Raw genomic sequence first — 144,179 nt, 5'->3', positions numbered from 1 at the left:
AAAATTCCAGTCCAAATTTAGACAAAATTCCTTTGTGTGCTTTCCTTTCGTGTAGTTGAGATAGTCCAGCATAACTAGATGTGCCCCCAGAAGGTTGGTATTGCCACTGGACACCAAGCTGGCCTCTGAAACAGGCTGCCTTGGTCCAGATTGTTTTCTTCTTTGTTCCAAATCCAAGCTAAAGCTATCTCTTGCCTTGTCACCAACAAATTCAAAACATTCTTCCTTCAAAAAGTACCCACGTTTCCTTATTTGAAATTACCAGCAACATTAATGTAATTTAAGAGACAGACTTGATTCAGAACTAGTGGGCAGGACTGTGCTAAATGACACAGTAACTTGGTTCCACCCACTGTATCATGGCCATTGGATGTGACCTTCCCCACTCAAAAGCTTATTATAAAAGAGTTACTTTCTCAGCTTTCTCTGTTGATGGAGTCTAAGGAGCCAAATACATTCAAGTTATCAAAATGCATATGAGTTCATCTTTTAGCCAATTAATTTTATTTGTAAAGCTTTGGCCTATTAAATAATTTGCCCAAAATGATAAAAAGGAATATAAGGGTGAGGATGAGCTGTATTTCCAAAAGGATATTCAAAACCATTACCTTCACTAGGGATAATTTTCCCAAACTAATTGAAATTTGAATAGAATTCGAGCTGAGCAAACAGGAACAAAGAAAACAGTGGCAAATAATACAATTAAAAAATGGACAAAGTGCCTGTATAGATATTTATCAAAAGAAGAAATGGGAATGGCCAAGAAGTATATGAAACAATGCTCAACATCACCAATTACTGGGGAAATTAAAATTAAAACCACAATGAAATATCACCTCACATCTATTATCCAAAATATGAAAGATAAGTGTTGGTGAGGGTGTGGAGAAAAGGGAACCCTGGTGCACTGTTGGTGGTAATGTAAATTAATACAGCCATTATGGAAAACAATATTGGGGTTCCTCAAAAATCTTAGAATAACCATAAGATCCAGCAATCACACTACTGGGTATATATCCAAAGGAAATTAAATCAGTATCTCAAAGAAATATATGCATTTCCGTGTTCATTGCAGCATTTTTCACAAAGGTCAAGATATGGAATCAACCTGAGTGTCCACAGACAGATGAATGGATAAAAGGAGGAAATCCTGCCGTTTGCAACAACATTGATAAAACTGGAGGACATTATGCCGAATGAAATAAGCCAGGCCCAGAAAGGCAAATCTTGCATGATCTCATTTGTATGTGGAATTTTAAAACATCAAACTCATCAAAACAGAGTAGAATGGTGATTGCTAGAGGCTAGGGATTGGGAGAAATGGGGAGATGTTGGTCAAAGTGTAAAAAGTGTCAGTTATGCAGAATAAGTAAGTTCAGGAGATCTGACATACAGCATGGTAACTATAGTTAATAATACTGTATTTTATTTACTTGAGATTTACTGAGAGAGTAGATCTTGTGTTCTCACAACAACAAAAAAAGTGGTAACTATGTGAAGTGATGAATACGTTAATTAGCTTGATTGTCATAATCACTTTACAGTGTATGTGTATATCAAAATATCATATTTAATACAGTACATACATTCATTTCTGTCAATTATGCCTCAATAAATCTGGAAAATTTTAAAAAACAGAGGCAGAAAGGTAGAGGCCTCCAATTTGGAAAAATATAATATTAATTGAAAATGAAAATGGGTGTAAAGGAGGCAATGAATTCAAAAGCAGAGAGAACTCGGGAGTGAAAGCAGGGGAATACAAAAGTCAACTTCCTTCTCTTCTTCCTCTTCCCGTCTTGCTCTCCTTTCCCTTCTCTTTGCTTCACTCCCTCTTCTTTCCTTATCTTCCCTTTCCTTTTCTTCCATCCTAAATAACTTAATCCAAAAGCTATTAGGTGAGGTAAAGCAAGGTAGACATTGGTAAGCGGGGGAGAAGGGACCCAGATCAGTGTTAGAGCTTGAGGAGGTATGGAGGCTCACACAGAGGGGCAGCCTAGCTCAGAATGTGACAGCCCAAGGGTGTAAGGAGAATATTAGAGTAGAAGAGTGGTTCAATAGGGGGTAGTAGGGCCTGAGCAGAGGAAGCAAAGCATTTGTGTGAGGTGAGGTGGATATGGCCTAAGATTAGTTACATCTGGGGAGATTGATGAAATAAGTAAATATTTTAAGGACTACGAAAGCCAAGATTTTTGCTATTGCAGATAGAAGCTGCAATTACGGAAAAGGAAAAACCTAGAAGAAATCTTGTGGCTTTGGTTTGGAATTAGAGGCATTGGTGTGAACATATGATTTTCAATATACATGGATAGATGTATAAATAATGATGTAATTGTATGTGGAAATGCCACCTGATCAAGTTTATCAAATTTAATGTCCCTAGAGTCACTATAACATAGTACAAATAAAAATAAGATGCAATAAAAACACTTCTGTGGTATTTCTGCCAAAAATTCATAACCCAAATGTAATCATGAAGAAACCTCAGATAAAAACACATTGAGGGATGTTCTAAAAGATAACTGACCTGTAATCTTCAAAAGCACCAAGGTCATAAAAGCCAAGGACAGACCAATCCAACCTGCTCCCCAGTGAGAGAGACTAAGGAAACATGACAGCTAGATGAGCATATGATACTGGACCAGTTCATCTGGTAATAAAGGATATGACGGGAACACTTGGTAAAACTTAAATAGTCTGACGATTAGAAGGCAGTAATGTCTCAGTATCAGTGTCAGTTTCATGATGAATGTTAGTGTTTATGTAGAACCATGTCTTCATTTGTAGGAAGTACATACTAAAATAGTCAGAGGGGATTAGATACCATATTAGCAACTTTCAAAAAGTTCAGGGGGACAATGATTACTATTTGTACTGTGTCTATGAGTATTATGTGGGCTTGAGATTCTTTCAAAATAAAAATTGAGCAAATAAAAAGGGACAGGTGCAACTAGATCCTACTGTTTTTCACTGCCTTATTTTTCTCCCTTCAAAGGAAAGGCATGCCTAGAATTGGAGCAATTGTCTCATGACTTGATACAAGATATCAATCCACAAAGCATAGTGGTGCATAAAAATATAGGTGCTATCGGATTCTAGCTGCCATGCCAAGCCTGTCCTTCATACCTTTATGAGTTCTTCACTAGAGTGAAAATTATGACTATAACGCTTTATTTAAAAAAAATAGAAATGAAAGCAGGTAAAAATAAAGATGAAAACAATTAGTTGTTTAGCCAGGCATATATATTATCTTTTCCAATCTTCTCAACAACCTTTTTGGGTAAAAGCTATACACAATAAGTTGGGAATCCAGTTTGATTCTGTCTTTTGGCTCTCAGGGCTGCTTGATAGGCATGAAGTCCATAGTCATAAATGTGAACTTGCCATGAAGATAATGGGACTCTTGTCTGAGAGAAGATAAATACTGCCCAAAGTATGGCCAAATACACTTGCCATGCAGGAGAATGATTATACCTTGATATTTGAAATGATGTGTTGTTCTTGTTGATGAAATGGGGGTGAGGGGAGAAAGGACAAAAGAAGAAAATGCAACAAGTTAACAAATGCACTTGAAACTCACAGGCACTGCATACTGGAAAAAGATTTGCAAAATGAAACTTTTTGCCAAAAATGTAGACTGTAGTCTAAAGGCAGGACAAAAATAAGGAACTGCTACTTTTTATTTATTCAAAAATATTTAAATCACTGTTTTTATTGACCTCTAATTGGAAAACACCATGCTCTGGAGCAGAGGGAAAAATTTTTAAAAAGAAAAATTAAAAAGAAACCACAGGTTCTTTCATTTTCCTCATCAGTAAAATTGATCAGTCAACAAAAGAGTGCATGTAATTACAAAACCTTAGAACCAAAAAAGTTTCAGTTTCAACACAGAAATCACAAAGTTTTCATCTTTAATGAAGTAAAGAAGGTGCTATGGTTTGAACGTTCATCCCCTCCAAAACTCATGCTGAAATATGGTTGTCATCATACTGGTGCTGGGAGGTGGGTCCTTTGGGATCCAATTGGGCCTTGAGGGCTCTGCCTCATGGATGGGATTAATGCCATTATAAAAGGACAAGTTTGGCCCTCTTTTGCCCCTTAGCCCTTCCACCTTCTGCCATGTGAGGATTAGCTTTCCCCTTGTTTGAAGGACACAGCAATGGAGCCAGAGACTGAACCGCTTGTGCCTTGACTTTAGACTTTCTATATTAGTCCGTTTTCATGCCACTGATAAAGACATACCTGAGACTAGGAAGAAAAAGAGGATTAATTGGACTTACAATTTCACATGGGTGGGGAGGCCTCAGAATCATGGCAGGAGGTGAAAGGCACTTTTTTTTTTTTTTTTTTTGAGACAGAGTCTCACTCTGTCGCCCAGGCTGGAGTGCAGTGGTGCAATCTCGGCTCACTGCAACCTCCTCCTCCTAGGTTCAAGCAATTTTCCTGCCTCAGCCTCCTGAGTAGCTGGGATTACAGGCATGCACCACCACACCTAGCTAATTTTTGTATTTTTAGTAAAGATGGGGTTTCACCATGTTGGCCAGGCTGGTCTTGAACTCCTGACCTCAGGTGATTGGCCCACCTTGGCCTCCCGAAGTGCTGGGAATACAGGCATGAGCCACCGTGCCCCTCCAAAAGGCACTTCTTACATGGTGGCAGCAAGAGAAAATGAGAGAGAAGCAAAAGTGGAAACCCCTGATAAAGACTTGTTCACTATTTCAAGAATAGCATGAGAAAGCCCCATCCCCGTGATTCAATTACCTCTCACCAGGTCCCTCCCACAGCACATGGGAATTCAAGATGAGATTTGGGTGGGGGCATAGCCAAACCATATCATTTCACCCCTGGCCCCTCCCAAATCTCATGTCCCCACATCTCAAAACCAATCATACCTTCCCAACAGTCCCCCAAAGTCTCAACTCATTTCAGTATGAGCTCAAAATTCCACAGTTCAAAGTCTCATGTGAGACAAGACAAGTCCCTTCCAGCTATGAGCCTGTTAAAAGCAAGTTGGTTACTTCCTGATACAATGAGGATACAGGCATTGGGTAAATACAGCCATTTCAAATGGGAGAAATTGGCCAAAACAAAGGGGCTAAAGGCCCCGTGCAAGTCTGGAATTCAGTGTGGCAGTCAGATCTTAAAGTTCCAAAATGATATTCTTTGACTCCAAGTCTCACATCCAGGTCACACTGATGCAACAGGTGGGCTCCCACAGCCTTGGGCAGCTCCGCCCCTGTGGCTTTGCAGTGTACAGCCCCCATCCTGGTTGCTCTCACAGGCTGGCATTGAGTGTCTGTGGCTTTTCCAGGTGCATGATGCAAGCTGTCCATGGATCTAACATTCTAGGGTCTGGAGGATGGTGGCCCTCTTCTCACAGCTCCACTAGGCGGTGCCCCAGTAGGGACTCTGTGTAGGGGCTCCAACCCCACATTTTCTTTCTGCACTGCTCTAGCAAAGGTTCTCCATGAGGGCCTTGCCCCTGCAGCAAACTTCTGCCTGGGCATCTGGGCATTTCCATGCATCTTCTGAAATCTAGGCAGAGGTACCCAAACCTCAATTCTTGACTTCTGTGCACCAGCAGGCTCAATACCACATAGAAGCTGTGAAGGCTTTGGGCTTCCACCCTCTGAAGCAACAGCCCAAGATGTATCTTGAACCCTTTCAGTCACAGCTGGGGCAGCTGGGATGTAGGGCGCCAAGTCCCTAGGCTGCAAACAGCAGAGGGACCCTGGGCACAAACAACAAAACCATTTTTTCCTCCTAGGCCTCCAGGCCTGTGGTAGGAGGGGCTGCCACAAGGGTCTCTGACATACCCTGGAGACATTGTCCCCCTTGTCATGGTGATTAACATTCAGCTCCTTGTTACTTATGCAAATTTCTACAGCCAGCTTGAATTTCTCCTCAGAAAATGGGATTTTCTTTTCTATCGCATTGTCAGCCTGCAAATTTTCCAAACTTTTATGCTCTGTTTCCCTTTTAAAACTGAATGCCTTTAACAGCACCCAAGTCACATCTTGAATGCTTTGCTGTTTAAAAATTTCTTCTGCCAGATACCCTAAATCATCTCTCTCATGTTCAAAATTCCACAAATCTCTAGGGCAGGGGCAAAATGCTGCCAGTCTCTTTGCTAAAATACAACAAGAGTCACCTTTGCTCCAGTTCCCAACAAGTTCTTCATTTCCATCTAAGGCCACCGCAGCCTGCACTTTATTGTCCTTATTGCTATCAGCATTTTGGGCAAAGCCACTCAACATATCTCCAGGAAGGTCCAAACTTTCCCACATTTTCCTCTTCTTCTGAGATCTCCAAACTGTTCCAGCCTCTGCGTGTTACCCATTTCCAAAGTTGCTTCCACATTTTTGGGTATCTTTTCAGCAGCACCCCATTGCTGGTTCCAATATACTGTATTAGTCAGTTTACACACTGCTGATAAAGACATACCCAAGACTGGGCAATTTACAAAAGAAAGGGGTTAAATAGACTTACAGTTCCACATAGCTGGGGAAGCCTAACAATCATGGTGGGAGGCAAGGAGAAACAAGTCATGTCTTACATGGTTGGCAGCAGGCAAAGAGAGAGAGAGCTTTTTCGGGGAAACTCTGCATTATAAAGCCATCAGATCTTGTGAGACTTATTCACTATTGTGAGAACAGCACGAGAAAGACCTGCCCCATGATTCAGTGACCTCTCACCAGGTACCTCCCACAACATGTGGGATCTCAAGATGAGATTTGGGTGGGGACACAGACAAACCATATCACTTTTCAACCTCCAGAACTGTGAGGTGGTAAGTTGTGCTTTGTATACATTATTCATCCAGTAGTATTCTGCTACAAGAGCACAAAACAGATTAAGACAGAAGAAAAAGAGTATGATTGAGTATAAAGGTACCTAGATGTGTATGTTTCAACTTTACATCCCTGCCACACTACACAGCAGTAGTAGGGTGTAAATAGTTTATGAATCAATGAAAGAAATGAACCTAGATTTCAGCAAGTTTTTGCTGAATGCAATTCAAACTACTTTATTTTACTGGTGACAAGTGTCTACACATGAAAATATTCTTTGTCTATATTGATTTATGAATACTCACATATGCCAGTTTGTTTTTTGACAGAGAGCTTGGTTTAAGTGTGGCACAACAGATAGAACATGTTCTATAAAATGGCATAATGCTTTTTTACCTTAATGGCTTTGTGAAACACAGTTTTAATGCCCATTAAAATGGCAAAAATTTAAGTTCTCTTTAAATGATTTGATAAGTATCATTACACTGATTCATAGCAACAAATACTGAGATTTTCATAATTACACAGCACTGTGTTCTTGGTAAGTTAAAAAGAGCAAAGGGGTAAAGGGTAAGTGGTCTGGGGAAAACTCAGCTATAGAAAAGTTTTTTCAATGTTTTAGACTATTTTAAATTTCAATTGTCCTGCAGTCATTTTGCATCTCTATTTCTAATAAGAGACTAAATTTCAGTTTTAGAAATTTACCCCTAAAATAGCACCTTGTTTTGAAAAGTAAGAATTTAAAATTAGTTAGCAAGTCGATTTATAATTTAGAATTTTCACTAAAGGAAACAACTTTGGTAGTGTGTATGTTTTTATCACAGTTGTCATAGTAATAAAATAAACAGCCTTAGGATCTCACAGCTTCACTGTCATTCAGAATACATTTTTCTCACCATCATTTTTCAGCAATATATTTTAATGAAAGTGATATTATATTTCATTGCAAGTTAATAAAGATCCAACGCCATTAATTTGCCAAGCATTTGTTTTTAATGGTTATGAAGTTCGTGTCAGAATGTAAAATGCCAGAATATTATCTTCATCAAGCCCTTTAAGGCTAAGCACTCACAGATTACAGAGCAGTACATAATACATTTCTTAACTGGAAAGTTCATAACTATTAACCTTTTGACAAGGATCACCAGAGCTGCCATGCTGTAAATTACCTCCTGGCCTCCTTAGATCAAGAAGGTTGTAAAGAAGTGCTGCTGGCCATGGCAACCTGGCAGAAGCAGCCCAGCACAGCCCAGCTCAGCAGCAAGAGGTGGACCAGCTCTGCAATGTGCAGCTTCTTCCTGGCTGACTCTGGACTAATTTTAAAATGAAGTGCTTGAACTCTTTAATCAGCATCACATCACTCTGCAGAACATCTCTAAAAATTGTTTCCATGGTAGCAACTGAAGACTTATTCAGAAGTCCTCATATTGCCTACATAACCTACTTAATTACACAGGAACTACTAGACTACTAAACTGTGTGTATGCATATAAATATATAAATTTATATATTTATAAATTTATAAATTTTATAAAAATATAAAAATTTATATTTCATAAATAATTATTCCAAAAAGGATTAACGCTAATATATATGTACTAGAGTTAATCTTTGTGAAATTAATTGCCAAGCCTCATTACTTTAACAGCATTTTAAAAATACATATGCCCATAAAATCTTCAAAATTAATGGAAAAAGAAAATAAAGAATGAAAATTCTAATATTTATTTTGTGATCCCATTTGATTTGATTTACAAAGTTTGCATAAGCTAAAACCTGTATTTTCACACCTCATGAAAATTACTTCTTTATGTATTTCTAGAAATATTATTTACCTGAAATATAAAAACAAATTATTCTGCCTTTCAAGTCATCTGAATGTTTTTCTTTTTCTTTTCTTTTTTTCTCTTTCTTTTTAATTGTTATGAGTACACAGTAAGTGTATATATTTATTAGTTACATGAGATATTTTGATACAGGCATGCAAAGCATAATAATCACATCGGGGCAAATGGGGTATCCATCACCTCAAGCATTTATCCTTTGTGTTATAAAAAATCCAGTTATACTCTTTTAGTTATTTTTAAATGTACAATTAAATGATCTCTGACTATAGTCACCCTGTTGTGCTAACGAATACGAGGTCTTATTCATTCTTTCTCACTACTTTTTGTACCCATTAACTATCCCCACTCCCCCCAGCACTACCCTTCGCAGCCTCTGGTAACCATCCTTCTACTCTCTAACTCCATGAGTTGAATTGTTTTAATTTTTAGTTCCCACAAATAAATGAAATATGCAATGTTTGTCTTTCTGTAACTGGCTTATTTTACTTAACATAATGACTTCCAGTTCAATCCATGTTGTTGCAAATGACAGGAGCTCATTCTTTCATATGTCTGAATTGTACTCCATTGTGTATATGTACATTGTCTTTATCCATTCATCTGTTGATAGACACTTAGATTGCTTCCAAATCTTGGCCATTGTGAATAGTGCTACAGTAAACAGGGGAGTGCAGAGATCTCTTCCATATACGATTTTCTTTCTTTGGGGTATATTTCTAGGAGTAAGAATGCTGGATTGTATGGCAGCTCTATTTTTAGTTTTTTGAAAAATCTCCAAACTTTTCTTCATAGTGATGGTACTAATTTACATTCCCAGCAAAAGTGTACAAAAAGTTCTCTTTTATCTAGAGATAAATCTATACACATCCTTGCTAACGTTAGTTATTGCCTGACTTTTGGATAAAAGTCATTTTATCTGAAGTGAGATGATATCTCATTGTAGTTTTGTTTTGCATTTCTCTGATAATCAGTGATGTTGAGTACCTTTACATACCCTGTTTGCAGTTTGTATATCCTCTTTTGAGAAATGTCTATTCAGGTATTTTGCACATTTTTTAATCAAATCATTAGATTTGTTTTTCCTATAGAGTTGTTTGAGCTCCTTATATATTCTGTTTATTAATCCCTTGTCAAATGGATAGTTTGTAAATATTTCCTCCCATTTCTGTGGGTTACCTCTTCATTTTGTTGATTGTTTCCTTTGCTGTATAGAAGCTTTTTAAGTCGATATGATCTCATTTGTCCATTTTGGCTTTGATTGCCTGTGCTTGTGTGACATTATTCAGGAAATCTGCTCAGCCCAATGTTCTGGAGAGTTCCCCAAAGTTTTCTTTTAGTAGTTTCATAGTTTGAGGTCTTAGATTTAAGTCTTTAGTACATTTTGGTTTAATTTTTGTATATAGTGAGAGACAGGGGTCTACTTTTATTCTTTTGCATATGGAAATCCAGTTTTCCCAGCACTGTTTATTGAATAGAATGTTCTTCCTTCAATATAGATTCTTGGCGCCTTTGTCAAGAATGATTTCACTTTAAATGTATGGATTTATCTCTGGATTCTCTATTCTGTTTCACTGATCTATGTACCATGACATTTTGGTTACTATAACCCTGTAGTGTAATTTGAAGTCAGGTAATATGATCCTCTAGTTTCGTTCTTTCTGCTTAGGATAGCTTTGGCTATTCTGGGTCTTTTGTGCTTTCATATAAATTTTAGAATTGTTTTTTCTAATTCTATGAAGAATTTCATTGGTATTTTGATAGGGATTGCATTAAATCTGTAAATTGCTTTGGATAGCATGGACATTATAACAATATTGATTCTTTCAATCCATGAACATGGAATATCTTTCCTTTTTTGTGTGTCTTCTTCAATTTTTTACATCAGAGTTTCATAGTTTTCATTGCAAAGATTTTTCAATTCTTTAAGTTTGTTCCTAGGTATTTTATTTTATTTGCAACTATTATAAATGTATTATTTTCTTGATTTCTTTTTCAGATTGTTTGTTGTTTGGATATAGAAATGCTACTGATTTTTGTATGTTGGTTTTTATCCAGCAACTTTACTGAATTTATCAGTTCTAACGTTTTTTGGTGGAGTCTTTAGTTTTTTGGTGGAGTCTTTAGTTTTTTCCAAATATAAGATGATATCATCTGTAAACCAGGATAATTTGGCTTCTTCCTTTCCAGTGTGAGTGCTCTTTATTTATTCCTCTCATCTGATTGCCCTAATATGACTTTTAATACTATGTTGAGTAACAGTAGTGAATGTGGGCATTCTTGTCATATCCCAGATGTTAGAGGAAAGGCTTTCCGTTTTCCCCATTCATTATGATACTAGCTGTGGATCTGTTGCATATGGCTTTTATTATGCTAAAGTATGTTCCTTCTATCCTCAGTTTTTTGAGGATTTTCATCATGAAGAATGTTCAATTTTATCAAATACTTTTTCAGCATCAATAAAAGTGATCATACTTTTTTGTTCTTCATTGTGTTTAGATGATATATCACATTGATTGATTTGCATGTGCTGAACCACTCTTGCATACCCGGGATAAATCCAACTTGGCAATTATGAATGATCTTTTTAATGTGTTATTGAATTCAGTTTGCTAATATTTTGTTGAGAATGTTTGCATCAATATTCATCAGAGATATTGGCCTATAGTTTTCCTTTTTTTAAGTGTCTTTTTCTGGTTTTGATATCAGGGTAATACTGGTCTTGTAGAATAAGTTTAAAAGTATTCTCTCCTCTGTTTTTCAGAATAGCTTGAGTAAGATTGGTATTAGATCCTCTTGAAACATTTGGTAGAATTCAGCAATGAAGTCATCAGGCCCTGGCATTTTCTTTACTGGAATACATTTTATTTTGTCTTTGATCTCACTACTTGTTATTGGTCTGTTCAGGTTTTGGGTTTCTTTATGTTTCAATATTGGTAGGTTGCATGCATCTAGGAATTTATCCACTTAAATATTTTCCAATTTATTGGCATATAGTTGCTCATAGTAGGTACTAATGATTCTTTGAATTTCTGCAGTTATCAGTTGTGGTGTCTCCTTTTTCATCTCAAATTTTATTTATTTGGGTCTTTGTTATTTTTTTCTTAATTAGCCTGGATAAGTGTTGGTCAATTTTGTTTATCTTTTCCAAAAGCCAACTTTTTGTTTTGTTGATACTTTGTATTATATTCTTCATTTCAAATTTATTTCTGCTCTGATCATTATTATTTCTTCTACTAACTTTGGGTTTGGTTTTTTCTTCCTTTTCTAGTTTTTTTAAGATGCATCATTAGGTTATTCATTTGAAATTTATTTTATTTTTAATTTTTTTTAGACGAACTCTCGCTCTTGTTGCCCAGGCTGGAGTGCAATGGTGTGATCTCGGCTCACTGCAAACTTCCCCCTCCAGATTCGAGTAGCTGGGATTACAGGTGCCTGCCACCAAGCCTTGCTAATTTTTGTATTTGTAGTAGAGACAGGGTTTCACCATGTTAGCCAGGCTGGTCTTGAACTCCTGACCTCAGGTGATCCACCCGCCTCAGCCTCCCAAAGAGCTGGGATTACAGGCATGAGCCACCATGCCTGACCTTATCTTCTTCTTCGATGCAGGCACTTATAGCTATAAACTTGCCTCTTAGTACTGCTTTCACTATAACCCACAGGTTATAGTATGTTATGTTTCCATTATCATTTGTTTCTGTAAATTTTTACTTTAGCATTTCTTGTAGGATCAATCTGGTATTGATCCTACAATATCAAGTTTTGTTTGACTGGGAAAGTCTATATTTCTTCATGTTCAAAGGATATTTTTGCCAGGTATATTATTCTATGATAAAAGTTTTCCCCTCACCCCTTTAGCATTTTAAATATTTCATGTCACTCCCCTGGGCTGTAAGATTTCCATTGAAAAATCTGGTGCCAGATGCATGGGAGCTTCACTGTATGTTATTTGTTTCTTTTCTCTTGCAGCTTTTAGGTTCCTTTCTTTATCCTTGACCTTTAGGAGTTTGATTTTAAATGCCTTGAGGCAGTCAGCAGCTGGCAAGGCCAACCAGGCTTGTGTCCTTCCCTTCAAGGTGGTGAGGTCCTCCAGGCACTGAGTGGGCCCAAAGGTGCTGTCCAGGAGCTGATCACTGGACTCAGAAACCTTAGAAGTCTACCTGATACTCTACCGTACTGCTGCTCAGCTGGCACTCAAACTAGGAGATGCAGTCCTTCCTACTCTTCCCTCCTCTTTCCACAGGCAGAAGAGCCTCACTCTATGGCCATCACCACCACAGGCCCATGGGGAGTACTGCCAGGCTATCACAGATGTTCCCTTAAAGACCCAAGGACTCTTCACTCAGCTTGCTGCCTGGCCTGAGACTCACCCTTCAGGGAAGTGAGCTCCCCTATGGTCCCAGGTAGGTCCAGAAATGTCATCCAAGAGCCAAGTCCTGGAATTGGGGACCCTAAGAGCCTGCTTGGTGCTCTTCCCCACTCGGTGGCCAAGCTAGTACCTAAGCTGCAAGACAAAGTCCCCTTACTTTTCCCTTTGCTTTTCTCAAGCTGAAGGAGCCTTCCATTGTAGCCTCCACAGCTGGGAATGTGCTAGGTCTCATCTAAAGCCAACAAGTCTCAGAGTCTCATGCCAGGCCCACAGCATATTACTGGGTATCGCTGCTGGTTACTCAGGGCCCAAGGGCTCTTTAGTCAGCAGGTGACAAGCCCTGTTAGGACTGAGTCCTTCACTTCAAACCAGCAGGTTTCCTTCTGGCCCAGCGTGTGTCTAGAATTGTTGTCCAGGAGCTAGGGCCTGAAAAGGGTACATCATGACTCTAACTGCTCCCTATTCTACTGTGGCTTACCTGGTCGCCAAGGTGCAAGGCAAAATCCTCTTTACTCTTCTATCTCCTCTCCTCAAATGAAGGAAGGGGGTCTCTTTTGGAGCCACAAGCTGTTCAGCCTGGGTAGGAGAGGGGTGGCTCAATTAATCCCTTAGCTGACCTAGCTGGTGTCTCAATAGATTGTGTGCCCCCCAAATTCACTGGCTGAGATCAGTTCAACTCTAGGACTCACCTAGGAGTTGCAGTCCTCGTGATCTAGGCTGCCTTTCAAATTTATATAGGGCCCCAGAAGATTTCAGCCCACCGTGGTGTGGCTTGCCAGAACTCAAGTTCCAGCCATTGGGATGAGCAATTCCCCTCTAGCTAGGGCTGGTTTAAATACTCCCTCCTTGGGCAGGCATCAGATGAGTTCAGCCGGGTTTTTCTTTCTGCTGTGGCAGGGCAGCACTCAGGTCAATTCAATGTCTCACAATTGTTGTGCTCTCCCTTCCCTGAGAGCACAGCGTCTCTCTCTCTCTGTGCCATATGTCTGCTGCCAGGGGGAGTGGGAGAGGAGTCAGTAATTCAAGACTACCTAACCTACTTTTTTCAGTGCTCTTCCAGTGATATGAAGTTAGAACCAGGGATTGAGTGCTCACCTAATTTTTAGTTCTTCTGAAGATGTTTCTTTGTGTGTGTAATATTTGTTAACTTGGTGTCCTTGCAGGAGGTGATGATCCGTGGAGCCTTCTATTAGGCTGTCTTGTTCCTCAAGTCATCTGAATTGAAGTGTAAATAAATAAGATGGGCATCTGGGGAGAGTGATAGATCATCTGTATTTCTTTCCCTTTGTATCTAAAGCATGCATTCATTCTTTCAGTACATATCAATTTAGTCTCAGATTTTGCACAAGGTTTTGGATATAAAGCAATGAAAGATAGACAAATAGTTTGTGTGAAAATTGGTGAACACACCATGTGCAGTGGCAGCATTTAATAAAGACAGCAGGGGGAAGCCAAGAGGCTTCCTGGAGATGAAATCTTAGCTGAATTTTGATGGCTGAAGAAGAATCTACCAAGTAACGTAGAATGAGGAAGGGATTAAAGGCATTCTTGGAAAATAAACAGCATATGCCAGGCAAAGAAGACACTTGAAGGAAGTTGAAATAGTAATCTGTAGCTAGAATGTGGGATACACCAGGAACGGCCATGTCAGGCTGGAGAGAATGGAAGTTAGCCACAACAAGGAGAGAAATGGAAGGATTTTGAAGAGTATATGAGTTTTCTAAAGGTCAGTCCAGTAGCTTTCAAATGATGTACCTAAGAGGGCTGAAGATGAGGAGACCCATGTAAAAATTCAGAGGAACTAGGCTAAGGGAGTCTGATAGAGATGGTGGGTATGAATCTGAAAAAGAAGAGGTAGAGCTGCCAGTTTTGAGTGATTGATTTTTATCTGGGCAATGAGTGCGAAGAGCAGTTTTAGATAGCATCGAGATTTGTATTTGGATTATTGACTTCTTAAAAGAAGTACTTGCAATTCCTGCCTCTATTTTCTCACATTATCCTCTTTCCTCAACCCATTGAATTCTAGATTCTACCACTAATCTATTGAAATAACTCATACTAAAAACATATCTGATTTCAATGTTGCTAATACGATGGATCTTCACTTTGCAGCTGGGATCATTTGATTACATCTGCATCCTTGGAGCATCCACCACCTACAGTATCTGTGATAACCTATTTCCCCGAGTCTCCTTCTGCTCTTGAACTTCTCTTCTTCTTAACTTCAGTCTCATGTATCCTACTCCCTGTAGGACTCAGATTTCTCTATGTTACCACAAATGAACGTATTGAATCCTAATTTCACCATTTTCCCATCTGCCTTTCCTCCCAAATTTAACCCTATTTCTTTTTCAGTGTTCCCTATCTCAGTAAGTATTTCCACAGCTAGTCTTAGCTTTCCAAGCCTAACACTATTTATTATTATTATTCTTAAATGCTTCATTTCCCATGAGTCCTATATTCAACAAATGACCATGTCCTATTAATTCTAGCTCCTAAAAATTCTCTCTATTCCCATTGCCATCAACCCAATACAAACCATCACCAACTCTTTTAATAATCATCTAATTGCTTGAAATTGCCTTTGTCCCTCTTCATTTTGTTTTCCAGACAACAGTGTGTTTCTTTTTTATTGCAAATCTGATTATGTCACTCTGTTACTGAAAACGTTTCAAAGGTTTTCTGTTGCATTAAAGATAAAATTCACAACTGGCAACATGACCAATGCCAACCTTGACTATCTTTCCACTGCCAACACTTCCACCCCGCCTAGTATAATTATTCCCCTAAGATGTTGGTCTTTAACATTGTGGAGGCAACGTATTTCCTATAGTTGACTAATCCAATATGGAGTCAGGAAAACAGGTTAAAAAGTCAAGGAGTTTGAAGGCCAAGGGCATAAGAGGTGAAGGTAATATTATCTGTGTAGATACTAAATTTACACAAGATGATGGCAGGAATTAGAATAGAAAAACAATAGTTCTCCATGAATCTTTTTTTTTTTGGTTTTCCTTATTGATAACAATAAGTTTGTTGATAAGAATTATACAGAGTATGGAATAATAGAACAACAGATTTTGTGAGCTAACATACCAAGTTTTATTCAAGGAAAAAAAGTAATGGTTAGTAAAAATAGTGGGAAGCTAATACAGGCCAGGGTTTATTAAAGGTTTCATTCTGGGCACAACTCAGAGGCCACAGAATATTGCAGGAGGAGTTAAAGCTCTGAGTTCAAGACCTGATTTTATACCTCACTTTTCTTCTTATGTTGGGTATTGAAATTTCTGAAACTCAACATTCTCCTCAATAAAATAGCAATTATGCCAATTTCCACGACTACCTCACAGAGACACAATGAAGACTAAATGAGATAATGTGCATAAACAGACTCTATGTACCTTAAAACAGACTCTATGTGCCTTAAAAGCTCTATGACCTTGGGCAACTTATTTTCCTTCTCATTCTCATTAAGGTGAACTACCTCAAATAATTTCTAATGTCTTTTCATCTCTATAGATAAAATTTATTGTTTTTTTATTATCCAGGAGTTGTTTAAGAGGTAGAAATTGGTTAATAAACTATCATCAAATGCTTGCGTCCACCATCATCTATCGGGGCATACTAAAGAAATGAATGAATAAAGCATGGCAATAAAGCCATGGGAGGTGTAAGTGTGAGCACCTCTCCTGTAGGCTTCAGAGTGCATGCGTGCTGTCCTTTGCAAGTTTACTTTTCATGATCAATCAGTTTTTGCAGTCTACGTCTTCTCCTGCATCAGCCGAGTCCTGGCTTACAACTTTCCATCACCCTCTCCACAGGGCAACCATGACCCTCCTGTTATCCAATTGGCACTCTGGCCCAGGCAACATGCAGTAGACAATTAAGATCACCCATTCCATAACTGGTGTCATGAAATGCAGAACTCAGCACCTGAAAAGAAATGAACACTAAGATTGTATCTGAAGAAAAGCTAATGAGCAATATGTTGTCTGAAACTAAAGACTAGCCATGCATTTAAAGAAGCTCCAGGCCTGAATTACAAAGTATCTTGACAAGCTTTGTGTCTCCTAAACCCCAAAGCATATGTCTAATGCTCCAAGCAGGGAATTCCCATTCTGAGTAATCTAATCCACTTTCTATTTTTCATTCCCCTGGGTCAAAGAGAGTCCTTCACAAAACATAATTCTTGTTTATAGGTAACTGTTGCTTTAACAAATTATTAAGATTATTGAATTTATTTTTTCATATTTAACATTCAGGTAGAAAATGACTGAAAATTTGGTGTATGTTGAAGGTTTCCTGATTCTTGTGTTTCTGTTTCTATTGTTTCTGGCAACAACCCTCAACCCTTGACAGTTGGAGAGTCACTTAATTTATCTAGCACAGCTTCAGAAAAGCTAAATAATAATGCTATCAAAATGGACCTCCACTGACATGCTGAAATTATGTTAATGAGGTTTCCAAATCAAAAGATTACAATTACTCTGATGGACTGTGAAAATGAGGTGATTGTTTCTTACATTTTGTATTTCATGTTCGGCTATGTAAAATAAGTAGCAAGTAGAAATAAGGAATTTAATTATATTTTTTAGTAATGGAGTAGCAGATTGCTCTCTCTCCCATTATAGATGAACTATATTTTCAACATGTATCTCTCCATGCAAAGATTATACAGAGAAAACTCTAAGATATTAGCATTTCCTGTTCAATTTAAGCCCTGGTAACATGATGGAAATAAAGTCATCTTAATTCCCTTTTTAATCACCTAGTCTAGGAGAAAGAGGGTTATAAGATTAAAGTCACTGCTGTCACGCAAGATTAAGATATTCACATGCAAATTCCATTCAGAACATATATCTATCATATGCTCTGGGCTGCAGCAAAGAAAACTCTTTCCACTGGTTAGGTAACTGGACATTACACAAAATAGGTTACAGAGAATACATATGAATACAAATCATTGGGACAGATATTGATGGAAGCAAACAGAGAAGTCCCCCACCTTTACAGAACTTATATTCTTTTAGAGAGACACAGATAACAAATAAATAAAAGATAAAGCATGAAATTCTTCTTCTGGCCAAGATGAAATAAAAGAAAATCAATTTGTTCTCCCATTTGAAGCAATCATAAAATGGAGAAAATGTGTAAAACAACAGTTTTCAAGACACTGAGCATCAGGCAATGAAAGAGAGTGGTCCCCGAAATCAGTTAATTTTTTCCTCACTGAACTTTTTTCTCTAGCAGTTTAAAATATATTCAACTGATTTTTAAAGTTGTTATTCTTCATTTATTCAGAAAATTTTAATAAGCATCTAATATGTGTCTGACAATCTTCTAGGTAGTAATGATATAGCATTGGAGTAGCGGACAGACAGTAAATAAACTGTGTTGTATGTCAGAGACAATAAGTGTTATAATAAATAAGGTAGGGGATTGGTTGTCTGTGGACAGAGCACTTGCAATTTTAAATGAGATCATCAGAGAGAGCTTTGCTTAGAAGGTGACTTTTGAGCAAAGTTGCATAGATTGTCAAGGAGAAAGATATGCAGGTATTGGAGGAAAAGCTGAACTAGAAATGGAAGTAAGAAAAATTCAGTGTGGTCCAGACATCCTATGGCATTACAAGCTGCTCTTCACACACTCACTCACCCAAAATGCCAAACACTTCCAGCCAACACAGGGTCTGAGAGATTTTTCTCCCCTTCCAGATAGCCAGCCACAAATGAGCTCTAGAATATGGAATTAGTAGGATAGAACTATGACATGCCAAGTGCTGGAAGTCAACATGAGTCATCCTTGGGTTTGAGGAGTTACTAACTGGGAAATACTTGTGATTTGTTATTTTCTTCCTTTCTCTATCATTCTATCACATGAACATCCAGGTCAAACTTCCGAGCTGGGTTAAGAAACTAGAATTCCTGGGGCTATGGCCCAGGCTCTTACTAGCTCTGACATTGGGAAAGTTGATTAAGATCATTGTGCTTCAGTTTTCTTATCTGTAAAGTGGGGAAAATATATGAATTAATATATGTCAAGTGCTTAGTGGATTGTCTGGCACATGTAGAATGCCATAAAAATGTTCATTGCTAAAAATAATAATAATAAACTTGAAACGAAGCCCTAGGAAATGGTTTTGCTAGATGTAATGGTTTCTAAAGGTGAACAGTCAAAATAAATGGAGAAATTTTTTAAAAAAGAAAGAAAAATGGTATATGAATTCCATGAAGTTTCATACTGTAGAATGTATGGTTCAGTGTAGAAGCAGGCACACCTCACTGACTCACAATTCCTCTGAATGTGAAAAAAAATGTTGGGGAAATAAATGGAGGAATCTCAAAAGAATCCTATATAAAACCCCTAATTTGGCAAGGTAAAGACAGGCAGTAGGGCAGGCAGCCAAAACAAACAAATTCAGTGCAACAGGGATTTCTTACAGGCTAAAATAAATCAACAAACTGTGTGGTGTGGCTTCCTTCCAGAGCAGGTGTCCCCCACAGGCAACCAACACAAAACAAAGTCCTGGAGAAAAAAACCTATCCTAGGGTAATTTTTTTTTCCAGTACAGGGAGCCAGAGACAGAAATCTATGGACCTAAACCCACTGAAATAAGAAAAAGAACTAAATAACTTATCAAAAATAATAAGAATTTGCTTATTGAGGGTAATGGTTGAATGCTTTCTCACAAACCATCCCTCCCCTCCAACCACTGCTGAACTGTTCCAAGAGTGACTAGAAAAGCTATTCAGAATATTTACATACAAATGAAAAAAATACATTGGAAACCATCAGAAAGCTACTAAGTCATCCAGGACTTGAGAGGACAAAGATCTTGGAGAAAATGAATGCCCTTTTGAAGAGACCTAACATTATGTACTGCTTTTTCTGTGGCAATCTGTAAGTAGCTAGGTAGACTGAGAAACTAATTAGAAGGTGGCAGCAAAGAAACAAGAAGCTGAGCAGAACTACTGGAAACTTCAAGGGGCTGAGAAGACAAAACCTGGAGTTCAGGCCACACAAAGGAGGAAGGGCCCTGGTAAATACCCTAGTCATCCAACTAGGACATTAGAAGAGCTACACTCTAAGGGTAAGGATAACTGGAAATGAACAACCATCATGAAAAACTCAAAACCAGTATTCAACCACCTCACGACTGGTGTTAAGGTACTCTTTCTTACTGTAACTGCCTACCAGAAAGAAATGCTTCTGTCAATGAAGATGATCTCAGCCAGAGATTCAGAATATCTCTGTCCTTTTTTAACCATTATATCTGGCATTTTCAAAGAAAAATTACCATGAGTCAAAATGAAATAAACAAAAGCCAAGAGAAACAACAGAAAATACAAATAGTCCCACAGGTGATCCAAATATTGGCTTGCAAAATGTGAACTCTAAAATAACTTTAATTAATATATTCAACATATAAATACAAAAGAATATCACCAGCAATCAAAAAATTCTATATAAGAGAAATTACATAGAAATTCTTGATATGAAAAATATAATCAGTGAATTTAAGAACTCAATAGATGGGTTTAGCCATAGATTAAAACCAGCTGAAAAGAAGATTAGAGGATTAGTGTACTGAAAGATAGGCCAATAGAAAATATCCAGACTAAAGGACACAGAGGGGGAGAAAAGATGAGAAACACACACAAATAAGTGTAACAGCCGTATGAGACAGGGTTTGGCAAATTTTTTAGGCTTTGTGGGCCATATGGTCTCTGTCATGATGACTCAACTCTTTAACTGTAGCACAAAAGCAGCATAGAAAATACATAAATTTATGGGTATAGCTGTGTCCCAGTAAGCTTTGGTGTATTTTGGAGTAACATTGCCAACCAAATCCACATCATCTGTAGGCTGAACTAAAATTTTATAACAGGCTTTCAAAATGACTGCTTCAGTCACATTTTGCCAAGAATTGAAGACATCCTTAGGGAGGACAGTATCAGCCTTTGAGACATGCATGGTTTAATAAAAGAAGACATGCAAGGTTTAATAAAGCCCATGGAATATTATAGAGATGGCAGGACTCGGAGACTGAGAAGTGCCAGAGATTAACTGTATGGTTGCAAGTTATAGTATTTGGAATTAATTGAATTGAATGCTCCAAAAGCATCTACCTCTGAGGAAAGATACCTAACAGCCCTCAAAGAAAAACAGTGAGGTAGAGAGATCACTGGGGTAGTTATGTAGAGCTAATAACTACAAGATGGCAGAGAGATGATATGCTCTATACATGTTCAGATTTGCAAGATGTTTATAGCAAACCAATACTCCAATATAGAGTTTAGAGAATCAGAAACGGCCAGATCAAGTCAATTTATAGTCAAGAAGACAGACCAAATTTATACCTCTCTCATCTAAGTGAACCTAATTCAATATGAACACTGAAACATGACTGCTTTCAGGGAACAAGGACTGAATATCATTATAAGAATGGGAGCATAAACCAGGTGCAGTGGCTCACGCCTGTAATCCCAACACTTTGGGAGGCCAAGGTGAGTGGATCATTGAGGTCAGGAGTTCGAGACCAGCCTAGCCAACATGGTAAAACCACGTCTGTACTGAAAATACAAAAATAAGCAGGGCAGTGGTGGCACAAAGCTGTAGTCCCAACTACTCGGGAGGCTGAGGCAGGAGAATTGCTTGAGCCTGGGAAACAGAGGTTTCAGTGAGCAGAGATCGCACCAGTGCACTCCATTCTGGGTGACAGACTCTGTCTCAAATAAAAAAATAAAAAAAAAAGGGAACAAACAGACTTGATAAGCTAGAGATGAAAACAGATACAACTCTACTCTGTCAAGTTTACTTCTTGGCAAGCAAATTTCACCCCAAACAAACGTTTTGTCAGAATTAACTGGGTCTGACCTGGTGATGCTGCTACCTCCTTTGCTAGATGCCTAGAGCAGAGTTGGTCACCAAAGCATTTTTACAAATTATGTTTTGTAGACCCCAGCATGTGGGAAATAGTTTTAGTGACAAACCCAAGACTACATACATAGAACATCTTTGTATTCTCTATGTTCTTTGGGTTATGGCAAGGAAACACAGATTATGGAAGACTGCACCATGAGGAAAATTTATTAGCAAATATATCATTTGGCTTCCTATAGAGGAAAGATCATGTAAGTAGATACTGAAATGGTAAAAAGTCTCACTTAAACACAATCCCTTTAAATCTTGACATTAATATATTTTCCTCATTAAAGCTACAATTTCCCTTGCTGCATTATTTTGTTTATTTGTTTATATGGTACAAGAACAATAAAACATATTTTATCCAGAATTTTTGCAGTGGGGCTTCTAATCTCACAACTGGGGTAAATCTAGTGGAAGGTTTGCCTTTACAGAGCTGCATTAAGCTAAACAGTGTGTTCTGGTTATCTGCTGCTGCATTAAAAAACTGCTCCAAAACACAATGGCTTTAAAAACATTTATTTTACTCATAAATCTGTAATGTGAACATGGCCTAGGGGAAACTTCTTATCTCTGCTCTACTTTTTAGCTGGAATGCCATCAATCCCGGGAACTGGAATCAACTGAAGGCTACCTTACTCACATGTCTGGCAGTTGAGTACTCATCTGTCTGGATTCAGCTGGAACCCCCACTAAATCTGTGAAAGGTACACCTAGCCTCAGAAGTCAACCATGATTATTTTGGGAGGAGTTGGGAGATGCTTCTCCATAGTCTCTTGTGTTTCTGCATGTCTTGTGAATAGAGGCTCTGACTGCCTTTGGTCTAGGCTATCTTTTCAAAAATGCTTATACAGTCGACAGCACTGAAATATATAGTGGACACTCCTGAGAAATGGGTGGTCATGCTTACTACCCAATATAGTAAAAGACAATGACTCCCTCCAAAGGAAAAGAAGACATACATACTAACCTTTTCTAAAAGATTTGAGTTCCCTAAGCTCAAGTTTCTTTCCTATGTATGCAGATGTCACCTGATCCTCTTTTTGCCTCCCTGGGGGAATTAGAATTTAGGTAATTAGGGGACCAGAAAATGCTGATACTCTGGCTGTTGTTATTGTTGTAATAAAATTCTTTTCTGACTCAGGAGGCTGCAAGCAATCCTAAAACTGTAGCAGGCCAACTCATTAGCTTGAATGTAGAGTAAACTCTCAGATCTTTCCTATTTTTTTCATGTTAAGATGGTTCTATATTCAAAGAAAGGCAATTGGACACCCTTTTGATGGGAGTGGTATTTTTAAAAATTCAAAAATATTTCAAATCACCACAGAATCCATACTAGAGAATATTGGAGCTTATCTCTCACAGATGTTTGACCAATGCATAATAAGGGGAATAACTGTGCAGATGTTCAGCCAGAGGTGGAGGGAGGGAAAGTCAATGGAAAACATGGCTCAAAAAGAAGCCCAAAGAGTTTGAATATTTTGGTGTGCAGAGTATGAAATAGTTTTGAGAAAAATACTTAGGTAAAAATTTATGATTAATTCAAGACTTTGAAAGGCTAAATTTTGCCTTGTGCCTAGTGCATGAACCAAGGCAACAAAATGTGTTTTCACCCTGGAAAATACAGCCTGAACCAAAGGCAATCAGTGCCTCTATTTATAAGACATTTGGGAAGTAATATAAAACACATGTATCCATTTTCTAATCAGCTAAACCTCACCCTCCTATGATCCAAAATATTTAACCGTTAAAAAAATGCTGTTTGACTGCACATACGTGTGCTTTTTAAAAACAGATGATTCTAAACATAATCCACCTTTCCATTAATGATCAGTCACCATGATGACTGCCAATGTTGTACTTTGGTTTCCAGTTCATCTTTGTGGTCAGGTTGTCACCTGTCATTTCCGATATCAGTATGCCTGCTTCTCAGAGGCTCCGCTTTTCCGAGTAACAGCTTTCAAATTTCTACAGCCCAAAAGATAAGATGACAACACTTGTAAATGCTTTAGAGCTTTGGAAACACATTGAAACATATTAGTTCTTTGAATCTCCACAAAATGCTATTCTTGCAAGAAAGGAATTATTATCTTTATTATATAAGAAAAAATCAGGGCTTAGGAAAGGTGAAAGTTTGTCACAAATTAAATGATCAGTGAATAAAGAAACAAAACTTAGAACTTAAAACATATAAACCTTATTTTGGTGCTTTTTCTACTATATCAAGCTGCTCCTCTAGAGGATTGGGGGAGAAAATATTATAATCTTCAGGTTTTATAGGAGCAAAATCTACTTTTCTTTCATAGTTCTCTAGTAAGCTCAAAATGGCTGGAGTTGCAATGCCAGAAATTCACATTTTGCCGTGATGCTAATATCACATTAGGAGTGAATAACTAAAACAATCATTCTTTAATTTTCCGCCATCAAATTGTCTTACATAGGACATAATGGCATCTATGTGTCTTTCCAGAAGGACATAGATCCAGAATTTCCCTTCCAGAAAACCTCATCCCCACTGCATAATAAGTATCAGAGAAAATTTTCCAAACAATAAAGAGTATTGTCCTTAAAGAAAGAATGTCTCAGGGCCAAGCAACTGAAAAGCATCTGTATCCCTAACTAAAAGTTTATATATATTTGTTCCCTGGCATCAGTTAGTCCTGCCCAGTGAATCCTTCTGTGGCAGAATGAAGGAATGCACAAGAAGATCAGCAAAACTTTGGAGGCTAAATGATTAGAGAATTCCATTTCTCACCAAGCTAAGATTCTTCCCTCCTGAGACCATGCTGAGGATAGATTTAAATGTTAATACTGGAATCTCACGGTGTATTGATCTATAATACATTTTCTATAATTGTGCACAAGTAAAAACCTCTAGGCCAGGTGTAGTGGCTCATGACAGTAATCCCAGCACTTTGGAAGGCTGAGGTGGAGAGATCATGAGGTCAGGAGTTCAAGAACAGCCTGGCCAACATGGCGAAATCCCATCTCTATGAAAAATACAAAAATTAGCTGGGTGTGGTGGCGGGCGCCTGTAATCCCAGCTACTCGGGAGGCTGAGGCACAAGAATTGCTTGAAACTGGGAGGCAGAGGTTGCAGTGAACCGAGATCATGCCACTGCACTCCAGCCTGGGCAACAAGAGCAAGACTTCATTACAAAAAAAAAAAAAAAAACCCTCTGAAGTATGGTTTCTTACTCTCAAATAAACTTGCCTTCATAAATTCCTAAATTTTAAAAACAATTAAATGTTATTATAAACATCATGAATTGGTTGACATTTAAACAATTATTAAAGAGAAGCTTCTGGTGCTTACAGAGGCAAAATTAGGCATAACTCACTCTCAACATTCCTGCTTTACCTAAGTTCTTTCCCCCACCATCTTACTTTTCTAAAAACTGTAATTGTCCATGCCAAAAGCTGATGTTTAGTCTCACATATATTCATAATACCAGCATTAGGTTTCCTTTAGTCTATTAAAAAATAAACTTAATTTTACTAAATATTAGTTCTGATAAACATAAAATTATAATTTCAACTTTACAGACAAACATTCTTAACTCTTCACCCATCCACTCGTCTCCCTACATCAGGCACTGACCACCAACATGAGCATATTTTAGCTACTTCTTAATATCTTAATAGAGTAGAATTAATCTGGCTCAAGTAGAGACTATCTCAGTCAAGATGGTACCTAACTAAAAGTAGAGGTTTATTACATAATGTAACAGAAAGTCCAGATGAAAGCAGTTACAAAGTTTATTTTTTCCACAGCCCAGAATTGTCAGAGCCTTTGGCTTACTTGCTATGATTACAGAATGGCGGTCATAATTTTCACCATTTCATCCTCCCAGGACAATGTCCAAAAGCAGCAAGGAAGAAGGTATTTCTTTTCACTGGTCTCTCTTATTTTAAAATAGTAAAACCATTCCAGAAACATGTAGCACTTCTTCCATCCCATTGGACTTAACTATCAGGGATACCAGAAAATGGACATCTGGACTTTTTCTGCCTCTATGGCGGGTGGCAAATTCTGTCAGAATGGAAAAAGCAGGAGAAAATGGCCATTGGGTGAGCAATCCTTGATATCTGCCATAAAGACAAACACGTCTTCTTATCAGACTCCATCCATTCTCATATGTTTGCTATTTCAGGTTTTCACTCTGGATTTTGTCTTAAAAGAAAATAGGTAGAATATTATCTTTTTAAATGCATTATTTCTTCCCAATAAATTTGAGAATTTTTTCCAAGTAAATAATTTTATGTCAGAATATTAAATATACTTTTATAGTCTAAACATGTTAATGTATTTCCAAAATCAATTGTCTAAGTATTTAGTCACTATTCAGAGTATGCTCAACCCAAATTAATTGCCTCAGTATAGAACAAGGGAACCTATATTCATTCATAAAACATAGTGAACATATCATCCTTTTGTTCTATTAACATTTAAAATGAAAAATACTATTTTAGTAGTAATATTACCATTCTCAAAAATAAATCTAGCTATCAAGCCTGACTTGAAATATCTTTAAGTTTTTATAGGCACCACAAACTGTATATAGCTGGTATGAAAACAGGCAGAAAAATGTAGAAAAAGTAATGATAATCTAGGGTAGCAAGGAAAAATTACTAATAATCGAAAACAAACTTCACCATAAAAAGGGGTATTTTGCTTCTTTTCTGATATGACTAAGAAGAATTTCACTTATTGAATTTCTATGATGCCATGTCTTTTTATATTGTATTATCTTAGTTACTGAAAGTGCAGAAGGACCAATAAAACAGAATTTGAAGCCAAGCTGTATTTCACCTAAATTTCAGTGTCTGGAGGAATTTTTTTTGTATTTAAATGTATCCTCAGAGACCAAAAAATAGCAATTCTGAATTAGGTACTACTATTGAAAATGTCCGTATTCGTTTAGTGGCATTCAGTAAAGAAACACTAAAAACATATTAGATCAGAAGGGACTGGGGTCCTTAAATAAAATAATTGTTGGTCAAGAATTTCATATCCAGCAAAATGAAGCTTCATAAATGAAGGAGAGATAGTCTTTTACACACAAACACATGCTGAGAGAATGGCCACTACCAAGCAAGCACTACAAGAAATGCCAAAAGAAGTCCTAAATCTTGAAACAAAACCTCAATATACACCAAAATACAACTTCCTTAAAGCATAAATCTCATGGGGCCTAATTAACAATAATGCAATGAAAAAAAAAACAAGATATTTAAGCAACAACTAATGTGATGAATAGAACAGTATCTCATATCTCAATACTAATGTTGGATGTAAATGGCCTAAATGCTCCACTTAAAAGATACAGAATGGCAGAATATATTTAAAAAAAAAAAAAACAACCCACCAACCAAGTATCTGCTGTCCTTTAAAGACTCATCTAACACATAAGGACTCACATAAACTTAAGGTAAAGGGGTGGAAAAAGATATTCCATGCAAATGGAAAGCAAAAGTAAGCAGGAATAGCTATTCTTATATCAGACAAAACAGATGTTAAAGGCACAACAGTAAAAATAGACAATGAAGGGCATTATATAATGATAAAAAGATTAGCCTTACAAAAATATATTACACTTCTGAATATATATGAACCTAACATTGAAGCTCCCAAATTTATAAAACAATTACTACTAGACTTAAGTAATGAGATAGTCATATAATAACAGTGGGGGATTTAAATACTCCACTGACAGTGCTAGACAGATCATCAGGACAGAAAGTCAACAGAGAAACAATGGACTTAAACTATACCCTAGAACAAATAGACTTAACAGATATTTATGGAACATTCTTCCCAATGAATGCAGAATATACATTCTTGTCATCAGTACATGGAACATTCTCCAAGATAGACTATATGATAGGCAACCAAACAAGTCTCAGTATGTTTATGAAAATTGACATCATATCAAGTATCTTCTCAGACCACAGAGGAATAAAACTAAAAATCAACACCAAAATGAGCCCCAAAAACTTTACAAACACATGGAAATGAAATAAATAATCTGCTCTTAAATTATCTTTGAGTTAACAGTGAAGTCAATGTGGACATTAAAAAATTATTTGAAATGGACAATAATGGTGACACACAACTTATCAAAACCTCTGGGATAAAGCAAAAGTGGTGTTAAGAGAAAAGTTCATAACATTAAATCCCTACGTAAGAAAAACCCTGAAAGAGCACAAATAGGCAACATAATATCACACCTCAAGAAACTAGAGAAACAAGAATAAAACCCAAACCGAGCAGAAGAAAAGAAATAAGATCAGAACAGAACTAAACGCATTGAAACAAACAAAAAATACAAACAGATAAATAAAACAAAAAGCTTCTTCTTTGACAAGATAAACAAAATTGAGATACCATTAGCAAGATCGACCAAGAAAAGAAGACAGAAGATCCAAATAAGCTCAATTAGAAATGAAACGGGTGATATTATAATACCACAGAAATACAAAAGATCATTCAAGACTACAATGAACACCTTTATGCACACAAATTAGAAAATCTAGAGGAGATGAATACGTTTCTGGAAATGTACAATTCTCCTAGATTAAATCAGGAAGAAATAGAAACTCTGAATACATCAATAACAAGTAGTGTGACTGAAACAGTAATAAAAAAAAATTGTCAACCAAAAGAAGTCCAGGACCAGATGGATTCACAGCTCAATTCTATCAGACGCTCATTAAAAGAGGAATTGGTACCAATCCTACTGAAACTATTTCAAAAGATAGAGAAAGAGGGAATGCTCCCTAAATCACTCTATGAAGCCAATACCACCACCCTAATATCAAAACCAGGAAAAGACATAACAAAAAAAAAAGAGAAAACTACAGACCAGTAATCCTGATGAATATAGATGCAAAAATCCTTAACAAAATGCTAGCTAACTGAATCCAATAGCATATAAAAAAGATAATACATCATGATCAAGTGGGTTTCATACCAGTGATGTAGGGATGGTTTAACACACACAAGTCAATAAACGTGACTCATCATATAAAGGAAATTTAAAACAAAAATCATGATTATCTCAATAGAGGCAGAAAAAGCATTTGATAAAATTCAACATCCCTTCATGATAAAAACCCTCAACAAAATTGGCATAGAAAGGGCATACCTCAAAGTAATAAAAGCCATCTCTGACAAACCCACAGCCAACATCAGACTGAATGAGAAAGCTGAAAGCATTCCCCCTGAGAACTGGAACAAGACAAGGATGGCCACTTTCACCATTTCAATTCAACATAGTACTGTGAGCCCTAGCCAGAGCAATCAGACAAGAGAAAGAAATAAAGGAAGTCAAACTGTCACTGTTCACTGATGATATGATTATATACCTAGAAAATCTAAAGACTCATCCAAAACCTGCTAGATCTAAGAAATAAATTCAGTAAGCTCTTAGGATACAAAATGAATGCACACAAATCAATAGCACTGCTATACACCAACAATGACCAAGCTGAGAATCAAAACAAGAACCCAACTCTTTTTATAACATCTGCAAAAAAACATAAAATACTTGGAAACACACTTAACCAAGGAGAGAGTTTTCTACAAGGAAAACTACAAAACACTGCTGAAAGAAATCATAGATGACATAAACAAATGGAAACATGTCCTATGCTCATGGATGGGTAGAATCAATATTGTAAAAATGGCTATACTGTCCAAAGTGATTTATTGAATCAATATTGTAAAAATGGCTATACTGTCCAATGCAATTCCCATCAAAATACCATCATCATTCTTCATGGAACTAGAAAAAAACAACCTTAAAATATATATGGAACCAAAAAAGAGTCTGCATAGCAAAAGCAATACTAAGCAAAAAGTATTGCTGGAGGCATCACATTATCCAACTTCAAATTATAGAACAAGGCTATAGTTACAAAAACAGCATGATTCTGGTATAAAAATAAGCATGCGGACCAAAGGAACAGAGTAGAGAACTCAGAAATAAAGCCAAATAAAGTGGGGAAAGGACACCCTATTCAATAAATGGTGCTGGGAAAACTGGCAAGCCACTTGAAGAGTGAAACTGGATCCTCATCTCTCACCTTATACAAAAATGAACTCAAGATGGATCAAAGACTTAAATCTAAGACCTGAAACCATAAAAATTCTAGAAGATAACGTTAGAAAAACTCTTCTAGAGATTGGCTTAAGCAAGGAATTCATGACTAAGATCCCAAAAGCAAATGCAACAAAAACAAAAGTAAATAAATGGGACTTAATTAAACTAAAAAGCTTCTGCACAGCAAAAGAAATAATCAGCAGAATAAACAGACAAGCCACAGAGTGAGGTAAAATATTTACAAAGTATACATCCAACAAAGGACTAATATCAAAAATCTACAAGGAACTCAATCTAATTAGCAAGAAAAAAACAAATAATCCCATCAAAAAGTGGGCAAAGGACATGAATAAATAATTCTCCAAAGAAGATATACCAATAGCCAACAAACATATGAAAAAATGCTCAGCATCACTAATTATTAGGGAGATGCAAATTAAAACCACAATGAGATACCACCTTACTCCTGCAAAAATGGCCATGATTAAAAAATAAAACAATAGAGGTTGGCATAAATGTGGTAAAAGAGAACACTTTAACACTGCTGTCTGGGATGTAAACTGTACAACCACTATGGAAAACAGTATGGAGATGTCTTAAAGAACTAAAAGTAGAACTACCATTCAATTCAGCATTCCCACTACTGGTTATCTACCCAAAGGAAAAGAAGTCATCATATGAAAAAGACACACGCACTTGCATGTTTATGGCAGCACAATTCGCAATTGCAAAAATATGGAACCATCCTAAATACTCATCAACCAATGAGTGGATAAAGAAAATGTGGTACAGATATGCCGTGGAATACTACTCAGTCATAAAAAGGAATGAAATAATGGCCTTTGCACCAACTTGAATGGAGCTGGAGGCCATTATTGTAAGTGAAGTAACTCAGGAATGGGAAACCAAATGTCGTATGTTTCCACTTATAATTGGGAGCTAAGTTATGAGGACACAAAGGTTGGAGAATAATATAATGGATTTCTCCCAGGGAAAAAATTGGGAGGTGGGTGAGGGATAAAAGACTACATATTGGGTATAGTGTACACTGCTGCACCAAAATCTCAGAAATCACCACTAAAGAACTTATACATGTAACCAAAAATAATTATGTGTTGTTTATATTAAAAATCCCCTGTACCCTCAAAACTATTGTAATTAATATATACAAAATGTTAGTCTGATAAAGTTGCAGTTTTGCTTTCCTGATAAGACATTTGAGATGGAAAAATGGAAGGCTTCTTATCAAAATAGATCTATACATTCACACTTTGGTTTAATATTTTGTTGTTGTTGTTCTCATAGTAATTATAGATATAAAATAGTAAAACTAGGCTCAAAATATCTTCAATGTCCATGAAAGAACATAAAAGCCTAAAATGGTAAGCAGAAGAGAAGGCAGAATCCAGTTAGGCCCCTCATCCAAGAATAGCGAGTTGGGACTAGATGTTGGCTCCTGTGAGATAGAAAAGAGCAAAAGTGATTGAGTGGGTGGGAGATTGGAGAACTAGAAAACCAGAGTCAAAGTCTTTCTCTTTAAACCCAAGACCAAGAGTGTCACTGGAAAGAATTTTCTGTGGTTTGTAGAAGGATGCAGTCCCAAAGAAATAAGAAAGCATAGATTCAAGAACTGAGGCAAGTTGCTCATTTGTTTGAAAATACTATTGTCATGATCCCATTATAATGGTGCAGGATTTCAGATGCTCTTATAGAACCTAATTCTGGACAAGAGGTCTGGCAAGCTCTAGGGATGCAACAGAAAACTCACAGCCAGAGAAACGTCTTCAGGGAGTAAGATTGAACAAGAGAAATAAAAATAGAAGGAAAAAAAAGCAAACACTTGAAAACACTGCCCACTTGAAATAACTCTGGAAACTAATATTTCAAAATGTCTAATGCTAATATATTTTTAAATCACCAAGCAGTTCAGGAATTTACTTCAGATGAAATTACTTTTATGAAACAGTCTTTAAAGATGACTTAAAATTAATATGTATTCTATGTTTAAAGAGAAAAATGAAAACACATCTTCCTTTAAAGTTGTGTTGAATATTTTTTAAAGTGGAAATGAAACAAGAACAAGAAAACATGAAAAATCATGAAAGCAATAGATAAGATAAAGTCTAGATGAGTGTGTTTTAAACTATTTGTGGTAAAAAATCATTCTTTTCCAATTTGATATTTTTATAAAATAAAATAATTAAATTACAAAAACTACCACAATGTGCAAAGTGCAAGCACAATCTTTATATTCAATAGACATAAAATACATTTTAATAAATAAGAACAGAAAAAAGAAAATAATTTTGAATATTATACACCTGCTTTGAAAGCAATTAATATATGGAGTCATTATTGCACTAGTAATTTACAACCATTCGGTAGTTATTAGTAAAATACTGATGCTTTTTCTTAAACACTTTGAATGACATCAATATATATCAATAAACATTTGAAGTTTTTTATATAACAAGTGTGCTTGCTCCTTGCTTATGAATTACTTAGGAATATATTAGCAAAAATGCTCCTCACGGGGCATAATGTGCATTTAAAATGTTTCTATGTTTTGTTTTAATATCACTTATAATAGAGGAACCACATTCACAAGAGATCTCATGACACTCATTTTTAGCTTTGATCCAAAATGAAACAAATGACACTATTGTCAAACATCATCATCAATTTTTCATTACTATCCAGATCCAACAATTTATAAGGCAAAATTATAATAATTAACTTTAAATTACCTTCCGATGAAAGAAATGGACTCTAGATCTATGAATTTTTTTCTAATCATGCATTTCTCTTTACTAAACAAAGAAAATCGGCCAGACTCAGAGGCTGGCAAAACCCATTTTCCACTAAAAATACAAAAATTAGCCACAGTAGTGGCGGGCACCTATAATCCCAACTACTCGGGAGGCTGAGAAAAGAGAATCGCTTGAACCCCGGAGGCGGAGGTTGCAGTGAGCCGAGACCACACCGTTGCACTCCAGCCTGGGCAACAAGAGCGAAACTCTGTCTCAAAAAACAAAACAAAACAAAACAAAAAAAGAAAATCAAAACATTCTATCACATTACTTCAGTCTAATCATGAGTAAATGTTAGATGGCCTCAAATTTAAGTACATGCCACAAAATACCTGCTCTAATCAAAACTCTTCAAAGTAATCAAAGACATTTAAAAAGAAAAGGAAAAGGCAAGACTGAGAAACTGTCCCAACTGGCAGAGACTAAGGACATGTGACAAGTAAATACAACACGGTATCCTGGGTTGAATCCTGGAACTGAAAAAGGACATTGGCAAAAAACCAGCAAAATCCTAAAACCATAAAAACCCTAGAAGAAAACCTAGGCAATACCATTCAGGACATAGGCATGGGCAAGGACTTCATGTCTAAAACACCAAAAGCAATGGCAACAAAAGCCAAAATTGACAAATGGGATCTAATTAAACTAAAGAGCTTCTGCACAGCAAAGGAAACTACCATCAGAGTGAACAGGCAACCTACAAAATGGGGGAAAATTTTCGCAACCTACTCATCTGACAAAGGGCTAATATCCAGAATCTATAATGAACTCCAACAAATTTACAAGAAAAAAACAAACAACCCCATCAAAAAGTGGGCGAAGGACATGAACAGACACTTCTCAAAAGAAGACATTTATGCAGCCAAAAAACACATGAAAAAATGCTCACCATCACTGGCCATCAGAGAAATGCAAATCAAAACCACAATGAGATACCATCTCACACCAGTTAGAATGGCAATCATTAAAAAGTCAGGAAACAACAGGTGCTGGAGAGGATGTGGAGAAATAGGAACACTTTTACACTGTTGGTGGGACTGTAAACTAGTTCAACCCTTGTGGAAGTCAGTGTGGCGATTCCTCAGGGATCTAGAACTAGAAATTCCATTTGACCCAGCCATCCCATTACTGGGTATATACCCAAAGGACTATAAATCATACTGCTATAAAGACACATGCACACGTATGATTATTGCGGCATTATTCACAATAGCAAAGACTTGGAACCAACCCAAATGTCCAACAATGATAGACTGGATTAAGAAAATGTGGCACATATACACCATGGAATACTATGCAGCCATAAAAAATGATGAGTTCACGTCCTTTGTAGGGACATGGATGAAACTGGAAATCATCATTCTCAGTAAACTATCGCAAGAACAAAAAACCAAACACCGCATATTCTCACTCATAGGTGGGAATTGAACAATGAGAACACATGGACACAGGAAGGGGAACATCACACTTCGGGGACTGTTGTGGGGTGGGGGGAGGGGGGACGGATAGCATTGGGAGATATACCTAATGCTAGATGACGAGTTGGTGGGTGCAGTGCACCAGCATGGCACATGTATACATATGTAACTTACCTGCACGTTGCGCACATGTACCATAGAGCCTAAAGTATAATAATAAGAATAATAATAAAAAGAAAAGAAAAAAAAAAAAAAAACAGCAAAATCCAAATGAAGCCTGGAATTTAAGCTAAAATATATATGTTAAATCCAATGATGTTTGGTGATACACTTTGCAGATATGCAATAGCAAGACAATAACTTGTTTCATTGATAAATAATATTAAATTATGAAATTTGTCATAATAAGCAGTAGAAACTTGTTTTTGCCTTTAATCTTATCTGCAGTTAAAAAATATGTTGTGTTCCCTCCTTGACGTGTGAGTATTGACATCACTAAAATACTGACTTAGACAATTAGGCAGGACAAAATTGTCCAGTTTGCATATTTAAAAAATTGAGACTGAATAGGTTTCTAATCTTTCAGGAACACTAGGAGATCCTGCTATGGTTCTAACACTTCTACCAGAACATTTACCCTGGAAAACTGTCATTATCAGCAAGCATTAATAGTTGTTTATGATCAGCTGTCATATCATCAAATAATAAAGAGAATAATTTGGATTAACACAGTAGCATTTACCTAATTCACAATTCCATGTCATTAAGCACATGGTTCCTCTGACATTTATTTCCTCTAAAAAATCATTGCATCTCAGCATAAAATAGCAGTAATTTATGATAATTTTTTAAAGCACACAAGATTGGAAACTTACATATCCAATTATAAATAGCTCATGTAACAAAGGTCAAATCATAGCAGTCGTGAAAAAACATTTAAAATTGAAAGTAAAAGGACCTATAAATTCCTGTTAATTATAGTAAAGAAGCTATAAATTTTTGTTAATTAAAGCTGTCTTAATGGAACAAATATAGCTTAAAGTACAGGCTATGAAAAAAATTAAGAAAGATTTAAAAAAATGGTTTCAGCAATTAAGTCAAGCAGCTAGCAAAAAAAATTATGGAGATAAGAGAAAGACCAAAACAAAGGAGATAATTAAGCGTAAAAACGAACTGGCGGGGAGCGGTGGCTCACCACTGTAATCCCAGGACTTTGGGAGGCTGAGACAGGTGGATCACCTGAGGTCAAGAGTTTTAGACCAGCCTGGCCAACATGGTGAAAACCTTTCTCTACTAAAAATACAAAAAAAAAAAAAAAACTGATTCAGAAAATAACAATTGATTAAATAAACTAAAGTGGATATTATATCAAAAAATTAAACTAATATAAATAAATATTTATGAATATGTATCTAAAAATGACAAACCATTATGAATGAAAAGACAGTTACAGTAAATATATTTTTTAATTTCAAAAGCTTTAAAGAAATAATTTTGTGTATAAATTCAAAAATAAAAACAAAAAAAGATAATTATCTAGAAAAAATACAAATTATAAAATCTGTTCAAGAAAAATTAGAAACTTGAATAAACTAAAGGCTAGTGAATAAATTGAATTGATAATAAAAAATTGTACCCCCAATCCTTCCCTTTCCCCTAAAGTCTCCAGGCTTTTATTATTTCTACATGGGACTTATTTTGCCAAGTGAACAAATTTTTAAAAATTTCCATTCTAAAAAATTATTTCAAACAATTTAGAAAACAAAAACAGTTGAAGTGCCTAATTTTATAAGGGTTGAATAACTTCAAATCAAAATCAAACAGATATAGTACAAGATAAGAAATTTATAGATCAATCTCACTTTTGAACACATGCAAATATTCTTTATAAAACTCTAACATAAAATGTATAAAAAGAAAGATGAGTAATAGGCAACTTGGTTTTAAGCCAGAAATGCAAGAAGAGTACAACACCAGAAAATCTAGTACAAAATACAGCATTAAGATGGTAAAAGAAAAACTCCAAAGGTTCATCTTAGTTGTTGATAAGCATTGAATACTGTTCAACACTTTTATGAAAAAAAGAAAAAACCTAAGCAAACTGGAATTGTTAATTATTTTGAGCAGATAAAAATCATCTATGAATAACCTAAATCTAAAGTAAAAGTTAATGGTAAAATTTTATTTTTTTAATTTAATTTTATTTTTTATTTTTTTATTTTTATTTTTTTTTCTTGTTTCTCTTTTTATGTTTTATTATTATTATTATTATTATTATTATTATTATTATACTTTAGGCTCTATGGTACATGTGCATAACGTGCAGGTAAGTTACATATGTATACATGTGCCATGCTGGTGTGCTGCACCCACCAACTCATCATCTAGCATTAGGTATATCTCCCAATGCTATCCCTCCCCCCTCCCCCCACTCCACAACAGTTCCCGAAGTGTGATGTTCCCCTTCCTGTGTCCATGTGTTCTCATTGTTCAATTCCCACCTATGAGTGAGAATATGCGGTGTTTGGTTTTTTGTTCTTGCGATAGTTTACTGAGAATAATGATTTCCAATTTCATCCATGTCCCTACAAAGGACGTGAACTCATCATTTTTTATGGCTGCATAGTATTCCATGGTGTATATGTGCCACATTTTCTTAATCCAGTCTATCACTGTTGGACATTTGGGTTGGTTCCAAGTCTTTGCTATTGTGAATAATGCTGCAATAAACATACGTGTGCATGTGTCTTTATAGCAGCATGATTTATAGTCCTTTGGGTATATACCCAGTAATGGGATGGCTGGGTCAAATGGAATTTCTAGTTCTAGATCCCTGAGGAATCGCCACACTGACTTCCACAAGGGTTGAACTAGTTTACAGTCCCACCAACAGTGTAAAAGTGTTCCTATTTCTCCACATCCTTTCCAGCACCTGTTTTTTCCTGACTTTTTAATGATTGCCATTCTAACTGGTGTGAGATGGTATCTCATTGTGGTTTTGATTTGCATTTCTCTGATGGCCAGTGATGGTGAGCATTTTTTCATGTGTTTTTTGGCTGCATAAATGTCTTCTTTTGAGAAGTGTCTGTTCATGTCCTTCGCCCACTTTTTGATGGGGTTGTTTGTTTTTTTCTTGTAAATTTGTTGGAGTTCATTGTAGATTCTGGATATTAGCCCTTTGCCAGATGAGTAGGTTGCGAAAATTTTCTCCCATTTTATAGGTTGCCTGTTCACTCTGATGGTAGTTTCCTTTGCTGTGCAGAAGCTCTTTAGTTTAATTAGATCCCATTTGTCAATTTTGGCTTTTGTTGCCATTGCTTTTGGTGTTTTAGACATGAAGTCCTTGCCCATGCCTATGTCCTGAATGGTAATGCCTAGGTTTTCTTCTAGGGTTTTTATGGTTTTAGGTCTAACATTTAAGTCTTTAATCCATCTTGAACTGATTTTTGTATAAGGTGTAAGGAAGGGATCCAGTTTCAGCTTTCTACATATGGCTAGCCAGTTTTCCCAGCACCATTTATTAAATAGGGAATCCTTTCCCCATTTCTTGTTTTTCTCAGGTTTGCAAAGATCAGATAGTTGTAAATATGTGGCATTATTTCTGACGGCTCTGTTCTGTTCCATTGATCTATATCTCTGTTTTGGTACCAGTACCATGCTGTTTTAGTTACTGTAGCCTTGTAGTATAGTTTGAAGTCAGGTAATGTGATGCCTCCAGCTTTGTTCTTTTGGCTTAGGATTGACTTGGTGATGCGGGCTCTTTTTTGGTTCCATATGAACTTTAAAGTAGTTTTTTCCAATTCTGTGAAGAAAGTCATTGGTAACTTGATGGGGATGGCATTGAATCTGTAAATTACCTTGGGAAGGATGGCCATTTTCAAGATATTGATTCTTCCTACCCATGAGCATGGAATGTTCTTCCATTTGTTTGTATCCTCTTTTATTTCCTTGAGCAGTGGTTTGTAGTCCTCCTTGAAGAGGTCTTTCACATCCCTTGTAAGTTGGATTCCTAGGTATTTTATTCTCTTTGAAGCAATTGTGAATGGGAGTTCACTCATGATTTGGCTCTCTGTCTGTTATTGATGTATAAGAATGCTTGTGATTTTTGTACATTGATTTTGTATCCTGAGACTTTGCTGAAGTTGCTTATCAGCTTAAGGAGATTTTGGGCTGAGACAATGGGGTTTTCCAGATATACTATCATGTCATCTGCAAACAGGGACAATTTGACTTCCTCTTTTCCTAATTGAATACCCTTGATTTCCTTCTCTTGCCTAATTGCCCTGGCCAGAACTTCCAACACTATGTTGAATAGAAGTGGTGAGAGAGGGCATCCCTGTCTTGTGCCAGTTTTCAAAGGGAATGCTTCCAGTTTTTGCCCATTCAGTATGATATTGGCTGTGGGTTTGTCATAAATAGCTCTTATTATTTTGAGATACGTCCCATCAATACCTAATTTATTGAGAGTTTTTAGCATGAAGGGTTGTTGAATTTTGTCAAAGGCCTTTTCTGCATCTATTGAGATAATCATGTGGTTTTTGTCTTTGGTTCTGTTTATATGCTGGATTACATTTATTGATTTGTGTATATTGAACCAGCCTTGCATCCCAGGGATGAAGCCCACTTGATCATGGTGGATAAGCTGTTTGATGTGCTGCTGGATTCAGTTTGCCAGTATTTTATTGAGGATTTTTGCATCAATGTTCATCAAGGATATTGGTCTAAAATTCTCTTTTTTGGTTGTGTCTCTGCCAGGCTTTGGTATCAGGATGATGCTGGCCTCATAAAATGAGTTAGGGAGGATTCCCTCTTTTTCTATTGATTGGAATAGTTTCAGAAGGAATGGTACCAGCTCCTCCTTGTACCTCTGGTAGAATTCGGCTGTGAACCCATCTGGTCCTGGACTTTTTTTGGTTGGTAAGCTATTGATTATTGCCACAATTTCAGCTCCTGTTATTGGTCTATTCAGAGATTCAACTTCTTCTTGGTTTAGTCTTGGGAGGGTGTATGTGTTGAGGAATTTATCCATTTCTTCTAGATTTTCTAGTTTATTTGCGTAGAGGTGTTTGTAATATTCTCTGATGGTAGTTTGTATTTCTGTGGGATCGGTGGTGATATCCCCTTTATCATTTTTTATTGCATCTATTTGATTCTTCTCTCTTTTTTTCTTTATTAATCTTGCCAGCGGTCTATCAATTTTGTTGATCCTTTCAAAAAACCAGCTCCTGGATTCATTAATTTTTTGAAGGGTTTTTTGTGTCTCTATTTCCTTCAGTTCTGCTCTGATTTTAGTTATTTCTTGCCTTCTGCTAGCTTTTGAATGTGTTTGCTCTTGCTTTTCTAGTTCTTTTAATTGTGATGTTAGGGTGTCAATTTTGGATCTTTCCTGCTTTCTCTTGTGGGCATTTAGTGCTATAAATTTCCCTCTACACACTGCTTTGAATGCATCCCAGAGATTCTGGTATGTTGTGTCTTGGTTCTCATTGGTTTCAAAGAACATCTTTATTTCTGCCTTCATTTCATTATGTACCCAGTAGTCATTCAGGAGCAGGTTGTTCAGTTTCCACGTAGTTGAGTGGTTTTGAGTGAGATTCTTAATCCTGAGTTCTAGCTTGATTGCACTGTGATCTGAGAGATAGTTTGTTATAATTTCTGTTCTTTTACATTTATTGAGGAGAGCTTTACTTCCAAGTATATGGTCAATTTTGGAATAGGTGTGGTGTGGTGCTGAAAAAAATGTATATTCTGTTGATTTGGGGTGGAGAGTTCTGTAGATGTCTATTAGGTCTGCTTGGTGCAGAGCTGAGTTCAATTCCTGGGTATCCTTGTTGACTTTCTGTCTCATTGATCTGTCTAATGTTGACAGTGGGGTGTTAAAGTCTCCCATTATTAATGTGTGGGAGTCTAAGTCTCTTTGTTGGTCACTCAGGACTTGCTTTATGAATCTGGGTGCTCCTGTATTGGGTGCATATATATTTAGGATAGTTAGCTCTTCTTGTTGAATTAATCCCTTTACCATTATGTAATGGCCTTCTTTGTCTCTTTTGATCTTTGTTGGTTTAAAGTCTGTTTTATCAGAGACTAGGATTGCAACCCCTGCCTTTTTTTGTTTTCCATTTGCTTGGTAGATCTTCCTCCATCCTTTTATTCTGAGCCTATGTGTGTCTCTGCACGTGAGATGGGTTTCCTGAGTACAGCACACTGATGGGTCTTGAGTCTTTATCCAATTTGCCAGTCTGTGTCTTTTAATTGGAGCATTTAGTCCATTTACATTTAAAGTTAATATTGTTATGTGTGAATCTGATCCTGTCATTATGATGTTAGCTGGTTATTTTGCTCGTTAGTTGATGCAGTCTCTTCCTAGTCTCGATGGTCTTTACATTTCGGTATGATTTTGCAGTGGCTGGTACCGGTTGTGCCTTTCCATGTTTAGCACTTCCTTCAGGAGCTCTTTTAGGGCAGGCCTGGTGGTGACAAAATCTCTCAGCATTTGCTTGTCTGTAAAGTATTTTATTTCTCCTTCACTTATGAAGCTTAGTTTGGCAGGATATGAAATTCTGGGTTGAAAATTCTTTTCTTTAAGAATGTTGAATATTGGCCCCCACTCTCTTCTGGCTTGTAGGGTTTCTGCCGAGAGAACCGCTGTTAGTCTGATGGGCTTTCCTTTGGTGGTAACCTGACCTTTCTCTCTGGCTGCCCTTAACATTTTTGTCTTCATTTCAACTTTGGTGAATCTGACAATTATGTGTCTTGGAGTTGCTCTTCTCGAGGAGTATCTTTGTGGCGTTCTCTGTATTTCCTGAATCTGAATGTTGGCCTGCCTTGCTAGATTGGGGAAGTTCTCCTGGATAATATCCTGCAGAGTGATTTCCAATTTGTTTCCATTCTCCCCGTCACTTTCAGGTACACCAATCAGACATAGATTCGGTCTTTTCACATAGTCCCACATTTCTTGGAGGCTTTGCTCGTTTCCTTTTATTCTTTTTTCTCTAAACTTCCCTTCTCGCTTCATTTCATTCATTTCATCTTCCAGGGCTGATACCCTTTCTTCCATTTGATCGCATCAGCTCCTGAGGCTTCTGCATTCTTCACGTAATTCTCGAGCCTTGGTTTTCAGCTCCATCAGCTCCTTTAAGCACTTCTCTGTATTGCTTATTCTAGCTATACATTCTTCTAAATTTTTTTCAAAGTTTTCAACTTCTTTGCCTTTGGTTTGAATATCCTCCCGTAGCTCAGAGTAATTTGATCGTCTGAAGCCTTCTTCTCTCAGCTCGTCAAAGTCATTCTCCGTCCAGCTTTGTTCCGTTACTGGTGAGGAACTGCGTTCCTTTGGAGGAGGAGAGGTACTCTGCTTTTTAGAGTTTCCAGTTTTTCTGCTCTGTTTTTTCCCCATCTTTGTGGTTTTATCTACTTTTGGTCTTTGATGATGGTGATGTACAGATGGGTTTTTGGTGTGGATGTCCTTTCTGTTAGTTTTCCTTCTAACAGACAGGACCCTCAGCTGCAGGTCTGTTGGAGTACCTGGCCAGCCGTGTGAGGTGTCAGTCTGCCCCTGCTGGGGGGTGCCTCCCAGTTAGGCTGCTCGGGGGTCAGGGGTCAGGGACCCACTTGAGGAGGCAGTCAGCCCATTCTCAGATCTCCAGCTGCGTGCTGGGAGAACCACTGCTCTCCTCAAAGCTGTCAGACAGGGACATTTAAGTCTGCAGAGGTTACTGCTGTCTTTTTGTTTGTCTGTGCCCTGCCCCCAGAGGTGGAGCCTACAGAGGCAGGCAGGCCTCCTTGAGCTGTGGTGGGCTCCACCCAGTTCAAGCTTCCAGGCTGCTTTGTTTACCTAAGCGAGCCTGGGCAATGGCGGGCGCCCCTCCCCCAGCCTCGCTGCCGACTTGCTGTTTGATCTCAGACTGCTGTGCTAGCAATCAGCGAGACTCTGTGGGCGTAGGACCCTCTGAGCCAGGTGCGGGCTATACTATCCTGGGGCACCATTTCCTAAGCCCGTCGGAAAAGCACAGTATTCGTGTGGGAGTGGCCCGATTTTCCAGGTGCCGTCTGTCACCCCTGGAAAGGGAACTCCCTGACCCCTTGCACTTCCTGAGTGAGGCATTGCCTCGCCCCTGCTTCGGCTGGCGCACGGTGCACTCACCCACTGACCTGCACCCACTGTCTGGCACTCCCTAGTGAGATGAACACGGTACCTCAGATGGAAATGCAGAAATCACCCGTCTTCTTCGTCGCTCGCGCTGGGAGCTGTAGACCGGAGCTGTTCCTATTCGGCCATCTTGGCTCCCCAAGCAGTTAATGGTAAAATTTTAGATACATACCTTTTAAAATGAGACACCAAACAACGCTTCTATTCAACATTGTACTAAAAATTTTAGGTCTTGAAATAAAATAATTTTTACATAATAATTTCTTTTAATAAAACATATTAAAAGCATCAAAATTAAAAGATAAAATTAGGCAAAAACAGAGTATTTTGAAGATGATATGTTTACAAAGAAATTATGAAAAAAAATCCTTAGACAAATGAATACAGCTAACAGTTCAAAATAATTTCCAGATGTAAAATGAATATACAAAATCAAGTGTTCCTATATATTAGAAACAAAGCTATGGAAATTGCCAAAGGAAAAAAAATCCATTTAAAATATCTGCAAAAACTTTAAGTAGAAATTGACTTAAGAAAAGATGATAATTCTCTATGGAGAAAATTGTAAAGCCTTATAAAGGTCATAAAATAAACTGTAAATTAATAGAAGCATATTATATATTTTTACAGTAAGGTGATATTGCAGAGATACTGTTTCTTCCTGAATTATAAGTTCATGCAATTTTCTTCGAACTGGGTATAAAAACCCTAAAATTAAAACAGACACAAAAAGGCTGATAATAGATCATTCCATTTTGAGGAATAATTGTCAGGTAGGTAGATTCGCCCTCCCAGATATTAATTCCTTTTATTTGTTTGTTTGCTTGAAACAGAGTCTTGCTCTGTCACCCAGGCTGGAGTGCAGTGGCACAATCCCAGATTACCGCAACCTCCACCTCTCGGTTCGAGCGATTCTCCTGTCTCAGCCTCCTGAGTAGCTGGGATTACCGGCGCGCGCCACTGCGCCCGGCTAGTTTTTGTATTTTTAGTGGAGACGGGGTTTCACTATGTTGGCCAGGCTGGTCTTGAACTCCATACCTCAGGTTATCTGCCTGCCTCGGCCTCCCAAAGTGCTGGGATTACAGATGTGAGCCACCGTGCCTGGATATTAATTATTGATTTAAGGATATGATAATATACAAATGGAAGAGAATAATGTGGTGAACTGGGAGACAGGCCAAAGAGGCCCTCCATCTTCAAGAAAGGACTTGCTGCTGATGCTGTGTGCTTATAGCTTCAGCTCAGTTTCTTCAGGGTTTGCCTTGGGCAGAGGCCTGCCTTTCCACAGCACATCCCTCCCAGAGTGGTCCACATCCCAGGACTGATTGAGGAAGTAAAAAGGCCAGGGACTTTCAGCTACCCATGGGACAATTCTCAAGGCTTGTTATATTCCTATTCCACGTTCTCTGCAAGGTTGGCTGAGTCTTCTTTTTAGCCCTGTACCACAGGTTGACTTCTTATCTGCCTAATCCTGCTTCCTTTTCCTCCCTTCCACAAGTGCTGATCCCTAATAAATACCCTGCATATCAAACATCTCAGCACTGCATCTGGACCTCCAAAACTTTTTCACAAAGAGCCAGAAACAATCCACACACATAAAGAATCCTGATAAAGGATGAATGAGGGGGCTCTCACTGCAAATCAATGGAGAAATACCTTTTCAGTACTAGTGCTGGGACAGTTGATTACATGGAATACAACAATTATATCTTACAGTGGGTATATATTGTGTTGGAAACATTCCAGTTCTACTCTTTTAGTTATTGTAAAATATACAATGGATTAATGTTAACTGTATTCACCCTATTTTACTACAAAACATTAGATCTTATTCCTTCTTCTTAACTGTATTTTTGTTCCAATTAACCATCCCACCTCTCTCCCCTCTCCCCACTATCCTTCCTAGCCTCTGGTAACCATCAATCTACTCTCTATATCCATGAATTAATTTTGTTTAGCTTTCTCATATGAGTGAAAACATGCAATATTTGTCATGTCTTTCTAGGCCTAGGTTATTTCATTTATTATAATGTCCTCCATTTCCATCCATGTTGCTGAAAATGACAGAATTTCTTCCTTTTTCATACCTGAATAATACTGTATTGTATATATGTACCACATTTTCTTTATCCATTCATCTATTATGGATACTTAGGTTGATTCTCTATCTTGGCTATTGTGAATAGTGCTGCAATAAACATGGGAGTGCACATATTTCTTTGATACACTGATTTCTTTTCTATTGAATATATATCAAGCAAATCCATGCATTTACAGTCAACTCATTTTTCACAGAGGTACCAAGAACATACAATGGCAAAAGGACAGTCTCTTCAGAATTTGGTGCTGGGAAAACTGGATAACCATATGCAGAAGAAAAACTGAAATTCAGGATCTGAAACTATGAAACTACTGGGAGAAAACACTTGGGAAATACTCTAGGACCTTGGTCTGGGCAAAGATTTATTGAGTAAGACCTGAAAAGCACAGACAGAAAAATGGATAATGGATCACATGAAGCTAAAAAGCTTCCACACAGCAAAAAACAAAAAAACAACAACAAAAAAAAACAAAAAAATGAAAGCACTTCTTCTGTCATTTTAAAAAATTGTATTAGGGCAAATAATGCTAGCAGTTATTCAGGCAAATCGTGCAATCTTACTCTCTTGACACAATACAGGTTTATTTTTGGCTCATATTATAGGCCAATATGGCTCATAGACTTTCAGATACACAGGCTCTTTGCCTTGAGTGGCCGCTCCAGTCCCAACCCTGGGCTTTGCCAAACCAGGGTTTTTGTCCTGGTTTGGCAAAAACCAAACCAAAACAAAACAAAATGAAAAAACAATCAACAAAATGAAAAGACAATCCACCAAATAGGAAAAAAAAATTGCAAACCATCCATGTGATAAGGAATTAATATATAAGGAGCTCAAACAACTCAATAGGGAAAAAATAATAATTCAATTTAAAAACAGACAAGAGGTCTGAATAGACATTTCTCAAAAGAAGTCATACAAATGGAAACAGCTATATAAAAATGTTCTGTATCACTAGTTATCAGGGAAATGCAAATGAAAACCCCAATGAGATATCATCTCACCCCAGTTAAAATGGCTTTTATCCAAAATACAGGCTATAATGAATGCTAGGAAGGAAGTGGAGAAGAGGAACCCTCATACACTGTTGGTGGGAATGTAAATTAGTACAGACACTATGGAGAACAGTTTGGAGGGTCCTCAGAAAACTAAAAATAGAACTACCATATGATATATCCCTTTATATCTCATCTATGTAGATTCAGTCTTTATTTCAATTCCTAACATTTTTGTTATTTTTTAAATAAATGATGTCTACAAATAATCTGATATTAAAACAGAACAAGACATGTTGGGTATGTTAATAATTCTCTAGTTAATGCCTTAAGCACACTTCATATTGCAAATATACCCTTTTACTTCTTGATAAATCATCCAATGAATAAGAATCCCTAGGGCACATTCTTAGAAAAAAATTATATTTTTGGTTTAAAATGAAACATTTCTGCCACTTTGATGACATTCCATAAAACCATAGCAAACATTTACTCAAGCAAATCTTGTACTTTATTTGTTCTGAACTGCGTTTCCCCCTTTTTATTAAGTAAATTGAATTAATTTAAAATTAAATACAAGATAAAAGTCATTCATAATTATTCTACTCTAACAAATCCATTATAGTACTGAACATTACATACTATATATTACATATAGCGTTTATTAAACATAATCAGAAACTGTTCTATCAGGCCCTGTTGGTTAGCGCAATTTCCCTGCCTAGCCAGCCCAACCAGAGTCCCAATATTTCTCTTTGTCTGTTTGCTACCACTCAATCCAAGAAGCTATATGGACCCAAGACTCATAGTATTCACCAAAATCTATTTTTACTACTCCTTTGTGGACTCTTTACTAGACTCTCTTCCATCTAGGCATGGCCAAGTGCCTCCTTGACAGTGGATGTGGGTGAGAGTGATGTGTGTCTCCTCTGGGCTAAAGTAATAAAACACAGCTGTGCTTTCTCCAAATGCACTCTTTCACCTCACCTGTGGGCCCAATGAGGCAAATTCAGTGCAGGGCTCAAAGGGCTTGGGGATTGGGGCTGTAGCAGCCACTCAAGGCAAACAGCCTGTGTACCTGAAAGTCTATTAGCCATATTGGCTTATAACATGAGCCAAAAATAAACCTGTATTGTGTCAAAAGAATGAGATTGCACAATTTGCCTGAATAACTGCTGGCATTATTTCCCCTAACTAATACAATTTTTTTAAATAACAGAAGGGCTTTCAATTTTTTGAAATAGATTCAACAGAAAGCATTAATGGAAAGTGTTATCTCCTCAGGGATGCCTTCTATGCTCATATACTCAACCTACATCTGGCACTCCCTCCACTCTTCCTGGTTATATTTTCTCCACAGCACATATCACAATCTGAGATACCATAAATGGAACCTATTCATTTATTTATTGTCTGCATCTCCCTATTAGAATGCAAGTTCCATGAGGGCAAGGGATTTTCTTTGTTCACAGCTTCATCCTCAAAACCTCCGATAGTGACTGCCACATAATAGTTGCTTAATAATTATTTGTTAACTATCTATTGAAATACTATTTCAATTCCGAAATTATAAAATGTCTGATCTCATTTAATAATCAGAATTTAAAATTATTTAAATTGTTTTCTCTCCCTTAGCTAGTGTCTTCTGTAGGTAGACGATCAGGGAGTGAGGGAGTCCTCTCTTCCCCTATCTTCTCCACTTCTACCGCATTTAGCTCACCAAATTTCTTCACCCCTTTTGGGTTGGAGCAAAGTTTAGAAAAGAGGCTGGGCTTGTGTGGAGGGAGGGGCAGGCCATCACTTAGTTGACTATTCTTATATTTAGATGGCTTCAAGCACCCTGAGCCAGGAAGATGTGTGAAGCTGACTCTGTATATGTTTTGTGGATTCTTCAGAAACTCCCAGGAGCATTTAATATATTTCCTATGGTATAGGTGATGCATTTTCCTCTGGGTACATGTTCATCCCTCATCACTTTTTGCATTGAAGGCTTATTCTAAACAGACTCTCCATCATTCTTTCAGGTAACTCTCTTAGAAAGAATTAAAGATATCTACAGGATAGCTCTGTCTGTCCCCACTTGCCTACCTCTAGTCCACTGGAAATAAGCATTATTTGTCCCAACAAAGGTAGGAGTGTTGTCTGATCTGATTCTAGCATCAAGCTTTTCTCACTCAACCACTAAAGCAGCTAAGCAGCCCATCTCTCATCCTCTAGCTTTCCCAGGCTGCAGTAAGATACCAAGTCCTCTGAATGGCTCCGTTGGGGGCTAACTGACTTAAGATTGTGGAAGCACCTTTTCCCTCCTGCTTGATGACAGGAGGACAACGAGGGTTGCCATCACTGGGAAGCTTTGTCCAAAGAAATCCTCTTCACACTTCTGCCTAAAAATGTCAGCAATTAAATTTCTTTAACCTTTTGATATGAGAGAGGAACCTACAAGTTTTGTAGCCCAGTTTTTGGTTATATGTTTCTAAAATGTTTATAGAAAGGCCTATCTCACAACACACTTTTGTATCTGATATTATATCTTAATCATTCAATTATAACTTCCAATTTACATCCTTATGCATTCATATACTTAGGTTTATAGCTTTCTATGTATTTTTATTTCTGTGCACATATTTTGGTTATCTCTTGCTGTATAACAAACTGCATGCTAGTCTCATAAAACAATAATAAATTGTTATTATTATTATCTTTCTCACAAGGTACTGGGTGTTGACTGACCTCAGTGGGCAATTTTTTCTCAGGTTGTTTTGTGCAGTGGCTGGAGCTGAAATCACTGGAAGTCTTCCTCACTCACATATCTTGTCAAGCACTTCTTCCACGGAAGCTCAACACTCCTAAGGCATATGTCTCAAGGGAGAGCGGCAGTTGGAATTTGTGTCACCTTTTATGACCTCGCCTTGGAAATCACACAGTGTTATTTCTGCTGTATTCTATTAGTCCTAAACCCAGACAGGTTCGAGAGGAGGGAACACACTCTTAATAGAGGAATGGTAAGCTTCTGTAAGAGTGTGTGAAAATAGAAATATTGTTGGAGTCTGCATTAGTCAGGATTCTCCAGAAAAACAGAATAGAATATATGTGTATGATGTATGTGTGTGTGTGTATATTATATATATAAAATACATATCAAATATATAATATATATTTTACATATTTTATGTATCAAATATACAGTTAATATATACTATATATTATATATCATATATCAAGAGAGATTTATTATAAGTAATTGGCTTAATATAATAATAATCCTTATATAACAATATATTATATAATTATTATTAATAATAGCATAATAATTAATAATATAACATATTAATAATATAACATATTAATTAATAATAACATGTTAATAATAATATAATAGTATTATTAATTATTAGTAATATTCAATCCTTGAATAATAATAATCCTTAATATGACAATCTTTAATCCTTATAAAAATTACAAAGATTTACTATAATGGAAGCTGACTAGTCCCACACTGGAGATGCAAGAGAGCTGATGGTATAAGTTCCAATCTGAGTTTGAAAGCCAGAGAACCAGAAAAGCTGATGGTGTCGATCCAGTCTGAATGTCAGCAATCTCAAGATCCAAGAAGAGCCAACATTTCAGTTCAATTCCAAAGGCAGGAAAAGACTGATGTCCTGGCTCAAAGCAGTCAGGTCACAGGAGCTCCATCTTGCTCAGCCTATTTTATTTTATTCATATCTCGAATTGATTGGGTGGGTAACAGGGTGGGGCCCACTCACATTAGGAAGGGCAATCTGCTTTACTCAGCCTACCAATTCAAATCCAGAGACACCCTCAGAGATGTACCCAGAAAGATATTTGACCAAATGTCTGGGCATCCCATGGCCCAGTCAAGTTAGCACATGAAATTAACCATCACAAAGTCTTTTTAAAACATATAATCCACTACAAGGCATATACCAAAACTACAAATAAAAGACTACAAATAGGTCAAATGTTAATGTCTACTGTTTTCAGAATAAAAATGATGATGTACTTTGCTGGGAATGGTTGAGGGATACATCTTTGTCCTAGTCCTACCTGAATTCCCATAGTTTACTCTAATTCTGTGTTGTACGTTGGTTTCCTTTCTTATGCCAGGTGATCTCTGCTTCCATGTATCAGAACTTCTGTGCCTACTGCTGAAAGTTGTTATCAGGTATTTCTACAGTTGTTCAGTGTTCAGACTTTAAGCATAAAGACTTCATCAATTACTTTTCTACAATCCTCACAAGCCCTGCTCTTCATTTGCATTGCACAAATATTTGCAACCCTAGAACTTAAGGAAAGCTTGTTGCTGTTACTAAGTTCTAAAAAATGCCCATAGCATCCTTCACTTGCCAACAAGTGCTGTTCTCCCATGTGTAATAGCTAAGAAAACAGGTTTGTAATCACACAATCTTGGCTGCAAACACTGACTCTGCAACTTACAATTTGCATTACTTAGGGAAATAAAATTAATCACTCTGAGCTTCAGTTTTCTCACCTAAAAAAAAAATGGGCTAGTTAGACCTTGCAAATTTGTTGTGACAATGAAATAAGATGATGAATATTAATATTAATTTAACATAGTGCTTGGTATAAAGTAAAATCTCAAATACTGTCAAATATTATTGTTACTTTGATGACTGTAGTTGTTACTTTGGTGTACCAGCTCTAGAAAAAAGTTTATATAGGCCACTTTAACTTTGGCAAGAAGGGGATGGCTTCTAGCCAGTGGACTCACTAACCCCCACAGCATGCTTGACTCTGTGAGACACTCTGGCAAACAAGTAAGATCTAGCAAGCAACTCCCCGGCCCATGAGACAGGCCAAAAGTTTACTCTTTAATCATTGTTTGTTCACATTAGTAAAGGACAAGAGGAATAACATTAATTAGAACTGAATATGTAACTGCCACGATGTTAGAAACTTTACACTTGTTAAATTAACCCGAGTTGCAGTTTCCTTATGTCTAAAATGGAGGAAATAATAACACAGATAATACAAATAGTGTTGTTGTAAGAATTAAAGGATAAAATGTATGTAATATTACAGTGTCTGAGTAAATAATTACAGTACATTATGAGATACCATTAAGGTATAGTATTTTATTTTAAACATATATACATACACACATATATATTTTTTTCTGCATGATATTTGTCACAAGATTTTCTTTTGCTTTGGGAAAGTTACAAAGAAATACAAGTTTGTCTGGCTTGAGTAAGCTGGAAGAAGTAATCAGAAGAGTAGCTAAGTATCTTGAGGTCATACTGCCCCTAAAATAAAGAGCTTTGACTCAAAACAAAGTCTGCCTGTGCTCTTTTCAACACACTGCTTTCTTCCAAACATCTGTAGGGATAATTATACATAATATTTAAATGAATTTTGCACCAGTTAATACAAACCCTTAAAAATTATTGGAACTCAACAACCCAGGTCTGGGTCTCTAATACTATTTCCAATAAAAGGAAGCAGGGTTCCTTGAATAAACGACCAATTCTAGGACTGAGGCAAAATGAGATGATGTAGCATCTCATATTAAGTGCCAGAAAGTGAGAAATACTTCTCCACCCTCACACCAATAAAGCACCCCACTGCACATTGATAGAAGTATGTTAAAGGCACATAGAAACCAAATAAATAACACATAATGGCCAAGTTTTGGAACAATTAGAGCAACAAGATAAGCAAAGTAGTAAAAATTTATAACACAACATATAAAATAAATATCCATAAGTCTTAGTCCATTTTCTGTTACTAAAACAGAATCTCTGAGACTGGGTAATTTATAATAAACATATCTTTATTTCTTACAGTACTGGAGTCTGGGAAGTTTAATATCAAGGTGACAGCATCTGGTAAGACCCTACTTGCAGCATCATCACATGATGGAGGGCATCAAATGGCCAGAAAGCAAGAAAGTGAATGTCATTTCTCTTTTCCCTTTCTTGTAAAGCTATCAGTGACATCATGGGGGGTGGGGTATCCCACTCTGAAAACTTTATTGAATCCTAATTACCTCCCAAAGCCCCCTTCTTCAAACAACATATGAATTTAGATCTTAAGTTTCCAACACATGAAATTTTGGGGACACGTTCAAACCACAGCAATGAGTCATATGAATAAATAATTGACTAAATCAGTACATAGAGGCAAAAGGACAAATCTGCCGTGCATAAAGAAAAACTCCTAACAATTTATGTGGACACTTCACCTTCAAGGGGGGAGAACTCTTATAATGAGTTTTTTCCATACAGTACCATTAAAAAAAAGGGTGTGGGGAAAGTAACCTTACATTATAGAAATCTGGCAAATACCACCATAGCCATATGATGAAAGTCAACATCAAAGGTGATAAATCATATTAATCATATTGATAGTAGGATCCTACAAAATACATCACTAAGTACTCCTCAAAATAGTCATGGTCATAAAAAACAGAAAAGTCTAAGAAAATGTCACAGCCAAGAGAAGCCTGAGGAGACATGGTACTCTACGTAATGTGGCATTGTGGACGGAATCCTGGAATAGAAAAAAGGTTTTAAAAAACTAACAAATTTTGACATTTTCTGAGACATTTCTGTTTTTTTATGACTATGACTATTATGGGAATACTAGTGATGCATTTTGTAGGATCCTATCAACTGGAATTTTTCTCATGATTAGGCTGGGGTTACATAATTTTGGGATGAAGACAACAGATATAAAGTTCCATTTTTATCACATTATTTCAAATTTGAAGGAAAAGATGGATTTCAGTTAATGACAATGTATCAACACTGGTTTATTAATTGTGACAAATGTAAGATGTTAGTAATAGGGGAAACTAAATTTGGATATATGAAAACTCTCTTTACTATCTTCTCAATGTTTCTGTAAATCACATAGTGTTCTAAAAGATGAGGTTGATTTTAAAAAGATCAGAAGCAAATATGGAAGATTATTTTTAGAGCTGAGTTGTTGGTACAAGCCTCTTTGTTATACAATTCCCATATTTATAAATGTGTTTGAAATATTTCACAATAAATATATTTTTAAAGAATAAACTTTATCAGAAAGTATCCAAAGGAAGCTAGTGTATTAAAAGTCAGTTGATTGAAAGAAATTACAACTCTTAGATTCACAAACACTAGCAATAATAATTGTTAGAAACTTCTAAGATAGAAAACATTTTATAATAAAAAATATTGTGGGCTCCAAAGTGCTTTTTTTATTTGAGTTATATCTACCAGTACTTTTGCCTTAGTATAAATTAAAACTAAGAAAGTTTTAAAACACGAGAGCACACAATCACAAATTCCACTAGCCATCAGAATTGTTATCACACATGACAAAGCCTCTAGAAAATTCCATTGTACCTCACAAAAGAATAAAAATGAAAAAAGGCAAAATGAATGTTAAAATCCTGGGATAAAGTCTGGTTGGTCATGACGTATTTTTCTTTTTATAGATTGTTAAGTTTGATTTGCTAAAATTTTGCTTTTTGGTTTTTGGCAGTACCTGAAATGCTGAAATGATAACCTTTATAAAACTACATATGAAGATGCTTTTATTTCTGATAAATACTTTCCCAAAAGTGAGTTGAATGGTATGAGCCTTTTGAATTTCAATAGATTCTGCCAGATTATTATCTCAAAATGTTGTAGTAACTCATTCTTTCCTTAGTCTCTAAAAGTATTTTACCACATTCTTAACAACAATAAATGTTATAAGTATTTTTGTTAATAACTCATATTAAAGAAAATAAAATTAGGAACCTCTAGTTTTGACATATTAATAAATATCTATTGGACAAGGTATAATCATCTCATGCCTAGAGCTTTTATACGATTATCACATAGAAATCAAAATTACAAATTAGATATACATTTGCAAAAAATCCAATATAATTAAAACATTAATTCAATGTGACAGATGATATTGATGTGCTAAAACAAATAGCAGAAGTCAGAATTAATATTAGAGAAATGTAGACTGGTCTATTTCTACATTTAACCAGTTTCCTTGTTTTCATTTCAGTTATACTAATGTAAAGAATGCCTGTTTATGTTAGCATGCTTTACAGAATGGTATTCATAATTTCAAAGTTTTGTTTCTGGGTTCATGATAATCAGACTCCACGTTTAACTAAAATTCTGCAGTAAGCTATCCACAAGACCAAGTTTTATTGTAGTGTCACTTAATAACTTTTTAAAGCTCTCACGTTAAGATGAGGTTGTCATGTGGCTCCATTGAAATCTGCAGCAAGTATTACTAACTTCGTTTTCTTGGTTATGTGCCTTATTTTATTTACTTAGTTGTATATTTTCTGATCCTTTCACTCACTCCCACAATGGAATGTAAACTTCATCATTATTTCTGTGTCCCCTCACCTAGCCCCATTCCTAGCCAAGTGAATACTTGAATGAATTAATGCACAATTTAATCATGGCTCAAATTAGGTACAGAAGCAACTTCATTGCTTATTTACTGGCACACTTAGAAATAATGCATTATGTAAGTGGTATGTATATGAATAAGGTCTATCTAATGCATTTTTTCAAAATATAGCTATAGTACCTACAATCTCAGTGTCTATAGCAAATGTCACTTGGCAAGTTCAATCTTAGACCAAAGACAAATAGGGAACCTAATATTTCATAGCAGTGCTCCATTGTATGGTGATTATTTAAATGACTATGAATTAGCTTATATTAATTTTTAGATGAGCATTAAAGTTAAAGCCAGAAAAAAATTAAATTGAATTAAATCCCCAAAGCTAGTATATTTAGGAATTTCCTGGAGGTCAGCTAGCCCATTTAGGAGATACTGGTATACAATATCTATGCATAACGTTATTTGGTCTTTGTTTAAAAAAAAATCCTCTTTGTTTCCATCAGGAAATCTATAGATTCTGCTCAGAAGCAGTTTTATGGGGTCTACGGATAGGGCTTCTGGGGTTCAATTAATCCCAGAAATTATGGATGTACGACTTAGATAAAGATAAGGAACGATAGTGACAACCCAAGTTCATAATGGTATAAAAAAGTCAAGGTCAACTCAGCCTTATATACCTGCTGCTGAAAATCCAAATCCTAAAGGAAGATTTTTAGATATAAAGAGTAAATGTAGGGGATTTCTATTGAATATCTTGTTTTCTCTTTTTATATCCATGGAAATTAAATTTCTTGACCTGCGAAAGGTGGTTGGACTAGATAAATTTTTAATACACATCCTAATTCTCTAGAGCTTACACATAACTCTGAGTATATTTTAAAGGCAAACTCTAAGAACTGGCTCTTATTCATAAAATGCTCTAATATCTCAATTTTATGGTACTTCAATTAAATTTACATTCTATCCTTATTGTCATCAAACTAAATAAAACTGTAAGCTAACAGTGACAATTAATTAGGGAGAAGGCATTTCAAACTATTGTTTGACCACTAATGCAGACATATTTGCCCTTCAAATTGCAATGGGGGCATATTTTCCATGTCAAAAATTAGAATACCTGATCTGAAATGAATATTTGTATATCTTAAGTTTATAAAGGAAGTCTTGAACATGGTTGCATTTTTAAAATTTCTAGGATATTTAAATGTTATAAAATGAATAAGATAAAATAAGTTGCATGAAGTTAAAGAACATGCCTGGTATATCTACCACTGTATCTCCAATGTGTACATATTGTAGGTTCTCAATCTATTTTAAAAGAACAAATCAATGAATAAATAAATGAATGACAGTGACAACAAGAAGAAAGAGAGAGAGAGTAATGAGGCTCAGGAACTGCATGGCTTCCTAGAATCACAAGCAGGATTCAGGGATGCAGTTTTAATGTATCAGAAGGAAAAAATGGTACCCTGTGACTAGCCAACTGAAAAGGGGACCTGAGCAGTGGGAAAGAACTCACAGAAACCCAACTTGGCTCCTCAGAAATTTCTCAGGAACAGCTACAGACCTGAATCAGCTATGGAGTCCCATCTGTAGATCCAGTCACAGAGCTCTGAGGACAGTGGTGGAACTGATAGTAGTGGCTGACTCAAGAGGAGAAAGTAATTTGGAAAGAGAAAAGGGAGATAAACCTAAGAATATTTTTTTCTTTTGTCAAGAGAGACTTCACTACCTGTTTCTAGTTTGAATGCCTTTAGAAAGGGATTTTGAAAAGCATCAAAAAAAGATTGTATTACTCTATTTAAACATTTTTCACTAAGAAAATCTACCTTTCTCTCTGCCCTGGGAAGATGACCCATTTGGAAAACATCAACATGCTTCCTTACCCACCAGCTTTCACTTGTCTTTGGCTAACAGGGACCCCCAAGGAGGGAGGAGAGTGAGGTCAAGGTATACTTTCCTTGATGCCCTCCCTGTGAGGTCTCCTAGAGCTGTAGCCTCTCAACCAATGGTCCCTCTTCTTTTCAAGGTGATCTTCTCCACATGATGCTCCCTTTCCAGAAGAAGGTTGTTCTTTTCTGTCCCTAATGTTAGATTTTGGTTCTTTCTCACTCTGTTACAGTGGGTAGCTAGTCAGACATGAGCAGAACAGGAGACGGCTCCCCCGACACACACGTGCACGCACACGCACCACACACACACACACACACATACACACACCAGGAATGTTAGGTGACCATGACATGATGGACAGGTGGTTTTGAACTGTCTCTCTAAAATAATAATTTCCCAACATCAGGCAAAGATCTCCCAATAAACAAAAACACCTGAAACTATTGATCAGCAAAAGGTCTCCCAATAAACCAAAACACCTGAAACTATTGATCAGCAGCTTCCTGATAAGATCTCAGGACTTGGGTGAATGGGCTCAAACATGCATATTAAGAGGCAAAGTGGTGGAGTTTAACTGGTATACGACCTCCTAGGGACACTTGACTGGTAAGGGAAAAACACCTCAGGTAAGCATGGGTACAACTTCAGTAAACACACTGTGCATGCACACCTCCCAAGTGCTGGCAGAACATTACACATGTTAACAACCCAGCCCAAGGGAAGAATCCAGAGAGAAGGGACACAAGGCCGAGGAACTATGCCAACATATAAAACCCCAAGTCAAAAGGTCAAACTGCAAACTTGATCTCTCCAGTCACCCATGACCCTCTTCCAAGTGTACTTTACTTCCTTTCATTCCTGCTCTAAAGCTTTCTAATAAACTTTCACTCTTGCTCTAAAACCTGCCTCAGCTTCTTCTTCTGCCTTATGCTCCTCGGTTGAATTCTTTCTTCTGAGGGGGCAAGAATTGAGGTTGCTACAAACCTGTATGAATTCGCTGCTGGTAACTTACTTTGGTGCTGTGTCTTGGATACATTCCACTGCTAACATACTATGGTACATTCATGACTCTGATATATTCTGCCACTAACAACTCAACTTTGTAAATGAAAACTTTATAAACTTTTTCCTCAAATTACTGTATTTCAAGTGGGCCTTTGTTTCTTTATTGGTACCAGATTCATAGAGCCACACATTCTTTTTTTCTGATTTTACCCAATTTCTGTTTCTGCCTGTTCAGTTCCATCCCTTCTCCATCTCCCTCATCTCTAATTTCTAAGAGAAGACCAAAAAAAGTCCCTTTACCTAAATCCTAATAGAAGTCTCAAAATAGGAGCTGTCACTTAGATCACAGATTTCTTAGGTTACCTTGGCATAAGAAAGTTTGGATTTGAACACTTTCTGGGCCAGAAAACAAAATCATCTGCTGAGAAAGCCCACTTTATCTTCAGAAGTGTATATTTTACATTTTTAATTCAGAAAAACTTTTCTCCTTGTAGGTACTATACATTGGTTTTAGAGCTAACCCTTTGGGACTGTAGAGAATATGCATATTGATTTCTCATATTTTCTTAATTACAGGAATAAAATCACATTTGTGGAGGGCCTGCTAATTGCCATGTGCTGAACAAGATGCTCTCTCTCCACTTATCACAGAGCCTAGGGATGTTGTTGAGGCAATACTGGGTAGGTGGTAGATAGGTGACGGATCACAGATCTGGTCATTGTTTTCTCAGCCTTCAAATCATGTGCTCCCTCCCTGAAGCCAGACTATTTCTCTTCAAATACTTAAAAATAATGATCTTACCTCTCATTCCATTTTTCTCTTCTTTGAGTTAAAAGTATATAGTGGCTTAACCATTCCTTATTTATCATAACATTATTTATAATTGCTTTTCCATTTGGCCACTTTATGCTGTATGTGCTCATTTACAAAAAACATTTCTCTTATTTTTTGTGTGTTCAGAACTGAATGCAGTACACCCAGACCAACACCTGTTTGTTTTACTTGCTGCCTTCTCAGCAAACTGCCTGAAGGTGTCCACTCTTTGAAACGCACATCATACTTTTAACTCATGCATTAATGAAAACCTCCCATTCTTTTCTATATCTACCCCAATCCACAATTTTTTATTTAGATTTTCAACACGAACTCCAACCAGTGTGTTGTTTTTCCTTTTAGTATTCTCTGCATCAGTTCTAAACTGTTCTTCTAGCCCCTGAGACCTCTCTACATTCTGAGTCTCTGTACTGTTACCGTCCCAAAGCCAAGAAGCTTTCTTTTCATCTGAATATATCCCCAAATTCAAATAAAAATCAGGTTGACCACAAGAGCCTTGTAGAAAAAGTATCTGAAAGGAAAACTTTCTTAAAATCATTACTAAAAGCATCTTCCTTCACCCAAATGTTACACACCTGGAAAGTACTTAAAATCTCACTTTCTATCCCTTAAGAATTCACTCCTGGCCCATACAACTATAATTTACTTCATGCAAATCCCTGCCCCTCTCTACAGGGTTATTTCCCCACTGACATTCCTTCACCGCCCATCACCTACTGTGTAACCTTGGCTTCATCCCACTCTAACTGCTTTTCTCATGATGTCACTTCTCTGGAATCCTGAAGAATGAAGCCCCTATTGACCCAGCATTATACCAAATACTGCAATGCTCTTTCCTAGCCTCTTCTCATGTGCAAATTTGATGAGCATGTCTTATATTTTTATACAAGTCAAAGCCAAAGGTTTGTCTAGTTATTTAAAATCAATGTCACTCCTAAAAAGCATAAGAAAAGTTTAACCCTGCAATAATATGTATCCATTTATAATAACCGTATAAAGTCAAAGCCATACAAAGAAAAGGAAGCAATTGAAGCTTAAGTAATTATAGTCTGAAAATGTTACATTTGGTGCTCAGCATTCTGGCAGCAAGAGCAAACAGGAGAACAATTCTAAATACTATAATTTCCAATATCTGCCAAAAGAAAACACAACCATTCTTTGGGAGAAATAAACATTTTCCTCACACAGTGAGACTTAATAAAAGTATTCTTTGTGACAGCCCAACGGATTTTAAGCTCCTTAAAAGCGGGGACTATTTTTAGTCCCCTCCTGTATACTAATCTCCCCCTGATTTCTACTGTGCTTAAGAAGAGAGTGTTATGGTGGTAATATGTGTTATTTGACAAGGACATTAGTCAAGTGGCTTTTTCTCATGTGTGGAACAAACACGGGAAAAGATAGTTACAGCTTTTGGATGCAGAAGTTATGAAAGAAGTAAACATGTTGAATAGTAATATGAGATATTTTAAAGAGGCCAAACGGATAGGAGAAAAACATCATAATTTACAGAAATAGAAAAAGAAGGGAGGAGTGAAAGAGTCAATTATGAGAGGCACAAAGATGGAGTGAGTACAGAAGGAAACATGAAAGCTTTCAAGGTTGGGGACCAGCAGAAGTTACACAGGGCAGGGGCATGTTAAGCTGTGATGCCTTCAATGGCATGCACAGTCAACATCCATTCATTTGTGGGTAGTCTGTTTAAAGAGTTCATTTGACCCAGTTACCATGGTGCTCGACTTTGTCCATCCTCTCACACCGAGTTGAAATTCTTTTATTTGTAAAAACTATGATGTTGGACTAAACAACACATCCTTGTTGGGTACTCATTGGATTTTAATGAGCATCTGGGCAGACCCTGGGAGAGAGCTGTGTTCTCACAGCGCAAGGGCAGGCTTGCTGCTTTCAGCTGTTGGCACCATTCACAGTAGATAGTGTTCTCAAGAGAAAGAGTGTTAGTAAACCTTCATTTGTGTGTGTGTGTGGCTGAAGAGAATTGGCTGCAAAAGAGAAATTCAATTCTCTTATTTCTGAAAGCAGTAAAGAAGTTTCCAAATGACTTCCTTTAATGCATTTGGTAAGTTGCCCTCAAAGACTACTGTTTGAGCATCTCAAAATACAGGCTTAGAAAATCCCCCTTAATAACTGTCATTACAAATAACCTGTTTAATATTTGCAAAGGATGAGTTTGTTAACAAATTTCACTACATCCAATATTTGGTAATAATATAGTACCCCTGAGAAATCCTGGGAGAAGAGGATGAAGAATGAGGAGTTTCAATGGGAGTGGATGTAAACTATCCAAATGAAAGCTATTTAAAAAAAAATGTCCTTGACCACTCCACCAGCAACATTAGAGATTTTGATGAGGTTCACTTTGCTTTCCCAGGAAGAAAAGAATCAAATATAGCTAGAGTAACTACTGGTAGTAAGATATTCACAAACATCTAACTCATTCCATAACTCTGTATATTCTCTTCCCTTCACCTAGAATACCTTTCCCTTCTTACTCTAGTCCCTGTTTTTGTTTTTTTCTTAAACTCTTACTCATCCCTCAAAATTCAGCTCAGTTTGTGCCTGCTCTGTAAAGCTTTACTCAGGCATCCTAGGCAAAACTTGTTTCTCCCATTTTCGTGTTAAGTACTAGGCATTGCCAGACCATTTTTCTTAGCTTAATTGAAGGTCTTACATCTACTCTAACTTCCACTTAAAGATTTATTGGATTGTGAAATATTTTAGAATGACTATTTCTTATTCATTTTGTATTCCCACTCCTAGTATAGTGTTTAATATTTATGAATGAATAAATGAATGAATGAAAAACAAAGCAGGACAAAGAAGAGCAAGGCAAATAAAGCTGAAAAGACTGGACAAAAGAAGAAAGAGAAACAAATGGCACAGGCTGAATATAAGACTAAAAACTATTAGATACTAAAGATTGTTAGAGGTTTGTAACCTCAGGAAAACCAGGCTGGGGCAAGAAAAGACAGACAGTAGAAACATGATATTAAAGAAAATCAATCTATATCACAAACAAAAAGAACAGGGACAGTGGAGGTAGAAAGATCTTTTGAAAGCCTAGAAATAGAAAGAACTGGGTTAGGGCAAGGCAGAGTCTAAAATGTCAGACTTTTAAGAGCTCCTTATAGGACCCAAATTGGAATCCCACAAGACATAGTGGTGTATTCGGATCCTAAAATATTGCTTTTCTCCAGAAATTACTGATGAAGACCCAGGCAGAAGAACTTTGGAAGTTTAAAGAAAATTGATACTTATAATAGGAAAGCTGTTACTTCGAAGGACAAGATAATATGGCACCAAACCTTTATTTAGTGCCTGTGTTGCTGTGAATTAAGGATGGAGTGGCCAATGAGAAAGATGCTTAGTTCACAGGCATTGGCCTGCACTAGGAAGTCTGCCCAGCTCTGAAAGATTCACTTGTACATGCACAAGCCCTGTGCCACATGGGGTCTCCCTTCTCTAAATTCTTGTGGCAAATAGTATCTCATTCATGTCTTGATTCTCTATCAGACTGTAGTTTACTCAGAAAAAGGAACTATGAATGTGCTTCTGGAACCAATCTTGGCATGAAATTGATAGCTGTTTTCTATTGATTGGTTGAATATTATGAGAGTTTTTTACTGGTTGAGTTTAACCATATAAATAAGTTAGCACTCAAAGTCTAAATTTCAGCCCTTTGAGATCATTTATTTTAACTGCTTAGTCTCTGTCCTTAATTATTCCATACTCCAACTTTATGGTGGTGGTGAGGAGGGTGTTAATTCTAAAACTGTGTACTTGTATTATATCCTCACTTTTTTTCTAAGCTCTCTACCCACTTTTAATTCTGTGGTGTCCTTTTTTTCCCCTCTCAGGGACCTCCTTTCCATAGCTTCCATCCTTCTCCAAGCTTGAGTGCCAGCTCTCTAGGCTGCCACATACCAGTTGTGCTGTTAATTATTTACCTTTATTACTCTTTGATATAGAAATTGTTGCCCAAATTGTTTTCATTTTTGTTTTTAGTTGTCACCATTATTTTCTTGAAGAGAATCCTCAGGAGATTTCCAAAGAAAGGACATTTGCCATATTAATTTTCTAAGTTTGGTTATAGCTATATTCTCTTATTATGCTTGAATGGTATTCTGGGTATGTTTAGGATTCTAGAGCAGAAACACTTTTTCTTCAGTCATTGTAGGCATTAAAAATAAGATTTGAAAAGTCAATCAGAATATAGTACAAAAATTTTAAAAAATATAAAGACATAAACACTCAATTATGGATATAGTATCTGAATAGTAGGAGTAAAGGAAAGGAGAATGAAGAGAACTGAGAGAAGAATTTATAAAATTATGCAAAGAAGTTGCTCAGAGTGAAAAGAGGCATGTTCTAAAGGTTGAAATGACCTGTGTACTACTGACCGTGATAAAAAGAAAAAGACACACACCTGGACACATTAGAGTGTGAAGTTGTAGAACACCAAGGAGAAAGATAAAATATCTTAGAAATTTTAGTGAAGAAAACCCAGTTAAGTTATGAAGAAATGACAATCAGATTGGCCTAAGACTTTTATTTATATCAGAAGACAATAGAACAAAAAAGCAATGAAAAACCAAGGATGACTCCAATATTTTTGGCCTGAAGAAATGGAAGGATGGGTGGCCTAAGTTTAACAAAGATTATGGGAAGAACAAGAAGCTCAAAAGTTACAAAGGAGAGGTCGGGGTGATAAAAGAATCCTGTTTTAGATATATTGAGTTGGAAATATCAACTGAAGACAGCAAACTTAAAGAAATAAAAGAAAGGAAGACATCTGAGATAGAAATAAAAATAGAAAATGCAGCATGTAGATGACATACTAATAATAATAGGGCCCTGTTTAGGACCACCATGGAAGTGAATGTAAGTAGAACCAAGAAGAGCACTGAGCCCTGGGCACTGCACTGCAGTGTGAATCAGTCAGGAAGATATGAAGAAACAAACAGTGAAGACTGAGCACACACATACAGAAGGATAAAGAGACAGCAGAGAGTGAATGGTGTTTAGGAAGCCAAGTGAAAGATGAATTTTGAAGAGGTGGAAATATCATTCCTGCTGTTGATAAATCAAGTCAGCTATCATGTAAGTTATGTGACCCTGCCTCCTGGATGGTGCTGATTGTTCTTTTGGTGGCATCTCACCTGAATTGGACCAATGAGACATTTTTCCCCTCTTTTTATTTTGTTGGTTTTTTTTCTTTTGGCTTGGAGGAAAAAGAGTTAGCACAATATTTCTCTACTGACTTAGGCCACAAGAGGTGAAATTCCAGTGCTGTCATTGCCTATGTTTCCAACACTTGACTAAAGCTGCTCTGCAGTGAGAGAGAAGCACAGAGCCAAAGAGTGAAGAAAATGGAGATAAGTGATAGAGAGCATCCAGGCATTGTTTGAGATCATCACTCAATTTTCTTTTTTCGCTTTTCTATGTTTTTACCTTTGGGTTCCAGGGGTACCCAAGCTGGCTTATAATACATTTCCCTTTTCTTAATCAAGCATGGGTTATATTTGTGCCATTTGCAACCAAAATAGCCCTAATTAAAGCCACAGTATTTCAGCTATAACTTATTTCAATTTTATAATTTACTAATACACTAGAAAATCTTTTTTAAAAAGCTAAGTGAAGAAAATAAAAAGCTTGAAAATGGCAAAGGAACTATATATGCCTTTTTCCTAAATCATGGAACATAAGATTGTAAAGGCAAACTTTCAGAGAGTTACTGCCCCTTTCAAGATGATAGAAACATTACAGGTAAGTTATAGGTAATATGATGATTAATATTAGGTGTCAACTTGACTGGATTAGAGGATATCTACATAGCTGATAAAATATTTCTGAGTGTTTCTATGAGAATGTTCCTGTAGGAGATTGGCTGGCAGGTGAGTTGGTGGATTGAGTGGGTGAAGATCCACCCTCAGTGTGAGTGAGTACCATCCAATCTGGAGGGGGCCCAAAGAAAAAGGCAAAGGAAAGGTAGATTCACTCTCTCTCCCAGAGCTGGGGAGCCCTTCTCTTGCCCTTGGATAGCAGAACTTCAGGTTCTCCAGCCTTTGGACTCTTGGATTTGTACCAGCAGCCTCAGGGTTCTCAAAACTGAGGGTTACATCACCATCTTCCTTGGTTCCGAGGCCTTTGAACTTAGACTCAGCCATGCTACCAGCATTCCTGCTTTTCCAGCTTGCAGACAGCCTATCATGAGAATTCTCAGCCTCCATCATCATGTGAGCCAATTCCTCTCATAAATCCCTACTCATATCTATCTTTCATCTATCTGTCTATCTATCTATCTATCTATCTATCTATCTATCTATCTATCTATCTAATTGGTCTATCTCTTGGAAAACCCTGACTAAAAAGGCTTTTGTACATTGTGAGTCTCTATACATGTCTTAATTCTAGAATAATAAAAGCCTGATTTTTCCAGTTCCAATATTATGCAGGATGATGCTTAAAATGACAGAATTTTACTAGGAAAAATTAAGAGTTGTTCATTGGGGCTGAAGAAACACATGAATGGTAGCTCTCTATATTGACCACATTGTTTTTTTAAAAAATATGATTCATTGTCTTTTATTAAAAACAAGAAAAAGAAACTGTATTTGTAAGGTACCTGCAAGAGCAGTGGAATGAACATTTTTAGTTGCTGTGGCAACAGGAGAATGAGTAGAGCAACAGGAAAGTTAAATGCTTAAGCTTCATCAGGCATTTCGCAAGAGTGGAGGGAGAACAGCATTTCATTTATATTCTGATACACACACAGTTAAGTGGTATTTCTGATAAGGTTCAGGTTCCTTAAGGATAACTATATGCGGACTTCATCAATTACTATAAAAATAAACCTAAGAGGCAGGATACAAAGTCGTATTGTTTACTAGCTAGAATAAGATTAACTCTACACCTATGTCTATTTTTAATCTATCATCTATCTATATTTTTCAATCTCTTTCCACGTTGATATTAAAAAAGACACAACACCACCTCTGTATCAGCATTTCCTCAGATATAAAGATAATAACACCCACTTCTTAGGGTTACTGTAAAGATTTAAATTAGTTAATAGGTGTAAAGCTTTTAGAATGGAATCTGTGACAGTAACTGCTATAATAAGTATTAACTTTTATCAAATCAGACTATGGTCATTTACAATGTCAACCTAAAGTATAGAATATAAAGTTAGCAGGAGGGCTGGCAGTAAGTAGCCTGACCTTGAGAAGGCATTGCTGACTACTGGAGGCTTCTAGGGGTCACTGTGTATTCACTCAACAAATATGTTTGAAACACATGGCATATCTACAATACTATGTTAAGCAGTACAGGGGATACGCAGACAGATAATACATGGTTCAAACATCCTTTAGACCATACAATAAATAGAGGTATAAAAGTTATGTACAAGTACCATGTCTAAATGAGGATACATATTATAACAGATGTACAATAATAGGTCAAGAACAAGTTTAATGAATTAATGGAAAGGAAAAGAATAAGAAAAAAGTTGAAAACAGTAGAAAATGAGGGATAAATGGTCAAGTATAAGAGAAGGCAGAAATCTATATATATAGCATGAAGAACACAGATGAAGTTGGACTTTGGCAGAATAGACATTTAATCATTAGAGCTTAGACAAAGAGAATTAAGGCTGATAATGGGGTTTACTAAATTTGTAGTTTGGTTTGCCAAGCTAGGAAATGGAAATGAGATTCCATCAAATGAGCTCAATTTTCCCAATTATGGTTGTCAAGTGGGCAAGTCATCTGTAGAGAAGCAAGTGGAAGAGGATCTTTTTGTTAACTTGGAGGAAAACAGTGAAAGTTTAAAGTAGACATTGAGGGGAATAGAACGGGATATCAAAGCAGGAAAAGTGAAAATGTTGGTAAGCATCTCCAGCTCCAGAGACCCGACTGATGTTGAGGTCATGATTTTATAGGGGCATCATTCTAGGCTGATGTAGCTTTTTCAGTCACTTTCACTGATTGGCTAAAGTAGAGAAAAGTAAACAGTACCACTAATCCAGGGTTGGGAATTTTTCTGGCTGGTACAGAGAAAGAGAAATTAATAGTAATAATAATAATAGTAGGCCAGGCACGGTGGCTCACGCCTGTAATCCCAGCACTTTGGGAGGCCAAGGCGGGTGGATCATGAGGTCAGGAGATTGAGACCATCCTGGCTAACATGGTGAAACCTCATCTCTACTAAAAAAAAAAAAAAAAAAAAATACAAAAAATTAGCCAGGCATGGTAGTGGGTACCTCTAGTCCCAGCTACTAGGGAGGCTGAGACAGGACAATGGCATTAACCCAGGAGGAGGAGCTTGCAGTGAGCCAAGATCGTGCCACTGCACTCCAGCCTGGGCAACAGAGCGAGACTCAGTCTCAAAAATAAAATAAAATAAATAATAATAATACTTAGCATTCACCATATGATAGATATTAGACACTATAGGTATATTAATTCCTTAATCTTGTCTCCAAACATTTGCCCTTTTATATGTAAGAGTTTCATTGATCTGTGATTCATAACACCTCCTCAGGACATGTGATAGTTGCTTAGGCCAATAGGATGTGAGCAGAAGTGGTGATGTGCTTGTTCTGAGGAGAATCTGTGAGGGAAATTGTGATTCCACTAGAGCTCTTGCTCATTTTTTACTCCAGACAGAGTTGGTTCTTTCCATCTAGGTCCCAGAATGAAGCAAAGACATAGACCAGATCCATGGCAACAGATAATAATTGCTAACATGTAATATGAGCAAAAAATAAATGTTTGTGTTCTGCTTAATGTAATCACACGAGAAAAGGAACTAAAAGGTATACAGATTTGGAAGGAAGAAGTAAAGCTGCCTTTATTCACAGGTGGCATTACTGTCACAGAAAATCTCAAAATAGGCACACAAAAAAAAGAAAAAGAAAAAATCTGAAATGAATAAGTGATTATAGCAAGGGTGCAAGATACAAGGTGATTATACAAAAGTCAAGTGTTTTTCTATATACTAGCAACGAACAGGTGAAATTTAAAATTAAAAACAAAATACCGTTTGCATTAGCACCAGGAACAATGAAATACTTAGATATAAATCTAACAAAATATGTGTAAGAACTATTTGAAGGAAACTACAAAACTCTGATGAAAGAAATCAAAGAACTAAACAAATGGAGAGATATTCCATGTTCATGGATATGAAGACTCAATATTGTCAAGATGTTAGTTTTTCCCAACTTGATCTATAGATTCAATTAAATTACAATCAAAATACCAGCAAATTATTTTGAGGATATGAACAAGCTGTTTCTAAAGTTTATATGGAGAGGCAAAAGACCCAGAATGGTCAACACAATATTGAAGAAGAACAAAGTTGGAGGACTAACACTACCTGACTACAAGACTTATGATAAAGCTACAGTAATCAAGACAGGATTTCTAACAAGCAAGGCCCCAAGGGGTGGAATAAGGATGTCCTGAGGTGGAAGATGCCCCCTATTTTGCTTCTAGTGAGCAGGGCTGATCATAAGAGGATCTGGCAATCAGCCCTGATGCTTCACAGATGCCAGGACAGAGAGCCAGTTTGGTATCCAGATACAGACAGAGCAGAGCAGAGTCTGTCCATATGGATGGCATCTCCTGTGGTCATTGGTCTAATTAGATGCCTTACCACACATATCGTAAGCAGCTTCAATACGGGACCAGAGTTATACACACCTAATATCTAAGATTTCAGCACAAATTAATAATGAATGAATTAAATATCTAACCTGGCCTGGTACTATTATCAGTAATATCAGGCCCATGTTATGAAGAAAAAAATTTCAATAATATTTAGGATTATAAAAATTTCACCTAAGGAACGAAAAGAGTAATATAACCACCAATGCAGCCCATTTCACAGGTTCAAAGTTTATAAAATGTAACTTTTTTTTTTTTTTTTTTTTGAGTTGGAGTCACGCTCTGTCACCAGGCTGGAGTGCAGTGGCACAATCTGAGCTCACTGGCAACCTCCGCCTCCCAGGTTCAGGCAATTTTCCTGCCTCAGCCTCCCAAGTAGCTGGGACTACAGGCACCCGCCACCAAGCCCACCTAATTTTTGTATTTTTAGTAGAGACAAAGTTTTACTATGTTGGCCAGGATGGTCTTGATCTCTTGAACTTGTGATCCACCCACCTCGTCCTCCCAAAGTGCTGGGATTACAGGCGTGAGCCACTGCGCCTGACCCTATAAAATGTAACTATCTTATGTTAAATATCCAGATAGAATAAATACCTTTGAATTTCATAGTGGAACCAGTGCCTGGGCTGCTAATATGAAAGGCCTTGTCACCTCTACTTATATTCTAAAATGATTGCCAAATGTTTTTCAATCATGCAATACCCTACGCAGAGATCAGGGAGCATGATTAATGCTAAAAAAGAAGAGAAATTGTTTGATGAGCCTGTGAGTTACTGCATACTTCAAACACAGAAACAAAGAGCCTCATTGAAATCTCTTTGAAATTAAGAGCCAAGGATACAATCATGTCATTTGCAAACAGAGACAATTTTACTTCCTCTTTTCCTAATTGAATACCCTTTATTTCTTTCTCTTGCCTGATTGCCCTGGCCAGAACTTCCAATACTATGTTGAATAGTAGTGGTGAGAGAGGGCATCCTTGTCTTGTGCCGGTTTTCAAAGGGAATACTTCCAGCTTTTTCCCATTCAGTATGATACTGGCTGTGGGTTTGTCATAAATAGCTCTTATTATTTTGAGATACGTTCCATCAATACCTAGTTTATTGAGAGTTTTTAGCATGAAGGCTGTTGAATTTTGTCGAAGGCCTTTTCTGCATCTATTGAGATAATCATGTGGTTTTTGTCGTTGGTTCTGTTTATATGATGGATTACATTTATTGATTTGTGTATGTTGAACAAGCCTTGCATCCCAGGGATGAAGCCAACTTGACTGTGGTGGATAAGCTTTTTGATGTGCTGCTGGATTTGGTTTGGCAGTATTTTCTTGAAGACTTTCACATTGATGTTCATCAGGGATATTGGTCTAAAATTCTCTTTTTTGTGTGTGTCTCTGCCAGGCTTTGGTATCAGGATGATGCTGGCCTCATAAAATGAGTTAGGGAGTAGTCCCTCTTTCTCTACTGTTTTGAATAGTTTCAGAAGAAATGGTACCAGCTCCTCTTTGTACCTCTGGAAGAATTTGGCTGTGAATCTATCTGGTCCTGGACCTTTTTTGGTTTGTAGGCTATTAATTATTGCCTCAATTTCAGAGCATGTTATTGGTCTATTCAGAGATTCAACTTCTTCCTGGTTTAGTCTTGGGAGGGTGTATGTGTCAAGGAATTTATCCATTTCTTCTAGATTTTCTAGTTTATTTGCGTAGAGGTGTTTATAGTATTCTCTGATGGTAGTTTGTATTCCTGTGGGATCGGTGGTGATATCCCTTTTGTCATTTTTTATTGCGTCTATTTGATTCTTCTCTGTTTTCTTCTTTATTAGTCTTGCTAGTGGTCTATCAGTTTTGTTGATCTTTTCAAAAAATCAGCTCCTGGGTTCATTAATTTTTTGAAGGGTTTTTTGTGTCTCTATCTCCTTCAGTTCTGCTCTGGTCTTAGTTATTTCTTGCCTTCTGCTAGCTTTTGAATGTGTTTGCTCTTGCTTCTCCAGTTCTTTTAATTGTGGTGTTAGGGTGTCGATTTTAGGTCTCTTCTGCTTTCTCTTGAGGGCATTTAGTGCTATAAATTTCCCTCTACACACTGCTTTAAATGTGTCCCAGAGATTCTCATCGTCTCAGCCCAAAAACTCCTTAAGCTGATGAGCAACTTCAGCAAAGTCTCAGGATACAAAATTAATGTGAAAAAATCACAAACATTCTTATACACCAATAACAGATAAACAGAGAGCCAAATCATGAGTGAACTCCCATTCACAATTGCTACAAAGAGAATAAAATACCTAGGAATCCAACTTACAAGGGATGTGAAGGACCTCTTCAAGGAGAACTACAAACCACTTCTCAATGAAATAAAAGAGGACACAAACAAATGGTAGAACATTCCATGCTCATGGATAGGAAGAATCAATATCGTGAAAATAGCCATACTGCCCAAGGTAATTTATAGATTCAGTGCCATCCCCATCAAGCTACCAATGACTTTCTTCACAGAATTGGAAAAAACTATTTTAAAGTTCATATGGAACAAAAAAACAGCCCGCATAGCCAAGACAATCCTAAGCAAAAAGAACAAAGCTGGAGGCATCATGCTACCTGACTTCAAACTACACTACAAGGCTACAGTAACCAAAACAGCATGGTACTGGTACCAAAACAGAGATATAGACCAATGGGACAGAACAGAAGCCTCAGAAATAACACCGCACATCTACAATCATCTGATCTCTAACAAACCTGACGAAAACAAGAAATGGGGAAAAGATTCCCTGTGTAATAAATGGTGCTGGGGAAACTGGCTAGCCATATGTAGAAAGCTGAAACTGGATCCCTTCCTTACACCTTATACAAAAATTAAATCGAGTTGGATTAAAGACTTAAATGTTAGACCTAAAAACATAAAAACCCTAGAAGAAAACCTAGGCAGTATGATTCAGGACATAGGCACGGGCAAAGATTTCATGACTAAAACACCAAAAACAATGGCAACAAAAGCCAACATTGGCAAATGGGACCTAATTAAACTAAAGAGCTTCTGCACAGCAAAAGAAACTATCATCTGAGTAAACAGGCAACATACAGAATGGGAGAAAATTTTTGCAATCTATCCATCTGACAAACGGCTAATATCTGGAATCTTCAAGGAACTTAAACAAACTTACAAAAAAAAAAACCATTAAAAAGTGGGCGAAGGATATGAACAGACACATCTCAAAAGAAGACATTTATGAGGCCAACAAACAGATGAAAAAATGCTCATCATCCCTGGTCATCAGAGAAATGCAAATCAAAACCACAATGAGATACCATCTCACGCCAGTTAGAATGGCGATCATTAAAAAGTCAGGAAACAACAGATGCTGGAGAGGATGTAGAGAAATAGAAACACTTTTACACTGTTGATGGGAGTGTAAATTAGTTCATCCATTGTGGAAGACAGTGTGGCGATTCCTCAAGGATCTAGAACTAGAAATACCATTTGACCCACCGATCCCATTACTGGGTATATACCCAAAGGATTATAAATCATGCTACTATAAAGACACATGCACTCTTATGTTTATTGCAGCATTATTCACAATAGCAACGACTTGGAACCAACCCAAATGTCCATCAGTGATAAACTGGATTAAGAAAATGTGATACATATACACCATGCAATATTATGCAGTCATAAAAAAGGATGAGTTCATGTCCTTTTCAGGGACATGGGTGAAGCTGGAAACCATCATTCTCAGCAAACTATCACAAGGACAGAAAACCAAACACCGCATGTTCTCACTCATAGGTGGGAAATGAACAATGCGAACACTTGGACACAGGGCAGGCAACATCACACACCAGGGCCTGTCAAGGGGTGGGAGGCTGGGGGAGGGATAGCATTAGGAGAAATACCTAATGTAAATGACGAGTTGATGGGTGCAGCAAATCAACATGGCACATGTATACCTATGTAACAAACCTGCACGTTGTGCACATGTACCCTAGAACTTAAAGTATAATAATAAAAAAAAAAAAGAAATTAAGAGCCAAGGTTCAGTTTCAGAGCGAAGACTGAATGTCATAGCTCTTGGCCTCCATTTCTTGATTCATTCTAAGATGCAAATTTATCTGCCATTTATTATCACAACTAACCCAATTATTACATCATACTTCAAGGCCTGTGGGATAAAGCTGGTATATTAGTATTCACTTCAACTATCCTAACATTTTGAATTAGATGACATGTAATTCATCTATCGCCTTCTAAAGTCTTTCTAAAATCTCAAGGTAGTTTTGCAGCTAATCTTTTATTTTGCTATTTTTCCATGAAAAAGTTAATACACAGATGCATATATATATGTATATATATATATACATATATATATCTTAATACACTTTTTAATTAAAGTTTTCTTAACTGCCTGAAAAATAACTAGCATTTCTTAGACTAGGTATTTTAACATATGTTAATTCTAACTCTCACGACAACCATCTTGAAAATCATTATCACTATATCCATTTTACAAGTGAAGAAACTGAGGTTCATAGAATCTAAGTAGTGTGCCAAGGTAAACGCTGCTAGTTTGTGACTGTGATAGGATCAGCTGAACTCCAGGTTCTTCCTCTTTTTCTCCAACTGCTACCTTAGGAAAATCTAGCAATGTTTTTGAAACTTTAGTTATTTACATTTCTATCTTCATGATTTTTGCCGTATCATCACTTAAGTAATATTCATTTACATTTTTCTGTAAATGAAATTACCTTGAACACATTTCTTTTTGAAAAAATCTTTATTGCTGTGTAACTGAAAATTCACTGACATTTATTATAAATAGAAAATAACTATAAAAATAAGTGAGATAAAAACATGATAATGTTATCAAACAGAAATTATAATTAAAGTATAAAATAAACAAAAGGCATATAATACTAAAGTTAATTAATTTTAAATTCAACTAACTGAAAAAAATCTGTCCCATCTAGACACATTTAGAATAAATGTGTGAAATTTTGGTTAAAAGAAAAAAGTGAGAAAACTTTTTCACTTAGCCACCCATGGATATAGTCTTGTTAGAGAAAATACTTAGAAAGTTTATCAAGTGTTCCTTAGTGCTTCTTGAGTGTGTGAAACATGTTTAGTGCATTCTTTTTTTTTTTTTTTTTTTTTTGAGGCAGGATATGGCTCTGTCACCCAGGCTGGAGTGCAGTGGCACCATCTCAGCTCACTGCAACCTCTGTCTCCTGGGTTCAAACAATTCTGGTGTTTCAGCCTTCCAAGTAGCTAGGTTTACAGTAATGTGCCACCATGCCGGGCTAATTTTTGTAGTTTTAGTAGAGACAGGATTTTGCCATGATGGCCAGGCTGGTCTTGAACTCCTGGCCTGAAGTGGTCTGCCCACCTCAGCCTTCTAAAGTGGTGGGATTACAGATATGAGGTACCATGCCCAGCCTAGTGCATTCTTTAGGTAATGTCATGAGTAGGGTGTCCAGGACAAAAAAATACAAGAATCCAACTGATCTTGATCAAGGTGAGTATTCTGCTGATAATCTTGTCTTTTGAAACATAGATGTTTGGTGGTTTAAATAAGCAAATAAATCTCAAAGTGATATAAATTGCAAAGCAAGATGCTGGTATCACATGATCTCACACAAGTTTCCCTCCAGGAAAATTTCAATTTCCTCAGACAATTTGCGTAAATGAGAGAGGTCTTTCTGAGAAAACACTAACCACAGTCACTTTGCTTTGAGAAAAAATCAAAGATGCCTAGGCCTGCCTTTAATTTGACTGATGAGTTTCACAGCTTCACTAAATGCTCTAAAAACTCCTCTGGGTTATTCAAGAAGGGAAAGCTTGCTTGTGCATGCAATAAGTAGAATTTGTTCCAGGTACATCTGCTTCAATCCAGAGAAATGTCTTCTTAAGAAAACTTAAATTACTCACTCACAATCTATGTTCTACATTGTCGTTCATCATAAACTTGCCAGTGGGTTTAAAACTCTCTTCTTCAGTTGCATGAATTGTGAAATGTGGCAAAACATGTTTTGATGGATGCTTTTATTTTCAGCTTGTATTTGAGAAAAAAAATATGTGTAAGGCTGAGTTCAAAGTATAAATGAGTCCCTCAGTCCGCAATGAGTCTATGGCATAGAAGTTAACAACTATTGCTTTATTTTGGGCCATAATTGTAAGGCTACCACATTCACTGTTATTTTATAAAATCCCTAGATCATTTTTTCCAGCATTTTATTTTCTAGAAATTTTGATGACTAATATATTTTTGTAAATATAAAACAAGCAGCAGTTTTAATCACTTTTAAAGATTATGCCAGTTTTTAATAATCAACATCTATTCTCCCAGCCCCCAAAAAAGCCTAGGACAAAACCAAGATTATTTTTCCAGTTTTTACTGTATTTGTGGTTTAGCCAGAATTAGTAGCTCTTGCTTTATTTTTTATTTTTAATTATACTTTAAGTTCTTGGATACATGTGCAGAATGTGCATGTTTGTTACATAGGTATACACGTGCCATGGTAGTTGGCTGTACCCATCAACCCGTCATCTATATTAGTTATTTCTCCTGATGCTATCCCCGCCCTAGCCCCCCAACCCCCAACAAGCCCTGGGGTGTGATGTTCCCCTCCCTGTGTCCATATGTTCTCATTGCTCAACTCCCAATTATGAGTGAAAACATGTGGTGTTTGGTTTTCCATTCCTGTGTTAGTTTGCTGAGAATGATGCTTTCCAGCTTCATCCATGTTCCTGCAAATGACATGAACTCATCCTTTTCTGTGGCTGCATTGTATTCCATGGTGTATATGTGCCACATTTTCTGTATTCAGTCTATCATTGATGGGCATTTGGGTTGGCTCCAAGTCTCTGCTATTGTCAACAGTGCTGCAATAAACATACGTGTGCATGTGTTTTTATAGAATGATTTATAATCTTTTGGGTATATACCCAGTAATGGGATTACTAGGTCAAATGGTATTTCTAGTTCTAGGTCCTTGAGGAATCGCCACACTGTCTTCCACAACGATTGAACTAATTTATGGTCCCGCCAACAATGTAAAATGATTCCTATTTCTCCACATCCTCCCCAGTATCTGTTGTTCCCTGACTTTTTTTTTTTGAGACGGAGTCTCGCTCTGTCACAAGGCTGGAGTGCAGTGGCACAATCTCAGCTCACTGCAACCTCTGCCTCCCAGGTTCAAGTGATTCTCCTGCCTCAGCCTCCTGAGTAGTTGGGACTACAGGTGCCCGCCACCACGCCCAGCTAATTTTTTGTATTTTTAGTAGAGACAGGATTTCATCAAGTTGGCCAGGATGATCTCGATCTCTTGACCTCGTGATCCACCCACCTTGGACTCCCAATGTGCTGGGATTACAGGCATGAGCCACTGCACCCAGCCTGTTTCCTGACTTTTTAATGATCACCATTCTAAATGGCATGAGATGGTATCTCATTGTGGTTTTGATTTGCATTTCTCTAATGACCAGTGATGATGAGCAATTTTTCATATGTTTGTTGGCCTCATAAATGTCTTCTTTTGAGATGTGTCTGTTCATATCCTTCGCCACTTTTTAATGGGTTTTTTTTTTTTTGTAAGTTTGTTTAAGTTCCTTTAAGAGTCCAGATATTAGCCCTTTGTCAGATGGATAGATTGCAAAAATTTTCTCCCATTCTGTATGTTGCCTGTTTACTCAGATGATAGTTTCTTTTGCTGTGCAGAAGCTCTTTAGTTTAACTAGGTCCAATTTGCCAATGTTGGCTTTTGTTGCCATTGTTTTTGGTGTTTTAGTCATGAAATCTTTGCCCATGCCTATGTCCTGAATATTATTGCCTAGGTTTTCTTCTAGGGTTTTTATGTTTTTAGGTCTTACATTTAAGTCTTTAATCCATCTTGATTTAATTTTTGTATAAGGTGTAAGGAAGGGATCCAGTTTCAGCTTTCTACACATGGCTAGCCAGTTTTCCCAGCACCATTTATTAAATAGGGAATCCTTTCCTCATCACTTGTTTTTGCCAGGTTTGTCAAAGATCAGATGGTTGTAGATGTGTGGTGTTATTTCTGAGGCCTCTGTTCTGTTCCATTGGTCGATATATCTGTTTTGGTAGCAGTACCATGTTGTTTTGGTTACTGTAACCTTGTGGTATAGTTTGAAGTCAGGTAGTGTGATGCTTCCAGGTTTGTTTTTGTTGTTGTTGTTGTTTTGTTCTTTTTTTTGTTTTTTTGAGACAGAGTCTCACTCTGTCACCCAGGATGGAATGCAGAGACACGATCTTGGCTCACTGCAACCTCTGCCTCCCAGGTTCAAGCTATTCTCCTGCCTCAGCCTATCGAGTAGCTGGGAATATAGGTGCACGCCACCAGGCTCAGTTAATTTTTTTATTTTTAGTAGAGACGGGATTTCACCATGTTGACCAGGATGGTCTTGATATCTTGACCTCATGATCCACCCGCCTTGGACTCCCAAAGTGCTGGGATTACAGATGTGAGCCACCGTGCCAAGCCTGTTCTTTTTGCTTAGGATTGTCTTGGCTATACAAGCTCTTTTTTGGTTCCATAGTAAATTTAATGTAGATTTTCTAATTCTATGAAGAAAGTCAATGGTAGCTTGATGGAGATAGCATTGAATCTGTAAATTACATTGGGCAGTATGGCCATTTTCATGATATTAATTCTTCCTATCCATGAGCATGGAATGTGTTTCCATTTGTTTGTGTTCTCTCTTATTTCCTTGAGCAGTCGTTTGTACTTCTCCTTGAAGAGGTCCTTCACATCCCTTGTAAGTTGTATTCCTATGTATTTTATTCTCTTCATAGCAATTATGAATGGGAGTTCACTCATGATTTGGCTCTCTCTCTATTATTGGTGTATAGAAATGCTTGTGATTTTTGCACATTGATTTTGTATCCTGAGACTTTGCTGAAGTTGCTTATCAGCTTAAGGAGATTTTGGCCTGAGATGATGGTGTTTTCTAAATATACAATCATGTCATCTGCAAACAGAGACAATTTTATTTCCTCCCTTCCTATTTGAATATGCTTTATTTCTTTATCTTGCCTGATTGCCCTGGCCAGAACTTCCAATACTATGTTGAATAGGAGTGGTGAGAGAGGGCATCCTTGTCTTGTGCCAGTTTTCAAAGGGAATGCTTCCAGCTTTTGCCCATTCAGTATGATATTGGCCGTGGGTTTGTCATAAATAGCTCTTATTATTTTGAGATAAGTTCCATCAATACCTAGTTTATTGAGAGGTTTTAGCATGAAGGGCTGTTGAATTTTGTCAAAGGCCTTTTCTGCATCTATTGAGATAATCAAGTGGTTTTTGTCTTTGGTTCTGTTTATGTGATAGATTACGTTTCTTGATATGCGTATGTTGAACCAGACTTGCATCCCAGGGATGAAGCCAACTGGATCATGGTGGATAAGCTTTTTGATGTGCTGCTGCATTCTGTTTGCCAGTATTTCGTTGAAGATTTTCGCATTGATGTTCGTAAAGCATATTGGCCTAAAATTTTGTTGTCATTGTGTCTCTGCCAGGTTTTGGTATCAGGATGATGCTGGCCTCATAAAACGAGTTAGGGAGGAGTCCCTTTTTTTCCATTGTTTGCAATAGTTTCAGAAGAAATGGTACCAGCTCCTCTTTGTACCTCTAGTAGAATTCTGCTGTAAATCCATCTGGTCCTGCGTGCTTTTTGGTTGGTAGGCTATTAATTAGTGTTTCAATTTCAGAACTTGTTATTGGTCTATTCAGGAACTTAAGTTCTTCTTGGTTTAGTCTTGGGAGGGTGTATGTGTCCAGGAATTCATCCATTTCTTCTAGATTTTCTAGCTTATTTGTGTAGAGGTGTTTATAGTATTCTGCGATGGTAGTTTGTATTTCTGTGGAGTCAGTGGTGATCTCCTCTTTATCATTTTTTATTGTGTCTACTTGATTCTTCTCTCCTTTCTTCTTTATTAGTCTTGCTAGTGGCCTATGTATTTTGTTAATCTTTTCAGAAAAATGAGGTTCTGGATGCATTGATTTTTTGAAGGGTTTTTTGTGTCTCTATCTCCTTCAGTTCTGCTCTGATCTTAGTTATTTCTTGCCTTCCGATAGCTTTTGAATGTGTTTGCTCTTGCTTCTCTAGTTCTTTTACTTGTGATGTTAGGGTGTTGTTCTAGATCTTTCCCGCTTTCTCCTGTGGGCATTTAGTGCTATAAATTTCTCTGTAAACATTGCTTTACCTCTGTCACAGAGATTCTGGTACATTGTGTCTTTGTTTTCATTGGTTTCAGAGAATTTATTTATTTCTGCCTTAATTTTGTTATTTACCTAGTAGTCATTCAGGAGCAGGTTCTTCAGTTTCCATGTAGTTGTGCAGTTTTGAGTGAGTTTCTTAATCTTGAGTTCTAATATGCTTGCACTGTGGTCTGAGAGACTGTTTGTTACAGTTTCTGTTCTTTTGCATTTTCTGAGGAGTGTTTTATTTCCAATTACGTGGTCGATTTTAGAATAAGTGTGATGTGGCGCTGAGAAGAATGTATATTCTATTAATTTGGGGTGGAGAGTTCTGTAGATGTCTATTAGGTCTGCTAGGTCCAGAGCTGAGTTCAAGTCTTGAATATCCTTATTAATTTTCTGTCTCATTGATCTGTCTAATATTGACAGTGGGATGTTAAAGTCTCCCACTATTACTTTTTGATAGTCTAAGTCTCTTTGTAGGTCTCTAAGAACTTGCTTTATGAACTTGGGTGCTCCTGTATTGAGTGCATATACATTTAGGATTGTTAGCTCTTCTTGTTGCATTGATCCCTTTACCATTATGTAATGCCCTTCTTTGTCTCTTTTGATCTTTGTTGGTTTAAAGTCCATTTTATCAGAGACTAGGATTGCAACCCCTGTTTTTTTTTTTGCTTTCCATTTGCTTGGTAAATATTCCTCCATCCCTTTATTTTGATCTTATGTGTGTCTTTGCATATGAGGTGGGTCTCCTGAATACAGCACACCAATGGGTCTGGGTCTTGACTCTATCCAATTTGCCAGTCTGTGTCTTTTAATTGGGACATTTAGCCCATTAACATTTAAGGTTATGATTTTTATGTGTGAATTTGATCCTGTCATGGTGCTAGCTGGTTATTTTGCCCATTAGGTGATGCAGTTTCTTCACAGCGTCGATGTTCTTTACAAGTTGGTATGTTTTTGCAGTGGCTGGTACCAGTTTTTCCCTTCCATATTTAGTGCTTCCTTCAGGAGCTCTTGTAAGGCAGACCTGGTGGTGACAAAATCTCTCAACATTTGCTTGTCTGTAAAGAATTTTATTTCTCCTTCATTTATGAAGCTTAGTTTGGCTGGATATGAAATTCCAGGCTGAAAATTCTTTTCTTTAAGAATGTTGAATATTGGCCCCCACTCTCTTCTGGCTTGTAAGGTTTCTGCAGAGAGATCCACTGTTAGTCTGATGGGCTTCCCTTTGTGGGTAACCTGACCTTTCTCTCTGGCTGACCTAACATTTTCTCCTTCATTTCAACCTTGGTGAACCTGATGATTGTGTGTCTTGGGGTTGCTCTTCTCGAGGAGTATCTTTGTGGTGTTTTCTGTATTTCCCGAATTTGAATGTTGGCCTGTCTTAGTAGGTTGGGGAAGTTCTCCTGGATAATATCCTGAAGAGTGTTTCTCAATTTGGTTCCATTCTCCCTGTCATTTTCAGGTACACCAATCAAATGTAGGTTTGGTCTTTTCACATAGTCCCATATTTCTTGGAGACTTTGTTCATTCGTTTTAATTCTTTTTTCTCTAATCTTGTCTTCACACTTCATTTCATTAAGTCAGTCTTCAACCTCCGATATCCTTTCTTCTGCTTGATCAATTTGGCTGTTGATACTTGTGTATCCTCTCGACATTCTTGTGCTGTATTTTTCAGCTCCATCAGGTCATTTATGTTCTTCTCTAAACTGGTTATTCTAGTAAACAATTCCTCTAACCTTTTATCAAGGTTCTTAGCTTCCTTGCATTGGGTTAGCACATGCTCCTTTATCTTGGAAGAGTTTGTTATTACCCACCTACCTTCTGAAGCCTACTTCTGTCAATTCGTCAAAGACTCATTCTCTGTCCAGTTTTGTTCCCTTGCTGGTGGGGAGTTGTGATCCTTTGGAGGAGAAGAGGTGTTCTGGTTTTTGCAATTTTCAGCCTTTTTGCACTATTTTTTCCTCATCTTCATGGTTTTATCTACCTTTGGTCTTTGATGTTGGTGACCTTTGAATGGGGTTTTTGTGTGGATGTCCTTTTTGTTGATGTTGATGCTATTCCTTTCTGTTTGTTAGTTTTCCTTCTAACAGTAAGGCCCCTCTGCTGCAGGTCTGCTGGAGTTTGCTGGAGGTCCACTCCAGTTCCTGTTCACCTGGGTATCACCAGTGGAGGCTGCAGAATAGCAAATATTGCAGAACAACAAAGATTGCTATTCCTTCCTCTGGAAGCTTCTTCCCAGAGGGGCACCTGCCAGATGCCAGCTGGAGCTCTACTATATGAGGCGTCTGGCGACCCCTGCTGGGAGATGTCTCCCAGTCAGGAGGCATGGGGTTCAGGGACCGACTTGAGGAGGCAGTCTGTCCCTTAGCAGAACTTGAGTGCTGTGCTGGGAGATCTGCTGCTCTCTTCAGAGCTGGCAGGCAGGAAAGTTTAAGTTTGCTGAAGCTGTGCCCAGAGTTGCCCCTTCCCCCAGTGCTCTGTCCCAGGGAGATGGGGGTTTTATCTATAAGCCCCTGACTAGGGCTGCTACCTTTCTTTCAAGATGCCCTGCCCAGAGAGGAGGAATCTGGAGAGGCAGTCTGGCTACAGCGGCTTTGCCAAGATGCAGTGGGCTCCACTCACTTCGAAATTCCCAGCTGTTTGTTTACTTTGTGAAGGGAAAACCACCTACTTCAAGCCTCAGTAATGGCAGAGGTTCCTCCTCCCACCAAGCTTGAGCATCCCAGGTCAACTTAAGACTGCTGTGCTGGCAGCAAGAATTTTAAGCCAGTGGATCTTGGCTTTCTGGGCTCCATGGTGGTGGGACCTTCTGAGCTAGACCATTTGGCTTTCTGACTTCAGCCCCTTTTCCAGAGGAGTGAAGGGTTAAATCTTTTTGGACTTCCAGGCACCACTGGGGTATGAAAAAAAATAAAATAAAAAATAAAAAAACAAAACTCCTGCAGCTAGCTCAGTGTCTGCCCAACCAGCCGCTCAGTTTTGTGCTTAAAACCCAGTGCCTTGCTGGTGTAAGCACCCGAGGGAATCTCCTGTTCTGTGGGTTGCAAAGACCGTGGAAAAAGCACAGTATCTGGGCTGGAAAGCACCGTTCCTCATGGCACCTCACAGGATGGAATGCACCGTTCCTCATGGCACCATCCCTCATGGCTTCCCTTGGCTAGGGGAAGGACTTCCCCAACCCTTTGCACTTCCTGGGTGAGGTGATGCCCCACCCTGCTTCTGCTCGCCCTCCGTGGGCTGCACCCACTCTCTAACCAGTCCCAATGAGATGAGCCAGGTACCTCGGCTGGAAATGCAGAAATCACCCGCCTTCTGCATTGATCTCGCTGGGAGCTGCAGACTGGAGCTGTTCCTATTCAGCCATCTTGCCAGCCACCAGGGCTCTTGTTTCATTTTATGTGACACTACCAAAAAGCAGCCATGGATTTTACATTTTCATCCTGGTTATATTATACATTACTCATCAGAAAGCTTGATTGTCCTTTTTTTTGACTAAGAAAATTTCTATTTTTTTTCTGGTGTTTATTTTGTGTTTCAAAATTACACTTGAGTTGAGATGGATTTATACTAGAATTTGAGTGTCCCTAAACATAATCAAACATGCTCACTTTGTTACCAATTAATAAACATTCACATTTCAAACAAATTTCATTATATCTGTCAAAAATTTTATTTTTACTTGTCATTTTACAATAAACAAGATTTGGGCCAATTCATTCATTTTGTCTTCACAGCTATCCGAAGGCATGTAACTGATTTCATCATGGGTACTATTAGTTCTAACATTTTCATCACAATTTCCACCTCTTCTAAACTTAAAAACTTCCTCTCTACAATGGATAATAAAAACCCTCCATGGAATTCTAATTTAAAAATAAGTGTAATACATTATTCCCACACATAATAATTTTCAAAATGTGGAAATAATGTTTTAATGAGCTGCAGAGATGTAAAACTGGATGTGGTGGGCTATGGACATACAAAAAAGCACAGAAAGCCATTCTGCAGAAAGAGACTGGAGAAAGAGCTAATTTTACAGAGAAAAACACAGGCAAGCGATGCTGTGGTCTCAGCGGAAAAGACTGAGACAGTAAATGCCTTAGATGCTGACAACCTATAGTTTCCAGTCCCATCTTTCCTAAGACTTGAGAGCACTTTCTGCCCTCGAGTTCTAAGAGTCAGTTAAATATACTAATAGTAAATTTCTCATGTTTGCTTAAGGCTGTTCAAGTAGATTATTCCTACTTATAATCAAATGAACCTCTTCTACAATAATTGGTGCCTAACCTTTGTGTTTGGTTGAGCTAACTGAATTGCCGTAAACACCCAATCCAAAATTAAATGTTTTTGTACACTCAGAATTTGAAGCCTTTTAAGATTTGTGGGTATGAAATCACACTATTCTCAATAAAAAAATATTTTGAGACAGGCAGTAGCAACCTACCCACCCCACCCCCTCCCTTCAAAATAAAACTAACGGCAAGATAAAAAATGTTTTTCAATGTTTGATTTGATTTGAGGCTCAGTGAGAGTTGCAAAAAATGACATACAAAACGAATATGGCCAGCATATATACAGATATGTAGCCTAGAGGAATCTCAAGAATCTTCTGATAATTTTGAAGGAGTGATATAGATTTACTGCATAAAAATCCCAAACTCACAGAAAACCTGAAAGCCAAAGACATCAATTATTATAATCAACACAAGATTTCACCATAAATTCAATAAAATCCTGCCAGACTTTACAACTGCCTGAGGCCATGCACCTCTGACTGTACAAGGAGAGGAATAGATGGGCACCGTAGGTGTGGTTTGTTATAAAATCGGGCCTAGATATCTATTTTGGGAGCATATCATTAACCATTGGGTACATTTTTTTTTAAACACAGCATATGTCCTAATACAAGAAAAGAATTCTAAAATAATGGACTATGCAATGCACTCATTTAATTTTAGAGAAACCAAAGAAAATATAGCTAGCCTAAAGTCTAATTATATTAATATTTAAGTGCAGAAATCAGTGTCTGCTTTTATTCTCAGAGCTAATGATGATGTTATATAAAACCTTTACATTAAAAAAGCATTATCAAATTACCCACACATGTGAGATTCAAATAAATGTTACTTTATTTTCTTTCCTATAGTCTTTGAATGAAAGATTAGCAAAATTCTTTTTTTTTTTTTTGGTATCGGAAATATTTTTTTTTTTTCAGCATGGCACATGTATACATATGTAACTAACCTGCACATTGTGCACATGTACCCTAAAACTTAAAGTATAATAATAATAATAATAAAAAAAGCAAAACTCTTTAGAGGATAGAGACTAAAGGTTACAGTTTCTCAATACAAAAATAAAATAGTTGAATGACTATGAAAGACATGGCAAGAATAAATAAATTAAAAGTCAAATTTATAAATATGGTTTTACAAATAAATCCCTTTCTTAAAATAATCAGATTGTTTTAATATTATACACTGATATTTAAACTTACCTGATTTTCATCTTTATGATAACTCAGCTGAATTCTAAAACTTCAAGATATGACTATGTATTTTTGTGTATTTTCTTCCAACGATACTAATCTCTTGTCCTTAGTAATAATCTCTAATTCTAGTTGGAGGAAATTATGATAACTCACAGGTCTGATTTTAATTATCTTTGAATCATAGCCACATTACCTAATTAAAGTTATTTTTAACTCCAACAATGAGACTTTGTCATTTTACAATAAACAAAAGAATGAGACTTTGGGAAAGCTTGGACTGCATATATGGAGAAAGGATTTATTTCATTTGGTATTGAAGAGCTCAATCTCTGACATTTATGTTAAGTAAAGCCATCGCGCACTTGAAAGCAGTATCCCTTCCTTGCCTGGGATTCCAGGTGCAGAGATAAGTGGCACAGTATTCACTTGGGTTAGGAACTTATTTTGTAACTTGAAAGTAATTATGTGTTGAAGAGTCCAAGCCAGGAGAAAAGTAAATTCTGATGACTCCAAATATATATTTAAAGCAATACCAAGAATTTAGAGACAATCCTGATTTTTTGCAGAAAGGGCCCATTTTACCTTTCTGCTACCCAGGAATGGCTTGGTCATTCGAGACAGTGCCTCTCCAAAAAAATGGGGGTTCCTGGTTTATAGAATTACCCTGGAAAACAAAAGACATGAAAGAGAGTGGATGGAGTAGTTTAATACAATTTCATGAAGCTCAGTTCAATCACAATGAAAATTCCTAATGCTGGCAATATTCCCAAGCTGGTCCCCACTTCAATTTGTTCAGGCCCTCATTCAGTGGGCCTAGCTCTGTATGGGAAGTCTGGTTATTGTAGAGGCCCTACACAGCAGAGCCTACTGGAAAATCAGATTTCACAAAATGTCCTGGACCAACTAGTCTGTATCCATATTTTGTCCAAGAGCAGATCTTATTCTAGTCTCAGGCTTCTAAAAGGGCCCTGAAAACTGAAACAGAAACTAATATCTTTTTGCAATAACATGACTCATCTTAACAATTTGTTTATGAAATAGATAGCAAATATCTTATTCTGTTAATTTTTACAGATGGAGATACTCAGAGACCAAATTATGAAACTCGCCTGTTCTTGTCATCTAAATTACAGTAGAATAAGTTCTGGCATTCTTTCTCAAAAATCATGATATTTCCCAGAAGGAAGCTGTCATTTCTTCTAATTCAGAACACACTATTTCAGGCCCTGGTTTGTAGTTAAAACCCCACTTCATATTGGTTTGTGTGTGTGTCTCTACAAAGGGAGATCTGTTTATATAAAATGCAATTTAAACAATGAGTCAAATTACACCCTCCTCTGTCTCCATGATATGTAGTGAGTCTTTGAGTTGCCCAGAGTATTTGCTTTGTAAGAAGAATTGAACAAAACAAAATTAATCTGTGCCCACCCAGCGATGCAAAAAAGAAAAAGAAAAAAAAAGAAAATAAATACAAAATAAAATAAAATCAGTTTCATGTGACATAATTTGATATAGTTTTATTTTAAAAAACTCTGTTAAAGTCAGTATTTTATTTAAACTACCATGTTAGTTTTCAACTATTCGGTTTTTTCCTTGTGAAAATGAAATCAGAATTTGGGACTGACTGTGGTGTTTCTCCTTGGAACTCAGGTGTTAAGAGGCAAAGAGCTAGGAGAGGTGGCTCACACCTGCAAGCCCAACACTTTGGGAGGCTGAAGCAGGAGTTTGAGACCAGGCTGGGCAAAATATTGAGACCCCCATTTCCACAAAAAAAAAAAAAGGTTTTTAAAAAATTAGCCAGCCATGGAGGTGCATGCCTATAGTCCCAGCTACTCTGGAGGCTGAGGTGGGAGAATCATATGAGCCCAGGAGTTTGAAGCTGCACTGAGCTATGATCATGCCACTGCATTTCAGCTTTGGTGACAGAGCAAAATCCTGTCAAAAAAAAAAAAAGAGGTAAGGACCTAAAGGTCCTCATTAACTCAAGCAAAGCATGTATTAGATTCAAATGTTTTTGGCTATAGTTCATTATTTTTTTTATAGGTGTATACATTTATAGGGTATATGAGATATTTTGATACAAGCATACAATGTATAATAACCATATTTCAAGGTACATGGGGTATCCATCACTTCAGGCATTTATCTTTTCTTTGTGTTACAAACAATCTAATTATACTCTTCTAATTTTTTTACAATGGACAATAACTTATTGTTGATTGTAGTCACCCTGTTGTACTAGATCTTATTCATTCTAACAATATTTTTCCACCCATTAACAATCCCTATTTCCTCAACCCCCTGACTATTTTTTTCTTTTATTATTATTATACTTTAAGTTTTAGGGTACATGTGCACAATGTGCAGGTTAGTTCCATGTGTATACATGTGCCATGCTGGTGTGCTGCACCCATTAACTCATCATTTAGCATTAGGTATATCTCCTAAAGCCATCCCTCTCCCCTCCCCCCCACCCCACAACAGTCCCCAGAGTGTGATGTTCCCCTTCCTGTGTCCATGTGTTCTCATTGTTCAATTCCCACCTATGAGTGAGAATATGCGGTGTTTGGTTTTTTGTTCTTGTGATAGTTTACTGAGAATGATGATTTCCAATTTCCTCCATGTCCCTACAAAGGACATGAACTCATCATTTTTTATGGCTGCATAGTATTCCATGGTGTATATGTGCCACATTTTCTTAATCCAGTCTATCATGTTGGACATTTAGGTTGGTTCCAAGTCTTTGCTATTGTGAATAGTGCCACAATAAACATACGTGTGCATGTGTCTTTATAGCAGCATCATTTATAGTCCTTGGGTATATACCCAGTAATGAGATGGCTGGGTCAAATGGAATTTCTAGTTCTAGATCCCTGAGGTATCGCCACACTGACTTCCACAATGGTTGAAGCAGTTTACAGTCCCACCAACAGTGTAAAAGTGTTCCTATTACTCCGCATCCTCTCCAGCACCTGTTGTTTCCTGACTTTTTAATGATTGCCATTCTAACTGGTGTGAGATGGTATCTCATTGTGGTTTTGATTTGCATTTCTCTGATGGCCAGGGATGGTGAGCATTTTTTCATATGTCTTTTGGCTGCATAAATGTCTTCTTTTGAGAAGTGTCTGTTCATGTCCTTCACCCACTTTTTGATGGGGTTGTTTGTTCTTTTCTTGTAAATTTGTTTGAATTCATTGTAGATTCTGGATATTAGCCCTTTGTCAGATGAGTAGGTTGCGAAAATTTTCTCCCATTTTGTAGGTTGCCTGTTCACTCTGATGGTAGTTTCTTTTGCTGTGCAGAGGGTCTTTAGTTTAATTAGATCCGATTTGTCAATTTTGGCTTTTGTTGCCATTGCTTTTGGTGTTTTAGACATATAATTCATTATTAAGTATATGATGAAGACAAGCTCATGGACTGAGTGACTCCACACCATTCATCAAAGAATGTGAATTATGCTCATATAGAATGACAACGACAGTCATAATAAAACAGCTGTACTCAATTATGAGTGCCAATTTTGTGGTGATTGCTATAAAAAGAGGAATTTTTAACTATTTGAAGTTTTCTCATTATATAATTTATGTAGCCAAAAACTGAGAGTACTTCTTTCATAGTTCAAGTTGTTAGAATTCCACACTCATCCGATTTTATTTTAACTTGGCTCCTTTAGGATGTAGACTTGTAGAAATTAATTATACTGGTAGAAAGGCAACCCAGATTGAGATAGATTAGTGGTTCTCAAATCTGAGCATGTATCAGAAGCACCTAGAGGGTCTGTTAAAACAAAATAATTGCTGAATCAAAGTTTTTGTTAACAGTTCTGAGATGGAACCTGAGAATTTGCATTTGTGAAAAGTTCCCAGGGACCACACCTTGAGAATCACTGAGCTAGAGGTTATATATCAGCATTAATATATATGACAGTAACCGAAGGGAAAAGAGAGAAACTGATTTTTCAGAATTGAGTTTAGGTAAACTACCTATAAAGGTAGGAGCTTAAATTAGTTCATCCATCGTGGAAGACAGTGTGGTGATCCTCAAAGACCTAAAGACAGAAATATCATTCGACCTAGCAATCCCATTACTGGATATATATATCCAAAGGAATATGAATTGTTCTATTATAAAGACATGTGCACACATATGTTCATTGCGGCACTATTCACAATAGCAAAGGCATATAATCAACCTAAATGTCCATCAATAATGGGCTAGATAAATAAAATGTGAGATACATACATACATACATACATACATATACATGTCACGGAATACTATACAGCCATAAAAAAGAACAAGATCATGTCCTTTGCAGGGACGTGGATGGCGCTGGACGCCATCATCCTTAGCAAACTAGCACAGGAACAGAAAACTAAATACTGCATGTTCCCACTTATAAGTGGGAGCCAAATGATGAGAACACATTGTCACATAGAGGGGAACAATACACACTGGGTCCTATTGGAGGGTGGAAATTGGGAGGAGGGAGAGGATTAGGAAACATAACTAATGGATACTAGGCTTAATATCTGGGTGATGAAATAATCTGCAGAACAAACCCCCATGACACACATTTACCTATGAAACAAACCTGCACATGTAGCCCTGAACTTAAAATAAACGTTTTTCAAAACAAACAAACAAACAAAAAACAGTTAAATTTGAATTTCAGATAAACAGCAAATCAATTTTTAGTATAAGTATGTCCCAAATATGGCCTGGGACATAAGTATACTAAGAAATAGTCATTGTTTATCTGGAATTCAAATTTAACTACTTACCCCAGCGCTTTTTTTTCCAGCTCAACCTGGCAGTTGTAAATTAAGTGACGGTATTAACAATTTACTCTTTGGTTGTGAAAATATGTGTCTCAAAATGATTATGCTGCTTTACTCCATTGCTTTAGCATATACCTTAATTTTGAGTCTTTCCATAGGGCTCAACAGCAAAGCTTTTGAAGCCTTTTGTGTGTGTGATACAAAAGTATCACACACGAAAAAATTAAAAATTCCACTTTTCCATGGCGGCCTGCATCAGGAGGCCGGGTGCGACATGGTCCCTTCAGCTCTCCTAGACACCCAGCATAGCTAGACACCTGGAGAGGGAAGAATTAGAGGGGAATTGAATCAGGAGAAACAATGACAAAGAGTACCTAAATGAAAGAGAGTATAAAAGAATTTTTTTCTTTGTGGTTTCTGTGAATATAAAATTTTGGAAAAAAGAAATAACATCTAGAAAAAAATTCTAGGGAACTTTCTGTAGAATACATCATGTATAACCAAAGGCCACCTCTTAGAACTAAACCAACTGGAATGATAAACATTATACTTCCTATTTGTGGTGTTTTTCTTCTTTACACATGATTTCAGCCAGAATCAGCCCCAGATTTATTTAAATTAGAATTCAACATATATATATATAATATATATTATACATATATACAATATAATGTATATATAAGCAATATATTATATATGTATTATATATATATTTTATGTGTGTGTGTGTGTGTCATACTTGGATGGGAGCAATTATCAAGGATTTTAGACCTAAATTCCATCACCTCACTCTACTGTGCTTTGAATTAAAATGTGTCCTTAAACTTGGTTATATTAGAATCACATGAGAAAATTTCAAAAAAAAAGTGTATCAAATTATCATTCTGAAAGATACTGATTCAATTGGTCTGTAGTAGAGACCAGGCAGCCAGTGTCCAGAAACAATAAAATAAAATTATCAGACTTTCCTAGAGTTTGTTTTCAACACGACCATCAAATTGGTGGGATAATATAACAAAGGAATGAGGGCGAGGTAAGTTCCAATTATAATGATTGTTGGAATAACAGTAGAAATTCATAAGATACAGAGATGGCTCTGAAACTGGGGTTACAGCTCTGGGGGATGCTGTCAGAATTATAGAACTACCCAGAGAACCAAACAGAGGCAGTGGTACACGAGTTTACTAAGTGCAGAAATCTAGAAAAACTTCCTCATAGAATGGTCAACTGGAGTTTTGATTATCTAATTCTTTTGCCATCCTCCATGGTTACCTGGCTTCTGTAGAAATTGGATGGTAGGAGGAGATCAATTTCTGAGGGGCTCAGGTTTGTTACAGCTTTCCATTCACCTCCACCAGCTAAACCAGATCCCTTAGGCTTGATCACAAATCAGGATCAAGAATTAGGCAGACCTTAAATCTTGTGCTATGGGCTAATTGCAACCATAAACTGGAGAAATGCATGTATAGTACTATGCCATAAACAAGAGAAAAGAACTTGTACTGTGTTGTAACATGTCATAGAAACAGTATGGACAGATTCAAAGGTCGAAAAAGGCTGCCACTTATGTGAAAGGCCATGCACTGAGGGTTTATATGAATTCAAAACCCTGAAGTTGGTTATCTCTATGCAGGATTGTTTCCCTGTCCTAAAAGGAGTGCACAGCCAGATGTTCAGGGACAAGGATTTACAGCCTTGTGTAGGGAGTGTGAAAATATATTCTAATTTCACATTCAGGGTAGAAGAACCATTCTAGCAAGCTGTCTTTCTCAACGCAGAGGAAACAGGTGTGTAGGCTCAGAAGTTCAGTTCGCATAAAGGTGATTTACAGACAGAAACTAATAAACAACTGCATGGTCACCTTAAAGAGGACTTCAAATTCTCATTGATGGTAAAGTTACCCAGGGAGAGGAAGAAAAGGAGTTGAATTAAGCAGACATTAGGGAGAAAGATTGACAGATGGAAACCAGGCCTAAGACACCAAGGTATCTTAGGAAAAGGGAAGTAATAGAAGTCTATGCCTTGGAGACATAAGCCCAACAAGCAGGTCCCAGTGCATGGGAATAAGTACCCCAGTTTCGTTTGAAGACTTCCCACAGAATTACTGCTAATATATATGATATAGTGGTGCATATGCCAGATCACTGCCCTCGTTTGTCCTCTCATCCTCTTGCATTTTTCAGACCCCGATGTGACTTCCCACAGCATTTCTTTGGTAGTGACAAAGACGTAAATTTAGTGTCTTATTGATCCAAAGCGTCTTTTTCTACCACAACCAGAGATACAAACCTTGGAAGAAAAGAGTTTACATCTCCAGGTTTTTCCTATCCTTCATCTCTAAGATTTGCACATGGAAATCTGAAGGCTATAGTCTGATCCTGACACTATCTCCAGGGTTTCCAAGATGAATTATGCTCACCCTAGAAGGAGTAAAGGAGGGGATGAGGGAAATGGATTCTAAATAAAAGAAGTCCCAAGGCTACCCAAATATATATCCTTCCTCTTGATGTGGAAGATCTCAAAGATATAAATAATGAAACATTGAAATGAGGTAGAGAATTATATTCACCAGAAATGCACCTTGAGGATTTTATATGAGAAAGTGTTTGGCGTCAGCAAAAAAATATATGTGTCACTGAACATGGAGTCACCTGGTCCTCAACCATCTTAGGAAGTCCGGCAGATCAGGGTGTCAAGAGTACGAATCCCAGCAGACACTTATGACTAGAAAGTGGTGTACTAGAACAGGCTGTATGAAGAGTAAGAAGGAGAAAAGGAAATGAGTCAACTAAGCCTGAGAAAACCAGAGAGATCTTTAGCTGCTGTTGCTTGTATGAAAGTCTGTGGAAAGTTTATGATTTCTAGGAAGTTTTCTTCATGGTGCATTGTGTAAAACCCTAGAGTCAGTCCCTTTAAAGAGATAAACTATAAAAAAATTATTCTTTCATTATTCTTTTATTCTTTCAGGTTGCTGGGATTGTATTTGTACATAAATGATGTTCATATTCATTCATCTATTCTTTTATTCATACCCTCAAAAACAATTCTTGGGCTCCTACTGTGTCCAGGCATTGTTTAGGGATTTTTTATGTTATTTTTCTACAGGGAACGAGACACATGGGTGACCCGTATTTATCAGGATTATGTAACAGGAAAATAAATCAATCTTTTCATCATATTCCATGCAAACCCACTGAAGACTAGCTTCCTTTCATGAGTTTATAATAGTTACTGAAAACAACAAAGACATGTATGAATTCTTCAAAGTCCTATAGTATCACCTGAGGGGAAAACATTCTGAAAGTTTTAAATGATTACCTATTCACATTTAAGAAGAATCTTCATGGAAAATATGACAATGTCTCCGAAGAGGGCATTATATTAAATAATATGCCACATTTTAGGGAAAAAAAGTTTTGTAATACATAAGAAATTTTTTTGTCTACCAATAGTATTAAACCTGGTTCAGATTGGTTTATAAGTACGAAATTTGTTTATTCATGTAAGCGGAAGTTCAGAGAGAGGGAGGTTTTCAGGGTTGGCTTAACTTAGCATCTGCTTAATTTCTTTGTTTTCTCTCAACGAGGACTTTTGCTGACTTCTCTCAGAGGAGGAAAATGGGTATAGAGTTCCAGGCCTTATCTCTACAGGCAATGGCAGTAATAGGAAAAGAAAGTCCGTCTTCTGATGCGTCTCTCTTAAGCATGAGGAAACCGCATTCTAAGAAAACCCAGAAAGCCTCCTCCTCCTTCCCATTTGCCTGAACTGGGTCACATGCCCAGTCATGAGTCAATTCCTTCGGCCGAGGGAAATGTCATTTTTTGAATAGCCAAAGCTTGATTTTCTGAATTACTCACTGCGAAAAGGAATATGTTGCCCTTCAACAAATCAGGTCCACCCATAAAACTAAGGAAGGGATAGAATTCCCCTAAAGCTTCGGTGCCTCATGGGCAAGAATTAGACTCCTGGATGAACACTTAACTACCATAATGAAAGGGGAAGGGGTAATAGATGATCACCAGGCAAAAATCCACTACAGGAAATCTTGTCATCCACAGAAATGCCTCCTAATGCTTTCTACCTAAAGAAAAGAATGGAGCCATTCAGCATCCTGGCAATATATTTGGCCACATGGATGCTCTATAGCATTTGATAAACATGCCTTGTTGACGAGTTTACACATCATAGATTTCATGTTTCTGTGCATTCCTATGTAATCATGTTAATGCTACAACCAAGAGGCAATGTGATCTGTTTGCTAGGGGCCTTTCTCCTTGATTAATGAAAAATAGAAAGGTTTTGGAAGAGCATTTCATGTTTTCCTGAGTATCGTTATTTGTTTACAAGATAAAAACCTTTACTTGATTATAGAAATACTAACATTATCTGATAGGTAACACCACATGAGAATTATACTACCTTAAAGATTCAGGCAAAGTATGGTAAACTCACTGCAGATTAATATATGGCAATCTTATTCTGAAAGAGGACTTCTAATGAATTGTCTATGTGACATTTGTTAACAACTTAAAATGTACTCAGTGATTGCAGAGAAAGCCTTAATTAAATTAAGAGAGTTTCTCTGTCAGCTATGTTCATGGATGCCATAAAATTTTAAGATAAAACAGCAATAAAATTTATTGACAATTATACACTACAATTGAAGTGTGTTTATTTTTCTACAGATATTTTGTATAGGATTATATAGCCTGTTCTTGAGATAAATATTGCTATAAGAACTGACTTCTGGTCTGAATCATCAAGCTCTAAGGCGTTAACTTGGTAAGTAAGTGAAATATATTTTTCCTTTCTTACTTTTTAAATTTGTACTAATCAAAAATACATTTCTTTGTTAATACAACTAAATAAAAATATTAATAATTCCAATTAGTATACTCCAACAGATGATGCAAATAGAGCCAAATTAGGAAAATTCAAGTAGCTGTTGACTTTTTTTAGCCAATCCTTAATTGTAAGAAGTCACGTATACTTTAAACTTTGTTTTCCCCATAGTTGAGTGTTTTTATAAACTTTCTCAGAATATTTCTCTTTCTATTCAAGGATCCTTTCAGGAATATATACAACTTCAGTGTTTTATTCTTCTTAAATATAATTCCTTGGTGCCTTGTCATTGGTTTTCTCATTTAGCAAGTATTGTTCATAACAATGTCCAACTAATCAGCCACTGTCTTCCTATATTTTCACAGTATGACAAGATCATCTCCTTTTTTTTTTTTTTAATGCTGTCTCACTCTGTTGCCCAGGCTGGAGTGCAGTGGCACGATCTCGGCCCACTGCAACCTCTTCCTCCTGGGTTCAAGCGATTCTCCTACCTCAGCCTCCTGAGTAGCTGAGATTACAGGCACTTGCCACCACACCTGGCTGATTTTTGTATTTTTAGGAGAGATGGGGTTTCACCATGTTGGCCAGGCTGCTCTCAAACTCCTATCCTCAGGTGATCCACCCACCTCAGCTTCCCAAAGCGCTAGGATTACAGGCGTGAGCCACTGCACCCAGCCTGAGATGATCTTTTAAGCCATATAGCTGGTAAAAAAATAAAGAAAGAAAAGGAGAAAAAAGGACTCTGATAAATACCCACATTGGCCTTAAGCAAGAGGAAGGCTTGATTCCCAACCACTTGCATCTATGGGTAAGGAGTGGAAACCAAGAATAGAATGATTAGAATTACAGACACCGATAATTTTAAGTACAACATTTTTTTAAAAAGTATTATGATACAAATGGATGATGGGATAAAAGACAGGTATTAAAATAATTATGCATAGCTTCTTTATCTGTTGGTCCCCAGAAAATCCAGGCTATATCAAGCAAAAATAATAAACTACAAAGGAGCATGTAAAATATAACCCTATTCTTGTCCAAACTAATATTTATATGTAAATATTTTGTTAATAGCATTTACCCTTAAAGGTAAATTGAAGGTGAATTTTTTGTTTTTTTATACTTTATTTTTTCAAATTTTCTAAAAGACTATATATTCATTTCCATTAACCTTCTAAAAAAGTTATAATTCTATTTTCATTTCTAAGTACAGTTAAAAACTGTCAAACAGAAGTAGATGTAAAATGGCTTAAACAAATTGAGTAATTATAAAGTTAATTACATGCTGTTTATCTCTCTCTTAACCTAATTTCCACCCTCTTGATTAACAACTGATATTTTTGTCTTTTTGCCTAGTAACAAAGGGTAGTCACTTTTCTAGGCCATAATCCTGTATCATCCAGCAATATGTTTGTAATCCTTTTTTGCATTTGCATTATAGTCAGCCTTGGTTAGTCTCAAGTTGCCTTTTACATGAGAAAACCTTCTCCTTACCTAATGTGTGGACTGTTATTTTCCAGAAGGCTAGCTTGACTGACGGATCAGCTAACTCTTCTTTTTCCTAAATACACTTTGTTTCTTTCTTTCAGATATAATATGCCTGTCTTAATTGAGGCTCTTTCCTAATAGGAAATAGTATTAGTAAAGAGCCTCAGTTTTCAATGCCAGTGACCCTTCAACCATGCGTTCTCCAGAGGTTCTCAGCTTTCAATTCCATCCTTTCTATACATTTTTTCTTGCTAAGATTTCTAGGTTTGTGGTCACAGGTGAACCTTTAGCATCTGGTGGCTGTTTCTAAGTTTTAAAGTACTCACAGTGAATCATACTTCTAATGCTAATACTAATAAAAGTAAAACTGAACGTTTTGTTACTTTTTTAAGTGAGATATTGTATTTCTTTTTTAATTTTTTTCTTTTATTTTATTTACTCTTTTTAATTACTAGATAAAAAGCATTGGCATTAACACTCCTGTTAATGTACCTGATGAGACAGAGCAGCTTAGCTCAGCAAGGGCAACCCAAATAGGTCTCCCACTCTGGAGTGAGATTGTCTCAGCACCGTGAAGGCAGTCCTATGGAGAAACTTGATGACCTAATCCCAAATCACTGCTACTGAAAATTCAGGAGGACTTCAGGCTAAAAAATCTAGATTGCATTATGCCTTGGCAGAGCTAGTGAAATTACGATTTCATATCTTCCTCTATATGGAAAAATATAGGCAACTAGACAATTAACCCATAATATGGAATGAGAAGGAAATAGAATATATCACAATAGGAACCCTGAATATAATCACCTCCCTGTTTTAATGATAAGAAAAGTAAGAGTTCTGAAACATTTCACAATAATTTTTGATGAAAGAGTTTACCACTTACTTAAGAAAGATACTAAAATACCCCTTATAATGAACTGCCTTTTAGAAAAAACAAACAAAAGTATTAACTAATGGTCAACATTCTACTGGTTTAGATTTCCAAGGGATTAGCCATGTATATGGTTATTCTTCTTTTTTCCTATCAATAAAAACCAAGGTGAAACCAATAAAGTGAGGATTGTCTTCACTGTCTTTAGAACTGATGTGGTTACAACACACTCAATATGAGTAGCTTTTTTAAAGAGACAGAGTCTCAAATGTTATAGCCACATCTACCATTTCATTATTGTAATCCCCTGACAGGTTCATCTTGCCTTCTCCACAGATGAAACCAATTCACTGAGACCATGGTATTGCAGTAAAAAAAGAGTTTAATTAACGCCCGGCTAATCACTCAGTAGACAAAGTTATTACTTAAATCAGCATCCCTGAAGGCTCAGAGGTTAGAGTTTTTCAGAGATAGTTTGATGCAGCTGATTGGTTGAGGATGCACTCATAGGGGTATGGAAAACTGTCCTCATGAGTCCACCTCTGGGTAGGGAATCACAGAACACACTGGGTTATGAGTCAGAATGTGTCTGAAAAATATCTCAAAAGACTAATCTTAGTTTCTACCATGGTGATGTTATCTACAGGAACAACTGGGGAAGCCAAAAATCTTGCGACCTCTGACCACATGACTCCGGAACAGTAAGGGATTATAGAAACTATGCCTACATATTAGCAGAATTCAGACCCCTCCCATAATCATAATCTTGTGGTCTTTTAAAATATTCATCTTACAAAGGTGGTTTCAGCCCCCAGACAAGGAGGGGATAAGTTTTAGGGAGGGACTATTATCATCCTTGCTGCCAAGTAAAACTATAAACTAAATTCCTCCCAGGGTTAGCTTAGCCTGTGCCCAGGAAAGACTGAGGACAGCCAGCCTGTGAGACTAGAAGGAAGATGGAGTCAATGTGGTATATTTCTCTTACTGTCATATTCTTTGCAAAGGTGGTTTCAGGGTAAGCGAAGAGTAGAGGGCTTGTAGCACAACCAAACTATGTAACAACTTCAAACTTCCATTAAAAAAAAAACTTCCTCTTGACCATTTCCATAAGAATAAACAGAAGGTTGAGAAGTGAAAGGAGTCCTAAATGGAACACAAGATAGGGTGAAAAAGCTCATTGGTCACTTTCAAAGTGCACCTTCTTAAAGTAAGCAGACAAATCAGTTTCTGATAGCGAATGGGCAGATGACAGGAGCTTATTGGATTTCTTTCCCCAAGGACTCAATGAAGAAGTGAAGAAGGAGTGAGAGAGAAAAGCTACCCTGTGTGGAATGGAAGGCAGATGAGCTTCTACGAGTTCCATCCCTGCCATCAGCATAAGGATTGCCTGATTCAGACAACTGTGTGGACCCAGAGGAAGAGGCAGCATTGGCACACATCAGCACCAGGAAGGGAAGGTGAAGTCCCATGCCTCTCCCTACAGGTGTGCCTGGAAGGTAGGAGCTGCTGGAGTATCCCTCTTTAACCAAAAAGTTAAGTGGGAAGTGACTGGGGTGATGGGATAGGAAATGAGAGAGCACTTTTCTGAGAAACCCCAGAAAATAGTGTATTTATTGGTACTCTGTTCTGTAATGTAACCTGCGTGATGTATAATAAACAATTTTGCTGGTCTTTGTCTCTGGTTCCTGGGAGGGAGGCTCTAAACTCTTGGAATTTCCCAAGTGATAGGGAATGTCTTTGTTATTAATCATGGCCCCTGGAAATTTGTCTGAGTTTGTGCTAATGAGATGACGCATAGTAGGCCCTTGAATAGTTTCAAGAATGGGGCTGGCCTTGCTGGAAAAGTCAATCACCCATTTACAGGGTTGAAACTTTGATCCAGCCCAATCCCAAGGAGGAGAAAGGGGCTGGAGATTGAGTTCAATCACATGGCTAATGATTCAGTCAATCGTGCTTCTGTGGAAAGACTCCAACAAAAACTCTGAACACCTTAAGATTGAAAGAGCTTCTGGATTAGTAATATATATTGATGAGCCAAGAAGGTGATATATCCTGAGGACAAGGAAACTTGGCATCTAGGACCTTCCCAGACCTCACACTGTCCATCTCTTCTTTTGACTGGTCCTGATTTGTATTATTTATAATAAAATTATGATTATATGTATAGCACTTTGTTGAGTTCTAGGAGTCATTCCAGCAAATTATCAAACCTGACAGGGTAGTAGGAGCCCCCAAATTAGTAGCCAGTTGACAGAAGTACAGATGGCCTAAGAACTCTGAAATTCGCAGTTGGTGTCTGAAGTGAATGTAGTCATATAGGTGTTAAATCAAGTTTAGCTTAAAGCTGTCGACTTACATATTTTGAGTTCAGCCTAAAGGTTTCTCTGTACATTGTAAACTATCCTAAATTGAGTTGTAAACAGACTATAGCCTTCTCTTGTGCCAATCACAGAGTTTTGGACTGTCAAAGGTGGCCAACTTTTCTTTTTTTTTTTTTTTTTTTTTTTTAGTGCAAAATATTTCAAATTTATTAGGTATTATTTTAATCATGAATGCATTATCGGGGGTAAGCATCACTAGCTAGTTTTCTTTTTTTTTTTTTTTAAGAAATGAATAAATTTTAATTAAACAATCTATATGAAACAAACATTCCCAAATTATAAGAATAAATTTTTCTTTTTTTTTTTCTTTTATTATTATTATTATTATTATTATACTTTAGGTTTTATGGTACATGTGCACAATGTGCAGGTAAGTTACATATGTATACATGTGCCGTGCTGGTGTGCTGCACCCACTAACTCGTCATCTAGCATTAGGTATATCTCCCAATGCTATCCCTCCCCCCTCCCCCCTCCCCCCACCCCACAACAGTCCCCAGAGTGTGATGTTCCCCTTCCTGTGTCCATGTGTTCTCATTGTTCAATTCCCACCTATGAGTGAGAATATGCGGTGTTTGGTTTTTTGTTCTTGCAATAGTTTACTGAGAATGATGATTTCCAATTTCATCCATGTCCCTACAAAGGACGTGAACTCATCATTTTTTATGGCTGCATAGTATTCCATGGCGTATATGTGCCACATTTTCTTAATCCAGTCTATCATTGTTGGACATTTGGGTTGGTTCCAAGTCTTTGCTATTGTGAATAATGCCGCAATAAACATACGTGTGCATGTGTCTTTATAGCAGCATGATTTATAGTCCTTTGGGTATATACCCAGTAATGGGATGGCTGGGTCAAATGGAATTTCTAGTTCTAGATCCCTGAGGAATCGCCACACTGACTTCCACAAGGGTTGAACTACTTTACAGTCTCACCAACAGTGTAAAAGTGTTCCTATTTCTCCACATCCTCTCCAGCACCTGTTGTTTCCTGACTTTTTAATGATTGCCATTCTAACTGGTGTGAGATGGTATCTCATTGTGGTTTTGATTTGCATTTCTCTGATGGCCAGTGATGGTGAGCATTTTTTCATGTGTTTTTTGGCTGCATAAATGTCTTCTTTTGAGAAGTGTCTGTTCATGTCCTTCGCCCACTTTTTGATGGGGTTGTTTGTTTTTTTCTTGTAAATTTGTTGGAGTTCATTGTAGATTCTGGATATTAGCCCTTTGTCAGATGAGTAGTTTGCGAAAATTTTCTCCCATTTTGTAGGTTGCCTGTTCACTCTGATGGTAGTTTCTTTTGCTGTGCAGAAGCTCTTTAGTTTAATTAGATCCCATTTGTCAATTTTGGCTTTTGTTGCCATTGCTTTTGGTGTTTTAGACATGAAGTCCTTGCCCATGCCTATGTCCTGAATGGTAATGCCTAGGTTTTCTTCCAGGGTTTTTAGGGTTTTAGGTCTAACATTTAAGTCTTTAATCTATCTTGAATTGATTTTTGTATAAGGTGTAAGGAAGGGATCCAGTTTCAGCTTTCTACATATGGCTAGCCAGTTTTCCCAGCACCATTTATTAAATAGGGAATCCTTTCCCCATTTCTTGTTTTTGTCAGGTTTGTCAAAGATCAGATAGTTGTAGATATGTGGCATTATTTCTGACGGCTCTGTTCTGTTCCATTGATCTATATCTCTGTTTTGGTACCAGTACCATGCTGTTTTGGTTACTGTAGCCTTGTAGTATAGTTTGAAGTCAGGTAGTGTGATGCCTCCAGCTTTGTTCTTTTGGCTTAGGATTGACTTGGCGATGTGGGCTCTTTTTTGGTTCCATATGAACTTTAAAGTAGTTTTTTCCAATTCTGTGAAGAAAGTCATTGATAGCTTGATGGGGATGGCATTGAATCTGTAAATTACCTTGGGAAGGATGGCCATTTTCATGATATTGATTCTTCCTACCCATGAGCATGGAATGTTCTTCCATTTGTTTGTATCCTCTTTTATTTCCTTGAGCAGTGGTTTGTAGTTCTCCTTGAAGAGGTCTTTCACATCCCTTGTAAGTTGGATTCCTAGGTATTTTATTCTCTTTGAAGCAATTCTGAATGGGAGTTCACTCATGATTTGGCTCTCTGTTTGTCTGTTATTGATGTATAAGAATGCTTGTGATTTTTGCACATTGATTTTGTATCCTGAGACTTTGCTGAAGTTGCTTATCAGCTTAAGGAGATTTTGGGCTGAGACAATGGGGTTTTCTAGATATACTATCATGTCATCTGCAAACAGGGACAATTTGACTTCCTCTTTTCCTAATTGAATACCCTTGATTTCCTTCTCCTGCCTAATTGCCCTGGCCAGAACTTCCAACACTATGTTGAATAGAAGTGGTGAGAGAGGGCATCCCTGTCTTGTGCCAGTTTTCAAAGGGAATGCTTCCAGTTTTTGCCCATTCAGTATGATATTGGCTGTGGGTTTGTCATAAATAGCTCTTATTATTTTGAGATACGTCCCATCAATTCCTAATTTATTGAGAGTTTTTAGCATGAAGGGTTGTTGAATTTTGTCAAAGGTCTTTTCTGCATCTATTGAGATAATCATGTGGTTTTTGTCTTTCTTTCTGTTTATATGCTGGATTACATTTATTGATTTGCGTATATTGAACCAGCCTTGCATCCCAGGGATGAAGCCCACTTGATCATGGTGGATAAGCTTTTTGATGTGCTGCTGGATTCTGTTTGCCAGTATTTTATTGAGGATTTTTGCATCAATGTTCATCAAGGATATTGGTCTAAAATTCTCTTTTTTGGTTGTGTCTCTGCCAGGCTTTGGTATCAGGATGATGCTGGCCTCATAAAATGAGTTAGGGAGGATTCCCTCTTTTTCTATTGATTGGAATAGTTTCAGAAGGAATGGTACCAGCTCCTCCTTGTACCTCTGGTAGAATTCGGCTGTGAATCCATCTGGTCCTGGACTTTTTTTGGTTGGTAAGCTATTGATTATTGCCACAATTTCAGCTCCTGTTATTGGTCTATCCAGAGATTCAACTTCTTCCTGGTTTAGTCTTGGGAGGGTGTATGTGTTGAGGAATTTATCCATTTCTTCTAGATTTTCTAGTTTATTTGCATAGAGGTGTTTGTAATATTCTCTGATGGTAGTTTGTATTTCTGTGGGATCAGTGGTGATATCCCCTATATCATTTTTCATTGCATCTATTTGATTCTTCTCTCTTTTTTTCTTTATTAATCTTGCTAGCGGTCTATCAATTTTGTTGATCCTTTCAAAAAACCAGCTCCTGGATTCATTTATTTTTGAAGGGTTTTTTGTGCCTCTATTTCCTTCAGTTCTGCTCTGATTTTAGTTATTTCTTGCTTTCTGCTAGCTTTTGAATGTGTTTGCTCTTGCTTTTCTAGTTCTTTTAATTGTGATGTTAGGGTGTCAATTTTGGATCTTTCCTGCTTTCTCTTGTGGGCATTTAGTGCTATAAATTTCCCTCTACACACTGCTTTGAATGCATCCCAGAGATTCTGGTATGTTGTGTCTTGGTTCTCGTTGGTTTCAAAGAACATCTTTATTTCTGCCTTCATTTCGTTATGTACCCAGTAGTCATTCAGGAGCAGGTTGTTCAGTTTCCACGTAGTTGATCGGTTTTGAGTGAGATTCTTAATCCTGAGTTCTAGCTTGATTGCACTGTGATCTGAGAGAGAGTTTGTTACAATTTCTGTTCTTTTACATTTATTGAGGAGAGCTTTACTTCCAAGTATATGGTCAATTTTGGAATAGGTGTGGTGTGGTGCTGGAAAAAATGTATATTCTGTTGATTTGGGGTGGAGAGTTCTGTAGATGTCTATTAGGTCTGCTTGGTGCAGAGCTGAGTTCAATTCCTGGGTATCCTTGTTGACTTTCTGTCTCGTTGATCTGTCTAATGTTGATAGTGGGGTGTTAAAGTCTCCCATTATTAATGTGTGGGAGTCTAAGTCTCTTTGTAGGTCACTCAGGACTTGCTTTATGAGTCTGGGTGCTCCTGTATTGGGTGCATATATATTTAGGATAGTTAGCTCTTCTTGTTGAATTAATCCCTTTACCATTATGTAATGGCCTTCTTTGTCTCTTTTGATCTTTGTTGGTTTAAAGTCTGTTTTATCAGAGACTAGGATTGCAACCCCTGCCTTTTTTTGTTTTCCATTTGCTTGGTAGATCTTCCTCCATCCTTTTATTTTGAGCCTATGTGTGTCTCTGCACGTGAGATGGGTTTCCTGAATACAGCACACTGATGGGTCTTGAGTCTTTATCCAATTTGCCAGTCTGTGTCTTTTAATTGGAGCATTTAGTCCATTTACATTTAAAGTTAATATTGTTATGTGTGAATTTTATCCTGTCATTATGATGTTAGCTGGATATTTTGCTCGTTAGTTGATGCAGTCTCTTCCTAGTCTCGATGTTCTTTACATTTCGGTATGATTTTGCAGTGGCTGGTACCGGTTGTGCCTTTCCATGTTTAGCGCTTCCTTCAGGAGCTCTTTTAGGGCAGGCCTAGTGGTGACAAAATCCCTCAGCATTTGCTTGTCTGTAAAGTATTTTATTTCTCCTTCACTTATGAAGCTTAGTTTGGCAGGATATGAAATTCTGGATTGAAAATTCTTTTCTTTAAGAATGTTGAATATTGGCCCCCACTCTCTTCTGGCTTGTAGGGTTTCTGCCGAGAGATCCGCTGTTAGTCTGATGGGCTTCCCTTTGATGGTAACCCGACCTTTCTCTCTGGCTGCCCTTAACATTTTTTCCTTCATTTCAACTTTGGTGAATCTGACAATTATGTGTCTTGGAGTTGCTCTTCTCGAGGAGTATCTTTGTGGCGTTCTCTGTATTTCCTGAATCTGAATGTTGGCCTGCCTTGCTAGATTGGGGAAGTTCTCCTGGATAATATCCTGCAGAGTGTTTTCCAACTTGTTTCCATTCTCCCCGTCACTTTCAGGTACACCAATCAGACGTAGATTTGGTGTTTTCACATAGTCCCACATTTCTTGGAGGCTTTGCTCGTTTCTTTTTATTCTTTTTTCTCTAAACTTCCCTTCTCGCTTCATTTCATTCATTTCATCTTCCAGGGCTGATACCCTTTCTTCCATTTGATCGCATCGGCTCCTGAGGCTTCTGCATTCTTCACGTAGTTCTCGAGCCTTGGTTTTCAGCTCCATCAGCTCCTTTAAGCACTTCTCTGTATTGCTTATTCTAGTTATACATTCTTCTAAATTTTTTTCAAAGTTTTCAACTTCTTTGCCTTTGGTTTGAATATCCTCCCGTAGCTCGGAGTAATTTGATCGTCTGAAGCCTTCTTCTCTCAGCTCGTCAAAGTCATTCTCTGTCCAGCTTTGTTCCGTTGCTGGTGAGGAACTGCGTTCCTTTGGAGGAGGAGAGGTACTCTGCTTTTTAGAGTTTCCAGTTTTTCTGCTCTGTTTTTTCCCCATCTTTGTGGTTTTATCTACTTTTGGTCTTTGATGATGGTGATGTACAGATGGGTTTTTGGTGTGGATGTCCTTTCTGTTAGTTTTCCTTCTAACAGACAGAACCCTCAGCTGCAGGTCTGTTGGAGTACCTGGCCGGCCGTGTGAGGTGTCAGTCTGCCCCTGCTGGGGGGTGCCTCCCAGTTAGGCTGCTCGGGGGTCAGGGGTCAGGGACCCACTTGAGGAGGCAGTCAGCCCATTCTCAGATCTCCAGCTGCGTGCTGGGAGAACCACTGCTCTCCTCAAAGCTGTCAGACAGGGACATTTAAGTCTGCAGAGGTTACTGCTGTCTTTTTGTTTGTCTGTGTCCTGCCCCCAGAGGTGGAGCCTACAGAGGCAGGCAGGCCTCCTTGAGCTGTGGTGGGCTCCACCCAGTTCAAGCTTCCAGGCTGCTTTGTTTACCTAAGCGAGCCTAGGCAATGGGGGGGCGCCCCTCCCCCAGCCTCGCTGCCGACTTGCTGTTTGATCTCAGACTGCTGTGCTAGCAATCAGCGAGACTCCGTGGGCGTAGGACCCTCTGAGCCAGGTGTGGGCTATACTCTCCTGGGGCACCGTTTCCTACGCCCGTCGGAAAAGCACAGTATTCGGGTGGGAGTGGCCCGATTTTCCAGGTGCGGTCTGTCACCCCTGGAAGGGGAACTCCCTGACCCCTTGTGCTTCCCGAGGGAGGCAATGCCTCGCCCCTGCTTCGGCTGGCGCACGGTGCACTCACCCACTGACCTGCGCCCACTGTCTGGCACTCCCTAGTGAGATGAACACGGTACCTCAGATGGAAATGCAGAAATCACCCGTCTTCTGCGGCGCTCGCGCTGGGAGCTGTAGACCGGAGCTGTTCCTATTCGGCCATCTTGGCTCCTCCCCCTCGGTGGCCAACTTTTCAAACAATGTTCAAATAAGGCAGATGCCACCCTGTAACCAATTCAGCTGTTTTTGTACCTCACCTCCATTTTCTCTACCTCACTTTCCTTTTTCTGTTCATAAATGTTCCACCATATGACTGCACTGGAGTCTCTGAGCCTATTCTGGCTTGGGAGACTACCCAGTTTATGAATTGTTCTTTGATCAATTAAACTCTTTCAAATTTAATTTGGCTAAAGTTTTTGTCTTAACAGGTGGTGTCAGAAGTAGAATCCAATGGAGAGCTTCTAACAACCCCCAGGAGTGCTGAGTGACCAAGTGAGGTATCATTGTGTCCATTGCTCCCTCAGAGCAACTGAGGATCATGGTAACTTTTCTCTTGGATTCTAACGCTCAACAGATTTGGGTTTTGAGCTCCCCAAGTTTCTTTGAGCAAATTTCTAATCCAAACTGGGTTAGGAAGTTGCAACAGAATCTGGACTGGTTCCAACATCAGATTGGATCTGATAACTAACTGACTTGAATCCAATTAGAGGCCTCTTATGTCTGACTGGGTCAGAAAGAAGCTGGTAGTAAGTGGCAGTATTGCAGGAGGTATAAAATTTGGCTTTTGGAAATTCATAGGGATTTTTGTTTTCTACCTCCTTTGTTTCATTTTTCTTACATGCTTTGGTAGGGAAAAAAATCATTGGCTACATCAAAGGGACCTGAGTGCCAAATATATTTGAGGTAAAAATGAAATCCTTAGTTTCTGAAGAACTGAATAACTTCCAGCTTACACATGCATACGTATTAGGCCCTGAAAGCAGCAAATTCTTACAGAAATGGCAAAATCTTCTGAAGAGAAATTACACTGGAACATTCCAAATTAACAATACCGCACTGAAGAAGTGCATTTGAAAATAAGGACTCCCAAATTAGTCTCATCTAGGGATGCCTACTGACATGCAGAAGCTTCTAAAAAGATTTCAGTATTTTTTATTTAAAGACTTTATAAAAGATAAATAAAAAGCTTAAGTGACTAATTGATAAGAAAAACTAAATCTGCTAAACTTTTGGCTTAGATACTATTCCATTCCAAAGATGGAAAGGAAGCTATCTTATATAAAGTGTTTATAAAAGTTAGGTACTGAGGTATAATAGGCTTGTTTCATTTTTAGGTCTATTGATGCAGAGGCCAGGCATAGAGAATGCTTTCTTTGCCCTGTTCCTTAGGGTTTCACCCTGAACTCAATAATTTTAGCTAAGAAACGGTAGCTAAGTTGAAAAGAACAACCTATTTACTAAAATACGCCTTTCTGGAATTTAATTGGCTATCTTGAAACTCTTTTGTAAAAGAAATTTAAATCTAAAAAGGAAATATCCATTTTTAAGACTGTCTGCCTATGTATATTAGAAATACCTACTATTCTCCTAGATTTACAAAATAAGTCATACCTTTGTTTAAAGTACTTTTCTGGCCATCTTGTCTTAAGTAAACTTTTATTTGAGCAGTTTTTTCCCCCTGGTTTGAGCAAATGATGATACAATATTTAGGCATAAAATCTTAGCTCTATGCTAATGAAATAGAAATTTGTTTTTGTTCTACCTAAGATTTGTCCCTTTAGAAATGAAAATCTATTGCCTAGTTAACAAGTCCTTAGGGCAATGAAACAGGTAACTGAAAGATTGATAGATCAAACGGGGAAAAGAAAAACTAAAAGCTGACAAATGAATATCCCTTATGAAAGCTATAACATCTGCTTCCTTGTGTTTGCATGCCTATCTGCATTATGTGTCTGTGATAATATTTGGTAAAGTTAGTTTTTAAATTGTTAGTAAAATAGAAATGGCTTTGAAATTATCAGTTAAATATAATTAGATACTTGCTTGATTTGACTGTGAGCTTATGCCTTTGGTTTAGAGTCTGGATTCAGGTGGCCATCATGAGGTCTGGTGACATGTTCTTAGTGCCTAGACCAGCAGCTACAAGCCAGAATCAAGCCCAGTTATGGCCCTTTCTTCCTCTGCTTTCCCTGTTTTCCTCCTGGCTATTTAGGGAGGGGTTGGATCCTCCAGGTATAGTCCTTCAGGTATAGCCCTGTCTTCTGTCCTGATGGGCTCAGACAGGCCCTGAACTTCATAGTCCTCCTTGGTGCCATGTGGCTACTTGGGACCTAGAATGACTGGGGGAAGACATTGGGGAGGCTGTGTCATACTTTCAAAATGCTTTTCAGTAATTTAAAATCTTAGAGTCATGTTATGTCACATTAAGTAATTGATCATCATAAAATGTCTAAGTCATCTGTAGGTGAAAATACTGAAATATCAATTATTCATCATCAGTTTAAGCCTATATATATTGACATGTTATTTTTATATGGTACAGAAAAGCTAAATATATTCACATCTGCTAATAAACAATAATTTGAAGAAGTGTCTTTCTAAAAAATTATAAAATGATTTTTATCTACAAATACTGATATAAAAGAGTTCAAAATTACTTTCTAGTGTTTTCACTAGAAATTAGGGTTACTAAGAGTTAAAAACTACTAGATATGAAAAAAGCAATTCTGTATACAAAGTGTATAAACAAAAGTAAGATATGCATTTAATGAGAAAAATTATAAAGACATAAATATGCTTGTTAAAAATTTTGTCTGCTTTAAAGTTACATAAAGGCTTCAAACTGAAGGGGTAAAAGAAAAATAGATAAAACAAGATGAATATTACAAGTTGGGGAAAATGTAAAATGAAAGGTTTATGGAAATCTTGTGTAGTTGAAAGATGAGAGGATGACCAAAATGAGGAAATTATTCAATCAAGTTTAGCCTAAACCTGCCTGCTTACACATTCTAAGTTCAGCCTAAAGATTTCTCTACACATTGTAAACTATAACCTAAATGGAGTTGTATACAGACTACAGCCAATTATAGTGCCAATTACTGAATTTTGGCCAAAGGCGGCCAACTCCTCAAACCATGTTCAAATGAGGCAGACACCAAGCTGTAACCAATCTGGCCGTTTCTGTACCTCACTTCCATTTTCCCTAAGTCATTTTCCTTTTGCTGTCCCTAAATCTTCTTCCACCCTGTGGCTGCACTGGAGTCTCTGATCCTACTCTGGCTTTGGGGGGTGCACCATTCATGAATCATTTCTTATTCAAGTAAACTCTTTTAAATTTAATTCAACTGAAGTTTTCCTTTCTTCTTTTTCAAAAGTAAGAATTCTGTCCTAAACCTGTAATATTGAACCTAACTCCAGGTACAGCCAGAACTGCACTGCACTGAGAAAGTTACTATTGTTCCTAAGTGGCTTTGAAACACTTCTCTAAGCAATAATTTCGAAGGAACTTGATTCTTGAAACATCATCTGATGTTATTTTTGTCAGTCAGGTTTCTCAACGCCAACTGTCACTGAAGCATTCACAAATTTATCTTGGCCCTCCTCTAAAGTGATTGACTAAGGCCCTTTGCAGGCTAACAATTTGTCTTGGGCATCCTACTCATCTATATCCAGCCCTTCCCCCATTTATGTTCAAATATTTCCAAAAGAAAATGCTACCCTCTGTATTTACCTGAGTTCTTATTGAACCCCTGCTCATAGTATCAATGCAGAGAAAGAGACCAACTGACTGTCCTTATTTTCACCCCTATGCGTAATCCCTTTGTTGTACCCATAATGTCAGGAAAGACAGGTAACAACATCCCATGGCCAGAAAGGAAGTCTTACCATGAGACTTTCTCTCCTACCCTTGGGACCCAAGGGTTGTGGCAAACATTTTCCTATTTCACCTATTGAGTCAGCTCTCAGCCTGTAGAGGACCCATTTCAGATGGGCATTCAGGAATACTTTCTTCCCCTAGTCTACCCACTCTTTTTCCCTCTCATTATTATTCTATTTCTATCCCACTTTCATGTTCCATGGAGGGGAAAAAAAGCAGATCCAGTTAGTCTTCCACTCTATTGGAGGTGGCTTTAAGTCCTTCAATGTCTTCAGGGATAAATACCTACAAGACAAACATACCTGTTCTTGCCATTACCAAAAGACTTTCAACAGTATAACAAGTCACTGGGTCAACAAAGTCACTGTTTTTCTCTTTCACTATGAAGTATTCTCCAAGGAGAGGACAAGGAAGAAAGGAAAAGAAGGGGAAAGTATGTAAGAAAACCTTACAGAATTACAAAACTAGAGGCTAAAAGGGTAAGTAGTCATAGTTTTCACTGCTTTTGACCCTGAACTTTTATAAAAACTACACCCCAGTAACTAAAATTGCCCTCCTTGTATACAGCAGTATGATAAACCACATATAGAAGCCTTTTCCTTCTCAGACTTGAATGTCTTGGCTTGGTAACAGAAAGGAGCCATTAGCAGCTGTACAGACATAGTCAAATTGTACAACTATCTGAATCTTAGTTATCCCAGTTAATAAGCTTTTGGGATTATTGTAGCAACAAAATGAGATAATGTGTATAAAGTATATGACCCATAGTAGGCTTACAAAAAATAGTAGCTATTATTATTGCTATCGTTGCTTACTTTTGAAAGGCAAGGTGCTAAATGATTATAAACCACTGTTTTCAAGCCTAGCAGCATAGATTAGAAGTCTTTATTTCCCTTTACTAGCTACATATCCTTGAGTATTTGCTAAACCTCTCTAATCTTTGATTTCTTCATCCATAAAAGAAGGAAAATAAATATTACCTACTTTACAAGGTTGTTTTAAACATTAAATGAAATGAAATACATGAAGTGTTCACAACAGTGTTTGAAAAATTGTGAGCATGCATTCAATGTTTGCTATTATTGGCAGTAGTTGTAGTGTGGAAAGAGTGGATTTTCAAAAATTAGTTTATTTTGATTGAGAACTCAAATGTTTTGTACATGCAGCCACTCAACTGGGCAATTTCGGTGATGGCAGGTACTGGCTGAACATGTCAGCTCACTCAACAGGAGATATTCTGCTTTTGAGTTTCTTGCCTCACATTAAAAAAGATGTTTCCATTCCAACTCTGACCCATCTTCCTGGTTAAGACAGACAAACAGGCAGACAGATACCTCTCCCATTAATATGTATCTAGATTCTTTGAGTATAGCTAAGTGGAGATTATATGAATCCTCATAGAGTTTCTCTTTCCTCCACATTGTGGTCCCCAGTTGCACAATGAGTGTTAAGTGGCTGAACGAACAACTCTACAACCATTGAAGGCAAGTTGCTGAGGGGGATGCAGTAGTGGATTCTATAGTTGTACCCTGGACTCACACAGCATCAGGTTCAAACCTGGCTATCCCGTTTGCAACTGATGGCATTACACAAGTTACTTAAATATCCAAACATCGGTTTTCTTTCAAGTAGAATGTTAGTACAGGTTATAGTCTCTTATCCAAAATCCTTCTGCCTGTAGGCGGCCGGGGAAGGCTCTAGAAAAGGGGCGCGTTGCGATCCAACCGTCGGCAGCCGATTCCATGTCTTGATCACGGGGTTGGAGGGAACCGTGGCGTCCATGCGTGGGGCCCGTGGGTGAGACACTCCAATACTGAGACCTAGAGTCCAGACGCTTGTAGGACCCAAGTCGTGTTTTAAGTATTTATTTAAAACAAAAGAATCATGTTTTCCCATTTGTGCTTAAGCGCTAGCCCCTGTTTTGCACAGCCGAGTATTGGCGAGTATGTTCTGTTTTGGGCCTCCTGCTGCAAAACAATAAACAGGACGCAGAGGGCAAAAAAAAAAAAGAAAAAAGAAAAAACAACAACAACAACAAAATCCTTAAGGTGAAATGGGCTCTGAAATTGAGGCTTTTTCAGATTTTAGAATGTTAATGAGACATATTCTGTATATTATGTGACATCCCAGCCAGAGTCTCCAGCAGTTCCCTTTAATAAAACATGCTAATATTTCAGCAGATAATGTAGTATTATTCACATTATTACAACAAATAAACAACAATTTGCCACCAATTGAGTTCAGGTGAGGTCATATTCTGCTACCAAATGAATTAGAAAATCAGCTTCCAATTTGTAGTGGTTTTTTGACTTCAGTATTGCAGGAAAAGTACTGTGAACTTGAAATATTTGTTCCTGCCTCCACGGTGTTTTGGAACCCATTAAACAAAATTGTCACAATAAAGTGACTCTAAGTCATATTGGAGTATGAAGCCATACTCTTTAAAGAAAGAGTATTTATAACCCCAGGGACAGTCAAAGACATAGAGTCACGTTTTCGTACAGCAAATTCTCATTCAATTGTCTTTATATGCTCTCTTTTAATTGTACGTTAGTACTTTGTCAACTAATTCTTCTTAACTCAGCTTAAGTTCCCTGGTTCTTCATTATAATCACTCCCTTGCATTCCCCCATTTCCTTTGCCCCCTTCTGCTCAATGTTCTCCCTTGTAAAAAGCCTAATCCTGATTAAATCCTACTCTTGCACCCACTTTGTGATTTCATTCCCACAGCTGAACATTGCTGGAGTAAACAATACAATCACACTGAATGGTCCCATGTTGAATTCGTAACTTTGAATTCAGGTACACTGAGAGAGCTTTCTGGCTCTGCCACTCAGATCCCTTTACCTTCTCATTCTTCTGTCTTCTAAAGGACTCTTTTTTTCATCTCCCTTGAAACCTATACTTGTACCCCCATCCTCTTACTCAGATGATGGTCCTACTTTCTATTTCAATGAGAAAACAGAAGCACTCAGAGAAAAGCTTTCATAAGCTCCCAGCACCACATCTACCCAATTATCTGCATCTATGCCTAAATTCTCTGCTGTCCTCCAGCTATAAAGGAAGTTGTCTGCCCTGGGCACAATCCTTGGATCATTTCTTCTCTACATCTAGGTTATCTTCCTGGATGAATGCAAATGGCTCCTCAACATCTCCACTTGGACATCTACTAGGCACTATAAACTCAAGCCATCCAAACTAGACCCCTCATTTCCCCTCAACAAATCTGTTATCCCTCATTGCTGTAAATAGCATCTCCATTTTTGCAGTTTCTCAAATTTGAAAACTTCTATAATACTTAATTTCTGTTTCTCCCCCACCATACATCTCATTCCATCATCAGATCCTGTCAATTCAAATTTCAGCATGTATTCAGACAACAAGCACTTCTTATCAGCTCCAAGGTCCCATTCTAATCCAAACCACCACCATCTCAAATTAACGCAATAGCCACCTAACTGCTTTACATGATTCCTTGCTTGCCCTGTATTGTCTGCTTCTTCTTGACAATCACCAAAGTGATGCTTTCAAAACCTGCCAAACAATAGTCTCTTCTGATCAAAACTCTCAAGGAGTTTACTCAGGGAAAAAGACAAGTTTCCCACAAGGCCTGCACCATTCAGACCTCAATCTCTCTCTCAGCTCTACCACTATTATTCTCCCTCTTGCTTGCTGCTCCAGCTACACTGACCTCATAGCTGTTCCCTGAGCACATTCCTGCCTCATGTATTTGCACAGTTTCCATTGGCTGGAACACTATTCCCCAGACATCAATGTGTCTTGGTCCGTCACCTCCTTCAGATCTTGAAATGCTGTCTTCTCAATGAGGTTTGCCTTGTTGGTCTTATTTAAATTGCAACACTCTTCCTCATTGAACTGCCTGTCTCCCTTCCATGCCTTCATATTTTCCATTCTCCTTTTCACTATCCAATACCACATTGTATTTTACTTATTTATTTGTTCATTATGTCTTTCCCCGCTAGGATATAAGCTTGACAAAGGGTGATATTTGGGCAGCTTTATACACTATGTTTTTCTCAGTACCTAGAATAGTGCCTGGCAATAAATATTTATTGATTGAATGATTAAAATGCAACAGCCATATTAATTTTAATATGAACATGAGGTTCACAGAAATGTCCTACCCCTGGGGAGTACAGAATGGCTGCATATAGTTTTACATTCATTGCCTTCTGCCTACAGGGATTCATCACTGGGAAGGTTTGAAGAGGCTTCACATAATGTGTTCAGTCACAAATCTCATCTCAGGATCTTCCTACAGCATCCTTTGCTTGAACCCAACTAAGTACTAACATAAACAGAATAGGTTTTGGCAACTTCCTTTAATATTTTTAAAAAGTAAAGCAATATATTTATTATATATTTTTATATTTTATTAATTACACTCAGCATGGAACCAATGAACTCTTATTTTACATACAATTCCTACAATTGTACTTAGCCCTTAACAGAATAAAAGTAGTGTGGCTATAGAAGTAGGCAAACCAGCAGGAGGAACTGTGTCCAAAAATCTTAGTATATGAGAAAATGGGAAAACTTTTTTAATCAATTAAGCATAGGGACAAACAACCCAAAAGGATATCTAAAAATACTAAAACAAAGCACAGATAAGTGATGTTTGTAGTTTTAGTTCTGAATTACTGAGAAAGGCTGAAACTAAGTTCATATTCTTTTTTTTATTTTTTCAAGACCAACTTTGAATCTTTACTTTTTTTATAACTGCTTTATTGAGATACAATTAACAGTGTACAATTCACCCATGTAAAGTATACAGCTCAATGAGTTTTAATATATTCCAGAGTTATGCCACCATAACCACTAAGTTTAGAACATTTCCATCACCCACAAAAAACAATCCATACTCATGAAAGTCTCTATCCCTTTCCTATAAAGCCTTTTGTGACTGGTTTCTTTCACTTACCATAATGTTTTCAGAGTTCACCCATGTTACAGCAAGTATCAGTACTTCATTCCTTTTAAGTTTAATGTATTTTTAAAGAAGGAAGTTTAGTATTTCAACTAATATTTAATTCAAATAATTTAATTTTAAACTAATATTTACTAATATTAACATTCAGACCTAGCATACAAACTGTGGTCTCTAACATCATTCCCCACTGAAAACAACCAGGGGTCACTTTAAAATTGTTCAATTCAATAGGCATGAGTGGTTCAAGGTGAGCCTAGAACATCTTATGTCAAAAATCAAGAAGCTATTGGACTGAATAATGGGGCCATGTCAAAAGGATGCAGGAACCAGGATGAAGGGACTCTTATTACTTTCATGATACCTCCTTTTCCTCAGTGAAATAGGAAACAAAGCCAGTCATCATCTGTGAATGAGCATGAAGGTGGAGGCACTAGAGATTTGAACAGAGAAGAGCTGTGGGAAAGAGTCTTTTAGAATAATGAGGTGGTTAAGAGACCAGAAAAATACCCAGAAATAAAGACTGTAGTGGATATAAATACTATGAATCAATGAAAATTCATGAGTTAATAGCAATAATCAAAAAGGAAAAAGTCAGGAAAATTTCATATTGCTATCAGCAGTAACTCTTCAAACTACTTTTACTTTGATGATTGGTAATTAAAAGGAAGAAATTGAGCATTTATCCAGCCTTTCAAGGTAACAAATAATCACAGCTGATGAGGGATTTCTCTAATTTACAGAACACTTAAGCTAATAAGTGTAGAAGAAATTATAGGATTTTAAAAACATAATTTTACAAACCCTCTTATTGACCTAGGCAAGCATTACCAAGTCATGTTAAAATCATTTAGGTGAAAGCAAGAACCACACTTGACACAAGTTACTTTCTAGTGTCTCAGGGCAAAACACTCCTGTGCAATAAAAGGATTAGACTGTCATCATCCAGATCCAGTGGCCCACCTATGCATTACTATTGGTGAGTCAACTAGATAGAATGTGTCCTCTGATATGATTCAACAAGAAATCCATAAAATCACCCATACTGTATTCTAGAAAAAGATGTTTAACTTGAATTCATCAAGCTTTCCAAGGATGATTCCTGTTTTCAGGATACAGAGGGAATAGAGAAATTCAATTACAGAAGGAGGAGGAGGGGAAAGGAGAACAAGAACAGGAAGAAGAAAGAAAAAGTAAAGTAACGAGGAATAAAGGAAGTAAAATAATTAAAGGAAGTGAAGGAAAAAGGAAGAAAGGAATCAGGAGGAAAATGGAGACACCATCAGATAGACCCAGAGAGTTTATAAATACAGAGTTTTTAACATTCTTCAAGGAAATTGGCCAGGTCTCTATAATAGATACGTGTTATGAAAGAGAAGTTGTGCTTGATCAAAAGAGTTTAAAGCAACTTAAAGACAAGATGCAATACAAAGAATATTTGAGACTCAGCTGGAGAAGTTTGAATTTGGTCTCCATACGAGGTGCAATGAAATTTTACTAAAATAGAAGGGTAGAGTTTATTGAAACAATAAGTTACAAAAAAGGTATGTACTGCATAGTCTTTTTTAATTTAAAAAATTTTGTTGTAGGAGTAGGTAGATAGGTGGCCAGAAAGACAGTTAGACCTGGAAGGATGCACAGAGGTGATTTCTGAAATTATCTTAATTTCTTTAAACTTTTGTCTGTGTTTTCTAATTTTCTGCACTGTACTTGTACCTCTGTAATAATAAAAGACTGTATAAAATAAAATAAAAATCGAGTCAATCCCAATAAATCAATCAATAAACAATGTTTTAGAATCAAAAATAAAAAGCATGATTCAAGATGGCAAATGAGAAAATCTTAATAGAATGAGAGTAAAGTAATTTTTAAAGTATATGTTTAAAGATGTACCCTTTAGAGATGAGTAAATTATGAGGAAAGCCATTTCCAGAGAAAAAAGATTATGGAGTTATTCGTAAATGAAACAAGGTAGAGAAAGCTACAGCTTTTAAAACATACTGAGTGCCCACAGTGGACAAAGGAGCACTTTCCAGCAAAAATCTAGGGCGTCTCCAAACTCAGAATTAGCTAGCATAGAAGATGGAGTAAGAAGTGGAACTAAAAACTGAAGTTAACTGGAAGTTTCGGAATCACATAATGCTATGAAGAACAAAATTGGTCAGCTTAATTTAAAATGCTTCATTCTGTTCTTAACAAGGTATGCCCTCAGGGGAAACTATTTAACCAGAGGTTAACCTGCCAGAGTTTTATGGATGCCTAACTTACCCAGGGGAAGGAAAAACTCTAGTCCACTGTAGGCATTCTTTCCCAGCTAAGGGAAAAGCAGACAGCTGAGAATCACTTGTAAGGTTCAAAGTCCAGAGGCACAGGTTCACTAAAAGATTGAGACCTAACTATAGAATGATAGAACACGTCCCCTCCTTTCACACCAACTCGCCTATTACTAAAGGCCTGTTTGCAGCAGTTCCTTTTACTTTATGTCCAGCTATTAAGAAGAAAGTATAAGGCATACTAAAAGGCAAAAACAAAAAAACAAACAAACAAAAAACACACAGTTGGAAGAGACAAGCAAACATCAGAACAAAACTTGGATATCGCAGGGATGTTGGAATTATCACACAAGATATTTTAAAATAACTATGATTAAGATGCTAAGGACTCTAACGAGTAAAGTAGATCGCAAGCAAAAACAGACAGGCAATGTAAGCAGAGAGATGGAAGTTCTAAGAAAGAACGAAACAAAATGTTAGAGACACACATTCACAAAAAGCCACTGAAACAGAAATGAAGTCTGCCTTTAGAGCTTATTAGCAGACTGGACACAGCTAAGGAAAGAATCTCTAAGCTTGAGGATATTTAAATAGAAACCTTTGAAACCGCAAAACAGATAAAAAAAAAAAAAGGAAAAAAAAGAACAATATCCAAGAACTATAGGAAAACTGCAAAAGGTATAACATACACATAATAGGAATACCAGAAGGGAAAGAAAGGGAGAAAATAACAGAAGAAATATTTGAAACAATAATGAGTAAAAATTTCCCACAAATGTATGTCAGACACTAATCCAGAAAGCTCAGAGAATACCACCTGTAATCCCAGCTACTCAGGAGGCTGAAGCATGAGAATCGCTGGAACCCAGGAACCAGAGGTTACAGTGAGCAGAGATCACGCCACTGCACTCCAGCCTGGGCAACAGAGTGAGACTTGGACTCTAAATAAATAAATAAATAAATGGATGGAGAAAGATATTCCATGCTAACATGAATCAAAAGAATGCAAAAGTAGCAATATTTATTTCAGACAGAGCAGACTTCAACCAAGGAAAGTTATAACCAAACAGAATAAATGCCAAAAAAAGTACACTTAGTATATCATATCCAAACTACAGAAAATCAAAGATAGTGAAAGAAGTCAGAGGAAAAATAACCTTACCTATAGAAGAGTACTACCTTACTATTACAAGGCACTCACACTACGCATGAAGTGGTATAGAAATTGAATTACATCCAATTTCTCCACAGAAACCATTCAAAAAAAGAAGAAAGTGAAGTGAAATATTTAATGTTGAAAAAAAAAACACCAGCCAAAAATGTTGTGCCCTGCAAAAATATTCTTCAAAAGTGGAGAAGAAATAAAACTTTCTCAGGCAAACAAAAATTGTGGGACTTTGTTGCCAGGAGATCTGAGTTGTATGATATGTTAAAAGAAGTTCTTTAGAGAGAAAAAAAATGATGTAGTTCAGAAACTTGGATCTAAATAAAGAAAAGCATTGAAGAAGGAATAAATGAAGGTAAAATAAAAACTTTTATTTTTCTTATTCTTAATTGATCTAAAATTTGTTCAAAATAGTAATAGCAACAATATATTCAATTACATCTGCTTATGTGCATGTATGCTTATGTATACATGAAATAAATGGCAGCAGTGATGCAAGGAACAGAAAGGAAGAATTTGCATAAGGGGTTCACACTATGCATGAAGTGATATATAGTGTTATATGAAAGTCAATTTGGATTAGTTGCAAATGTATATTGCAAACTCTAGGGCAACCACACAAAAAGTTTAAAAGTATAATTGATATGCTAGGAGAGGAGAGGAAACAGAATCATATAAAATATTCAACTAAAACCATAACAGAAAGAGAAACAAAGATCAAGGGCAAGAAATAGAAAATAGCAGCGAATATGGTAGATATCAATCCAACTATATCAATAATCACTTTGAACATCAATGTTTAAGTACATCGTTTAAAATACACATTATCAGAGTAGAACAAGAAACAAGACCTAACTGTATGTTGGCTACAGAAACCCATTTTAAATATAAAGATATATAAAGTTTAAAAATAAAGGACTCGCTCACACCTGTAATCCCAGAATTTTGGGAGGCCAAGTTGGGCAGATCACTTGAGGTCAGGGGTTCAAGATCAATCTGGCCAACATAGTGAAATGCCATCTCTATTAAAAATACAAAAATTAGCCAGGAAAGGTGGCATGCACCTGTAATCCCAGCTACTCAGGAGGCTGAAGCATGAGAGTCGCTGGAACCCAGGAACCGGAGGTTACAGTGAGCAGAGATCACGCCACTGCACTCCAGCCTGGGCAACAGAGTGAGACTTGGTCTCTAAATAAATAAATAAATAAATGGATGGAGAAAGATATTCCATGCTAACATGAATCAAAAGAATGCAAAAGTAGCAATATTCATTTCAGACAAAGCAGACTTCAACCAAGGAAAGTTATCGAGGATAAACAGAGGCATTGCATAATGATAAAGGTCCATTTTCCAAGAAGACATGACTATCCTTAATGTGTATGCACCTAACAACAGTGTTAAAACACATGAGACAAAAACTGATAGAGCTGCAAGTAGAAATAGATGAATCTATGAGTACAATTACTTAGCACCCCCCTGTCAGAAATAAACAGATCCAGAAGGCAGAAAATCAGTAAGAACATGGCTGAACTAAACAGCACCATCAATCAACTAGATATAATTGATATCTGTAGACTACTTTATCCAGCGACAGCAGAATAACACTATTCTCAAGCTCACATGGAAGATTTACCAAGGCAGACCACATTCTGGCCCATAAAACACACCTGAACACATTTAGAAGAATACAATTTATACAATGTTTGCTGTCAGACCACAGTGGAATTAAAACAGGAATCAATAACAAAAAGTTAGCTGGGAAATCCTAAAATACTTGAAAATTAAACAACACACTTTTAAATTACATTTAAGTCAAAGAAGAAATCTCAAGAGAAATTGAAAAAAAAACTGAATTAAATAAAAATGAAACAAGTTGATAAGTTTTTAAAATTGAAATTCTTAGGCTAGAAGAAACAAAGAAATAATATTTAAATAGAATTTAAATAAAAGACATTAAAATTTAGGAATATGCAATATGGTATTTTAAATAAAGTAGCATACAATATAATATTATGAGTTCTGGTCTGGGAGAAAACATGCCCATGCAGAAAGAAAGACACAATGCTCTCTAATTTGAGAACTGAAGTCTACGTGTGCTATGAAAATAGATCTTTTTTTTTTTTTTTTTTGCAAAATGATTATCTCTGTCATGTCTTCAACCTTAAGTTATTGTGGAAATGCTATAGTACAATCAATGAGTCTTCTGCACACAATAGACTACTTTTCTAAGTTTTCTCAATCATGTGACATTAGAAAATTAAGCAAAATTCTGACTCAATTTCCCCAGCTGTAAAATGGGCATAAGTCTCTCTTCTATCTTACAGCAGTATTGTGAGACTGTATTCACTCACCCTGCACAGATTTATCAAGGACCTATTACACGTGCTGCATTTCAGTATTCTTAAACAAAGCCGGTAGGCTGACTGGTCTCCTGAGTCTACTGTAAGGAAATAATGATAAAGCACCCATCAGAGACCTCTTAAATGGTTTAAATATATATATATATATATGCAAGTAAAATATGCTACTAAATTAAGTTAAAAACTTTAACCTGATTATAGGCTTCATACATCTCTTGTGCCATGCTATCCAGTAAGTTTATTTTCAGTAAGAACACATATTTCAGTGTGTACTTTTATAGGTAGTAGACAACCTAAAGTTAATTACATAACACTAAAGCAAGACTTTCTCATATCAACAGCTTAAGAACTTTTAAATAAATAAGGACATAAATTACTAATAATAAATGTAGAAATGTTGCTATCACCCAATGTTAAAAACAATTCTGTTAACCCAGAATGCATAGCTGGAGCAAATAATCTTTAAAGAATTTGGGAAATTGTATCACTTTTACATTTCATCTCACAACAAGTATAATATTTCCAATGCTGTCCTCTGAGTGAGGATTATCAAAAGAATTGATTTTCATATTAAATTCCATCTAAAATGTACTATAGTTCCTTGGGTCATGAAACATAGATGCTCCATCTGGTTTGCAATGTTTATATCAGTTTGAGGTTAGTTTTTTTGGTTTTTGAGTTTTCTCCACCTAGAGAGCTTGTGCTCCCTCCACCCCTTTTTCTGAACAATAGATCTTTTAAAGACAAGAATCCCCTGACCTTCTTCAAGGGTCATTTGGAACCTTGGGTAACATGTAACAGTTCTTACCGATGGACTTTCATACACAGTTACCAGAGACGTTAAGTCTATGGTAAATAGGGTCTAGGGAAATACAAACCTGGATCTGTCTGCCAACTCATTATTAATACATGTGAATGGCCTGGACCCCTGACCTACACAGTGAATCTGTAAGCACAACTTCCCTCCTTCCTCTCTCCTCGGTATGACACTTTGGTGGTTGCTAGCTGTGCTTACTTTCCTCTATAATTTGTATTCATGTAACCTCTATTACAATATTAACTCAGATTTATTTTGCTTTCCACATCTGTTCTTCTCAGCCCTGTTGATAGCACTTCATGGTAAGATGAGCTAGGGAAAGAAAATAAGCAGGGCATGTGGTGTTGCTGGGAAGAGACATGGAGCTCTCTTCCTTTGATCTCCAAAGTCATGTTTCTCCTACAGAGAGTTTCCTCTATGAATCATGGAAAGCGTTAGGGGCTGAAGTCACACCACTGTGAAGTTTAAGAAGAGAAAAAGAGAAAGAAAAGACAACTAAAAGCTCTGGAATTCGAAATGAAGACTCCTTGTGCAGTCCTTAAATATTAAAATAAACATCTTTTTAAATCCTCAGGTGAACTTGTGCAAATTGCATATGCAAGTGCATGTAGAAATAGAATTGTTTGATATATTTAACTCAAGACTTAAAGTACGCTTCAGATGAGTGTCTAATAGGAAAAAGAAAAATTTTATCACCAACAGGAGGATATTAACGTCGCTACAAAACTCAAAATATTCTGAAGTTCCCTGCTAATATTGCAGTGTCAGAGCTTGAAGAATTTTGATGATCATTCATCTCCCCATACTTACTTATTAACTAAATAATCGTTATTAGCAACATATATGTGTTCATTGTCAAATTGGTTCATAGCCCTTTCACTGGCTTAACCATGAAAACATAAAATCTAGTCTATTATTTTTTCTAAAAAAACTAATGAAAGTTCTTCTGGGCTTTAAAATCCTCTGCCTAAATGTGATTTTAGTTTCATATCACATATTTTTACTTTTCATTTTTCTTCAGGTAAAAAATAATCAAATCAAATTGTAGTTTCTGTTTTACCCAGTTATTTTGACTCCAAAGAGATGATAGTGAATAATTTAAATTATATTATATATTAATCATTTTTATTACGTTTTTGTTAGGCAGGAATAGTACCATTACTCCTCTATCCTTTCCCTTAAAAAAAAATTCAGAAATGGGCTCATGGCTGTGAATATGGAAGGAGTTGTGCATAGTGTTTAAAAGTGTTAAATCTGAGCTTAGAGAAAATTAGTTCTTTTGCAAACAATGGAAAACCAGGGAATTATTTCATTGTCACGACCCAGTAGCCACCAGATGCTTAGAATTCCATGTATTTTAAAAACAAACCATTCAACGACTCCTTTGACACCCAAAGTATGTCAATAATTCAATGTATTAGTTGGATGCAAATTTTATACAATAAGGTATGGAAACCAAACTGTAATTGGGAGTGCCAGAGTGAATGGAGCTCTATCCTTTGACAGAGCCCATTGTTGAACCCCAGCCTGAACCCCCGACCCTTTACTTTGCAGGGATACAATAGCCTTTGATATGAGATGGTGGGAAACAGACTTAGAGACTCATTTCACATTCAGTTGCAATTCATCAGTTTGGCGGGGACTTTTAACAGCTTTAATGACCACAGCAATTGATGGTTAAATCAATTTGTGCCGGTGACAGCATGGCTGGCCTTTAGACTGTAACAATCCAGGATTGCACTAGGCAGAAAAGACTCTGTTATTCAGATGTGCACGGCTCCTACTTAGCTCAAAGTGAGAACAACAGGGAGACAGAGTCTCTCACAGGGCAGGCCCTGGAGAATGCACTCATTCACTCCATTTGACTACACAATGCCAGAGCTTCTTTGTAAAGTGTTGCGGTAGAATTTTTTTTTAAGTATTGTTGGAAGTAAAAATATACAGTAGGAGACAAAGATTTCTAATATTTAACTATATCCTAAGAGAAAGTAGCAAGCCAGAAAGAATTTAACCTTTGTTTCTTTGATCGAAATGGGTGGTCCTACTACTACCATCACTAGACACCCCCCCTTCCCGTAGAAAATTGAAAGAAAGGAAAAGAAAATCAACAGCAGAGATCATAACAGAGGAGGTTTCCATTTAGAAAAAAAAGGTGAAATAGTAATTAGAAGAACACCACCACCACATTCTGTGTCCAAGAAAAGGAAGAAATATTGCTCCCTCTTCTGTTTATCACAGGTAGTTTTTTTTCCAAATAGAAGACATCTTTTTACATTTTTAAATATAAATGTTTACAGTGAAGAAAAATGGCATCAGCATAGTGAGACACCAGGCTGGCTTATATGATTTATTTATAATAAAAAAGTTAAATAAATAAATACTTTGCTAAGCCTACTTTATAATGTTGAAGAAATTTATAAGAAAATTTGACATTTTAAAGGTGGGGGAAGGGACAGTCATTTCACCAACATAACTTTTTATGCCAGCACACATGAGTGTTAGAATGACTAATTAAACTCCATACAATACTTTACAAGTCAGCATAAAATTTGCTATGTAAGACATCTCACTGTAACTTCAAATAATGGAGGATGCAAACATATTATTTAAACATCAGAATAATAACTGCTGGAATAACGTAAAGTCCACATATGCACTTCGATGAACTTCTAAGGTATGAAAACTAATTTAATAAGTGTTTAGGGTTTTTAAAAAAACAGGCATCATGCTACAATTTTTGCAAAACAGAAATCCTCTGTAAAAGTACAAAACTCAGACACATAAAGTATTAAATTCAGGACTTGATGGAATTGACCACAGGATGGAATCTTTGTGATCTTGAGTTACCTTTTATGCTCCATTAGAAATAAAATCAAATAATAAAATATTTTTTAAAGTTATTGAAAAGAAGGGGGAAAAGGAATCTCTCTTAGAACATAGGTGGATCCATGGGAAATGTATTGCACAAAACACGCAGCTATAGCACTGTGAAAAAAATGTAAACAACATTTTCCAACAGATTTGTCTAAACATTGAAAGAATATTGAGGTTGTACAGAGGAGGTCTTGGCACTGAGTCCAGAAGCTGAGCTTGGTAACTGGGGAGGGGGAAGAAAAGGAGGCGAGTTTCCATGGCAACGCTGGTGCTGCGTGCAAATGGAACAAGCGTGCATCTTCCCAAGGGAGGAAGGGAGCATGGAAAGTGGAAATGGAGGGGGAAGGGCAGTGTAGCTTCTGCAAGGCCAGTTTATGCTGAATAAGTGTTTTGTGTAAAACTGTGACATGATCTATATCAGAGTGTATATTCTGAGAGACCTGAGATCCTCTTGTGATGTACTGAAGCAATGATTAAAGATCATTTTGCCTGGGAATATATATTTATCTTACAATATCCATTTTGGATATATAAAAATATTGAATTCATCCTGTTGCATACATTGTCCTCTGCCTTCACAATAGAATAGTATGAGGTGACTAGAATAGAATTTTGCATGGATTTTCCGTATCTTTATACCTGAGAGTCAAGTTTATATGGGAGAAAAAAACCTTTTACGTCCTTCTCTTAGCTTAAAAGGCAGATAGATGTGGTTTCTTACAGTGTTAAATGTGAAACTTTATTCACAATCACTACAACAGTGTTTCATGTGTCACAAGGCAGTATATTATACGTAAGGAATAAGACTGTATAAAAGCTAACTTATAACATTACTTATCTCATTCAAATTAAATCATTATTAATATTTTATCCCATTAAAAATGACAATGTAAAGATTAAAACAAAGTGACACCAAGAAGAGGTGACAGATGGAGAGCTAACTCTCCTCAAGGCTCTAGAAATCAACATATTACCACTAAGGAAAAACCCTTTCATTGGAGGTCAGATTATAGTGCAAATTAGCATTGAGTAGAAATGCCCTGATAAAATGTGGGCTTGATTGCATCAGAATTAAACTTACGCCATTGCCTGATGGTTTTAACAATTAAAAATCTGGATCATAATATACTAGTCTACAAATTCTATGAGGGTAGTGGCTATGTTTACGTTTTCCACATAATAGTGTGAAGTTTCTCAGCAACCACCACAAAACCTACACATAGCAGATGCTCAATACATATTTGTTGATTACTGAACAAATAAAATAAACCATTTTCAAAATTAGGAGAGACCATTTGTAAACGTACAGGAAAGAAATGAATCTTTATTGGTCATCTCCGATATAATAAGCAGCATGCTCATATTATCTGACTTAACACTCACAAATACCTACAAATGTTTTTATTATTATCCCCACTTTACAAATGAGAAAAGAGAATCTCTGGACATCTAGGTAATTTCCTCAAGTTTATACCACTGAAAAAGCTTGTATTCAAACCTAGTCCTGTCTAAATATGCAGTTCATGATCTTTCAACTTCCTCTACTGTCTACTTTATACTAGATAGCATTGAGTAGCGCCCACTTTGTCTAAATAGGAAGAACTAAAGTGCAAAGGATTCACTTGCCATACTCATTACTCTTCTTGGGAACCCTCTAAAAACCCAGAGTGCCATCCTTTTGGTGTCCCATCAGTACTGCTCCTTGAAAGCCAGTAGAGGCCAGAAACTGAAATCCAAAGTTGAATTAACCAAGTATAACTCTAAGCCCTTCATGTATAACTGGGATTAAAACACTGTAGAAGTTATAGATAGATGATAGATAGATAGATAGATAGATAGATAGATAGATAGATAGATAGATAATAGTGTTCCCAAATTCTATTGAAGTCCTAAAGGAGCCCACATTTCTACTACCTAAATGCTGCTTCCCACACTTCATAATCAAGCCAAGCCACTTCAGCCAACACTAAGCCCCTTCGGACCAGCAAAGCCTTATCCAAATCCATTTCAACCCCTTCCCTTCCTCATCTTCCCTTTGTCTGCCTCCTTTAAAATATTAGTTCCAGTGAATCCAAAGGAACCTCCATTCAACTGTCAGTAGATTTTACTACAAACTTAGTGTCTTCATGGAACATATCCTAATGATCCTTTTCCTCTGAAATAGAGGTTGTTTGTCTTCCTTCTCCTTGCATTTCAAGGGTCATAACACTCCCAAGTTCCCACCAACATTTTCAACAATTGTTCTTTCACGCTTGTTTAAGACGGTAGGATTCATCTTTATTTATGTGCTCACTCATTATGAGCAGATAATAACACGACAGGCATTGTCTCAAGACATTGGTTTATTTTCCATAATTCTTAAGTCCACTCCAAAAAGCAGTGGTTTTATACATGCAACACCCCAACCAAGTTTCAAACAGGTTAAATAACTAACCTAGTTTTTGAGGTGGAGTGGGAATTTGAACCCCCAAATGAGATTTTCTTCATAGCACCATGTTCTATTTGGCTATACTAACCTCTTTCCACCCTCATTTCTGCCATCTTCCAATCTCCATATAACTCCCCACATTCACGAAGACTCTTTCCCTTGACTTGCAAGACTCTATTGCCAACATCTTGGGGCATGTCAATGCCCCCACCTCGCACAGACATATTAGTATAATACTAACCTGTGCCCCAATAATCTTTTCCTGTGGTGAAACTCATCTGTAAGCAAGTAATGAATAAGTAAGTCTATAAGTAAATGTTTGAGGGCTAGGAAAAAGAGAGTAAATATGGTGCTAGGGGCAAAACCCTTCAGAAATGTGAAACTTCAGAGCTGAAGAATGAGAAGTGCCAGAAATTGTATTAAGTTCTTAATCACATGCTTGAAGGTTACCCATAACACAGCAACAACTTAAACAGTCAATATACGTTTTATCTAACATTCAGGTTTAGAATTATCTCAGCATAGCAATATATTGTTTCAGCATTTATCTATTTTCATTTGCAGTTATTACTCTATAGCATATTGCAAATTCAGGAAAAAATAGATCAATGTCTCCAATATTGTTTATTGAAGCATAAAGGTGGCAAAATAATCAATAAATTACTAAAATCAGGAAAGTCATAAATAGTGAACCAAACTCCAGGACAAGTGACTCTGCAAGTGCAATCACTTGCATAAACAGAGGAGGATAAAATGAAAATAGGCTGCATAATAATGAGAATCAGAATATTGAATTTTACTGAACTAGTGATAGATGTATCTCTGCAATTTCTGTTGAAAGTATATCAAATACTGGTATCAAGTCATAAAACCTTTTACATCATTTACAAAAAACCACAGGGGCTTCTCTGGTAAACCAATTGAATTTTCCCAAAATGAAGACGAAATAATGTTTTCCAGTACAGAATTAATGAGTTTGCTGGCCAAAAGCAGAGAAGAAACTGAAACAAAAGAGGCAGCATTCAGTTATACGCCTCAGAGCGCAAAAAGGTATAAGGCATACCATTGCTGAGAAGTTTATATAGCAACCAGCAAAGTTAATTTAAAATATGTATATGTGTTGGAAAGAAAGCAAAACGAGTTGCACACAAAATACAACAGTGTATTTTGCATAATATCAATGTTGTGTAATTTAGAAGAGCAACTGCTGTTATATTTGTGTGCTAACAGATATTTTGCTTTATAGTTCTACAAGCGTCTAACATGTAGAGCATGAATTAGGTCCCAGTATGTGTGAGATTTACATGAGGAACGAGTACTAGGTGATTATTTGTTCTGTTTACCTCTGAAAATTTGCACTAAGGGAGCTGTGATTTGGTACCTAATGATCACTTTGTAAGCAAGGTATTGACTAGCAAAGTTCATTTAGATCAATACTGACAAATTTTCAACTATGTATAGAGCAAAAGAATATGTTACTACACAAATAAAACTAATTGCACTTTCATATCAATCAATACACATCTTCATTCACAGAGTACTGTTGATAATGAACAAAATATTGCTTGGTGTGTACTCAGTATTGAAAGAAACATAAAACTATATGAACATAATTAATAGGACCACTGGGCATATGCTTTTTCAATACTTTAAGGAGATATCCGAAAGGCAGTAACTATTAAAAGTTCACTGGGTGTTGATTTCAAAAATATCAACAAAGATATAAACACTTCTTAATGACCTAATTCTGTGTATAGCTATCTAAAGTAGCTTTCTTAAATACTTTATCTTGACTAACCTGCATTTATCACTTGAATATAAAACATTCCATGCTTTAATCTTGGGAATATTTTGAAAAAATTGTGAGAATTTCTTGCAAAGATGGAATTGTTTTATTAATAGGTCAATTGCTGAAAGTTTCATGCTTCTCCAGCCCTTCACAATTTGTTTCACTCGTTGAAGCAACTGATACCATATTCTCAAGGTTTTCTTTTTAGTTGTGATAAGAAACATAAAATTCACCATTCATAAAAAGTAAATTTACCAACTTGTCCAGATTAAAGCGTACAGTGCAGTATTGTTAACTTTATTTACATTATGGTGAAACAGATCACCAGAATGTTTTCTTTTGCAAAATTTAAACTCTATACCCATGAAATACCTCCCTAGTTTGTCCTCCTTTCAGCCCCCAGCAACAACCTTTCTGTTTCTGTGAGTTTGAATATTTTACAAATGTCATATAAGTGAAATCATACTTGTCTTTTTTTACTGTCTTATTTTACTTATACAATGTCCTTAAGGTTCATCTATGTTGTAGCATGTAACAGGATTTTCTCCTTTTTAAGGCAGAATAATATTCCATTTTATGTAGAGACCACATTTTCTTTATCTGTTCACCTGTCAATGAACATTTGTGTTGCTTTCACTTGTTGGCTATTGTTAATCTGCAATAAAAATGAGTGTGCAAATATTTCCTTGAAAACCTGTTTTCATTTCTTTTGGAAAATATGATAATTCGATTTTTAATTTTTTGAGAAGTTTTATGCTGTTTTTATAGGGACTGCACAATTTTGCATTCCCACCGACAGTGTATGAGTTCCAATTTCTCCACATCCTAGCCAACACTTGTTATTTTCTGGTTTTTTTTTCTTTTAATTCGCCATCCTGATGAGTGTGAAGTGATATCTCAATGTGCATTTTCCTGGTGTTTTTTGATGTTGAGTATCTTTTCATATGTTTGCAAGCAGTTTGTACATTTTATTGGATAAAATGTCTATTCAAGTCCTTTGCCCATTTTTTAAACTGGATGTTAGTTTTTTTGTTGTTGAGTTGTAGTTCTTTATATATTCTAGATACTAACCCAAGCCCATATCACATGTGTGTTTTCTAAATATTTTCTCCCATCCTGTAGGTTGCCATCTTACTCTGTTGACTGTTTCTTTTAATCTACAGAAGCTTTTTAAGTTGCGTGTGGTCCCATCTCTCTATTTTTGCTTTTGTTGTCTGTGCTTTTGGTTTCATGTCCAAGAAATCACTGTCAAATCTCATGTCATGAAGTTCTTCCACTATGTTTTCTTCCAGGAGCTGCATAGTTTCAGGTCTTGTGTTTAGATCTTTAATCCATTTTAATTGTTGTATATGGTATGAAATAAGGGTTCAGTTTTATTCTTTTACACCGGTATTATCCAGGTTTTCCAGCACTTTTATTGAAGAGACTAACCTTTCCCTATTGGCACCCTTGCCAAAGATCTTTTGACACTCTATGTAAGAGTTTTATTTTAAAACCACATTCAAATTCTATAAAAATGGCAATAAAATATCTAGAGATAATTGCAACTAAAAAATGGATTAGAAATCCATTTGCATTTATCTTTTGACTCTACTTTGAGTGGGAAATGTTTGTCAACAACACTGGAAGTGGTTTTAAACAGAAATCTCCCTGAGTTTCGGGACAAGCTGATTATTCAGCACTATTTGACAGCCACCAACTAATTATTTCCATATTGCCAACTCATGACTAATTTAATACAAATATATAAAGACTAAGAAGAGAAAACTGTTGAATGTGTTTCCTAATCTATGTATTAATCTATCTACAAATGAGTTTTGTATCATGAATTCAGTGAAAAACTAGGAAAATTTCTTCCCCTTAAATTAAGCCATGATCACTTTCATTAACACATATTAAAATGTTTATACCATGATAATTTTTATACCATGATAATTTTTCTAGCTATTTTAAAATATTGGTCATTTATGCCCTAAATATCAATTAAATGATTGAAGACCACATTTTGAAAACCTCTGTTTTGATCTGTAACTATACAACTGCTAAAACAGTGCTATCCAATATAAATGTAATGCAAGCCACATGTATAATTTTAACTTTTCCAGTAGGCACATTTTTAAAAGCAGCTGGTGAAATTAATTTTAATAACATTTTATTTAGCCCAATATATCCCATATATTATCATTTCAATATGGAATAAATATTTAAATACTAACACATTTTGCATTCTTTTTTTCATTCTAAGTTTTCAAAATCTGGGCTATATTTTACACTTCCAGCTCATCCCAGTTTGGAGTAGCCATATGTGACTAGTGGCTACTGTATTGAACCACATGGTCCTGAAAGCTCAAGCTTAGAAATCACATTTTCTGATCAGAACTTTCTGTCCATTCATTCCTTCCAATATTTTCCCTCATTAACTCTAAATTTAAACTTCATGGAGTCCTTCCTTTATCCTTTGATACTATCCTTTCCAGGATCCATCGATTCCCTCTTGCCTGTGTTATGAAAGCTCTCGGTTTGCTTGCTCTCTAACCAGTCGGCCTCGCTTGCCAGACCCTTCTACAATGTTGGATCAGTTTAAGGACTCACTTTTCTATTTCTTCTCCAGAACCATGAGCACTACTGAAAAAAAAACTAGTCTTGCTGATTGGTGCCATCTCACATTGCTTCCATTCACCCCCGGGTGAGTCGTCAATGCTCCATTATGTACTCACGTCATTATATTCATTCCTGGGCACATTCACTTTCCATTCTCTCAGCAGACAGTCCAAACTTATAGCATGCTCCTAATGTCTTCCTTCCGTCTCAACCCTGTGGATAGCATAGATCCCTACTTCAGAAAAAAATAGAGTAGAACATGCATGACAGGCATCCTCCTCTTCAAGGCAAATCCCTTCCACCTGAGCTCTTCATCCCATTCTCCACTGAGATCCTCAATGACTGAGTAGATAACAAGAAGACAGATGCCATCCATGTTAAATATTGATGTAATTACTCAATGTCTTAAGGAAACTTTAAGTTATAGCTCCTATTCTGGTCAAGATATGTGTTAAGCAAGTCTTTCCAGTCCTCAGTTTCTGCATCTTTAAAGTCAGATTGGATGAATTCTGTTGTCTCTTTTAGCTCGAGTTTTAAACTCTACAGTCTCAGCATAATATCAAGCAAGATTTCAAGTGTTGAACAGATACAGAAAAAAGAAAAATGAGTATGTGTAGAACCAGGTGGCCTCTGTTCCTTTCTGGCTCTGAAACTTTAAACAGAGACCAGAACTTCTTCAATATTCTGTCTCCTCATCTACAAAATTGAGATAATAATAACCACTTCACAGACTTGCTCTGAAAAATTAAAGAAACAGCATCTAGATGGAAAAGCTTCTCCTGAACACTGCCTGTGCCAGAGCAGAGACTTGGTTTCCATCTTTGTTTTAGGCATGGACAGAGGCATTATGGTGGTCATTGCCTGTTTGCACACAGATCTGTTCCTGCCCTTTTCCTGCAAACTAAGTTTTCCAGGTTCCCTCACTAACTGGCTTTCTGGCATGTTTGGCCACCAGAGACAATGGTGGAAGACTAAGGGTAGAAGGAGAAGAGAAATAGAGTGTTTCTCCATCTTTTTTCTATTCATCAGGCACCATTGTACATGATTCTAGCTCCCTGCCAGATACCACCTACCTTGATGGTCCTGGGTCGTTTATTACGAGAGAAAATCCTTAGTACTGGGTTCTGCTAACACCACCTTCTCTCTGTGTCCCTCTGCCCTTAGAGGTAGAGTGATGTCTTGAGATTCTTTCCTCTGTTTGTAATATTTAGCAATTCCTGTTGCCTGGTTGGACCCTGATGAAGACAGTCATGATTAGTCTCAACTATCTTTGAAAAATAGATGAGGATGATAGTCTGAAATTAAGAAATAAAGTCAGAAATCTATTCAGTTGCAATGATATAATCTTATACTTTGTCAAAATCAAATCTTCATTACATTAATTGCATAGCCTAATGCTTCATTGCAGAGTTTCTTAGAGAAGTTCTGAGTTCATAGAATGAACAAAATTGGAAAATACAAAATTTGGTGAGTCCAAGATACCACAGCTGGGCTTAATAGCAAATTTACAGGGTAGAAGTTATGTACATTGAGCTACACTGCATCGGACCAACTAGATTTTACGATACAAAGTCCAATTTTTCCACAACATATCATCCTACAGGTAATAACTTACATTGTTTGAAACTCTTCTCCCATTCCTGCAGGCCTTGCTCTGTTGGAATACTGGGTTTCTAATGCTAATCTTAACTACATTCTCCCCTCTTCATGCTGCACTGCAATGGTTCATGATGGATTCACATGTGAAAACTAACATTTTCAAGAAATAAAATTTAAACTTTCCTTGGGCCTATATGCTGAATAGAAAGTCATTTCTTCTACACCACATTATTTCTCAGATACACTCTATCTTTAGGTAATAGGGAGTTACCTTGCCAGAAGTTCAAATCTCCTAAAAATGTCTCATTAACAGGTTTCCCTGACCTCCTAACTGTGTCTACTCACGTGCCCTCCTGGGGCAATGTCAAACATTCCATCATTGCATCTATTTGCTTCTTCCTTGACCAATAATTTATCTAAGCTTCTGCATAGCTGACAAGTAGTTGGCTTTACATTTAGTGTCTTACCTAAAGATAGAATTTACAGTATTGTATTTCATTCTGATATTCCATACATAACAGCTGTAACCATACAAATGATTTTCATAATTCTCACAAACATTTATGGAACCTGGCACTTTTCCAAGCACTTTATGTACATTCATTCATTCAATATTCACAACCACACTAAAAGGTAGAAAGCACTATTTTCTCAATTTTACAGATGAGAAAACTGAAGTACCTAGAGATTAATTAATTTGAAATTTATACTACTACTACGTAATGGAGCTGGAATTCAAACCCCTAAATTCTGATGCCTCAACCTATATTCTTTCTCACTACCCATAGTGAAATATAGTTTTAATACTAAGCACCTTCACAATTGTAACATTTTTATCTATAATTTTTTATCATTAATTTTAATTTCTAAATGATTTCAGACATAAAAAATGTTATGAAATAGTACAAATAATTTTCACATTCCCTTCTCCCAGATTCTCCACAGTACAAAATTCAAAGTCAGAAAATTAACATTGGTACTGTACTATCACCAAATCTACAGACCTTATTTACACTTTTGCCAATTGGCATTATGCTAATGTCCTTCCTCTGATCCAGTATTCAATCCCAGACCAAACATTACATTTACTTCTCATGTCTCTTCAGCCCCCTTAATCTGGAATTCTTCAGCCTTTGTCTTTCATGACCTTGACACTTTGACCCTGTTACTTTGTTGACTGTTCATTTGAGTGCCCAAAATAATCTTAAGATGGAGGAAGCTGGACACTAATCAGTGGGAAGTCCTTTCAAAATCACATAGAGACACAGGACGATGCACAACTAAACCTATATTTGATGGGAGACAGAACCTAGCTTCTCGGGGAGGATCCCAGAACCTAGCAGCTTTGTGGAGACTGATATTGGTTACTGCCTTCTCCACTACCTGCCCTACCCCTACCAGCACTCCTTTTTCAGAGCACTGTTGGTTTACAATGAATTAGAGAAATATTTCATTCTGCTGGGTAATCTACATGAATCTGATTTCTAAAGGATTCTGCCTTGAAACAACTATGTTGTAAGGCATATGAAGAAATTTAGTTTCCATTCCTATGCATGTTCCTCCTGAATGTTCCCAGCTAATTGGCTGCAGATGAATTTCCTGCATGGATAAGAGCCATACATATTATATTAAATGCCATATAAATTAAATTAAATTAAATACCATATAAATTATATACCATATATTATGTTAAATACCATATAAATTACATACCATATAAATTAAATACCATATATTATATTAAATACCATATAAATGAAATACCATAGCCATACATATTTATATTAAATACCGTATTTCTACTGTGATATGGGTATTATACACAATTCCTATTTAAATATATTATTTGTCAATATCATATTATTACCTACTTTGTGGAAGGTGAAAAATTTTTTACAGTTTATTAGTTTTATTGATATACAATAATTATACATAGTTATGAGATACATGTGACATTTTGATACATGCATTCTACTTTTACTCACTAGAGGATTAAGGCAAAATGTACAGCAAGTTATGTTGCCTGGACTAATTCCTGTGTCAGCTATAATTATCAAACTAGAATTTTTTTCAGTGGACATCCTGAAAACTGAATGTAACAACATGGAGAAGGGGAAAAGGAAGGCACTCTACTAAATGGCTTGTAACTAATGCAATGTAAAATAGGCATGCTTAAAATTGGTGGATGCTGGAGTGTGAGAGCTTCCTCATGCAGTTCAATTAAAAAACGATTCCATTTTATCACTAGGATCTCTCATAGTTTGTACTGTCCTTTCTTGGACTTGATTGATCATGAGAGATATGCATTGATCAAAGTGCTTATCTCTACTTTTCCATATTAATGGGTAAGATTACACTAATACTTTGTAAAACATCAGAAGTTTTCGTACTAATGGTCCCAGTATCCCTTTATACTCTTAAAAATTACTGAGAACTCCAAAGAGCTTTTAAGTGGAGTGATAGGTAGATAGAGAGATAGTAGATAGATAGATATCTGTCATTATTTGCCATATTTGTAATTGAGACTGATAATATTTAAAAATTGTTATCAGTTCACTTAAAAATAATAATAATAAACTCAGAAAACTTTTGTGTTATTATAAAAATTGTTTTAAAATCACAGAATCCTTGAAATGGTCTCATTTTTCCAGAAAAAAAATGGGAGATTTGGTGCTTTCCAAACAAAATAAAAAATATCAACCATAGATGAGTTTTTCCTATTATGAAATACTGATTTGGAAATTAATCGTCATATTTAATTAGTCATTTAGTTCCCTCAACCTTTTTTATTAAAATAATGTACTTTCTTTTTTTTTTTTTTCTTTTGAGACACAGTCTCGTTCTGTAGCCCAGGCTGGAGTTGCAGTGGCATGACCTCGGCTCACTGCAGCCTCTGCCACCCAGGTTCAGGCTATTCTCCTGCCTCAGCCTCCTGAGTAGCTGAGATTACAGGCACCTGCCACCACGCCCGGCTAATTTTTGTATTTTTAGTAGAGACGGGGGTTTCACCATATTGGTCAGGCTGGTCTCGAACTCCTGACCTCATGATCCACCCGCCTCAGCCTCCCAAAGTGCTGGGATTACAGGTGTGAGCCACTGCGCCTGGCCAAAAGAATGTACTTTCTTAACTCATTTTATGACCACTATCCTAATACAGTCCCTTGTTATTTGACCCATTTCCACTCCCTGAGAGCCAAAACATCAAATTGTCTTCCTTCATCTTCCTAAAGTGTCACTCTCACTATACCCTGCCCTAGTCAAACCAGGATCGATGAATGCTTCTTTCCCAGGGCAAAAATTCCTGCATTTCTCATGTCTATCTTAGTATGCCTCTCCTTCACATACCACTGCTGTTAAGCCCTGAACCCTTCCTTTAGTTACATCTACCAAGTTCTACTCACCTGTGAAGCATTTCCTATTTAGTCAGTTACTAGTAGTTTACCTCTCCCCTGCTAGCACATATAAATGGTGGCACATTATCTAAATCTTGTTATTGCAATTATTGAGCATTAGACCAGTTGCCTGAGGAAAGGTGCCGCCGTTCATACATTTCTGTATCCCCTGCACTGTCTGCCTAGTCTACCATTCTTCAAGCACTTGTTGACTCTGAGTTTACTCTCATTCTACTTTTCTTATATTTTCTGTCTATGTCAGTTATATTGTTCAAATGTCCTACTATGCTACTTAATGAAATATTTGCCAATCAATGCAATGCCTTAGTATAATTTGGGTGGCTGAAAAAAATTCTAATGCAGGGCTTAAAGTGCTCTACTTTTACAAAGGATTTGCATTATCTGGCTGTGTGTTACCAAAATACATTACTAAGACTTCAATCCTAATTTACCAAGTAAGCAAAATAATGTTTAATAAGGGAAATAATTTGAGGAAGAAAGAAAAAGGAATACGTGATGGTAGAATCTTATTGTAGAGACCTGGATTTATTTCAGACTTAAGAATAAGGAGAGAAATGAGATAATCACTAAATGCAAAGTATCTCTGTGGTGAAGGGAGATAAGAATGAACGTGAGGAAGAGAGAGAAAAAAAGATAAGAAACATTATAAACAATCACCCCTTCTTCAGTCACTGTGATGTATTTGCTTTGAGCTGTAAAACATAATGGTTTTTCCTTAGATCATTCTCCCACCTCAAAGTAGTTTCTGAATACTACGTTTAAAATAAAAGTTAAACAGTCCAAGTAAGCTAAACCAGATGGGCTGGGTGGTTTGAGCCCTGAGCATGTACAGTGCTAGATGATTGTTGCTATTTAGTACCTAGCCTGGCACTGACACAGCCTCAAAATGTCCAAGTGTTTTAAGAATTTTCTCTGGGCATCAGTTTCTGTATGCACACAGCCTCACTTTTTTGATATGTGTTAGCATATAAATGTTGGACCCTTAAAAACAGGGGTTCTTTCTCTTCCTCTTCAGCCACCAATTCAAACCAACCCTGCTATTATTTAAGGTAGGAAAAAACATTAACTTGTTTTGTTATTTATAAGCATTCACTTTGCTCTTTAGGAAACCAGGACAATTTGTTGCCATGATGAATTTGTGGTGTTCTTCTCTTTACTGAAGACAGAAACAGATGCCACTCCAACCCATGTGGAATTTTAATGTAGCGTTATTCAGAGCCATAACAACATTTGGGCCACTTACGTCTAGTACCTGTCCAAGACTTGCCTCCAATAATAATCAATTACATCCATTATCTCAAATAGCTCTCAATGCTGTGAATTTGAAAAAGAGAAAAGGAAACTCCTTCATAAAATGATCTTAAAGAATCCCATATTCTACTAGCTTAAATTCTGCTTGTGTGATTATGGGTTTATGAAGTATGTCATGACAGAGGTGACAGTATGAAGAGACCCTTGGTAGAGTAGTATTAGGTGCCTTTTACAAAATTTTTAATTGAGTACTGTTCTTGCCACTACATTTAACTACCCTGCTTCCAGCGAAAGAAAAAGGAGAAAAAAAAAATGCCTGATACTGGTTGCTATGGCAGCTAGTGCAAAGAGTGAGTCTAAATTCTGTGTCAAGGTAATTAATTTAGCATCTACAGGAAAAGAAATAGATTTCCTGTCACACACTGTAGATCTACCACAGGAAATGAACACATTGCAGACATTTTAGGATGTTTAAACCCCATTTAAGATGCACAAAAGTGGTAGAGAGGGTGCATCAGATAACCTCGCAGGGCTCAACCCTTCCCCATCAGTGTGTTTTCATCTATGTCTGTGATAGGAAAGGGAGGAAGGAGCCTTCAGTATGAATCTAGCAGTTTGTACTTGGTGGGTCCCACTGTGATGATGGCATGGTCACAATTTTTCCTCTCAGCCCCATGGTTGCTCTGGATGTTGAAAGCCTGTTTCTCAGGGAAGCTCTTTGAGAGGTCTTTTCACTCCTTCCTCAACCCTTGATGATTCCCTAGTTCCTAGCTCTGCCTGTTTACCTGGTCATCCTCCAGTGGGGCTTCCTGAGCCTACTCCTACGCTCTCTCTCCTCCCTCACAAAAACAGTTCATGTTGTACTATTTTTGTCATTGGTCTGCTTAGTTAGTAGTTGAATAAGCTATACATATGAATATAAGTATGTATGACTGTAAATGCTGTGTCTTGCTGAGCTGAGGAATGGACATGATATATAGTTTAGATAGTGCCAAAGAGTCATAGGTAACCCTCCTGAAGTAATGTTCACTCTCATAGGTACAATGGCAACTACCTCACTGGGATTACACATGGTTTGCATAAGTCACTTAGTAATGGTATAGCAATGATTTAATATGGGTGCTGCAACAGACCTAAATCTCAGAAATTTAAGATTAAAAATGTTTGCTTTTTACTGGTGGCTCTGCCCAATTTGGACAAAGCAGCCCCATTATCTTGTAGCTCTGCCATCTGAAACACTTGACCTCTAAGGTTGACCTGGGAGAGAAAAAGAGAAGGGTGAAGAGCCAGCCTTGGAAATGGTATTCATTACTTCTGACCCATTCTCTGACCAGAAACCAATCATAAGGCAAAAGACTGCAAGGAAGTACGGAAAATGTGGGTGAACATGAATGGTTTCTACAACCATAAAGTTCTGACTGAGACTTGGATGGACAATATTTTCTGTTTTGAAAATTGGAGTAACAATTGTCGTTGATTGAGAAACACAAACCAAACTTGAGTAAACTGACATGGTAGCTCCAAAATCTTTATAGAAATTAATGACCTTTACTGGTGACTGCCCTAAGCCTTTATACATATTCAACATTATTCTTTCTCTATGATTTCTTTATGCCTTACCTGTTTTATCTGAAACCTAAGTAAATGATCTCTAGACCTTACTAGAGAAATATTCTGAGCACATATTCTGAAATATATTTCTGTATAAAACAAGAAATGATGGCAACGATAATAACAGTCTTTCACTGTACTTTCAGGCAAAATCAAAAGTTCTTGTATTCCTAGGAGCTTCTTTTCCACCTTTTAAGTATCTTTAGTCTTAGTCTTCAAAGAAGTTCACATAAAAGTGCTATTATCAAAAAATATCTTATCATTTAATTCCAATAACCGCATCCTAATGTCTGCAAAATCATAACGAAGTGCCTTCTCACCATTATTATTTCTATAATATCTGAGGACAGCTGGTATAGTCAGAATAAAATAGAGTATCAAGCCAAATACTGTGCTAATTGTTTATATTTGTTTATTAAACACTAAGTGGAGACTAAAACAAATCAGAAAGCATGAATGGTCTCGGTCCACTTAGATGGAAAGCACAGGAACAGAATTCCCAAGTATAAACTCGGCCCTTTTGGAAACCTAACTTGCCTATTGCTTCAGAAATTAGTGGACTGCAAATGTTACTGTATTTTGACAACATATTGTACCCAGACCAGAGACGATGTATGGTCCCAGCAGGACAGATGTTTTGTGCAGTCAGTGGAAAATTCAATCAAATAAGCTATAATTGCAAAAGTAATTAAAGTTCATTACTTACAGTAAGTACACTCAGAAAACTTCAATAGCTAAGGAAAAACAACTTTCTTCTCTTACCATCACATCAGACAAAATTAAAAATACAAGAATTTGATCATTAGGGCAAGATGAAGGTTCTCTTCTACTTCTGAGATAAGTGAACATTTGCAAATAAGTCATAAAAGTTAAATAAAATATTCAGGAATGCTTTTTATAATAAATATTTGAGTTGACAAAACTATGGGCACAGAAAATCACTAAACACATTTGATGGCAGATTTAGACATATAATAAATTTTAAAATCATTATATAATTTCAAAATTGTACCATAGGGAATATTGCCTAAGAGGTTAAAAATATGGGAGATGTTGCCAGTTTCCTCCAAGCTTAATATCTGTTCTTTTAAAATAGCTCTGAGAAGTGTCTGGGGATTTCTCTGTGCCCAAAAGTTCAATGATGTGTCACCAAATATGCATTTTATCAGAGTATTACAATAGCTACCAGTTTTTATCTACTTCCTCTGTACCTAGAGCTGTGCTGAAACTTTACAACAATCCAGTGAAATAGGTCCTCTCGTTTGCCAAATGTTATAGATGGAAGTGAGATTTCGGTACATTAAGTAACTTTAAAACATCACACATAAGTGGAGAAGTTGTGATGATGAATGAGACAGTTAAATTCCAGAGACCACACTCTTAAATACTTTATTATATTGACTTAGAAAGTCAAGATTCGTATTTGTTTACAAGCAATCCATTTCCCTTAGCTATTTGAAGTAGCAACAACATTTTTTTTAAATCACGTTTTATTTATGAATATCTTAAAACCTTCCTTGAACTATTTCACATCCTTTGCCTGTCAGGACGTGTTATGTAAAGTGTCCCTTTTGGTAGTACTCATATTTCAACTTTCAAGATTCAGATAGAACCCCTTTATTGCACGTGTTCTGTATTTGATGAATGAGAATGCTGTTCACATCTTTCATGAGTTTAAAATGTCGGTAGGTCTCCATTTGTTCTTATATTTCCTTTCAATTTTTAAAATTAAGCCCTGTTTTCTTTCCATTTATACTAGCATGGAACCCTTTGAGCACTTTATCACACTGTTATTATTCTTCAAATTATTCTCTGTGATTTTACATTCCTTATCCCTTAACACATGGCAAATCAGAATTACAAAAATGTTTAACTTTGAATAAGGCCAAGCTAATGTTTTCAGTTTCATTTCTTTGCCAGTATTCCTTTGAATCACAGTAAAATATTATGTTTGAAAGTTCAAGAAATAGGCATTTACTTCTTCCTAGAAACCTTCCCTGGGCGGTAATTTGTAATACATTTATTTCCATTATTGTTTGCATTTTTAAAGTGTTGTATATTTGCCAACATAAAAGTTTTAAAATTTCAAGTGCTATTGTCCTAAATTTTTTAAATGCATTAATAGCAATAGTTTTTTTAAATGGAAATACTTGCTTTTGATGGTATTGATTCTTCATTTAGATGAAGAATGAATTTAGAGGAAGCTGCAAGTGGTAGCTTAGTAAATACTGAAATTGAAGTATCTGCTTTAAATTACATTTTGCTAAAAATAATTTCCCCACATTGGAGACAATTTGCAAATATAACAAGAGAAAAAAGAGTGCAAGTTAAGAGAGCAAGCCTGAAAAATTGACTTCTAAAACCATTTATATTTGAAAGTCTGGTTAATCCACTGCTTCCTGAATGATGGCTCTTGGAACACTGATCCCAAAACATTAACCCAAATGAGTCTATTATTTGGGAAAGCAGTAATTAAACAAATGAAACAAGTTTCTATACTCCAGATATCAGTTCTTAATGTATACCAAAGATCATTATAAATTTTCAAGAGAAAAACATGATAGGAACTATTTCCCACATTCCTTTGGCTCTAGGACCCTGATATTCGTGGAACTGTTCTCAGTTCTAATGTTCTGTAAAATACACACTGGGACTTTGGGACGCCAAGGTGGGCAGATCACCTGAAGTCAAGAGTTCGAGACCAGCCAGGCCAATATGGTGAAAGCCCGTCTCTACTAAAAATACAAAAAAAATTAGCCAAAATTATCCAGGAGTGGTGACTCGCACCTGTAATCCCAGCTACTCAGGAGGCTGAAGCAGGCGAATCGCTTGAACCCAAAAGGCAGAGGTTGCAGTGAGCCAAGATCACATGCCACTGCACTCCAGCCTTGGCAACAGAATGAGACTCTGTCTCAGAAAAAAAATAAATAACCACCCCCCACCCCCACACACACACACACTGGGAAATTCAGTGGCAAGTAATATGTTTCATAAACTATAATTATAAACTACAATGATTTCTAACTATAAAAGGTCTACTAGTAAATATTTGGGGTATCATTATTACATAAGGATTTATTCTCATTGGAAGGACACTGAAGACAGCACAGAAAGAGATGTTGCTGGAGAGAGATGAAGGTAGGGTGACAAGGCACACACACTATTTATTATCAATATAACGTCAATATAAGGTAGTTGATGTTATTAATTTTTCTCCTGTTTTTAGATGTCTATTTCAGTATAAATATATGAAATCATCAAGACCTTTGTTTAAACAAAATTTAACTACTTCTATTTTACTATTATATGCTAATACTGACATACATAGTATATAAAAGATTTTTCTTTCTATTAAAAGTATTTGAGTTGTTAAAGTATAGTATTTAGTAGTATCCATAACACAAAGCCAAAAAACGGTGGCCTCCTTTTTTAAAATTAAAAACATAAACAACTGTTCATCTGCTGGTCAGAATATGAAAGAAGTCAAGAAATAAATTATTAAAGATTGCTACTTTCTTTAGATTGTTAATTTCTTAAATGCTAGCACTACTAGCATGCTTTCTTTCTTTTATAATAATAGTACAAGTACTGCAAAGTAAAATGCCTTTTCTTCTATGGTGAGGTCTCAGCTTCAACAAATATTCTAAATTTCTTAGATTTTATAAACCTTTAAAAATAGGTTTGGCCAAAAGGAGAGCGTTTTATCCAGACTTAAGGTGAGACCTGAGTGATTTTTGAGCAATGCCAGTGAGTGACACTAAATTTGACCCCATTGTCTATCCCTTTACTATTATAAATAGCATCATTCCTTTGGGTCCTGAAGAAGATTCTTTCTTGAAGCATGTCCTATCAGAAATGTAAGTACTTGATGGTAGAAGTAATGTCAAATGACAGAAACCAACTAAGAACAAGATTCTTTACTTAAACTGATGAGAGAGGAGAGGACAGAAAGGGAAGATGATGCAGAATTGAGAAGTACTGAAAACTTCACCTCCTTACAAAATGCCATCTCTGAGGATGCAGGAATTTTTTCAGCTACAGAACAATTAATGGCAAATAAGATTGCAGAAGACACTAGAGAGGCAGATGATGTGAAACAAAGAGTCTTGGGAAGTCAAGATGGTTTACATGGAAAGGAAAAGGATGCAATACCATGGACAGTCACGAAAATGCATTTTACTTAAGTTTCTGAAAATGTTAAATTGGAACACAAAATGGAAGACAGTGATAGTTGATAATTGACTCAATCCTATAATAAAAACAAAATATAATCATCCAAATAAGGTAACACAGGGAGCAGCATAAAGAGCTTCAACCAAACAGAGCTTCCATTAAATCAACATTCTCATTATCTCACCTCACAAAAGTAGGAGCCAACCCATTCCCATTCCCATTCCTAGCTTCATTTCCATCCCTAAGTAACAGGGTTTCACGTAGAAAATGGCATCCAGTTGCTCTCAGGGAAAAGCCAGGAATCATCAATAGGTAGCAAGCTTTCTGTGGGCTAGCAGGTGCAGTAATGCTCCCCAGGACTGCAGACACTGCTTAGCTCACTCTCCATCCCACCTCCAGGTTCTTCTTCCTCTATGACTCATGACACAGGTTGGCCTCAGAAATATCCAGAGGAACCTTCAGAGAAAAAAAATCACACCCACTCAATTTATCACAAAGCTGTAAATCCTTATGGCCTTTATAATCCACATCTCAGGGCAGTGCCTGGTACATAGTGAGATACTCAAAATGCTTCTTGAATTGATATTAATTTAACTGAGTAATATTCTTCCTGGTCTGCCTCATTTTAGCTTCCTAGCTTTATCTAGTGTCTCTCTCCCACATAAACGTTTATTCCAGCTATCCTAAATTATGTAAGCTTTCATCAATTTAGTCCTGCTTGCCTTGTTTTATATCTTCATTAAACATATTGTATTCAGCTAGAATGTTCCTTCCTTTTATGCCTGGCCAACTTTCACTTTTCCATAGTGACATATCTGAGGTATCATCTCTCCTAGGATGTCTCTCCTAACAGACAGTTTGATTTCAATGTTTTTCTTCTCCCTTCCCATCGGACTCTATAAACACCTCTCTCACTGCCTTCTTCTCACTAAGCAGTCATCATTGGTTCACTCATTTATCTGTTTCATTATGTTTGATCCTTCCCTATGTAGAGACATGTTCACACTCACTTTTTCATTGAAAGCAAAAAACGGTGCCTGACAACACATAAGTGATACTCAATAAATGTCTGTTTTTTAAAAATGGAAGTCCTTATTAAATAATATGAGACTATTAGATCTACTTTTAGTGCAATTTGATTTCCCCACTCAAAATTAAGTTTTATAAACAAAGATCTTTGGTATATTGATTAAATATATCTAGAAGGAAATAGAGAATGTTCTGAAAAATTTTATTTCTCTGGTATTATTTTGATGGGATATACTATAAAATCAAAGAGAAAATATTTTATCTCATACCTCAAATGATTGTGAATTTATCCTTTCTTTAAACTGTAAAGATGAATTAACAAAATACCTAATATGGGGATTGCGAAGAACACATTCAAGCTTCAGATTGAGGTCTAAAGGCCATTCAATGACGACAAAGAAGAAAGGTTAAGAATATCATGTTGTAAGTCCTTTGAATCCTGCAAAAAAAGAACTATGCAAATCCACTGTTGATTGCCAAAGGTATGGCTAAATAACTATTAAAACATTTCAACATGTTGTTGTCTTTCCAAAAACATAATTATTATAGAATGCAGATGTTGTGCAGATGCTGTGCAGTTAGACCATAGATAAAGTGTACTGCTTAACCTGTTTGGTATCTGAGTTTCATCATCTCTAAAATAAAGGATCCCTTTATTTAGCTGGATCTCCTCCAGCTAGCTCGGATACACCTGAATAACAGTAGCTTAAACACATGGATCTTCTATTGTTGAGCATTTTTCATGTAACAATGAGTCTACTAGTGGACAAGCCCAATCTAAGCCAGCTTCTAGATTATGGCATCCGGGCCTTGGGGTCCTGCTGTTCTTCAGCTCTGCTCTCCTTCACATGTGGTCTTCATCTTCCTGTTTGCAAGATGGCTACCATACCTATGGGCATAAGGTTTGCATTTCAGAAAGGAAGAGAGAAGAGAAAGGGGGAAGAGCAAAGGAATTTTGCCCATTAAGGTCGTACCTTTCAAAACATTTTCTAGAATACTTATTCAATGACTCCTAATTATTTTTATTGTCTCAAACCGAGTCACATGTTCAACAATAGCTGCAAAAGAGGCTGAGAAAGTAAGCTTTTTGACTGGACACACTGCTGACCTTCAAGAAATCAGTGTTCTGTTAGTTCACTAACAATGGGGTATAGATATTGGATAGACCACTAGCAATGTCTTCTACACAGTTGTAGCACTCTCCGGATTCATTTACATTACCCTCTCCTCCTTTTAAATGCATGCTGCTATGGTCAGGTGAGTCACAGCGCAGTTAGTTACAATTATAAGTATTACACAAGTTCCAGAGTAATTTTTAGGAGAAAAAAACAATGGAAACATTGCACTCACTGACCAACATCTCCCCATCTTTTTCTCCTTCCTTCCTTCCCCAGTTTCTGGTACCCCATAAATATGTACAATTACAACAGGTCACCTAAAAAATCTAATGGGAAAATTAGCTTCAAATATGCAAAGTATGTAGTAACGTAGAAATGGAAAAGGTTTGTGCAAAAAAGTACATCACAGTATGCTAAATATTTCAATTGAGAGATGGCCAACAAACAAGTAAAACAATTATCTCCCTAATGAAAGAAAAAATTAAAAAGGAAGTAGAGAAACAAGGAAGGAAGGAAGGAAAGAGGGAGGGAGGAAGGAAGGAAGGAGGGAAGGAGGGAAGGAGGGAAGGAACAAAGGAGGGAGGGAAGGAGGGAAGGAAGAAAGGAGGGAGGGAAGGAGGGAAGGAGGAAAGGAGGGAGGGAGGGAGGAAGGAAGGAAATTTATTTCAAATTTCACAACTGCACAGATAGTGAGTATATTAGTCTGTTTTCACACAGCCATAAAGAAATATCCAAGACTGAGTAATTTATAAAGGAAAGAGTTTTAATTGACTCAAAGTTCCACATGGCTGAGGAGGCCTCAGGAAATTTACAATTGTGGCAGAAGGGGAAGAAGGCACATCTTACATGGTGTAGGCGAGAGACTGGGAGCAAAAGTGGGGAAAACTGCCTTATAAACCATCAGATCTTGTGAGAACTCACTAACTTTCATGAGGACAGCACGGAGGAAACCCGCCCCATGATTCAATCACCTCCCACTTGGTCTCTCCCTCGACACGTGGAGATTGTGGGGATTACAATTCAAGATGAGATTTGGGTGGGAACACAGAGCCAAACCATATCAGTGAGTGAAACGGAATAAGAATTTTTTTGAAACGAAAAAATGAAAATGAAAATGAAAATATTTCATTTTGAAATGAATTCATTTGAATTCATGAAAATGAAAATATATTCATTTTGAAAATGAAAAAATCAAAGCACCTCTGAGTTAATGCACCAACGTTGAGCACTAAAGGGAATACCAAAAATCTTTGCTAACACAATATTAAAATATTAGTGGACTTCAAATAGTAATGTGGTGAACATTTTTAAAGAAAACATT

General features: G+C 36.9%; 1 long non-coding RNA gene across 1 annotated transcript; it reads left to right on the top strand.

The window, feature by feature from the left end:
* The first annotated feature begins 63,616 nt into the window (after positions 1-63,616).
* Positions 63,617-96,666, top strand: LOC129060036 (uncharacterized). Its single transcript, XR_008526367.2, has 3 exons — positions 63,617-63,865; positions 92,465-92,561; positions 96,262-96,666. It is a non-coding gene; the product is annotated as an uncharacterized LOC129060036 (long non-coding RNA).
* Positions 96,667-144,179: the final 47,513 nt, after the last annotated feature.

This window comes from Pongo abelii, chromosome 5 (genome assembly GCF_028885655.2).
Source record: "Pongo abelii isolate AG06213 chromosome 5, NHGRI_mPonAbe1-v2.0_pri, whole genome shotgun sequence".
Lineage (NCBI taxonomy): Eukaryota > Metazoa > Chordata > Mammalia > Primates > Hominidae > Pongo > Pongo abelii.
Note: the sequence above shows the minus strand (reverse complement) of the source record. Positions and strands in the feature narration are given on the sequence as shown.